The following is a 142,900-nucleotide window of genomic DNA, read 5'->3' on the forward strand; positions in this document are numbered from 1 at the left end:
TTTCACAACTAAGTAAGTTGACGTGTTACATTGCATGTGGACGTTTAATTGAACATTTATTAATAATCATATTGTCATTTTCTTATCTAGAGCTAACAGATTTTTTCCTGGTTTTAATTGTTTCTGGAGGTTCATAGGTCCAGACTGCTGTCTTTTCAGTGCCTAAAGTTTCAAATATGCCATCTCACAGGCCCTTGGGGGGCTCTTCCCATAGCAGCTGGACCTGGGGGCCTCTCCGGCAAGTATCCGCTCAGCTCACTCATTCATTCACCTTCTCCAGGTGTGTGCACACTGGGCACCTGCTCCAGGAGGCCAACCTGACCACACCCGCCCCTCCTTGGCATCAGTAATTCCTTTTACTTGGAGTGACTTTGTCATTTTCCACGTACCATATAATTTACTCATTTATTATGCCCATTGTGCCTTATCTGGCCCTCCCACCCCACCTAGGTGGGACATAGACTCTGAAAGAACTAGAATTGCATCTTTGGTGTTTCACCAACAGATCCCCAGGATCTAGCAGAGTGACGGCACTCAGTAAACACTTGTGAGTAAAATTACACAACGGGTGTTGATGGAGGTCAAGATCCTAAGTAGGGGCTTTTGTTTTAGGGCCTGAAGCCAAGCAGGGGCAAGACCTCCTTTTGCATAATAATGCCTAGGAGATCTGTTTGTTGCAGCTTCCCTCCAGGGCTAGAATGGTCTGAACCTTAGGTTTGCCATCCCAAGGGTAGGTCTTTTTGAGGGCCCCTCCCCCATGCCCTGCACCCCGGAATCCAATGAGTGGAGAGTGACCCAAGCCAACTCTGGAGGCAGGACTGGGGAGAGGGAGGGTCTAAGGGACCCCAGAAAGGTTCAAGAAGAGAACGCAGGTGAGAGGAGGGAACCTCTGCTAGTCAGGGGTGGCGACCTGGACCCAAACCAAGGCGCTGTGCCCAGGACAGGTCCAGGGCAGTTGCATATGGCAGAGAATCCCTCACAAACCTGGTACCCGCGGATCTGATGGAACATGTCTTAGAGCCTGAGGTCAAGGGCAGATTGGACACCTTCCAGGACTCCTTCTATGAGTGTGTTTGCCACAGAGACAGATCACATGGCTGTGGACTGACCCACCTGCCTCCTCCATCATGACTTCAGACTGTAGCAGTAGCTCTGCCGGCCCCAGAGACTGTCCAGGGTCACCGGTGGAGGCTGGTTCGGCCTGCAGGGAGGGAGGGATGGACGGACCTCCCCCGCAGAACGAGGCAGGGAACTGCACCCTCTTCCTTTCTACGCATGCTCCTGCTCGACAATTTCTATTACCAAAATCTATAAAAATGTCCCAGGGTGGGCACTGGGTGGCTCAGTTGAAGTGTCTGCCTTCAGCTCGGGTCAGGATCTCAGGGTCCTGGAATCGAGCCCCACATTGGGCTCCCTGCTCAGCAGGGAGCTGGCTTCTCCCTCTGCCTCTCCCTCTCCCCCTGCTTGTGCGCCATCTCCCTCTCTCTTTCTCTCTGTCTCTCTCAAATAAATACTGTCCAAGAGTATGTACAGCATCTCATTTGATCAAGGAGGGACCTTGATGCTCCAACATGCACCTGTCAGACAGCATGCCAGCATCATGTCCCCAAGTCCCTCGAGGGTTACAGAACAGAGCTTTGTGGTCTGCCCTGGGGTTCCGACACTGAAGGGTTCTGAGGAGCCGTGTCAAGGGGAGTGGGGCCTCAAACCTGTGAGTCAAAGTTAAAGGAGTAAGGAGTAAGGGATTTTTCAATCTGGGGACGGGGGCCAACCTGGGCGAGTGGTTGACAAGGCCAAACCGTTTGAGCAGGTGAAAGGTGTTAGCTGGAGAATCAGCCGTCCTCCGTTTCTCCTCACAACCCAGCAGGCTTCATGGAGTTTACAGGCCAGTGAGAGGACTCTGAGTTAGAGGCAGGAATACGCTTCCTTCAGTCGCTGATCAGCAGAGAATGCTGACAAACAGGAAGTCATGGCAAAAAGAGAATTTTTTAAAAAAGATTTTATTTATTTACTTGACAGAGAGAGAGCAAGAGCACAAGCAGGGAACTGGGAGGCAGAGAGGCGGAGGGAGAAGCAGACGCCCCGCTGAGCAAGGATCCCCATGGGAGACTGGATCCCTGGGACCCTGGGACCACGACCCAAGCCCAAGGCCGGCGCTTCACTGACTGAGCCAGCCAGGTGCCCTTATTTATTTTTTTAAAGATTTTATTTTAAAGTAATGTCTATACCCACCACGGGGCTCAGACTTACAATGCCGAGGTTGCGAGCTGTGTGCTCCATCAACTGAGGCAGCCAAGCCCTCCTGTTTTATTTTTGTTGTTGTTTTTGTTTTTTGCCTCACACAGTCTAACCTGTGCGCCAGAGACGCTGGCGACCGAGAAACCCCAATGGGTGCAGACCAAAAAAGGTCCAAGAGCAGCCTGCGCTGTCTAGCCCAAGAGCCAGGCGAGGGGGCCAGCCTAGCAAAACAGAAACCTCTTGAACAATGACCACACACTTCAGCCAAGCATCACAGAGCAAACGGCAGCCCCACCTCCGCTCGGGCCTGCAAAGTCTCAGTGGAGAACTCGACTTTCTCCACTACCGGACTATAATGAGATGCTCTAACCCCTCACTCCCGGGGTGGGGGGGGGGGGTGTCAGAACAGGCCAAGTGGAAAGATGGGACCTGTAACAACAAGCCTGTCTTCCCAGTGTTGGCGCAGAACACCCAGGGAGCCTCGACTTGTCTGCCAGCCAGAAATTACAAGGCACTTCTAGCCCTGTCCTCCCTGGGGTGGCGTCAGAGGAGACCGAGAGGGAAGGTCAGACTTCCTGCTGCTCAGGAGTAACCCGGCCACCCTCTACTTTGGTGTCTTTAGAGGCAACGTGGGGGGACAAAACGAGCATCCCTGCCCATCACAGCTAGGGTGGTATCAGCTGAGACCTAGTGGAGAGCTAGAACTTCCAGGCCTGCCCGGCAATATCAGGAACGCCTCCCATTCTGGTGTCTGGGAGACTCAGTAGAGAGCCTGGAATGTCGTCCCTACCCGGAAGTAACAAGGTGGCCTCTTACCACCTGCCCGGGCTGGGGTGGCGGGGTGGGGGGGGTGTGCCCCAGGTGACCTGCTAAAGCACGAGACGGAAACGGGCTCCGGAAGAGCGTAGTACACCCAAATGTCCAGGTTTTAAAGATCGCTCATCATACTGAGAACCTGGAAGTCTCACTTTGGGTGAAAAAGGACGACCAGCAGACACCAAGGCTGAGATGACACAGACCTAGAATGAGCTGATGGAGCGTTCAGAGCAGCAGTCATGCGAGTGCTTCCGTGGGTGATGACGAACATGCTTGAGACCAAGGGAAAATGGAAATGGTCAGTGAGAACAGAGAAGGCTTAACAAATACGTAGAAGATTATAGAAGAGTCGAAGGGGAGGTCTAGACCTGACAAACACAACAACCAAAGTTAAAGCTCAGTGGCTGCTGGGACAGGACACATGGGTTGTGTGGATGTCTGTTGTACTTGACGGCGTGAGATGTACCCATTGGGGTAAACTGGGTGAAGGGTACTGGGGGCCTCCTTGAACTATCCTGGCCGCTCCCTAAGAACATATCAGTATGTCTGAATAAAAAGCATTTTAAGAAAAAGTTATGTAGAGCATTGCGTCATTCTATAAAATCGTTTAGCTTTATCGATAGGGGAAGTATCCGTGCAGGAAGGTCTCTGGAAGGATGTTCACCAGATTTTTGAGGGACTACTATTTGAAAGATACCATTTGGGAGTGATTTTCCCTTTCTTCTTTGTGTTCTATTTACTGTGTGAGTCATTTTTAATTTAAAGTCTAAAAGAAATAAAAGGGCTCTGAAAAGACATATCCATCTGGCCTGGGCAATGGGTGGTATCCTGTGTGGTAGCTCATTGGACAGATGTGTGGTTCAGGGCTTTAACCACAGGAAAAATACTTGCCCGCTTCCTTAGGGTGACAGCCCCTCTGAAGAGCTCAATACGTAGCCATTGCCTCTCTGCTCACAGATCAGAGGCCTGGGCAAACCCCTCACCTCACCCTCTCACCCCTCTCCACCAGGCCCTTGAGAATGCTCTTAACTCAGTTCATTTCAAATTCCCACTTAAACCAGAAATTTCTAAATTTCATTTTAACTCCAAGTAGAAGACAAATCATAGAGATTGTGTGTCTCTGCGGACTAGTGCCTATTAAATATTTCAACCGGCAACAAAAATGGTCACACCATAATAATTTTTTTTACTTTTTTTAAAGATTTTATTTATTTATTTGACAGACAGAGATCACAAGTAGGCAGAGAGGCAGGCAGAGAGAGAGAGGAGGAAGCAGGCTCCCTGCTGAGCAGAGAGCCTGATGCGGGGCTCCATCCCGGGACCCTGGGATCATGACCTGAGCCGAAGGCAGAGGCTTTAACCCACTGAGCCACCCAGGCGCCCCCATAATAATTTTTTGAGGCCGTGGGTGTTAAAGAATAATATCACCAACTCTTAACATACCCTAGAAGGTCCTCTTTCATGTAAGTAATCTAGATAGCTAGAAGCTAGAGTCAATGACATTTTTTTCCCTAGCTTTGATGAGCAAGGATTTGTTTGGGTTTTCCCATTGGGGAATTTGTGCAGGCAGAATAGGATATGAAAAAGACCTGGTTGTGTGTTTCTACGAAGCGTAGTGCCCTCGTATGTCTATTAAAACAGACATGGTCGGTGTGGCTGGAAATGCAAGGACCGGCTCTTCTACTTTCTAGGTGCATGAGCTCCCGTGTCCTCAGCTGTAAAAGGGGAGAAATACCGGACCGGGCTGTTGTCTGCTCTAAACGAGACAATATGCACAGAACAGGGTCTAACACTGGATCCAAAACGGGGTCCAGCCCACATGGGTTGTTCACTTTGGCCTGCTTACCTGTGTGTCCATTAGCAAAAGAGGAGATTAAAAATCTCTGGCTTTTTCATTGCCTTAAAGAAGTGGTAGGAGGCTAGATGCCAAAAGGTCTCGAGTGGGGAATTAAGCAGTAGTATGTAACCGGCCAGCTGGCAGGCCAGACTGATTTTTGCAAGACCTTAATGAGACTTTTAATTTAACTGCAAGTGGGTCTTGGCTTTATACTGAGAGCCTCATAGAAAAGGGTGGGAAGTATTGAGAGACTCTGGGCTTTTTCATGCTCTGCTGCTTGACTCTCATACCCTGGGCAAGACTCTTTGCCTATCTGGGGCTCTTTCTCTATAAATGGCTTGACAGAGGCAAGCACTGCCTGGCTGCCTCGAAGCCTGACTGTAAGAAGGGGGCATGACTGTCAATGGTTCCTCAGTCACTGGGCCTTTGCAGATGTGTCTTTGTTCCTTGCCCCACGGGCGATGCCGTGACTGACAGAGCCATCTCCTGACCCCCAGGCTCACGATCTGCAGGGTTGGGGCCATGCCCCCACCTCTCTCTAGATCCCCTCTTTCTGGGCTCCAAACCCACTCCCCTTACTTGCCTCTTCTCTAGGAAGGCGGACAATGCTGCCTTTCTGAGACAGGAGGCGGGGACTGCTGGGGATACAGCCCCGCACCGGGCTGGGAGAGCCCCTGGCCTGAGCTTGCCCACTGGTGGCTCAGAGTGGGACCGTCCTGCATCCATGGAGTCCCAGATGCATTCATCCTTGTCGCCAAGATAGGCCCAGATGCTCTTTCCCAGAAGCCGGATTCTGCTTCTCTCCAGGAACCTGGTTACCCTGATTACGGGGCAGGAGCAACCAGCTGCTGCCAAGGGAGGGCCTTCAAAGTAACTAGCACTTTACTCCTACCCCAGCGGCCAGGGGGACGAGGTGGGCCTCTGGGCCAAAGGCTAACAGTCATTTACCACCATATCCCTCATGATTCACTCGTGACTTGCTTACTCCATTCATTGTTCATTCACTCAGACTCTCATTTGATTTTATTCTTTTATCAGATTGGTGGTCCGCTCATTGATTCACCCATGGTCCGCTCATTGATTCACCCATTTATTCAAACATCCATCTGTCCGCCAACCCACTCATCCACCCCTCTACTGACCTGCCCATCTATACTTCCATCCCTCCGTCCCTCTGTCCCTCTACCCATCCAACCACCTACCCACCCACTGTGTCATTTGGTGGGTCAGGAATGAAATCAACCGGGCAATCAACAGACACGTATGTACTCCCCAGTCCCAACTACTGTCCTACTTCGGCAGAGAGTTAAAACCCGGTGCCAGGCTACTATGGGCTAGCACACTGCCAATCTCTTAACATACTTGATCTTCACATTAATCCCAGAGGCAGGTACTAAGCTTGCCACATACAGAAAGGCGGAGTGAGCCCGGAGGGACTGGGTGACCTGTCTAGAGAGAGTCAACAAGGACGAGATGGAGCTCAGGTCTCACCCCAAGTCTTCTAGTCTCTGCAGCCCCTACCTTTCCCAGCTTTTCTTTGCTGTCACTGTTTACAGACTGTCTTTACATTCCCTTCACACCCGCCACGGGCCTCGGAGATGCGTCACATTGCTCCATGGTGAAAATGAGCAAAGTGTGTCTCGGAGAGGTTGAGTGAGACGCTAAAGACCACAAGCTGCTAAGGACAGAATCTGAACTTGAACTCAGTTTCTTTCACTGCAGAAGTTCTGTTCTTTCTATAGCCTGTGTGCTCTGAGAGTTAACCACACAGGGCAGCAAGTTCTGAGTGGCGGTGGCCACTGAGTATTTAGGTGAGAACCCTGGGTTCTGGGAAGGGAGCAATGAACACATGTTGGGGGACAGAGAAGTATTTCTGGAGGATGAAAAATCAAGCCAGGCCTTGAACACGGGGAAAATGTCACCAGGTGGAGAGCACTTCAGTGGGACAGAGGTACAGAAAGTGTGTCTAGGAGTTTGGCTAGAGCAGAAAATTTGTGATAGGCAAAGGAAGGAAAAGAGGCTGGAATATGGCAGGAATGGCTAGGGGAATGAGTTCCCTTCCAGAAAGTCCAGAAAGACTTTCCTAACCCACAAATCTGATCTGCCCTCTCTTATTTGAAAGCCTTCAATACCCCTTTTTCCATTTCTCCCCTGATCAAGCATACACTTTGTGCCTGGCTTACCAGCCCTCTCTCCCTCATCACTCTGCCTGTGCACCCACTCTACCCAACAACAGTCCTGCTCACAGGGCATCCTACCTCTGACATGCCCGTGTTGGTGCTTGCTTGGGTAGGATAGCTTCTCGCAGCAGTGACTCAGGGAGCAACTTTTGTTTCAAGGAACTGCATGGGCAGGCCCGCCACTCCCTGGCTGGCCTCCTGCATCCAAAACAAACAGTCTGGCGGGCAGCGTGTGGGCACCAGAATGAAGTGAAGGAGGGCATTTCAGGATAACCAGGAGAGCTTCCAGAGAAAAGACTGTTTGTTGTTAGAAAATAAAGATGATGAATCCTGGAACAGGGCTGGGGAAAGGGGGGTGCCTACCTTTACCAGTGTCCTGGTAAGTCGCTATCACAACAGCTCCTGGGCACTGAGCCCCAGCCTCACGATCTCTGTGCAGCAGAGGGATCACCTGGCCGATGAGGAAACCAAAGTTCAGAACACTAGAGTGAGTGGCTTGAAGTTACCCAGCCAATAAGCCGTAAATTTGAACTCAGATCTTTCTGGCACCAACAGAATCCCCTTATTACAGCATCATGGGTCAAAAAGCTTAAATCACAGAGATGTGACCATTTAGGTACTTGTGAAAGCAGATTTTCTAACTAATGTTAATCATCTCTACAACAAAGAGCCCAAATAGTTAAAAACCTGTTGCTGTAGAGACCGAGATTTCTGAGTAATGCTGTTGGTTTACCCTCCTGGATACAGAGCTCTGTTGGTTGACATTTGGTTGACTTACGTGAAAGACAAGAAAGAAATCAGAGAAAAGGAATCCTGTGGCGGGAAATGCAATGAAAATTGCTGGCCTCCTCTGACCAGCTTCCTGGCCAGATCCAAGTGCCCCACTGGAAAGGAGGCGGCAGCCGTGAGGGACGGGGTCTTATGGCTGTGTTCAAGGTGGTGCTCCAGGCCAGGCCAGGACATGGCAGTCCCGTCTGTCATCGCCGGGCCCACCGTTGCCCTGCCCAAGGGCTCCATTCTCCCAGGTGCCTGAGTCCATTTCCACGGGTGCTACGTGGGGCTCAGCATCTGGAGGTAAGCCTAGGGGCTTGGGAGTAAATCACCAGGAGTGAGTCCTGGGTAGCTGCACCTTGCTCATGCCCAGTCTCTCCCACTGACTTCCTGTCAGGCTGTCCTTCAGTCTCAGCGCCCTTTCTAGGGCAGGGATGTGCCTGCTTTATGCTACCTTCCCTTCCAAAATCCCGCAGGCACACCTGCCTTTTCTGGAAGGGTACCGACCTCCTAGGAACAAGCCACTGTTTCTTGACCCTCCTTTCTCTAGTCTCTGGGACTACAGAGATCATTAAGGCATGGTCCCTGTCCTAAGGCGATTCTGGTCTCCAGCCAGAGGCACCCCTATAATTTAAAAATGGCAGTAGTGCGGTCACAGGGGAGAGAGTCACTTCTCCCTCGAAGTCCAGAAAGATTCCGAGGGATGATGAGTTTTGACTGGGGTATTAAAGCTTGCCTCTCAGAGCAGGTGGGTTTTATTTGTGGGAGATTAGGGAGTGGGATGGGGCTAGAGGGAAAAGCCATTCTGGGCAGAGAAAGCAACATGAAAAAAGAAACAGAAGGGAAAATAATCAAAATGTCCATCAACAGGAGAATAGATAAATTGTGCTTTACTCATAAAATGAAATACTACATAGTGATTAAAAAAAAAAAAAGAACGGACCTGTTACAACACTCAAGGACATAGATAAATCTCACAGACACAGTCTGCAGTAAAAGAAGTTAGACGCCAAAGAGTACATGACGTAGTGTGTAATTACAATTACATGAAGTTCAAGAACAGGTCAAACTAATCCATGGTGATAGAAATCAGACTAGTGGTGATCTGTGGCTGGCATAAGAAGCCTTTTGGGGTGTTAGAAATGTATCTTCGGGTACCCGGCTGGCCCAGTTGATAAGGCATACCTTATCAACTGATCTTGGGGTTGTGGGTTCAAGCCCCACATTGGATGTAGAGATTACTTAATAATTTTTTTTTTTTTTAGATTTTATTTATTTATTTGACAGACAGAGATCACAAGTAGGCAGAGAAGCAGGCAGAGAGAGGAAGGGAAGCAGGCTCCCCGCCGAGCAGAGAGCCCGATGTGATGCGGGGCTCGATCCCCGAACCCTGGGATCATGACCTGAGCCGAAGGCAGAGGCTTTAACCCACTGAGCCACCCAGGCGCCCCACTTAATAAAATATTTTTAAAAATGAAATGTATCTTGATCTGAGTAGTGGTTAGAGTTTATGGGGCTTTAAACTGAAGAGTTGTGGAATTTGCTATATATATTAATCAGCTTGGGCTTATATAACGAAATACCACAGATGGGGTGGCTTAAGTTTGTTTTTTTTAATATTTTAAATTTTTAAATATTTTAATATTTCATATTTTAAGTATTTTAAAATATTTTTAATATTTTAATATTTTAACTGTATTTCTCACAGTTTTGGAGGTTGGGAAGCCCGATTTTACTGACAAGGAAATGTGATCCAGTCTCTGATGAGGGTTTTGTTGGCTTGCAGAGGGCTGTCTGCTCCCAGAATCTTCACATCGCTGGAAGCAGTGGGGACATTGAGCTCTGGTGTCTCTTCTTATGGGGACACTAATCCTATTGGGTCAGCCCCTCCCCCTCCTTATGACCTCCTTTAATTTTCATTACCTCCATAAAGGTCCTATCTCTGGATACAGTCCCATTGAGGGTCCGGGCTTCAACATATTGCGGGGGAGGGGTGGGGAGGAGGGCAGGGAACACAATTCAGTCTGTAACAATTCAAAACAAAACAAAAACAGAGAAAAAATAATACCGATGTCAATTGCTCATTGCCAGGGATTCTATTGCCATTGGTCTGGGGGTGGGGTCCTGTCCCAAGTATTTTCTTCGAGCACTCCCAATGATCCTGCTATGATGCCCCAGGCCTCGAGACTGTAGTCCCTCTTATGAAGACCCCCTCTCTCCGCCGTTCTAGGACTTGAACCTGGCAGGGGAAGCCAGCGGCTGGGCTTACCCTGGAATGCACAGACCGCAGCCCCGGCTAAGGAAATCAGTGCAAAGCTCCCTTTTATCTGAAGGAAGTCGCGCATGAAGGGCTGCTGCCGCGGTGGCTGCTGAGGTCTCCAGCCCCGGGGCAGTCTGGCTGGTCCCCGGGGCCACCGCGCAGGCCTCTCCGCGCCAGCCCCTGCGCGCACACCTGCACCGGCTGCTCCTGGCAGGGGCCCAGGCTTAGCATCTCTTTGCAGCCTCTCGGCAGCCCCGCTGAGGAGGCAGGAAAGCCCTGATTGGAATAAGCCGCCATGGGACTAGGTGAATAATTGTGAATGGAATTCGTGCTGGAGACTGGTGGTTCTCACAGCTGCGGGCGGGGGGACCACCATGGGAATTCTGAGTATTGTTCAGCCCTGACTGCACCTTCCATTGTTGGGCTCTAATTACAGCTTTTGTTTCACCATAAAGTACAGTTATTAAATACTGGCCGGAACAAAGATGTATTTACACGCCAGGGGGGCGGTGGAGTCGCGCTATTTTTAGAGCTACCCCTGCTGTTCGGCTGTGATGGGGGAGGGGTGGGGGGCTGCCAGCTTTTAGGTGAAAGCGAAATGTTTCTGAGGGAGGCGGACAGCACTGAAAATGATGAAGAAGCCATCCCCGTCCTGATCTAGTCTAAGTCAATTGATTTACGTTTATTTACTTTTTTAGCCAGAAGGGGGTGTGGGGGTACACTTGGGAAAGCAAACTGAGGGCCCGCTGTATTATTATTAGGCAAGGTTTTCCAGAGAAACAGACTAATTAGGAAAAATAAAAACAGATATAGAAAGATATAGATATACAGATAGCCACAAAGATATAGATACACGAGAAAGGAGACTTATTATAGGAATTGTCTCACGTGGCTATGGAGGATGAGAAGTCCCATGACCTGTTCCCTGCAAGCTGGAGAGCCAGAAAAGCTGGTGGTGTCCAGGAGCACCGATGTCTCAGGGCAGGAGAAGATGGATGTCTCCTCAGCTCAGGCAGCCATGAAGTCATCTACCTCCATTTTTTGTTTTATTTGGGCCCAAAATGGACTGGATGATGCCCACCCACGTTGGGAAGGGAGGTCTTTACTCAAGTCTACCGATTCAAATGTTAATCCCTTCCAGAGACACTGTCGTAGATAGAGGCAGAAATAATGTCTTACCAGTTATCTGAGCATCAGTCAAGCTGCCACATATAATTAGCCATCATATCCCCCTTACACTGGCATCCTTGGTTCTTCTGAAGGAGCCCTTCCTCCTTCCCCACTACCATATCCATACTGCTCTCCCGCTGCACCAAACTCCCCAGGATCCTAGACCATGGTGAGTACGTCCATCCCAGTTGCCCTAGATATGTGTGAGATCCACAGCCATCAAAGTAGTTCTAGAACCTACCAGCTGCCCAAGTGAGAGATTTTAAATGTATCATCCATCCTGGTCAGGCAAATTTGGGGATTGGACTAAAGTGAATAATATAGTCATGGATATTTGCGGAGCCATGAATGTGTGCCAGACACCTCACTAATTGGGTGCATATTTGCTAATATGTGTTATTTCATGTAAGACTCATGATGAGCTGTAAGGTAGGAATTATCAATTCCATTTTACAGATGAGGAAATGTTGAGGTTCAGAGAAAGTAAGGAGCCGAAGGTCAGAGCTGGTCAGTGCAGACGGACTTCAGAGCGCTAGCTCCTTTCTGTCCTTTCCTGGGGTGAGACCCATGATGCCCACAGGGTTTGTGGTAGAAGCTGTGACTTCCACTTCTCTTCCTCTGGGGGTCAGATCATGGCAGCCCTCCCAAACGCCTGAGGCATTGGTTCTTGTTGAAGGCAAATACACTCTTCAGATGAAGGACAAGGTGGAGTGGAGAGAAACCAGTGGCCTTTGACACAAGGAGGACCTTAGCTAGAGTGGGACATGCGAGTTGAGGAGGTCTGAGGAGGAATTCCCATAGGCTAAGGAGTGTGTGAAGCCCAAGATGGACTCAGTCCCAGATCTTCTCCCAGCTCTGTCTGAAAGAAAGAGCCCTTTACCTTCTAGAATGTTCCTCAACTTAGCTACCCAGCTGTGACGCGGGACAAGCCCCTTGGCTTCAGAAAATCTTCCTTTTCATGGTTTCATGCCACACTGGAGCAAGAGGTCACATGTTTGGATGATAGCAGGCCTTCTATGCTCCACAACTTGAGGGCCTATGAGCATCCCAGACCTGCCACATGTGGTCAGGATAATTAAAATATGACCTTACTGGGGTGTGTGACAGGGCCGGAAACTCACCAGACCCCAGAGATCACAGGAGTTGCAGAGGATTTTTAAGGGACCTATGGAATAGGGGTCCTAAGGCAGGACATACCTGGTTCCTCTCCCTAAAAATCTTGGAGGCAATTATTTCCCCTGATTCTCTCTCTCTCTCTCTTTTTTTTCTTGTTGGGCCTGGAGTTTGGGTTGACTGCTGACCTGTTCTGAAATCCTGTTCTCACACCTCTGCGAGCATGACTTGGGGACAGTCCCTCATAGGTCCTCCCTGAAGGGCTGCATTCCAGCCCTGGGACGCAAGAATGAGCTCCAGAAGGAGCATCCAGTCACCTGATCTGTATTCTGGGCAGGTCACTCGGTCCCACCCCACCCTGGGTAATTATTGAGACTCATCGTTCCTATCGCTTGGCTGAAGCCCAGAGCATGGGAAGGCGGGGAGAGCCAGCCTTCCGATGACTCCACGGGAACAGCAACCCTATCGACTGCCGTGGCTTTCATTTTTACACCGAAAAACAGAGAAGAGCTGTTTTTCACTCTTGGCCACCCAGTCTCTGGAAGGCACGACAGAACCAAAGCTGGGTTTGCAGAGTGTCTGGTTCATGTTTAATTCTTGTTCTATCTTGGTTCTGATTTCTAGTGAGAACAGGGGTTTATTTCTGGAGTTGCTGCTTCTGTCGACTTCTGATTCTGCCTATCCGTGTAGCAGGCTAGTGGCCTTCATCACTGAACAAATATTTCTGTCCTAGGCACTGAGGATACAGCGATGAACGAAACAGATCAAAAACAAAAACGAAAGCAAACAATTACAGGCTTCACACTAGTGTGACATGCCAAAAATAAACAGGATAGATAAATAAGAGATATAATGTGCAGGAAAGCGAGCATTGCTAAGGAGAAAAATATAAAGCAAGGAAGGAAGATGTGAAGTGTCCGTGAGGGGAGGTCATAGATTTTAGAGGTGACGCGTGCTCACTAACTTTCTGTGTGATTTTGGATCATAATGTGACTTGTCTACACTGCTCTTCTTCATGTTGTCAAAAGGATTAATTCTATGTGGAGGATCCAGGATCCTGCATGTAAGCATACGGAAGGGACTCGATAAATATTTTCGAATGCAACATCGAAGTGCTTTCTTTACACGCTCAAGGTGTGATGAGGAAGAGGAGAGTGATGTTTTCAAGGTAAATTGCAGATTCTTCAATTCAGACTCCTCCTCTCCCTTTTCTTCAGATGACAAGCAGCCATGGAATATTCCAGCATTCCTCAGTGCTGTCTGTGGGTCCTGAATGTTCTGGGTTTGTACTCAGACTGTAATTTCAACAAGGGAATATTCCACATACTTCTTCTTCTTAAAAAAAAAAAACAAAAAAACAAAAACAAACACACTAAGAGCACTGTTATGTAATAATCTCTCCATCCAAAAAAGGCTGGAGGAAAAGGAGAGAGAAGAGTATTATTATGGTTATTATTATTATTGTCATCACCATTATTGTTATTGGTCACTGCTGATCATTTATTTATTGGCTGATCCTGAGAATTCCATCCTTTCCCCCTTCCATAGGGTGTTAACAGGTTCCGTTTATACCGCAACCTCAAAGGAGCCCTGGGATCACCTGGCTAAGTGTCTTTGGGCAAGCTGAATCACTTTTCTGGCTCTCCCCCTTGTCTGTACATGTGGCTCTCAATATTGAACAAACTTTGGGACTTGTTAGGCCAAAAACACAAAGGAATAATTTAAAACCACTCAGTCAATAACGTTCCGTCCAGAATGAGGGAGAGGCTCTCCACTTCAGAGGTCTGATCTCTGGGCTAGGGTTTCTAGATCAAATACATGCTAAATTTGAATTTCAGATAAACAGGAGTTTTTGTTTGTTTGTTTTGGTTTAAGTATGTTCCAAATATCCCACTTAGAATCTTCTAGGATTCTGGAGCTGGAGACTCCCTTTAGACCCTCTAGTCAGGAAAGACAAGCTCAAATGTCTATAGGAACTGGAAAGGTGACATCTGGCATTTTATGTGAAATCTTACTATTTTTATTTATTTTAAAGATTTTATTTATTTGAGAGAGAGAGAGAGAGAGAGAGCTGAGCACACAAGTGCACGAGCAGGGAGGAGGGGCCGAGGGAGAAACAGATTACTGCCACTGCCCTCCCTCTGCCCCCCAGGTGAGCAGGGAGCCCCACTTGGGCCACGATCCAGATCATGACCAGAGCTAGCAGACACTCAACTGACTGAACCACCCAGTTGTCCTGAAATCTTCCTATTTTCAAATGTTAGCTGCATAGTCTTATTTTTTAATTTAATTAATTTATTTTTTAAAGATCTTATTTATTTATTTATTTATTTGACAGGTCACAAGTAGGCAGAGTGACGGGGGAAGCAGGCTCCCTGCTGAGCAGAAAGCCCGATGCAGGGCCAGGACCCTGAGATCATGACCTGAGCCAAAGGCAGAGACTTAACCCACTGAGCCACCCAGGTGCCCCAGCCACATAGTTTAAAAAAAAACACAAAAAACCCAAATCAACTGTGAACCAAAGGAAACAGTGCTGTGGCCACTGTAGAAACTATGATCAGGCCAAATGCTTTCAACCATTGTATGGATGAAGACATGAAGCTTCGAGAAGACAGCTGTCAGCAAGGCTACACAGATAACACAGGCAACAGAACCATCGTCTTGGAAGTGTTGAAGATGAGCAGTCTGAAAGAGCCAGGACAGGAGCATCCCATGGAAGATGTGTGTATTTCCCCTCCAAAAGCTTATGGGACTCTGAGAACATTCTTCAAGTTCAGCAGCTGAAATCACTGAGTCAAGAAAGACAAAATGTCACCCTCTGCCTAAGGTCACATAGGTTGTTTTCTACTTCTCCTTTGATTCAGATGAGACAATATCTTTAGGATCCTAATAAAGACAAATTCCAAATCCAATTTTCTGCCTCATAACCAGAATGGGGAGAGGCCAGGCTGAGTGCCCAGACTTTTAACTCAGTTCACAAACAAAGATAAGGAATCAGGATTCTGCCATGTAACCAGGTCATCAGCATTTACCTGGTGTTTTCTGTCTCAGCAGCCCTACAGCCTGTCCTACCACTGCACGTCGACCTGTCTCCTCTACATCTTCACATAGCAAGGATGTTCTGAAAAGCGTTGATAAAGATTTTGAGGGGTGAAGGCTGTGATCTAAATCTGTGCATGCCTAAGGAAGGAAAGGGACACAGAACAAGTATTTATTGAAAGCCTAGTGTGTGCCATGCACGTGGAGGGCATGGCATATAATTCTTTCCCAGCTCTTTGCATGTCTGAATAATTCTCATTTTGCAGGTTTCAGCGCAAATATTACTTCCCCAGAGAGCCTTCCCCGACCGCCTTCTCTAGAGTACCTCTCCATCTCTTTAACTTGTGCCATTTCTTCATTGCCTTGAAATCTAAAATCATCTTGTTTAAGGACTAGTTCCCCTCACGGATCGCAGACTCCAAGAGGGCAGGATGGTGTCTGTCTTGTTCCCATATGAACACCTAGTGCCTGTCACGGATGAGGCATGTAGTAAGTGCTCAACAAATACGGTAAATTTTTATGAATAGTCATGAGACTACATATTTATGGGGGCACCTTCCGTGAAAGAATCTGAATTCATCCTCCCTTAAGGCTCTCCAAGCTCCCGGTCCGATAAAGTCGGAGGTGGCGCCAGTAGTTCTAGGGAGAAACGGTTATGAGCGAAGAGTTGGCACGCAGAGCTGTAAAGCGTTTTCCTTCAGGTCACGCAGGAGCCTGCGAATTTATACTTCCCGGACCGATTATGGAACAGCTCGCAAACGAATTATCCGCAAAGGAACGAAATCTATTTTTAAAGATTCCTGGGCCGCGAAGCTCTGAGAGATGACATCAGAGAACCCCCAGTTCCTCCCGCCCCACTCCGAACCAAGCCCCTCCATCCTCAAAGACTACCAATCCCAGGAGGCGCCGCAGCGCGGGGGCCCAGAGCTCCATGCGCAGCCCGCCCCGACGCGCTGAGGCCACCTCCTCTGGAACCAGGAAGACGCCCGATGCCCGGCCCGCCACGCCACGGGGATCCGCGCGGGGCGTGCCGGGACTTGTAGTCTCCGCGGGCTGGGAGTGCCGGCTCCGGAATCTCGGCGGCCGTCTGGGGGCTGAGGCGGCGCGGGCACGCGTGCGCAGTGTGTGGACGGGCCGTCGTGGGCGCCACTCCGGCAGTTCGGTGCCTGTGGGAGCCGGGGCCGCGGCTGCGCGGGCGCTGCGGGCCGAGGGCCGACGTGAAGTTGGGCGTGAGGAGCGCGGCCGCACCGGGGCGGGGTGGGCGGGGCCGGGCTCCGGGAGCGCCGCGCCGACTGAGGCAAGCAGGGAGGCGGCCGCGCGTCCGCCGAGGGGCCGGCGGGCGCTGGTGAGTGCGGGGCGGCGGGCGACGCAGGGTCCCGGGCTGCCCCGCGGCCCTTCTCCCCGTGTGTCCGCCGCGCGCGGCTGCACCTGGGCGAGGCCGCGGCGCCGGCTCACCTGCTCGCGGGCTCCGGGGCGGCGGGAGGGGGCGGCGTCCTCTTCCCGCGACTCCTTTTTATTGTTTTCCTGACCTCAGCCCTCTGCGGCGTCCGGCGGGGGAGGGCGGGGAGGCGGGCGGCGATCGGGGTCGCCGACGAGCTGGTCGGGGGCTCTGCTGGAAAGGACGGTCGCGCGCTGCTCCCGGGCGCCCTGCGAGGGACAGCTGTCCGGGGATTCCCGGCGGGCGACGCCTGTCGGAGTGGCTCGGCTCCAGGGCTGTGCCCCGGGGGGCTCCACTGCCTTGGGCATCGATCTCTACTGTCTTCATGCGCTTTCACTTTAGGGCTCGCGGAGTCAGCAGTCGACTGCGCCCTGTGCCACAGAATCATGCTTTACCTTCGCACCTTAATGGTGCAAATGACCAGTGCGAGCGTTGAAAGTGACTTGCCCAAGGTCACGCAGGTAGGACCAGGGAGGCGAGCAGAAAGAACCCTGGTCTTTTAGCCTCGTGGCCAGCTGCCCGCCGCAGCGCCTTGGGGAGGTCCAGAGTGGTTTGTGGTTTATTTCAGATGCTTTCTGTTGACCCTCCTGGATAGATCATCAGAAGGGAAAGTGTTGTCAGAGTGAAAACGGACTTGTTATTTATAGCATTTATTGCCTTTGTCGAATTCTATTTACGCTGAGTCCCCAAACAGAGCATCTGCCCTTCGCGGGGCACTGGATTGTTCTGTTGGGGGGGGGGGGTAGATCTGAGAGGAGGTTCGGGGAAGAAATATGCACGCAATTTGTGCCATTTTTCTCTCCCTTTTCACCTTCCAGCCCTGTAATACTTGCTTTCTTATTTTACGATTGATTGGTGTCTGTTTCAGCAGGACTTTCTTTGCTTTAATGAAGTCATCGCCTTTGTGAATTAGTTTTCTAACTAGAAAATCTTATTTCCTGTGTGTTTAATGACTGGAACAAGTAGTGCTCTCTGAGGTTTATAACCATTGTCTTTTATCTTAGAACTACTGATCAGTCTGCTTTATTACCCCGCCAAGGACTCAGCTTGCATACTTTCTATGTGAGTTTAATGCCACTGAAACACTTTACAGCGAAATTTGGCTAAGCTTTATATGAATCGGAGAAAAACTTGAAGAAAATCATTCTGTAAAGCTACGTTTTTCTTCACAATGTGAAGGACTTGAAGAACTATTATTTCAAAAATAGGTTAATTCTGACTAAAATGCCTGTAACGTGTCATATTTCTCGTTTTCATATTAATACACTTGTGGCAAAAAATATTTCCCCAAATAGAGTTTCTTTAAATAATCCTCATCTTGACCAAATCTTCCCAAGGAAGATTACATCTTAGAATATTTATATATTTAAACAAGAATGTCTGAGCTTAGCAGAATTTGAGTTAATGGTTAATTTATTTTATAGTGCTGTAAACCCCACAGAATATCCATTGATGGGCTTCTCTTGAAGAGAGAGCCGTATCAAGGAATATCAAGGGATATAGCTTTGGATTTGCTTTTTGTGGTTAAGTAGTGGGTAACTTCTGTGACTTAAGAAGATGTGATTTATGTGTGCTGAAACGGCTTCATATGGCACTTTATCTTGCTAGTTACTAGTTCTGTGGTTGCTTTGGGGAGGAGAGAGGTTTGTATCTTTTTATTCTCCAGTTTTAGCAGTGTAGCAAAATAGGAAAGAGAGGTGGTGTGTCAATTTGAGTTGGTCATAGACCTGCAGAGACAGTAAAACAGGATAAGTATACAATTGTTAGGAAACTGCTATGAGTTCATAAGCCGGAAGGACCTCTTTAGAAATGTTTAAGGACTTTAAGAATAGCACTGGGATATTTTCTTTAAAAAGCCACTGTGGGCAGTCCTCCCGTGTTTATTGTTAACATATAGGATATGACAATATTGAATTCTCCCGGGAAAATATTTAGGAAAGATGGAAACATTTTATATTTTTGTAGAGGCTTTTCCTCTAGAAATGTCTAATGCAGCTTAAAAATACAACAAAAAACTTACTTAAGCTTCAAAGTTCTTATAGTCCTACCCTAAAACTTCCTGTTATTTTGACTGTGTGATAATTTGTAACCCCGAGTGAAATCTATGAAATAACTTATTAGTGTAATTTAAGTTAGACTTTGATACTGAAATATTGCTAGATGTTAAGTTGTTGTTCTCGTTTACATAATTCTGTCATTTAAGAATGGAAGGGAGATCATTTTCTGAATACAATATAGTAGTTACTCAGATGTGGTAACAGTTAACACTCTGCTTTTATGAGACTGAAAACTTCACACCCCATAGTAGTGGTAAATGCCTCAGCTTTGAGCTGAAGTAATATAGAAGTACTACTTTACATGCTTGAGCATTTTACTTTTGTTAATATTAAATTTTGATTTTAAATTTCTAGACTCTCATATTTCTGAACTTCAGTAATATAATAAAATGGTTTCAGTAGGAAATAAATATTAAAACTGAGTTAATTATTTTCACCATTGTAGGTACACAGAATTTAGAAAGGTATTAACATGGTATCAGAGAGTTCTTAGGGCAGAAACATCTGGTGGTTTTAGATGCTTGTCTGTAATGCTTAATTATTTTTAGAAACATAAAAATACAGGATGTTTTTATTTAAAAATAAAAATTCATGTTGATACTTGTTATAGCAGTAGGACTCAGTTATGCTTAATGAGTAACATTAAACCATTGAACTCTGAGTAATATTTTCTCCTAGTAGCTGCTCTGTAATAAGGAATATTTCAGCTTATAATTAATTCCTAGAAGATATTTAAGCAAACATATTTGCTGTTTATCTTTAGAAGCCTTTTGATTAGTTGAATTGCTTTGAATGCAGGGAAAGAGTGTTTTGGGGGACTTTGTATCAGAATTTGAATTGAAATGTCTTTTGATTATAAAAGAAAATCAGTGTCATTTGGGATATTATTTAGCATCGAATAAGCCTTTGAGTCTTAAATATTTTTTCTTACGGAAATCTTATTATTGTCAGTCTGACAATTTTATTTTTCAAAAAGTTGTGGTTTTATCCTTTTATATAATCTAGCCTCTTACAGTTTAACCATTGAACTCTGGCTTCTGTGAGGAAAGGACAATCTCTTGAAGAGAGGACAATCTCAGGCACTTAGAACTAGAAGCAATCTCAGAGGACTTCTAATGCAGCATCTTACCCAGTACAGTAAATCCCCCACGGGAATTTTCATGTCTGGTGTTTCCTCTCATTACTAAGGGCAGTGATGATGTTCCATATATCATCAGGTTATTGAGTAGTCTGAGCTTGGTGAAAACAAACAGGAGACAATTTTATTTTTCACCATTCACTGCTTTGAACTGTGATATGTAGGGTCTTCCTCTTTCCCCTCTCTCCCCACTCGTCACATCACAGACAAATGATAGCTTTTCCATCATTTACAGCGATGAAAACTCCAGTCTTCCTCTTTCAGTTTAACCCTTCACCTGCTGGTCAACTTCAAGTTCTTCCCTACCCCAGTGTCAGGCACTTATTACTTGAAATACTTGGACTGGGGAGGACTTGTGGTATGCTCCCAGAATTCCTCTTTCTCTTTCTTCTTCTGGGATCTACTTGGTCAGGGACTTGTAAGAAGAAAAATGGAAAAGGGCACGTCTGTCCTACTGGGTGCTGTTAAAGCCCTCTTTCGATTAGCAATGGCAGGCCATTGATGTCCACTGATAGGCATTTGCCCTGGAATTTTTGGTGAGCTCTCACAGAGAGACTCCCCAGTGCCCCTAATTCCTGGATTTGAAATTTGCTCTGGGCCTATACGGCCACCTCCTTGTCCGTGACCTGTCAGTCCCACCCCCTGGTTCCTAGGAGTGCGTGGGGGTGAGGTACTTTGGGGATCTTCTCTCTCCACAGCCAGATTTTTTGATAACGGCAAGACAGCTCAAGTCTAGCTACCTCCCAGCTTCCACTTAACCCACTAGAAACTCACTTCCTTGTGATGCCAAGCGGTGGTATGCTAGCTCTATAAATCTGCCCCCCCCCCCTTTTTGTGCCTTTACATTTCTTGTTAATTTTTTTTTGTGCCACTGCTCAAATAGGTACAGATCAGACTCAGTCTACTTCTTAAGTAGACATTGAACTGAAGAATGGGATGCCAGTCTCTTCTTCTTGTAAACTCTTCTTGGTGATTCTCTTAGAGGGCTCCTGCCATTGTTTTGGGGTGAATGCCTCCTTCCTTTCCGTGTCTTCTCCCTGAAGACTTGGAAGACTTCAAGTTTTTTCCCTCTCTTCTGTCAAATGTTTCTATCAAGTGACGATAAAGTGTTGATTGTGGTGCCAGAGCCCTTCGGGGTATGTGTGCGAGGGAAGGGGTGTCAGTGCTGGTTTCCCAGGTGTTTGATCCTTGATGTCTGTATATCCTCAGCTTTGAGCTTGTTAGCAAATTTGGGACAACAAGGCTGGTCCCACTCAACACTGGTTAATAATAGTGAAGCCCTGTGGGCCTAGTGTCGTCTCACTGTGCAGAATTTAATTTTTCCTATTTTTTGTCTGTGTCTCCCTGATTTTTGTTTTGTTTTGATTTTTTGGCTTACTTCCTGAGTCCTGATTGATGAAGCATTAACTGTGAAAATGTTAATTGATGACTGATTGTATGATCTAACTATACCTTAGAGTGAGGATACATTTGGGGAAAGGTTTTAATAATATACTTTTATCTATTCTTGCCTCATACCAGGTTTACAAAAAGTATAAATACAAATAGAAATATAGCGTTTGAAACTTTTACCTTCCATCGGCTAAGCAAACCAGTCAGTTAAATCTGCCAAAGGATTTCTTGTCTCATGGGGAAAAAGCAGCTTTCTATCTAGGAACTGGAATATTAATATTCATTGCAAAAACACGGATGGATCTAGAGGGTATAATGCTAAGTGAAATAAGTCAGTCTGGTAAAGACAAATACCGTATGATTTCACTCATGTGGAATTTAAGACGCAAAACAAATGAACTAAGAAAAAAGAGACAAACAGAAAAAACCCCGGGTTCTTAAATACAGGGAACAAATTGGTGGTTGCTAGAGGGGAGGTGGGCGTGGGCTGGGTGAAATAGGTGAAGGGCGTCAAGAGTGCACTTACTGCGATGAGCACTGAGTAATGTATAGAATTGTTGAATCACCATATTGTATACTTGAAACTAACATAGCACTCTGTGCTGATTATACTTGAATATAGCCATTGTGGAGGAAGAAAGTATTTGTTGGAATCATTATGGGCTCCTTAATACTTCATTCAACAAATAGTTATTGAGTGCCTCCCATGTGTCAGGCACCGTTTTAAGCATGGAAGAAACAATAGTAAATCCAAAAAAAAAAAAAATCACTGCTCTTGTGGAGCCTACATCCGAGTGTGGGGAAACAGACAAGAAACAGGTAAATAAGTAAATGATATTGTTTGTTAGCCCCAAATGCCAAGGAGAATAAAGTTGGAAAGGGAGACAGGACAGGACAGCAGTACAGTTCACACTTGCGGTTTTAGTTAGTGTCAAGATAGGGTGTCACTCTTTCTCTGAGAATGTGATATTTGAGTTCAAAGGCCCTGAGTGGGAGGCTTGTCTGATGTAGTAGGGAGTCCAGTAGCCAGATGAGTGACCAAGGGGGGACTGGGATAAGGTATGGGGCATGTAGGTGAAGCCTGTATGTCTTTGTAAGGGCTTTGGTTTTTTACTTGAATGAGATGAGATCACATTGAAACAATGGTTCTTAAACTTGGCTGGACATTGGAATTAGTCTGGGGAGATTGAAAAAGGTACTAATGTCTAGATCTCATCTCTAGAGTGTCTTTCTTTCTTTTTTAAATTTTTATTTATTTAAATAATTTAAACACTCAGCGTGGGACTCAACTTAGAACCCCTTGAGCGCAACAGTCACCTCTGTTTCTGACTGAGCCAGCCAGGCCCCCCCCATCTCCACAGTTTCTGATTTAATTGGGATGGGGGGTGTCCAACCTTGGCATCAGGACTTTTAACAACCCTGTGGTAATTCTAGTAAGTAAAGTTGAAGAGTTTGAGCAGAGTGACTTTACCTGGTATTGAAGAATCTGGGCTCCAGAGCTAGATTCCTCTGGTTTGAATCTGAGCTGTGCCATTTCCTAAACCTGTGACCTTGGGCAAGTAGTTTTTAAAATTCCCTGTGCTTTGTTTTTTCATTTGTAAAGTTGTTCTAAGTATTAAGCTAATATTTAAATATTTGGAACAGTGCGTGGCCAGTAGTAATACAGGTTTACTGAATAAACACTTAAACATATGTCTTAATGGAATCACTCTGCTGTGTTGAGAATAGAGTGATGGGGGCAAGGGCAGAAGCACGGAACATTCATCTCGTTGAGAGATGACAATGGCTTGGACCAGAGTGGCAGCAGTGCAAGTGATGAGAAGTAGCGGGATTCTGGATATTTACAAGATGGAACCAACAGGATTTGCTGATCCGTTGGATGTGTAATGAGAGAGAAAGAAGATTCATTCCAGTCTGACTCTTAAGATATTTTGCCTGAACAGCTGGAAGAAGGGAGTGGTTGTTTATTGAAATGGGGAAGACCGAGACAACAGGTTTCTAAGGGGAATGGTTGATGCTGTTTAAGTTTGAGATGTCTGTTAGATAAGTAAGTAGATATGTAGACAGTTGTATACATGAGTCCACAGTTCAGCTGGATGTCCAGGGCTGGAGATAGCTGTTGGAAGCCATCTGTACGTAGACTTACGTAAACAAGTGAGCTCACCTAGGGCATGGGCAAAATGTACGAACAGATACAAACATTACTTCGTTTAGTTTATGAACACTAAAACTGAAAATAGTTTCAGAATTAATAATACCAAGTGGGATTACTGGGTTATGGGGTAAATGCATGTGTGATTTTGTTAAATAGTGCTGTATTCATCTCAGTTGGGTTGTACCATTTTGCCTTTTCATGAGCAATGTAAGAGTCCCTGTCTTCTAATAACCTCACCAATATAGTGTATTGGCAAGCTTTTGACCTTTGGCCAGTTTGATAGGTGAGAAATGGTATCTCTCTGTAACACAGATTTTTTTCTATTATGAAGGGTTGTGAACATCCACAAAAGTCTAGAATTGTATAACTATAGTACCCATCATGTAGTTCCAACAACTGTCAGGCCAGGCCATGCCTCCTTCATTCACTACTCCTAGATTATGCAGGTACTATTTTATGTATCAGATACCTCTGATAAGGATTCATTTTCTTGGTGACATAACCATAATAACATTATCACACTGAAAATAAAGACCCATTTTCTTAATACAGCTAGGCAGTATCCTAATATCAGTTGTCTTTTCTTTTTAAAGATTTCATTTATTTATCTGACACAGAGAGAGACAGCTGGAGAGGGAACACAAGCAGGGGCAGAGGGAGAGGGAGAAGCAGACTCCCTGCCAAGCAGTGAGCCAGATGCAGGGTTTGATCCCGGGATCATGACCTGAGCTGAAGGCAGATGCCTAACAACTGAGCCATCCAGGCACCCCTAATATCAATTTTCAAAATAGTCGGTGTTTTTAACGTCTATTTAAAATTTTTTTTTCAAGATTTTATTTATTTATTTGACAGACAGAGATCACAAGTAGGCAGAGAGGCAGGCAGAGAGAGAGAGGGGAAAACAGGCTCGCTGTTGAGCAGAGAGCCCGATGTGGGGCTCGATCCCAGGACCCTGAGATCATGACCTGAGCCGAAGGCAGAGGCTTTAACCCACTGAGCCACCCAGGCGCCCCTATTTAATTTTTTTTTTTTTTTAAGATTTTATTTACTTGAGAAAGAGTGAGAGATTGGATTTTGCTATTTGAATACCCATGTTCTCTCCCTGTTTTTTGTGTTCCCTATCAGTTGGTAGTTAGATCTAGAGGTTTGGTCAGAATCAAGCCTTTTATTTTCGGAGGTGTTTCGTAAGTGCTGTCGTGCTCTTAGGCACATCAGGTCTGCTTTTGCCTTTATGGTGTCAGTGGCAATGCCTGCTGTGTCTCTTATTTTGAGATTTTTCTTATTATGAATGAAGTCAAGCATCTATTTATTTTTAAGGGCCATTTTTATATCTTTTCTGCAGAATATCTGTTCATGCATTTTGCCCATTTTTCTCTTGAACTTCTGATATATTTCCCTTGACGTTTTTTGCAGGCTCTTAAAATGTTTAGGAGATTAGCCCTTTATGATGATGTAAGTTGTAAATATTTTCTATTGGTTTTGACTTTGCTTATCAGGTTTTTGCCATGCAAAAGCTTTTTTTAAAAAGTTGTGCATGGGGGCGCCTGGGTGGCTCAGTGGGTTAAGCCACTGCTGCCTTCGGCTCAGGTTATGATCTCAGGGTCCTGGGATGGAGCCCTGCATGGAGCTCTCTGCTCGGCAGGAAGTCTGCTTCCCCCTCTCTCTGTCTGCCTCTCTGCCTACTTGTGATCTCTGTCAAATAAATAAAGTCTTTAAATTTTTTTTTTTTAAATAAATCTTTAAAAAAAAGTTATGTATGGTCAGTTCTATCAATGAATTTTTTATTGCTACTGGATTTTTTAAATTAACTTTTTGGAACTTTAAGTTGCATACAATAAACTGTATCCGTTTGAAGTTTACAGTTTGGTGAGTTTCGTCTATATTGTGGCATGTGGCTGTATTTCCTTTACACAGTAGACTGTATTTCATTGTATAGACAAATTATATTTTATTTATCTCCATGTGTTGATGGACATTTGGGTTGTTTCTAGTTTGAGGCTATTAGAAATAAAACTGCTCTAAATATTAGTGAATTAGTCATTGCATAAATACATGTTTTCATTTCTCTTGCATTAATACCTAGGAATGGAATGGCTGGGTCAGAGGTTAGGTGTATTATTTTGGTTTTATTGCCAAAACTGTCCCCAGAGTGGATGTATCACTTTACATTCCCATCAACAGTACAGAAATTCTGGATGCGCCCCATCTTTGACAACATTTCATGTTGTCGTTTAGCTTAATTTTAGCCATCTGGTGAGTGTATATGATATCTTTAAATTCAGGATTATTGATGTATAATTTACATACAGTAAATTTTACTCATTTTAGGGCACAGTTCTGTAAGTTTTGACACATGCATATAATTGTGTAAGCTCCATCACAATCAGGATACACAACAGTTATATCATCAAAAAAATTTGATTTATGTTCCTTTGTGGTCCTTTTCCTTATCCCAAGCCCTGCCAATTCTTTTTCTTCCCAAGATTTATTATTTATTATTTTGAGAGAGAGAGGAGGGGGAGGGGCAAAGGGAGAGAATCTCCAGCACACACCCCACTGAGTGCAGAGGGAGCCCTGTGCAGAGCTCGATCTCGTGACCTGAGCTGAAACCAAGAGTTAGACACTTAAGAACTCAGCCACCCAGGTGCCCCTCAGGCCCTAGCAATTCTGATCTGTTTTTTAGCACTGTAGTTTGTTTTGTTTTTTAACTTGTATGCAGTAGAGTTTACTCTGTGGTGTATGGGCCTGAGTTTTGATGACTGCATTGCGTAGTGATATATCCTGGCACAATTAAGATGCAGAACAGTTCCATCACTACAAAAATTACCAGCCCCTCCCTTCGTTTACTGATACGTTCCCTGTCCCAATAGCCTTTTTGGTCTGGCTTCTTGCACTTAGCGTCGGTAGATTCGAGATTTATCCATGTTGTATGTATCTATGGTTTGTTCCTTTGTATTGCTAAGCTGTGTTCATCGTATTGGTTGTACCACAGTTTATTCGTTTACGGGTCAAGGGACGTTTGGGTTGTTTCTGCTTTTTACCAGTTATAAGTAACGTTGCTGTAGACATTTGTACAGATTTTTGTGCGAACACAGCTTTCAGTTCACAGTAGGATTGCTGGGTCATATTGTAGTGGTATGTTTAACTTCATGAGAAACTGTGAAAACTGTTCATCCAAGTTGCTGTACCATTTTGCATTCCCACCAGCAATGTATGAGAGGGAGTTCACTTGTTCCACATTCTTGTCCGCATTTGATATTGTCAGGTTTGGTGTTGTTTTTTGGCTTGTTTTTGGTTTAGCCATTCTATTAGGTGTGTTGTGGTATCTCATGGTTTGTATTTGCAGTGCTTTCCTGACTGATGATCGTGAACATCTTTTCATGTGCTTGTTTACTCTTTGTGTCTTCGTTGACTATTTGTTACTATTTGTCTTTTCAGATATTTTTGGCCATTTTCCTGTTTGGTCACTTCTCTTATTGAATTATAATAATTTCTTGCCTGTTCTTCGATATCAGTTATTTGATGGACATATATGTACTGAATATTTTTCTCATCCTGTGACTTGTCTTTTGGTTTCTTCACAGGGTCTTTCAAAGAGCAGTTTTTAATTTTTTTTAGTCCAATATAACAACTAGTATATGGCTCATCCTCTTTGTGTCTTAATTAAGAAATCTTTGTGTACTCCCAAGGTTATGAACACTTTCTCCTATGTATTTTTTAGAAGCTTTATTGTTGTAGCTTTTGTGTTAGGTCTGTGATTAATTTTGTTACATTTTTTTCCCACATAAAAACCTACTTGATCTAGCACCATTTGTTGAAAAGACTATTCTTTCCCTGTGGAATTGCCTTGGCATCTTTATTGAAAATCAACAGACAATATATATGTAAGAGTCTGTTTCTGGATTCTAATCTGTTCCACTGATTTATCTTCTTCTTCTTCTTTTTTCCCCCCATCTGTCCTACATTGTCTTTATTGCTGTAGCATTTTTGTAAGTCTTAAATAGTGTAAGTAATTCTGCTCCATTCTTTGGGAAAAAGATTTGGCTTTTTATTTATTTATTTATTTGTTTATTTATTTGACACATAGAGGGAGCATATATAGGGGAAGCAGCAGGCAGAGGGAGAAGGAGAAGCAGGCTCCCTGCTTAGCCGGGAGCCTGACACAGGGTTAGATCCCAGGACGTCTCAGGACCTGAGCCAAAGGCAGCCACTTAATGACTGAGCCACCCAGGTGCCTCATAGATTGGGTTTTTCTAGGTCATTTGCATTTCGTATATATCATAAAATATATATCATGTTCTCTATTTTTTTTTTTAAAGATTTTATTTATTTATTTGACAGAGATCACAAGTAGACAGAGAGGCAGACAGAGAGAGAGAGGGAAGCAGGCCCGCCGCTGAGCAGAGAGCCTGATGCGGGACTTGATCCCAGGACCCTGAGATCATGACCTGAACCGAAGGCAGCGGCTTAACCCACTGAGCCACCCGGGCTCCCCATGTTCTCTATTTTTATAAAATATTTTGGACTTTTTATTGGATTATTATATCAGTACTTCATTCTTTTCTGTATCTGCACAATACTCCATTGTGTTGGATGGATCACATGTTTAACTGTTCACCTGTTGACGAGCATGTGGGTTGTTTCCACTTTATGGCTATTGTGAACAGTGCTGCTATTAATATCTATAAGTAGCTGTTATCACTTCTTTGGGTGTATATCTAGGAGTGGAAATTGCTGAGTTGTATGGTATTTCTGTGTTCAACTTTAGAAGAAGTACTAAGCTGTTTTACACAGCTCTTGTACCATTTTACAGTGTGAGGGGTTCCAGTTTTTCCACATCTTTGCTAACACTTGTTACTTTCCTTTCTTTTAATTATCACCATCCTGGTGTGTATAAAGTGGTATCTCACTGTGGTTTTGATTTACATTTCCCTAATTACCAATGATACTGAGCATCTTTTTTGTGTTCTGTTTGCCCATTTGTATATCTTCTTTGGGCAAAGTGTCTTTTCAAGTCCTTGCCTGTTTTTTATTTGGATTGTTTATTATTGAATTATAAGAGCTATTTATATATTCTGGATACTAGACCTTTGTCAGATACGTAATTTGTGAATATTTACTCCCATTCTGTAGGTTCTTTTTTCATTTTCTTGATGTTCTTTGATGCAAAACAGCTTTTAGTTTTGGGGCTCCTGGGTGGCACAGTGGGCTAAGTGTCTGACTCTTGGTTTCAGCTCATGTTGTGGTCTTGGGGTCCTGAGATTGAGCGCAGTGTTGGGCTCTAGCTCAGTGCAGCGTCTGCTTAAGTTTCTCTCTTCCCTTCCCTACCCTGCTTGCATACTCTCTCTCTCAAAAAAAAAAAGCTTTTAGTTTTTATGAAGTCCAATTTAGCTTATTTTTTCTTTTGTTGTTCATATTTTTGGTGTCCTATCTAATAATTCATTGCCAAATCCAAGGTCATGAATATCAGCCTCCATGTTTTCTTAAAGTATGGTTTTAGCTATCTTACATTCAGACTGTTAATCCATTTTGAGTTAATTTTCATGTAGTGTGAAGAGGGGTCAAATCTTCCCTGTTGCATGATGTTGGCACCTTTGTTGAAAATCAGTTGGCCCTGTAGGTATGGGTTTGTCTGGGGTCTCAGGACTATTCCTTTGGTGTGTGTCTGTCCTCATGGCACCACTCAGATGTAGTTTTTACTGTTGGATACAGGTACACCTGGACGGTTTAGGCTCCAGACTACCACAATAAAGCAAATACCAAAATAAAGCAAGTCAAATGAATTTTTTGGTTTTCCTGTGCATATAAAAGTTACTTTCACACGATATTGTAGTCTGTTAAGTGTACAATAGGATTACATCTGAAGAAAACAATGTACATATCTTAATTTAAAAACCCTTTCTTGCTAAGAAAATGCTAACCATCATTTGCACTTTCAGCCAGTCATAATCGCTGACCACAGATCACCAGGACAAATATTATAATAATGAAAAGATTTCAAATACTGTGAGAATTACCCAGGTGTGCCACACAGAGACACCAAGTGAACAGATGCTGTTGGAAAATTGGTGCCAGTAGACTTGGCTCCGTGTAAGGTTTTGCCACAAACTTCCAGTTTGTAGAAGACACAGTGTCTGGAAGTGCAGTAAAGTGAAGCACAAAAAAATGGGTGTGCCTGTACATTAGTATAGTGTATTAATTTTCCAAGTTTTGATCACATTTTAGACATTTTAAAAATGTTGGGTAAGATCGTTAAAGGAATTATCTCCTCGAAGTGCCAGATTTATAACAACACACATACATGACCTTAGTGGATAATTTTGTTTAAAAATTTTTGGTGTATCTTACTACTGCTCTGGATGCGTACAGAGTAGTGTTTAGATACGCAGTGTATCAGGATGTGTTCTAATTGAATTTTCATTGTGGGTGAAACAACCTTGAGCCGTTACGTACAGAACTAATTACGTATGTACATTCAGCCTGCCGAAAGCTGTTGGTGCCGGCTCCAGAAGAGCCGGAATAGGAACAGTCTGCCTCTTGCATCCACGGGGGAGGAGTCACATACGTGCCGTTTCTAGAGAAGAAGATTGGCTGGAAGCTCTGCTTTTTACTCAAGTCGTGGTTTTTAACTCTAATCAGTACAACAGAAATTTAGTACTGTAAGAATCAGAATATGACGTGTTTCTGAAGTCTCTTAATCTGTACTTCTCTCTTCTCCTCCCCCTGATTATTTACTGAAGAAATTGGGCTGTTTGTCCTGCTGTTTCCCACAGTGTGGCTTTGGCTGAGTGAAACCCTGTGGTGCAGTTTACTATGTTCCTCTGTGTTCTTTATTTCCTGTAAGTTGGTGGTTTGACATAGGGAGATAGAGAAACTGGATCTGATTCAGATAAAAACTTTATTTTTTTTTATTACATATTCACTTCATAGGTGATGTTTGTGTCTTCCCTCAGGAGGTACCTAATATCTGCTTATCTCTCTTTTTCATGGTGTTAATTAATTTTACTATGATACATTTTAATTTTAGCAATTCAAAGAGCTTTAGAGAAAGTATGGTGTAAATGTTAAGATAGAAGCTCTAGAGCCCAAGAATCTGGGTTCATGTTTCATTTATTATCTACTGGTTCTCTAGTCTTTGAGAGTCACTTTCCCTTGTGAGCATTGAGTCTTATCTGTGAAATGGGGACGATGATTCCTATTGATGGGGTTGTTCTGAGGATTCAGTGTGAAAACCTTGCACGGAGCCCAGCATCTAGTTAGTGGCCAATAAGTGTTAGCTATTATTTCTCTGTGAACTTAAAAATACTCTGCAATAATCTGAAAGGGAGATTATCTGGATTTATAAGTGAGGAAATTGAAGTTTGGAGAGCTAATTTTTTGGCTCATCTGGGTGTGTTTAGGGAAAAAGTAGGTCAGTTAATTTAGCGGAGGTGAACTGCTCTTCTTTGTCCCAGTCAGTATGTATAGCTGTATTTAGTAACCACTCACAATAAGCTTAATTTCAAAAATGATTTTGCCCATGCTTTGTACATATCCACATGTACATCCCCACCTCATGTTGGGAAGGAGGCTCTTTGTTAAACAAATTGGAAATAGTACATTTTAGGTTTGAAGTCCACTGAGAAGTACTTACTGTCCAATGTTTTATTTTACAGTGTAATGTTCAGGCCCAGAAATGCCTTATGTGGATCGTCAGAATCGCATTTGTGGTTTTCTAGACATCGAGGAAAATGAAAACAGTGGGAAATTTCTTCGAAGGTACTTCATACTGGATACCAGAGAAGATAGTTTTGTATGGTACATGGATAATCCACAGGTTTGTAAAATCCAGATGGTTACCTTTTCTCAAATCACACAAGAATTTTAATTGTTAATATATCTAACATACTGTATGGCTGTTAGGATTTGTTTTCCCAAACAATCTTTGTTTAGATTTATTTCTCCTGGCTGCATTCTTCCTGTCCTGCATGTTCAACCCCTGCTGTCTTACTTGAATTTCAGATGAAACTAAGTTTATTTGTGCATGCATATATGTGTCTCCCACCCTCCTCGAGAAATGCTGTCCTTGGTAGAAAATTCTGAAATCATCTGAAATTTAAGATACTGTCTCTAGGGTAGAGACCGCTGTCTTTTGGTAAAGAAACTACCTGAGCTAGTTGTCACTCTTGTACACACGTGTAGCCCTTTCATGTTGTGGTGACAGATTTGAGAGTCAGCCGTGTAATGCCATTCCTGAATTGAAATGCACTTGGATTTTATTGTTGCCTTTCAAATCATTGGGGGAAATGTCATAAATTAAAAATTAGAATCTCCGTTTTAAGATCTGTGAAAGACCTTGGATTAGAGATCATCTAATGAGTAGTTTTAAGTTTTCTCTCCCTGTGAATCTCTTCATTGAAATTGGGATGGATGTTGCAAGATTGAGTCCCTAGCAAATGTCTAAGCTGATTCTGTCTAGTGGGTGAGGAACTTAGAGTCAAGGGAGGAGTGGGGACTGGTGGAAGGTTCCGTTCTGTTTCACAGAGAAGGAACTAGACCCCTGAGAAGCAATCTAATATTCTTTACCACCCTGTACTTACGTTAGGTTAGACAAAATACTTACGTACTAATGCATTTATATTTGTTTATATAGAATTCAAGTTGTAAGGGACTGTAGTACAAATTCCACCTCCTCTTCAATGCAGGAAGCCTGTCTATCCCTGATCTTCACTTTAGCTGTTGGTTGAATTACATTTATGAAAAAGTACTTGCGCTATTCGAGACACTTTCATTATTATTTCTTCTGTAAGCCAAAATCTCTTGCTTGTATCTGCTCCCCATTAATCCTACCCTGTTCCTGATTCTCCATAATGTAAGTTTAGTCCTTTATCCAGACACGGCCTTTCAAATTTTAGAGGATAATTTGTATTTTAATTCAGTGTAGATTATTTGAGTGCTGACTTTGAGACTGTTTCCTAGGAATTGTCAACTCTCTATCCTTATTCTTACAGAGCTTACTGACACCGTTTCACTCACTTATCTCTGGGTGTGACCACCTTTCTTGGTTGGTAGTAACCTGGCTGTGCAACTACGATGATTAATACCTTTTCTTACTGGGCCAGAGTCCGTGGAAGGAGGAGCAGGTCCACAGAAATCAAAAGTCCATGTTTATTTATTTTTATATTTTTTATAGAAATCAGATCTCTCCCCTTTATTACTCCACCTTTTTATTTGTGGCACAGTCCCCTCCCAAACTCTCTTTCGCAAAGTGGAAAGTAACTTAATTCCCCTTGACTCCCTCTCACTGCTGGGTACTAGATCCTGGTTTCTGGTTCTCCTCACCTGAAAGGCCATTGCAGAGTTCTGGCCTGTGCTCTTCCTGGTTTGTCTCTCTTCACGAGATCTGGGCCACTGACACACGTGGGTTCTTCCGAACTGCATTCAAAGCTCCTTGGTTGTTTCTCTTTCTTCATAATAATAGGTTCTCCCCTCAGAATCCATCCTTTTATCAGCACTTCTCACTTAGAGCTAGAAGAAGGTGAGCACAAAATGGACTATTTTTATTACACCGAAGGAAACATGAATTTGGAATCAGAGTTAACGGTCTTCATGGAGGTCGTAGCATTCAAAATTGACCCAGACGATGGATGTGATTTTGGCCTGTAGTTGGAGAAGTGGGTGTTCCAGTGCTCACGGAATAGCACAGGCAAGAAGTGCAAGCAAGGAAGCCTGTGCCTGCGTGGAGAATAGGTTCCTGTGGCTGTAGCAGGGAGGGTGTGTGTTAAAAGTTTGTACTCAGCTAGATCTTTCTCACATGAACTGATATTTTGTTTTTAAGAGTTGAAGTTTTTTTTAAAAAAGTTTGTTTATTGGGACACCTCAGTTGGGTAGCTCAGTTGGTTAAGCGTCTTTTTGGCTGTGTCTGTTTGACTCAGGTCATGATCCCAGGGTCCTGGGATCGAGTGCTGCATTGGGCTCCCTGCTCAGTGGGGAGTCTGCTTCTCCCACTAACTGCTGCTCACTTGCTTGCTCTCTCTGTCTCTCTCAAATAAATTAAAATCTTTAAAAAAAAAAAGTTTATTTATTTAAGTAAACTCTACACCTAGCATGGGGCTTGAGCTCATGACCCCGAGATCAAGAGTCATGCACTCTTCTGAGTCAACCAGCCAGGTGCCCCAACATGAACTCTTTAAAAAGCCAGATTTGGGGCGCCTGGGTGGTTCAGTAGGTTAAAGCCTCTGCCTTTGGCTTGGGTCAGGACCCCGGTCCCCCGGGGTCCTGGGATCGAGCTCCTGCATTGTGCTCTCTGCTCAGCAGGGAGCCTACTTCCTCCTCTCTCTCTTTGCCTGCCTCTCTGCCTGCTTGTGATCTCTGTCTGTCAAATAAATAAATAAAATCTTAAAAAAAAAAAAAGCCAGATTTCCATGATGTAATTAGCACGTTGGTTTTTATGAATGTAGTACAGAATTTTAAATCTGTCTTTCTGTTTCGTTCTTAATAATTTTAACTCTTCATTCTAACTGATAAGAATCTTTTACAGTCTTGACTCTGCAGCCAGTGGATTAGCCATCAGTATACTAGCTTTGTGTCATTTTTAAATGTATTAAGACTTACAGCTCTTAATGAAAACTTAAGTAAAATATCTTGCTAGGATGATTACCTTAGGTTGAACCACATGAAATTGCCAATATACCACCATTTTGATCTACTGAGAAATGACAAGGTCCATCTGCTTCAATCTAGTTGTTTATGTTACCGTACTGTAACACGCTTATGCTGGTCATAATAACCCTGATAATGAAAAAAAAAATACCAGTTTAGCTCACCTGTCCTTAGGGAGCCATTTTCCTCTATTTTCCTTTCTTTACCACTAACCATTGGTTTAAAAATCCATTCTAGTGTTTTACTAGAGAGCCATTTGGAGCTTTCTGTATTTTGTTGAGGGTGTGGGTAATGGTGGAGAATTAAATAATTGAGTATCTGTTCAGGAAGTGACTTTGAAGAAACTTCAAAGATGTATTTTGGCAAAAGGACTGCAGGAACTCATAAGGAAAATGGCTCATTTTCCTTTTTATTTTAAATGTCACTAATTGATTATTTCTTGTTCACTGTCAGGGAACAAATTTTGAAACCTACTTTTCTGTAGTTGAACTTGGCAGTAATCGCACTGATCCATAGAAACTAGGTATTTTGAATATTCTTTCTCTCTTAGTACTTACATTTCCCTATACTGTGCCACTGTTTAATCTGTGACCCTTCATGTCATGTGGCCACGACATACTTCTCATTTTTCTTCCTCATACAGGGCTTAGAACTGTATTAAGCTAGTTAAAAGAATAAATTTTTGGAGGATTTAAAAGAAAAATAACACTTCTGAATGGAAGGGTAGTAGTGTTTTAAAAAGTCACTTAGTAGTTAGGAGGTCTTGAAGGCATTTTAACATTTCATTGACTAATCCAAAATTAAAAAACAACAACAAAGCAACCTCTTAATAAAACATTTTATATAAGAACATGATTTAACAGTATACCTTAAAAATTATAATGTTATTTTATATACATATTTATGGTTTGAATGTAGTATAGTATATAATAACTATAAACCATATATATATGTGTATGGTTTATATTTAGAAGCTTGAATGTAGTATAGTTTAAAGCAGAGCATAATGCAGTTTACATAGGAGTGAAACATTTGAAAAGACCGTCCCTGTCAACAATAACCAGTATTTATGTTTGGGAATCTTAATTAAGTCTTTGAAATGTGGTAAGCTTTCATATAATTAATTGTTTCCAGTAAGCTTATAGAGAGGTCTGAGAAGGTTACCTCCTAATCATTCATAAAAACAAAGTCAAAAGTTTTCTTTTCAATGTACATTATGATAAAGTTAGTTAAAAAGTTGATCTTGGTTAATCTGCAGTGGAAGAAACCTTAAATGTTAACATTGTTTTAATTTTACTTTTAAAATATTCTATCGGAGTTTTCCTTTATATTCTTTTATTACTTTTTTCCAGACTTTCTTATTTGGTGTTCCTGCCTCCATCTTCCTCCTCTATAATCCATCCAGTTTATTGTATTACAGGATATATTAAAGTACAGTTTTGATTACAGAATGCTCACAAACCTTTGTTAATAGTTCAAATTCTTAACAGTATAAATTCTTTGCTACTTTTTAAATTTAGGTCTGGTATAGTTAGGTTCTTAGTTCAAGTTCCCAAATCACTGTTTTCTACTACAACCCTATATGAGACTGTGTTACAACCCTGCATTTATGGCTTTTAAAGAAGAGTTTGGCCCCAATGATAAAAATAGCCTTTTAGTTTTAGAATGCATTATGGTGGAACAAAATAGAGTTTGGTTTTGTTATCCAATTGTCAACTTGATTTGCAAATACTTGAACTAAAAATGTTGATTTAATCTAATTTCTTAACTTTTTCTAGTATGTTTAGAACATTATAATATAAAATAAATTGATAATGTTGGATTTTAATTACATATTAATAATTTGTTTCCAGAACTTACCTTCTGGATCATCACGTGTGGGAGCCATTAAACTTACCTACATTTCAAAGGTAGTTTTTCTATATTGTTTCATATTCATGCCTAAATTAAAATTCCTTGGAATGAGAGTATGAATAATCAAAAGAGTAGCTTCCTTTCTGTGTTGTTTAGTGATGGGGTTCGGGGTTATATCATGTTGAAAATAGTACCTGTTACCTATGGGTAGAAAGTTCTTTTAGAAAATTCAGAAGAGTATGTGGCAAATTGCAAAAGTTAACATTAACTTCTGTGATTGGGCCATCAGAAGGACAAAGATGAGTTAACAGGTTCTATCTTTGGGAATCCTGAAGATGTTTTCTGAGTCTGTATTTATTTAAACTGTTTCCAACTTTTAATCCCATTACCTTTGACTTCTTATTTATGTTTTATTTTGAAGAAAATAAGAACCATCTTCATGAGGAAACAATGGTTTTTCCTTCATTTTACTTTGTTTCTTCTAATTTTTCTTTTCTTGTTTGTTGGTAATTCTGGAATTTTTGTAATACTATTTTTCTTTTTAAAAATTTTGGTTTGGTATTTTCAGGTATTTTCTCCCCTTGATTTTATCGGTGTTTTGGGAACTGAGATGGAAGTTGAGGACCTAAACCTGTGGGGTTTTTTTTTCTTTTTTTTTTTTCTTTTTTTCTTTCTTTTTTTTTTTTTAAAGATTTATTTTTTTGACAGATAGAGATTACAAGTAGGCAGAGAGGCAGGCAGAGAGAGAGAGAGAGGAGGAAGCAGGCTCCCAGCCAAGCAGAGAGCCCGATGCGGGGCTTGATCCCAGGACCCTGGGATCATGACCTGAGCCGAATGCAGAGGCTTTAACCCGCTGAGCCACCCAGGCGCCCCTAACCTGTGGGGTTTTTATACAAAATAATGTTTGTAGATGACTGAAGTTATGAGATGTGAAGAGTAGCATGTACTGGAATTTCTTAGCAAAGGTCTTCAACAGAAGACAGGTTTACAAGTGTGCTTCTGTTCAAAGGACAGTTTTTTAGACAAAGCACTTTGTTCTCAGTATTGTTCTAGTTGATAAGAACAACAAAAAGAATCAGCCCGTGCACAAAAAGGTTCTTTTTTTTTTTTTTAAGATTTTGTTTATTTATTTGACAGAGAGATGACAAGTAGGCAGAGAGGCAGGCAGAGAGAGAGGAGGAAGCAGGCTCCCTGCTGAGTAGAGAGCCCGATGCGAGGCTCGATCCTGGAACCCCGGGATCATGACCTGAGCCGAAGGCAGAGGCTTTAACCCACTGAGCCACCCAGGCGCCCCAAGATTACATATTTAAAGGGTAACATTTTATTATTATTTATTTAATTAAAACCAAATTATTTAATTTGCAAAAGACAAATATGGTTTAAATATACCTCAATTGTTCTGTAAATTAAGACATTTAATAAATGCTTTAGGGTACCTTGAGTTTAAATTCTATAGTGATAATTATTAGGAAGCATAAAATTCCACTGCAAAATAAACCGTGGACGCGTCGTCTTCTTGCTTGCCTGCGGCATACGTGCGCTGTAACGTAAGTGTGCTGCCAGGAGTTTTTGACTCAGTGCAGTGATGAGGAATAGGCAGTTGAGGGAGAGATTGCCGATACGCTTGTATCTTTTCAGTCGTTCGTTGCCTGGTCTTTTTAAAAATGGGAGCTCTTTTTAAAAATAAAGTATTAACTAAGCAAGTAAGCCTGACTGGCCACCTGCTTCCCAACTCCTCTGTTCCCCTTTTAAAATATAACTTTCTCTGTGCACTTCTGTTGACTTTAATCTCTGTCCCACAGCTTTCCCGAAGGCTGAATTGTACAGTTTGTACTCTGCGTTAGATATGCCTCCTTTTCCCAGAATTTATTCCTGGAACAAATTCCAGTGTGACTCAGAGCTGTGAATTTGTCGTTGGGATCAGTCAGGAACCCCAGACTTAGAAATTCCTTTTGAAAGTACAAAACAGATGCCGCAATGAGCTATCACCGGGCAGCAGGCGGTGATAGTCATGAATGGGCTTCTCAGAGGCTGCTTCATTAAAGGGGTAACGGCGACCAGGTGCAACTAGTTGTTTCACCTTCTGAAAGCCCTGTGTTGCATTTGGCATCGTGACCCTCTTATCCCGAGGTGTTCTCCTTTACAAGCGGGTCCAGTTTTTTTTTGGTTTGCTCATTGCAGATTAATACCTTCTGGATTTGGGGCTTGGTTAAATACACAGTCTCCCCCTTACCCACAGTCATTATCTCTAAAGGCTCACAGCTAATTTAGAAATATGCAATTTGGGAAGAATTCATAGTTTCTATAGAGTATTCTGAGGGTGTTTTGAAAATTATGTTAAACTAAGAATTTTTCTGTGTGTTACATAAAACTTTTAATGGTTTACTTTCAACTTCTTCACATTTCCTTTGAGTAAATATTCAGAAAGAACATAGAAGTATCATTTGTTTTAAACATCTCACTGTTGGGAGCCGTGTTCTGTGTTTAATTTGCAGTTCTTTCTCAGTAGCCGAAAAAGTTTAATTTTAGATCTGTTTGCTAAATGCATATTATTAGTGGGAAATCATACTTGTGCACATTCATGCGGCATGTAAAGTTGGTTATCTAGCCTATGAAGAAGGGAGTGACACATTTCTCTTTTTTGTTAGGTTAGCGATGCAACTAAGCTAAGGCCAAAGGCTGAGTTCTGTTTTGGTAAGTAGCCATTGTCTGTATGTTTGTTAACTAAAGTTTGGCTGATACAATTACATTATGCTGTAAAAGAAAACAGTTCCTGAAAACCACACAACACAAACCTATGGGTTAATGGATTATTCTAAGGAAAATTCCCTTGAAACCGCCATCCAGGTGAAGAAATAAAACTCCCCTACCCCGAAGCCTCTTTCCTGTGTCCAGCCCAGTCCTAGCGCCTCCCTTGTTCGGATGTAGTCATTCGCTACCGTGTATAGTGATCACCACCAGCAAGGCTTCCAGTAATTCTTAACTTTCCACCTTGTATTATCCTATCATAAATGTGTAAATAATGCAAAGGACTTGGTTTCCAGCTTGTGGGTGCTGAGGAGTTTATAGTTTGGGGGTGGAGGTGGTCGAGGGTGTCTGATCCAAATAGGGATGTCTGGAGCAAGCAGTGAATGTCTAGTGTGTGCACACTCTGCTTGGCCCTGGGGCTGGGAGAGCAACAAGAAGTAGTCGTCGCCCTTCAGAGCCTCACAGGCTCCTTGTCTCACAGACACCGTAGCTGGCAATGTCCTCGCATTTATTGCCGTCAGCAGAGAAAGTGTACAAGTTGTTAAAGAACCACAGACGAGCTTCACGTCCTCACTGGGGCGTCAGGGGAAGCCACACTGGGTGAGGAGACCCTGGAGTCAGAGGCCAACTACCCTTGATCATCCTCTGCCATGGGGGAGATAGGGTGGTGGGATCACAGGGACAGAGACATGCACGGAGAAGAGCATGGTGTGCACGGGCACCGAACACTCCGGGAAGCTGCCGGGAACGAAGGCGACAGACCAAAAAGTAAAAGGGCAGGCGGGAGTCCGGGTATAACATGTTGACAAATGATGTGCGTGTGCGTGTGTGTGTAAAGGAGAGGTGAGAAATTAGCATCTAGAAAGCTGACATAGGTGAAGGACGTTCTTTGCATGGATAGAGCTTTGACGCAGGTAGGTTAGTTCAGTGGCTCCCAGACTGCAGTCCGTAAGGGACTGAATCTGGGTGCTGGCAGTGGAAGGCAGGACAGACATCGCCAGCTTGAGACGTGAAGGGACTTGGTGACTGGATGTGCGGGAAGAGAGAGGTTTCTGGTAGGTTCACTGCTAGTAAAGAAATGAGTCAGGGAGAGCTGGATTGGGTAAAGTGTTCGGTGAGGGGTTTGATGTGGGGGGGGAACAACAAATGGAAATGTTGTGGTGATAATAATCGAGGACCGGGTGGAGCCTGAAGATCAGGAATGGAGAAATTTGGAACCTGCGACAATAGCGGGTGGAACTGATGTGCCCTCAGCATGTTCGTGGAACCTAGTGATGGGAAGACATTTCAGAGTGGCCAGCTGGCATGCTTTACGTGAGAGTAGAGACTTCTTGTGGTAGAGTTGATGTTAATGTTCCTTGTTCCTTGTTCTCTTTTGCTTGTAAAGGGCAGGTTTTTTCTTTAGGCATTGTGTTAGGGATAACAGCTCGTGGCAGTGATGTACATCCAGCAAGAGAACGGGATATGAGCAGGATGTAAGGTAGCTGCTCAGAGAATCCTCTGTAAAGCTCTTTAATTTTTTTTTTTTAAGATTTTATTTATTTACTTGACAGACAGAGTTCTCAAGTAGTCAGAGAGGCAGGCAGAGAGAGAAAGGGAAGCAGGCTCCCTGCTGAGCAGAGAGCCCGATGCAGGGCTCGATCCTAGGACTCTGGGATCATGACCTGAGCCGAAGGCAGAGGCCCCAGCCCACTGAGCCACCCAGGGGCCCCCCTCTGTAAGGCTTTTATCACCATTAAGAAACTAAAAAAATTTATGTTTTTATTACAAATTTATAATTTTGGTTACTAAATAGGAAAATACCTCAGAGCTTTGTGAGTGAAAAGCTAGTGGGGGCAAGTCGAGTAACAGTACTTTGTGTTTTAGAATGTATAAAGCATATACTCCTGAAAGTCTTTAATGTAAATCTCAAACCCGTGGTTTGAAGGAATAGGATTATATAGTAATAGATGTGAGGTTCAGTTACTGGAGTATTTAGAATGGGTGATTTTACTTGGAGTCAAAGATAAAGAGTTTTGGTTTGCCAGTAGTTTATTAGTCTTTACTACTAGGGGGGATAGAAAAGAGATTCTTAAAATGCTTGCCTTCAGAGAAGTAGGCAGAGGCCATAACTTCCATTCAGAATGGCAACATAAAGACTCTCCTGCCTTTATTTCATCTCAGATGGCTCAAAAACAAGTGAGAACAAGAAACACTCCAGTCATCTTTGATGAACCTGGCAGACATTTGTAATCTGCAGTGTAGACAGATGGGAAGTGCGTGGAGGAACATAAGATAACTTAGCAGGTTGCAGCAAAGGCCAGTGAAGAGCTGGCCGGTCAGGGTCCTGCCCCCCACGCCAACTCCAGCTGGAGCTAGGTTCTGGGTGCTCTCTGGAGGGACTGAAAGCAGGGACTACGTTCGGATGTCTGTGTCAGGGACAGCCTCTGGTCCCTGCTTCCTTCCATCTGGCTTAGGCAGCTGCCCTTCCACCATCCCAACAAGAAATGGCATGTGTACTGCCTTTAGAAAGAGAATCAGTGAAGGGTGCCTGGCTGGCTCTGTCGGAGGAGCACATGAGTCTTGATCTTGGGGTCATGAGTTCGAGTCCCATGATGGTATAGACATTACTTAAGTAAAAAGTTAAAAAAAAAAAAGAAATAGGCTCTCTGCTTGGGGAGTAGGGGAGGGTTGAGGCATGAAACTGAAGATAGGAGGACTAAGTGAAGATCTGCCCATTGAATGCACCCTTTTCCTATGTCCAGTCCTGGAGCACTGGGCAGCCAGGCATAGTGGGGTGGGAGTCTGCCTGCCCTAGACAGGAGGGCTGTAGGTACTGACATCTGGGCATTTCTACTAGAGGAGTTTGTTGTGTGGTGAAGTCCAGCAGTTAGCAACCCCACAAATCTTCAGGAGAGCTTCCAGTCAGTTTTTTAGTACCTTGTTTTTGAAAGTATGAATAGACAGCCCAAGATTACATGACATTTGAGGAGAGAGAACTGTCAAATAGGAAAAGGGACACAAGACAATGGCAAAACTCAAAAGAAAAAGTCAAAATCTAAAAGTAGAGCAGAGACAAAGATGAAAGGAGAGAAATGAGAAAATTAGAGGTTCCTTTAAGGAAGTCTGCCATCTAAGGGAAGAGGACAGAGAAAGAACAGAGGAAAGAGAGACTGATAAGGAGGGCATGTGGAAAGGGTCGCATCACCATATGGTCTGTAACCACATTCCAACCATAACGCAGGTGAGATGACATTTGTTTGCAGTCAGGCTGATGTTTGCATGAGCATCCAGTACGTTCACTTCGACGGTGAAGATTTGAAATGAAGGGGCTCCTGGGTGGCTCAGTCGGTTAAGCGGCTGCTTTTGGCTCAGGTCATGATCCCAGAGTCCTGGGATCGAGTCCCACATCAGGCTCCCTGCTCAGTGGGGAGCCCACTTCTCCCTCTCTCTCTGCCTGCTGCTCTGCCTACTTGTGCTCTGTCTGTCAAGTAAATAAATAAATAATCTTAAAAAAGATTTGAAATAAAATAAAGAAGTGCTCAAGTGAAGAGGTAGTGGGAACACCAGCGTCTGGGTTGGAGTCATACACTGTGAAGCCCCTGATTTAAAAGCGTGGCAACTGGGGCGCCTGGGTGGCTCAGTGGGTTAAGCCTCTGCCTTCGGCTCAGGTCATGATCTCGGGGTCCTGGGATCGAGTCCCACATCGGGCTCTCTGCTCAGCAGGGAGCCTGCTTCCCCCTCTCTCTCTCTGCCTGCCTCTCTGCCTACTTGTGATCTTTCTCTGTCAAATAAATAAATAAAATAAAATAAAATCTTTAAAAAAAAAGCGTGGCAACTTACAGCTTTTGTGTAGTTTTGTTTTAGTCCGTTGTTTGTTCTTTCTCTGTCCCCACCGCCTTCCCATTGTTGTTAGTATGCCCCTTCCCAGTAATTTGCTTTACATTTTCCACAGTGCGTTCTTACTTGGAAATCTCCAGATGATAATCTCTGTTTTGTCCCAAGTACTGTCCTAGTTTCTTTACATTTCTCGCCTCCACCCCTCAATGAATGGGTGCGTTGCATCCATTTCATTGATGAAGAAAACGGGGCTCAGAGGGATTGCGTGGGTTTTGCAAGAAGACATTGCTAGTCGAGTGCATGAGCTGGTCAGTCTGAGTGACTCCAGGCTCTGATTTTTTCCCTCACAACATATCATTATGCCTCTTCTTGCCATGCACTATGTACAGTAATATAGCACCTGAATTTTTATTTGGAGTGCAGGGTTTGCTAAGAATCTTTTTGAGAGGTGTATTTGCCTCCTTTCCCTTAAAAGAAGTCCTTATATGTTATTCATTCAAAAATAGATGTATTAAGCGCTTGCTTTATAGCAGGTACAGTGTAGTACCAAGTGCTCAGATTTTCAGACTCTTTGGATGATCTGGGCAGATGCCTGGAACAGTGTTGAGGAAGAAGCCATTGGGGGAGGTAGGGGGAACTCAGCCTCAGCCCGAGTTGGAACAAGATTGTAAAAGGGTGCTTTGCCAATTGTTAGAAATTAAAAAAAAATAAAAGCGGCATGTTAACATATCCTGCTCTGCTACTCATTTATCTTAGTTTATGCTAATGGCATTTAGAATTTCTCCAATCTCTAGTAAGATATAAAAGAACTGACTTACAGTGTTCTAAATTTCTCTAGTTTCCAGACCAGTTGTCGTACAGCACTTCCCAAGGGACTGTCTGACTTCCTTGCTCAGATTCTCATCTCAGTTCAAGGAAGCTCTGGTTTAGTGTCTTGGTCTCAGTTCTAATTTCAAAGTCCTGTGCATTTGAGAAATAACTCTGGAAGTTATTTTTATAGTTCAGAATTACAGCAGTGTAGCTATTGAGGTGCATTAGCTCCTAGAATGATATTGATGTTTTTAAAAACGAATGCACATGAAATATAATTAATAAGCTTTAATTCAAGGGTTGACAGGAATAGTTGGTAGACAACTGTGTATGCTGGTATGCTTTGCTTCATACAAATAGATAGTCACTAAACAGGTATATGTAAGTTAAATTGTACAAAAAGTTCCAAATGTATTAAGATTTTAGATATAAAGACATAGATATAAAAGAGTGCTGAAAATATCAAGGTGTTTATTTTTATAATCTTGAGTTGGGGAGATTTTCAAATATGTGAAAGCTCAAGTCATTACAGGAAAAAGAAAAGATTGGTATAATATTCCTGCTCGATAAAAGATAACCATGGGCAAAGTGAAAAGGCAAATGACAGACTGGGAAAAAGAACTTGAAATAAAATAGAAATGATTAATATAAAAGCTCTCCAAGTCAACACAAAGTAAATGAACACTCAGGAGAAATATGGGTAAAGAAAAGAAAGCTCACAAAACAATTCTAATGGCCAAGAAACATAAAAAACTAATTCGTCTCAATAATCATAGAAATTCACATTTAAACAAGATGTGATTATTCACCAATTAGGTAGCCAAAGATTGCTGTATTTGTGAGGGTCCAGTCAGGAAAACAGTCTGCATTAGGTATTTCAAACCTTGGGGTATTTGTTTTGGGGAATTGGTTACCCATTTGTTGGAAGGCTGAAAGAGCACAAAGGGGAATGCTGAAGAAACCTAGGAATTAGGAACTATACAAGGCCGCTGTCACCCACATGGCTGGAGAAGTGAAAAGGGACGAGGTAATAGTATCACCTGGACCTAGGACTTAGGAAGGGGGCCAGGATGGAGCTAGTGAGGGGGGTCTGGGGAGACTGCAGGGCTGGCGTAGAGAGTGGTAGAAACGTCTGAGCAGTAGCTCGTGTGTGTTGCTGCTGGTGGAAGGAGGACAGCAGTAGCAGGAACCTATGAGAAAGTGCCCTCTCCCCACCTCCCTCACACCTTTTAGTCTCCCCTCAGTACCTCCCATTAGCAGAGCATGGCCCGAGCTGGCAAGGGGTCCTCGAAAATACTGTCTGCAGACTGCAGCTCCAATATCACAGAGGCCTGGGGCTGAAGACAAGGTCCCTCACTAGCGTAGGTGCTAATAGTCTAGACTGGTGTGGGGCACTGGACAAAACAGGCCTTTGCATACACTGTTGTTAGGAATGTAAATGGGTTCAACCTTTTGAGAAGACAAGTTGCCCAATACCTATAAAAATTTTAAAGGTGAATTCCCTTTGACCCAACACATCTGTGTTAAGAAATTTATCCTATAGAACTGGTAACCCAAGTATGGAAAGATACATATACATGATGTTTCATTGGGATAATTTATATGATTTCAAAAAATTAGAAATAGCCTAAATGTCCATTGTTAGGGGATTGGCTAAATATATTGTGGTATTTCAATTTCATGAAAAACATGGCCATTAAAGATAAGAGGTTTACTGTGTTATTGAGTGATAAGAGCATTATTACATATGATCTTGTCAAATCTAAGAGAGTCACAGTATTGAACCTAGCATGGTTTTTCAGAAAGTAGCTGCCAATATAAATTTAGATGTAACAAGTGCAAAATTTCGTGTGTTGTGGTTTATTTTTTCTCTCAACAGTTATGAATGCAGGGATGAGGAAATACTTCCTACAAGCTAATGATCAACAAGACCTAGTAGAATGGGTAAATGTGTTGAACAAAGCTATAAAAATTACAGTAAGTATTTTTTTTTTAATTTTTAATGTCTGGAAATAATCTTTACGTTCTGAAAATATATCTGCTTAGTGTCTCTAGTTCATCGACAGATTATGGATTCCAAGTTTGTTTAAAACACAGGTGTTTATAATGTGAATACATTTCCTTGTACAAGGTGACCATCAGCTCTTAAAAATAGCCCATACGTAAATGCCTTTTGAACCCATTATGTACCTAATAAGATATGTATTAGTGTAGATTTTAACCACTGCATGCAGTAATGTTCCTAGGGCAAAATGCATATTTTTTCTTCCTGAGTAGGATAAGGGGCTTCCTGCCACTGACCCAGCTACTGGGCGTCGGCCTTCCTGTCTTCCAGGCCATGGGCAGGGTTGCTGTCACATAGGGTAGAGTTGGAAGAGAGGAGCAGGAAGCGGAGGTGAGGGAGTGGGAGTGAGGCACAGGGATCGGGAGTGCATTTGGAGAGCTGTGGCGGCCAGAGGGTGCTGCCCACATGGCCCCGGAAGTCTGTCTCAGGCTCTAAAACCTGCCTGGCCCCCTCTTCCTCCTTGATTTCTGGACTTGCCGTCCTTGCACACCTTCTCTGTGCTCCAGCTTCCAGCTTGCCACCTGCATTTCTCCTTTTGGTTTTCTGATGAACAGGAATATGTATCGATTATCTACAGTGTGCCAGGCCCTGTCCTGCAGGTTTTGGCCAAATTATCTGGAAAAGTGAGCTTTGAAGGATTGAGAAACTTACCAGTTTCAGAGCTGGTAAGTGGTGGAGATGTGAGCCAAACCCAGCCCATTTGACTCTGGAGCCAGACCCTGAAGAGCAGTGCCTTACTGCTTCCTGAAAAAAGAGCCCTTTCCTACTCTTTTGTTCCTAATGCAAAAACCCAACTTTTCTGAGAGCGCTGACTACTCACGACGATAGGCAAGTAGAGAGGTTCTGTGCTCTGATCCTGCCTCTCCTTGCTTTTTTCCTCCTTACACACTTGTAGAGAAACACATAGAGGCCTGCATGGAGAGGATCTGGAAGGAGTTCCTGTGTGAGGTTTGTTAAACTGAAGTGTGTTTCTGTTGAAGTGTAGTTATTTACTGACCTTAAATGACTTCAACCCTCGAAAGACATGTGCTCTGAAAGTTGCCATATGTCATTACTTGATAGTTTCCGTCTGAAATGAATGATTCCATATTTATATCACAACACAATGAAGAGTCAGTACAACTAAAGCTGTTCTCAGAGTGAAGTCGGAGTTTTTGTCGGAGTTTTTGTCTCGCACCGGCACAGCCGGTTACCACATGACGGAAACACCCACGCCGCGTGTCTGAGCTGTACATGCAGAATTATTTTAGGCTTGTGCAGTTTCAGGAAGGCAGTTTTTTGAGCTGATGCACAAGTACATATTCTTCAAAGGTCTTAACTAATTGTTTTTAACTCGATATATATATTTTTAACGTGAAATTTTCTTTAGAAAGTACCTAATAGCTTTACTGAATTAATTCATTTGTTGCAATTTGAAATAATAAGCAGCACTGGTTTCTTAGTGCTTTAAGAAGAAAGTAGTGGATGGTCTCAGGAGTTTGCCATTTTGGGGGTTCTTGAATTGCTGTGTCTAATTTATTAATGGTGGGAAACCATCTGGTACAGATGACACTGTTAAGCTTGTTCAAGTGCAAGGGAAACTGAGGTTGGGTAATGTTCCACAGTATAAAGACTGCTGGTACCAGCTTTTGTGGTTTTACAGCTTTATTTTACATGTTGAAAGTTTTGTAGTTTTTAGGCTAAATCAGTTGATATTCTTTTATAATTCATGTTTTTGTAATTCAAATTTAGAAGAGAGGAATACATAAAAGATACAGAAATCCTTAGCCAGTCAACAAAATGAATATAGTGACATTAAAGTGATACAGAAGTGATAGCACTTACTAAAGATCCATCTTAAATAAACATTTAACTTACATGATAGCAACGAGGGAATTTCCCATGCTTACATGAGGTTCCTTTAATTTTTTTCTCTAAAGAGTCTTGCCAGGGGGCGCCTGGGTGGCTCAGTCTGTCAAGCATCCAACTCTTGGTTTTGGCTCAGGGCTTGATCTCAGAGTCCTGAGATCAAGCCTTGTGTCAGGCTCAGTGGGGAGTCTGCCTGAAATTCTCACCATTTGCCCCTCCCTCTGCTCACACACTTTCTCTCTCTCAAATAAATAATCTGTATTTAAAGAGTCCTGCCAATTTAATGTCGTATGCATAAATACACATGTAAATGTATTAGGGTGTGGGATCTCTAACTTGTCATACTTTCCTATGGAAATTGCCAATGATTCACATACATATTCCTTTGGAAAATTAAATACATTTTAGTTATGTGTAGTTTACATGTCTGGCATCTCTCCAAATGACATTTTGGTCAACTGTATATGTGACATATTAACTTAAAACTTTAAAAAATTCATAATCAGAAAAAAGTTCATAATTAGGTTTTGGAAGTATGTGGTTTCAGAATATGGATGGTTAAGGGGTCGTGGTAAGGGAATGGTGATTATTAAACTACTTCCTAATTATAGTACTTGTCATCTTAATGGACTGTCCTCTGATACCCTCCCTGGTCTGTGGCTTACTTTGATAACATCTGTGTGAAAATTTATTGGTGGCTGCCATTTAAAAAAAATTTCCCCCTTATTTGAAAAGAAAAGAGAGTCAGTATTAGAGGAACCAACCCTGAGGGGAGTATCAGTGACTAGAGTTGGGAAAGTCAAATTTTAAAGTATACTTTCAAATAACTATTCATTTATAGTAGTAACAGTATGAACATGGTGGTCTCTAGTCCCTTATTGAGTACCCTCAGGGGTACTCAGTTATTTGTGTTTGAACACTTGAGGTTTTAGTGTGTAAGCCCTGTCATTTTTCTCCGATTTGTTCATCCCTCATTCTCTGACTCCCTTTTCTTTTTCTGCTGTTAGGATCACAAGCAAACACCTAAAAATACGTGTAGACTTCTTGCAGAAAGCAGCCGCAGGACAGACAGAAAGCAAGAGATGGGGAGTCGGGGGCAATGAGAGCAAGCACGTCCAGTGTCTTTGACACTTGCTGTCTGCCTGGGGGGTCATTTTTCTGATTCTTGTTTAGTAGTTGGCCGGTTTGTTTGTTAGTCCTGAACATGTTTATTTTAGTGGCTGAATTTAGACTCATGTTCGGAATTTTTAGGAGTAGGTATTCTGCTTATATTTTTCTTGTTTTAGGAGAATGCTTACAGTTTATTTTTTATTACTATCTTTTTAAGGATTTTATTTACTTGTCAGAGAGATAGTGAGAGCAAGAGAGAGAGAGAGAGAAAAAGAGAGAGCACCATCAAGGGGAGGGGCAGAGGGAGAAGCAGGCTCCCTGCTGAGCAAGGAGCCCAATGTAGGACTCGATCCCCAGACCCTGGGATTCTGACCTGAGCCAAAGGCAGACGCTTAACGACTGAGCCACCCAGGTGTCCCTACAGTTTATTTTTTAAATTGTAATGAAATGTTACATTAGTTTCAGGTGTACAACATACTGATTGGAAAGTTCTCCGCGTTACTCAGTGCTCACGGCACAGTTTAGATAATTTTTGTTGTAAAGTACAGATCTAAGTTCATTACTGAGCTCTAGCACTGGGATCATGCCGTACTTAGCATCTATTTTATTGTCAGGGCAAACTAGAAGCAGTGGAGCTTAACAGCGTCGAGAAGGGTTTTTAGTACGCCGTCATCTCTGACAGAAAAGTAGAAAGCTCAGTATAAGTGTCAATGTATTCTTAGGCTGGTATTAAAGGTTTTTCTTAGGAAATGCCCACACATTACTAAAACTCAAGTTCTTAAAAGAAGGACTAACTTCACCTGGGTCACCTCTTAGCACATTTCAACTAACACAGTTGAGAAGAGTGTTGAGTTCTTGGTTTTAAATTCTTTGGATGCTGTTTACTGTTCTTAATGGGATAACTTGGCCCCATCTTATCTGTCGTAATTGAAATACATGATCCTATTCATTCAGAACATTATAGGCTTCCTTAGATTGTTTCCGGGTGTTAGTGTCCTTTGTCGCCCCTTCACTATCGTGGCATTATGGGAATCTTGTCAGGTAGAGTTCTCGCCATTATCTGTTGCCCTTAAAAAATCCAATGTGTAGCCTCTTCGAAGAATGCTGGAGGCATTCCGTGGCAGGGTTCATTTCTCTTCCTGTTCCCCTCACTTGTGTTTCTGCCGGTGACCTGCCTCATAGTGTAAGTATGGCTGGAGGCCTGGGGAGAAAGCCTGTGGGGAAGCGTCTCTAAGGGAGAGGCAGGGGAAAGAGTGGAGTTGTGGACGTCAACCAAGAGACAAGTTGATATATCCATAAATTATATCCGTAAAGTATCTCCATAAATCACATTTCTGTGGATTGGCATACGCTTAGACACATGTCGAGCATGTTTGCCCAGTATTTCATGAAGCTTTGTCTGCAGACACGGCTGTCCACCTGCTCTCCCCCAGACGTGGTGGGAGAGCACAGGCCTGGCAGCAGTGTTTCTCAGCCTGGTTTCTGAAGCACCTATCTCAGAAACCTCTGGAATTCCTGCTGAGTGCAGCCTTGTCACACCACCGAGGCTTCACAAGTCAGAATTTCTGGGTATGCCGCCTGGGAATCTGAAGGTTTTAATAATTTTCCTGGCTCATACTTCATGAATGTTAGAGCTTGAGAAACCACACTGCTATGGAATCATATTAATAAATGGCTTGGGTCTTTGACTGCAATGTGATTATTGTCCCCTGGAGCTGTGCCAGTGTCCTGTTAACAGGGATTAGCTGTATGGCAGGCAGGGTATTTAATTTTAAATGTTTTTCATCACAATTACGGTGCTTATTGGAAGTGGTTGTCATGATGTTTCTGAAACACTGCAGAATCCTCAAATGCCCTTTAAATCAGTGGCAAGGTTAACTGTCAGGCTTAACATCACATCAGTGCCAAGCATATTTTATTACGTTTTGTTCATAGCCAAGAAAAATCTATAATTCAAAGATGGACACCATGCAGCAGTCTATTGATAGAACTAGTGCTTCGCCAAGTACTTTGTTTCTGGATTAGGCCACATAAGAAAAGCTGAAGCATATGTTAAACGTTTGTGATGCCTTTGATTGTTTGAGTCCTTTTAGTGAGATACTTGTGAGTGATTTATCATTGATACAAGTATTGGAATTTCTTTTAAAAATTTCCAATAAGCTTTAAGTTACATTGAACATTTTGACTTATAGTTTAAGTATCTTACTCTTTTTTTCCTGCTGATTTTGGATTTATCCCCTGAGTCAGTCTTTCACCGTTTACTGAATACCTAGTATGCTCTCAGCAGTAGACTGTTCTAACTAATGATGGACTTGCCACGATCCCTGCGCTCAGGGGTGCCGCAGAATCCTGGGCAGGAATGGTGGACAGGGAGAGATAACATAGAGCGATAACCCAGTGTCAAGTTCTTTAATAAATAGGAGGTATAGTATAGTGGTTGACTGTACAAGAGAGTTACACGAACTTAAATAGAGCATTGTACACCCAGGATCTAAACCTATGTTTCTTTGTGCCTCTGAGCCTCTTTTCTCACTCAGAGAGTGAAGATACTTGCCCTACGCATAGGGTTGATCAAAGGATTAAGTGGGAGAAGGAATGAAATAGTAGCTGCCGAAGTAAACACTCAGTAGATGGCGGCTGTGTTTGTAAACTATCACTGAAACAGAAACATTAGTGTGAGAACTTCATGTGCACACACACACATTATACGTAGTTTTCATATATGTCAGTTATAAGTGGATGATTAGTTGGATATTCTGTGATAGAAGAGGGTCTCCTAAATAATGCTAGTTGCAAAATGATTCATGTACATATTGTTTCAGGTACCAAAGCAGCCAGACTCACAGCCTCATTCTGATAACCTAAGTCGCCAGAGTGAATGTGGGAAGAAGCAAGTGTCTTACAGAACGGACATTGTTGGCGGTGTGCCCATCATTACCCCAACTCAGGTAATGCATGGTTAGTCTGCTGTGATGGTTTACCCACTGTGTAGGGATTTTTAGTTATAAAATAGAACATCTTTACTGAATTAACACAGTAGTTAATTAATTTTAAAAACTTAGTGTTGGTTTCTTATTGCAGAAGTATGTGTTTATTATGAAACATTTGGAAATCACGGGTACACAACACTTAACACTTTTCATGTTTTCTCTGAGCCTTTTTCCTTTCATGCTTTTGTCGCCAGAAGTGGAGATACTTTGTAAACAGCTTTTTTCCCTTATATCTCAAACATTTTCCAAGTCATTAAGGATTATTCTATATCACTTTTAATGACTGTAGTCATTTTGCCATGAATTTACCATAGTTTACAAATCCTTTGTTGTTGAATAGAGTTCCTTTTCCTTTTGTAAACAATATGAGTAGGAAAAGACCATTCTTTCTCCCCCACACTACCACATCAGCATGCTGCTGGCGTCGGAAGTGTGGGGTTCTGCGACGCTGGCTGGGTGTCCTACGGTGTAAGTCAGTTTTGACAGTCAGCCTGGAATCCTCAGGTTAAGGGCTCAGTCCTCCAGGACTCCCCCTGCATCCCTCCAGATGCCAGTTGGAAGTCCAGGTTATTACCTGTGCTTCTGATCGATGGGCTCTAAATTGAATGTTCCCATGACTTTGTGTCCAGATTTGAGTCATTTGCTAGAGTGGCTCCCAGAACAGAAGCAGTGTATTTGCTGTTTGCTGGTTTGTTATAAAAGGATATGATAAAGGATGCACATGAACGTCCAGATGGAAGAGATGAGAGGGGTGTGAAGCCTCAGTGCCCGCTTTGGGTCTCTCCTAGCACCTCCCAGAAGCTCTTTGAACCATGGACTTTTGGGATTTTTATAGAGGCTTCATCATATAGGCATGATCAACTCTGTTTCTAGCCCCTCTCCTCTCTCTGGAGAATGGCAGGCAGATCTGAAAGTCCCAAGGTTCTAGTCATGACTTGGTCTTTCTGGTGAGCAGCCCCCATCCGGGAGCCCACCCCCCATCTAGGAGCCCACCCAGAGCCACCGCGTTAGAACAAGAGATGCCCCTAGTGCTTATCATTTAGGAATTTACAAGGGTCTTAGGAGCTGTGTGCCTGGAACCAGGGGCAGACCAATAGGTATTTTCCATTATCCATAAATGCTATGATGAACATTCCTAACTGACCGAGCCATGCAGGCGCCCCCTATGATGCACATTCTTGTAGCATAAACTTTAGAGACATGGAGGATAGTTTTTTAAAGGATGAAGTCCTAGAATAAAATGCCACATCAAAGAGTTTGCAAATATTCTTTAAACCTGTTTTTCTGCAACCTGACCGGGATGAGCCACACAGAGAAACTAGAATTTTGACTCCATTCTATCACACAAGTGCCAATCTGCTAAGTCATATCTTATTTGGGTGTTACGAAAAATAGAAATTTATAGAAAAAGTTTTGAATGAAATTAAAACTTTGGAATGACCTTAAATTTCTCGTGTTGCTGTTGAGTGAATGAGTTTGCAATACAGATTGAATTACCAGCTATTGAGAAACTCCAGGTCCAGAGGTAATGGATTGCTGTCGCCAGCTTTGGGCACTTTCCTTGTCTCTGTGCCTGTTTGGTCTGAGAGGACTTTGGCACTTCATAAACCTTGTAAATTGTTTTGGGTGCCATAGTTTTCGGGTTTTCTGTCAGGGAGTGGTGACAGTGGAGCGTCTTAACTCATTAATTAATTAGTGCTTCTTTATTCTAAATTAAGGGTATATTAATGAAGAAAAAAATTCATGCTCTAGTGGGAGCTTACATTTTTCACCAGAGTTGGATAAAAGTGTAAGCTAGTATTGTGTTTGTGTGTGTACTTTTTTAAAAAAGGAATGATTTTAACCTCTAAGACATAGACTAAGTTGCTTTCACCTGTCTTACATCTTATGCTGATATAAGTGGTAAGACAATTTGTTTGTAGCAGTATTAAGATAGCAGTTTGTATCTCTAGCTGTTTTAATACTATACAGAATTAAGATTTTGTTGTGTTTTAATTTTGGTGTATTCAGTACGTTCTAAGATTCCATTGCAGCTGCCATATTAAAATTTTTTTTTACTTTGCTTTTTGTAATATAGTTTTTTAAATTTATAAAGTATTTACTCATTATAAAAGCACTTACTTGTTTAAATTATCAAGAAAATGATAAATCTCATTTGCTTGATTAATTTATTCAGTGATTATTGGGTTAGTAACAGTTACGTGCTGGGATTACAGAATTTACATACATAATTCTTGCTGTTGACCTGTCTAAATGGATAAAGGTTGAAAATTCCTCAAGATGAGACTTGAGCATTGGTTTTTCTCTTGAAATTTAAGAGTTCTTCAAAGTACATGTTTGGTTGATTGGTGGGATTCTAGATTATAATATGTTGCATACTATAAATAAACAGAAGCCAGTGCTTTGGGGACCATGAAAACATAGTGTAGTTAGATCTTTTTTTTAAAAGCACTGGACTTGGCATGTAAAACAAAACAAAAACCCTGCAGAACTTTTAGATTCTTTTTTTTTTCTATTTTCTTTTCTTTATTTCTTTTCAGTGTTCCAGAATTCATTGTTTCTGCACCACACACAGTGCTCCATGCAATACGTGCCCTCCTTAATCCTTACCACCAGGCTCACCCAACCTCCTATCCCCCTCCCGTCCAAAACCCTCAGTTTGTTTCTCAGAGTCCACAGTCTCTCGTGGTTTGTCTCCAGCAAGGAGAAAATCTTCTGGCAAGGAGTTTTTAGATTTGACAACAAAACTATAGTCCATCAAAGGAAAAATCGATAAATTGGACCTCATCAAAATTGAAAACGTTTGCTTTGTGAAAGAGGATGCAAGGAAAGCTACACACTAAGAGCAGATATTTGCAAGCCACATATTCAAGAAGGCACTTGTATCAAGAACATACAAGGAACTATCAAAACTTAGCAGTGAAAAAATAATCCAGCTGGGAAGTGGGCAGAATTCACGAACAGAGACTTCAGCAAAAGACACAAGACGCTCCGGTGGCAGAGGAGCTCTGGAAAGGCTTCTCGCTGCCATCCGTCAGTAGGGGGTGCAGATTAAGACCGCAGTGAGGTATGACTGCACACCTCTCAGAACGACTCAGATACGAATAATACAGATGCTGACTGCTGACAAGGACGAGGAGAAGCTGCATCCCTCCTGTATTGCTGGTGGGAATGTGCAATAGTATGACCACTCTGAAAAGCAACATGGCAGTTTTTTATTAAAGTAAGCTTGTGATTACCATACAACCCAGCATATATACTCCTAGGCATTGGTCCCAGAGAAATGGAGACTTAACGTTTACATAAATCTGTACACGAATGTTCGTAGCACTTTTATCCCTGTAGTCCAAAACTGGGGACAACTCAAATGCCCTTTAACAGGCAAAGACTTAAACAGCCCATGGTATGTCCAGACCATGAGCGCTCCTCAGCAGGAGGAAGGGACAGACTAGTGATACAGGGAGTAGCCTGGATGAGCTTCCTGGGAAGGGTTCTGATCTCATAAGGTCACGCACTGTAGGATCCCTTAAATCCCATTGCCTGACTGTCAGAATAATCGAGATAGAGAACAAATTAGGGGTTACCAAGGAGTTGGGCATAGGGACTCTATAGGGGTAGCCCAAGGGAGCCTTGTAATGGTGAACACCTCTGTATACTGTTGTGGTGGTTTTACACCAAGCCGCCTGTGACGGAATTGCATAGAATGATCCAGACACAGAGACGGATGAGTGCATTAAAACTGGTGAAATCTGAACGAAGTTTGTGGGATGTTCCAATGTCAGTTTTGATAACGTCGTGTAGTTGTACAGTTTCCCTGTTGGGGGAACTGAAGGGTACATATAACCTCCTGTACACTTTTTTTTTTTCCTTACAACTTCCTGTCTTAGTGAGTGTGTATAATTACTTCAAAATCAAACGTTCACCCTTTTCACCCTCTCCCTCCTCCCTCCCCCCAAAAAAGCACTGGGAGCAAACAAGAGAAATAGAAATCTATGGTTTTTATTACTGATGTGAGTGTTATGATTAAGTACCTCAAATTATTTAGGAAACTCTTCAAAATTTGTGTTCCTAACTGAACTAAGATCAGATTTTAAGATTTTTTATTAGAATAACAACATGAAATACAACTGTGCCTTGAAGCTAAACAAGCAAGAAAAGAATTTCTTTATTTGCCTCTTTTTAGAAAGAAGAAGTAAATGAATGTGGTGAAAGTATGGACAGAAATAATTTGAAGCGGTCCCAAAGCCATCTTCCCTACTTTGCTCCTAAGCCCCCCGCAGACAGTGCAGTCATCAAAGCTGGATATTGTGTAAAGCAAGGAGCAGTGGTGAGTACCTTAACAGGGTATGTATGGGAATAATGAAAAATGAGTCCTCTGGTAGCAAACTCGCAACATACCAGCCACTTGCTTTGTTTTTTGAAAGACCCAAAGTCAGAGACCAGTGGGCTGAGGAGTCAGGAGATAGAATAGGGGTGGCTGTATGTTCATAACTTAGTGTTATTTTCTTGGTCTGTGAGTGGCTGGATAAATTAATGCTTATTACCACTGACCTTTGATTTTAAATCTGCTTTTCCTAACAGCTTATCCCAGAAGGCTTTCCTATTGATTTTTCCTACCTTGGGAGTGGGTCAGAGAAAGAGAGCTCTAGCAGGGAGGTGCAGGAAGAGAGGAGGCAGGGCTGTTGGGTGTGGGAAGGCTCACTCACTCGGTGTTAGGCTGACCTCAGTCGAATTTTCTGTGACCTTGATCTTCTTACTTAACCTTTCAGTCTCTCAGTTTCTTTTTAAGGAAAATTAGGTTATAAAAACCTACCATCTGGAATTTTTTTTTTTTGAAAGATGTAAATTAAGATAGTATTAACACAGCACCTGGTCCTTAGTAAGAGCTGGTAAAGGTGAGCCAGATCCTGTCATCCAACCAGACCCGTGGGTGGGACATTGTAGGAAGAGCAAGTAAATTTACCAGTATTTCTAAGGTTCCATAGTACTTTCCCAAAGTTTGTCACTCTGTATGTGAACCAGGTCGTTAGAATTTCATGAGAAAATAAACTGTAAAGTTTGAAAATTAAAAAACAAATTCTGTGAGTAAAGAAATACTTCAGCTTCTACTGGCAGTTTCTTTGACGTCACATCACTTTCTGGCAACTCTAATTCGCTTAGGTCAGCCATGGACAAGTTCTTGTCTCCCTAATCTACTGACCTTTCAGCCGAGGGAAATGAAGGGGACGGTTGAGAATCTCTCACCATAGGTCTACAAGTAAAGTCAGAAATCTCATCAGGCAGTGACTCATTTGTGTTAATTAGGGCTTTTAGGGAGACATTTCTTTCTTTTTGTTTTCCCAAGTCCAAAATAACCCTGAGAGATGTTGAAATGCTTTTGTGAAAACTATTTCGGTGACAAAAAAAATTTGTACAAATAGGTTCACTTTGTTAAGTATTTGATGCTTTACTACTAAGTATAAAGTACCTAGAGAAAGATTCTTGCGTTTTACAGATCTTACAGAACTTAATGTGGTTTAATAACATTTCCTGTGCTTGGTCTTGAGCTCTTGATGGCATTTACTTTGTGGGGTTGGGGGGTGGGGAAGTGCCTTTTTTTCTTTTTAACTTTTAGAGTATTGAAAATATGAAACCATAGTATAAAATTGCATCATGCAAGCTGAAAGCTAGCCACCAATGTTGACTTAGGAGCTCAAGGCCCGAGTAGTGAAAGAGATGAAGTTTCATGTATGTCCTCCTCAAGGGAGGGTAGTGAGGTTTTTCAGGGCTTGACATCTCTGATTGTGGGCTCATCAGAATATTTAAGTGGCTGCTAACATTTGACATTCTTAGAAACAGAAATCTTATGTCTGTGTTCATCCCTGGTAGATGAAAAACTGGAAGAGAAGATATTTTCAATTGGATGAAAACACGATAGGCTACTTCAAATCTGAACTGGTATGTTGCTCCATCATACATGTTGCCTTGAAATGTAAGCAGAGTGTTAACGCGGTTGTGATTTTAAGTGTGTGTGCGCGCGCATGCGTGTGTGTGTAGTTTCTTGTCCTGTTTTCTATTTCTAAAAATAATTCTGGTTTTGAGAGGTACATATATTTCAGTTGATTTGGTTGTGATGTTTTAATGGTAATGTTGTAAATACATCTTAAATAAAAAGATTATATCTCCAAAGGCATTTCACCTTGAAAGAATTAAAAATATTGGAATTCCTTAGTCTACAGATTTCCTCTCAAGGGGAGCTGGAGGAGATTGTAGGAAGAATTCAGTCTCTAAAAGTCAGCATTTTAACTCTGTATTTCTACAGAGTTATAAATACAAAGTTTCTGTATTTTCTTCTCTGCCCTGTCTTGATTTTTTTTTCCTATTTCAGATTGACTTTTAAGTTTCCTCATAGAAGACCTTTTTATCCTATCTGAAGGTGGAATCAAAGATTGAAATTCTCTCTTTTACTTGTTTGAGTAACATCCTTATTTGAAATATTCTTCTCACATAGCCCAAGTTCTGCAATAGGTTGTTGGATAATTTGAATGCTTTTTTATACCTTACATGTCTGTCCTGGCTCTTCCTGTTTTATGGGACCTTTGAGTAGGGATCATATACTTTATTTGCATGAAGGCACCAGAACAGCCCTATCCAGTAGAACTTTCTACACTGATGGAAATGGTCTATATCTGCGTTGGCCAGGTTTACTGGCTACATGTGGCTGGTGAATGCTGAAAATGGGGCTGGTATGACTGAGGAGCTTGGCTTTATTCAATTCTAAAATTAAAACCATTTTAATTTAAATAATTACACATGGCTTTTGGTACTGTATTGGACAAGAAAGTACTTAGAGAATAGGAGAGGAATTTTTTTTTTTTTTAATATTTTTTATTTATTTGACAGAGATCACAACTAGGCAGAGAGGCAGGCAGAGAGAGAGGAGGAAGCAGGCTCCCTGCAGAGCAGAGAGCCTGATGCGGGGCTCGATCCCAGGACCCTGGGATCATGACCTGAGCCGAAGGCAGAGGCTTTAACCCACTGAGCCACCCAGGCGCCCCGGAGAGGAATATTTTGAGGTTCATCTCAGGTGTCTGTTCTTCTGCGAGTCTTTCAGACTCTAGATTAAGCGCCTTTTCCCTCCACATCATGGTGCCCATCGCCCACTTGTATCCTAAGACCTCCCGCTGTGTTTGGTAATTGTATGCATACTTGTCTTTACCAGTTACCTATGTGAGCTTCTTGAGAGCAGAGATCTCTTTTATACCCTTTTTATGAACACAGCACTTGGTACTTGGTAAATAATGAAAAAGTGTTTTTGAATATTCAAATGAAAATTGGCATCGCGTAGCAAGAGTAGCCATTTTAACATGGGTATTTAGCCTTGCTCAGACATCAAATTATAAGAGCCTCAACTGGAAATAGTAGTTACTTGGCTCAAAAAGTATCAGACTTGGTGTCTCAGAAGGCTACACATTGCCTGATTAGTAGGTTGATTCATTGCTTTTAATAAATGACACTACTCTTAGAGTCATTAATGCAGCAGACATTCGTTGAGCCCTCCATGTCTCTGGTGCCCTGTCCTGGGAACTGGGCATGAAGAGAACAGTCAGTGTCTGGCCTTCTTCAGGAGTTCACCTGTGCCAGAGACTGACATGTACCCCTATCACCCGCAGTGATTATAATAAGACAAGAACTGTTATCAAACATTTATTAAATTTTGAAAACCTGCATATAGACATGATGCTATAAAACTCGAGATAAAAGAATGCCGAACTAACAGAGGAGGGAGGGAAGTGATGCCCTGTGTATGTAGGACTGTGTTAAGCATTTAGAAAACACAGGTAAAGCTAGAATCTGTAAATATACCAATAGATGATGTGTGCATCTCCCCCACATTTAACATTTCTGAAATCTTGGGGTGTCTTAGAGTTGCTGCAGGCGAGGGGCGGTCGAGCAGCCGCTCTGCGTAGTTGGCATGGCTTGTGTGCGCACGGCCCCTTGGGTAAGATCTGAAAACCCCAGCACCAGATCCTGTAGTGAAGAAAATCTCAGGGATACAGTGGGGCATTCTTAAGAGATGCTGTATCCCCAACGCTCTTTTTGACACAGAGAATGGTATGGAGTGAGAAACGTTGACGCTGATGGCTCTGAGTCAGAAAGTGATTCAGAAGAGCTGGAATTTGTGAAGTTTTAAAAAACCTTAGCCAATTTGCTTATGTACCTCCATAGGCTCAAGAATGACAGATGATGGGGGCGCCTGGGTGGCTCAGTGGGTTAAAGCCTCTGCCTTCGGCTCAAGTCATGATCCCAGGGTCCTGGGATCGAGCTCCTGCATTGTGCTCTCTGCTCAGCAGGGAACCTCCTCCCCCCTCTCTCTCTGCCTGCCTCTCTGCCTACTTGTGATCTCTGTCTGTCAAATAAATAAAATCCTTTAAAAAAAATGACAGATGATAAAAATTGATGTTTAGCGTGGAAAAGGGCTCTTTTATAAAACCTTTTGATTATCTAAAAGTTTAGACAGAAAGTAGATAGAATAGTATTCGGAACCCCTGTATATTCCTTACCTGGATTTTGTAATTATCAACACATGGCTAGTTTTGTTTCTTAGGTACCACCACCCACTCCCCCTTCATATTTTGAAATAAATCCTAGACATACTACTTTCTCTGTAATTATTTTATGTGTGTATTTATTTACACATGTAAATAAATATATAATTTATTTTATGTATATATTTCTAAAATAAAAGGAGTTAAAAGCTTTTTTAGTAGGTGTGAAGGATTTAAGTGCACAACTGAAAAACTGGAGAAAATATTTGTCATATATATCAAGGAGAAAACATTAATATCCCTAAGGAATCTTAAAAATTGAGGGGGTCCTTCCTTACCCTCTGCTCTGTTTTCCTCCCATGAGTCCCAAACAATTCAGGCCTACAATTTTTAGCTGAGGCAGATCAGTGTAGGTGTTCATGTGGTGGGCCAGGAGCAGAAGAACCAGCGTAGCCTGGTGTCAGCAGTCAGACCCCAAGAAGGATGAAGCCATCCTCGTGGGGGGTTTAGCCCAACGTGGTGTAGGGAGAAGAGCACATCCACACTGGGAGAGAGGGTGGTGGCAGAGAGAGGAGAATGTGGACATGTGTACTTACTGATAAAATAAGGAAATATATTAAAAGCCAAGTTTCTGTCAAAAAAGGGAATAATCAATACGGAAAAGGAGAAAGCTTTTATATTAGATTGGAGTTGATGTGAACATTTAACTATGCAGGTAGATGTAGAATTAAATACAGATGTAAGCGTTTTCACGTGCTTATGTATATATGCTATATATGCATCTAATATACTTTGTAGCTCTGTGCAGCTGGAAAAAACCCACCCTTTTCCACTGAGAGAAACCTAGACTCCTGGAGAAATGGCAAGATACCAAAGCTTGAGACAGGAGAAAGGAACAGAAACTAAGACTGCAATGTCTTGTATCAGAAAAGAAGTACTCGTAGAATGCTAGGGCCGTGTCAGAAGGACCCAGAATCCAACTTGAAAACATCGCACCTTGTCATGTTGGCATTTTGAGCATCAAAATAAGTGATGTTGGTAACAGATTATTGCCCTTTGCATAAAGTAGGAATCCATGAACCCACGTAGATATAAATGAGTGTATGCATGAGTCTATGATGTGTGTGAGATGAGGAACAGAGATCACAAAGCTTCAAAGTCCCTGTCTACCAAATACACATTAAGTACAAAAAGGGAAATAGTAACTTTACAGTGATAGAATTACTGCTGTAATCTAAAGTCAGATACCTCTCTAATCCAGTTATCAAATGAGTAGAATGGACCTCATCAGTGGTGAGAGGAATTAAAGATATTTACCACCTGACAGGATAGCTTGAGAAGGTTGTGGCCTCATTTCTGTGATGGTCCTGCCAAAGACGCCTAACCTGAATTTAGACTTCGGGAAGGATCAGACACACCCAAATCAGGAACCTTCTCCAGAATAACTGCCTTGCCCTGGAGCCTTCAGTAGAGTCAAGACTGTGGGAGTCAAGAACGACTGAGGAAAAGAAAGATGAATGAGTAAATGTAGTCAGCGATCCTGAACTGAATTCTTTTGTTTTAAAGGACATTCGGGGGGCGCCTGGGTGGCTCAGTGGGTTAAAGCCTCTGCCTTTCGCTCAGGTCATGATCCCAAGGTCCTGGGATCGAGCCCCGCATCGGGCTCTCTGCTTAGCTGGGAGCCTGCTTCCTCCTCTCTCTCTCTCTGCCTGCCTCTCTGCCTACTTGTGATCTCTAGCTGTCAAATAAATAAATAAAATCTTTTTTTAAAAAAAAGGACATTCGGGGGACACTTTCCTGATTTCCATGGTTGTATTGTGATAAGAGGATGTATTTGTGGGAAATACACTGTCAAGTGAAGAGTCAGTGGCCCAGGTCAGCAGCTCACTCTGAAATGGTTCAGGAAGGTCAGGTGTTTGTGTTGTTTTCAGCCTTTGTCTAAGTTTGTGGTTGGTTCAGAGTTTACAGAGAGAAAACCAAGGGGGAAAATACTTGGTAGAAAAAGAAGTAAAACCCATGAATAGACAATTCATCTACGAAGAAACTTAAATGGACTTTAAACGTATATGAGATATTCTGCATCACTCATACTTACAGGAGCATAAGTTAAATAAAACCTCAGAGAAATATTACTTCTCATCTCTCATGAGAAAGCCATGGTTGAGTGAAGAGATGGGCAGTCCTCTCCCCCCAAAACAAGTGTAAGGGCTGTTGTCTAACAAAAGGAATGTGAACTCTTGGAGAGATGGCAGATTTCAGAGGCGGGCCGGAATAGGATAAGCTGAGCCCAGAAAGTGAGTTGTGACAGGAGATAAGGAAGTGGCTCGGAGGAGGATGGGGATATGACAAAAGGACGCAAACCCAGCTTGCAGGGACTTCCAGTGCCCCAAACTCACACACTTTGATCACCTAAATAATAATGATAGGAATGGATTACAACCCAGAGAATAAAAACGAATGAAGTTTTATTCATTAAGTAAGTACATGAATTAAATAGGAGGAAAACCATTTCCTTAGAGCAAAATTCTAGCTACCATATGTAGATGAGTTGATGAGGTTAGGGGAAAAAATCACTGTTTGGCAGCTACTGTAGTAATGGTTTCAGGCAAGAATTCTTCAAGTTTGATAGAACTAGAGGGCAAAACAATGAAGGGAAACTAGGTCTTCCATAGGCTCCAAGTATCTTCCCACAAGATGATAACGACTTAAAGGAGACGAGGGTAACTTTCTAGTTACTGGCAAACATGACCGTAAGAGATGAGGATTAACATCCTCATTATGGGACATACCACTCTCATGCACTCCCTGAGAATGATGGGATGAGAAGAACATATTTCGTCGGCGGTTTCCCTCCAAAACTGTACAGCTTGAATCCAAGCACGGTTAACATCAGGCAAGTCCAAATCAAGGGACATTGTACAAAATAACAGACCTGGACTCTTGAAAACTATAAAGGTCATGAAAGAGAAAAAAAGACAGCAGAACTCTTCGACAGTCAAGGACATGAAGAGACATGACTTAAATACAAGGTCTGATTCCATATTGAACCCTGAAGCAGAGAAGCCATGGTTTTCCTGTTTTTGTCGAGGATACTGCTGGGCAGTTAATGGGCTCTGAAGATGGTCTGTAGATTAGATAACAGTATTGCAGCAGTGTGGAGTTTCTGGTTCTCCTAATTGTAGCGGGGTTATGTAAGAGAACATCCTGGTTTTAGGAAATCTGTGCTCAAGTATTCAGTAGTAAAGTACATCCTAACTATGACTTGCCTTCAGACATTTCAGGAAAGGTATATGTATACACACCATAGTCACATATATGGACATAAACAGAATGATTTAGCAAGTGCAAAATTTTAACATCTTGGAGAACTGGGTACTACATATACAGAAATTCTTTGTACTATTTTTGTAAGCCTTTTATAGTCGGAAATTATTTTAAAATGAACTATTTTGTAAAACTTAAAGATTCGTGATTTCTTTTTGAAAGTGTTCTGGCATGGTTTAGTTTTTTCTTAGTGCTGCATCAAATAATGGTATGTCTTAATCTTATAGTGTGATATTCAGTGAAATACGGCATATAATAGTTCATGGAATGTATAGTATAAATATGCTATTAGGAACGAGTTGTGTCTTGTATCTAGTTTTGTAACCTTAGATGGGGTACTTAATGTCTGGGGCTCTGTTTCCTCAGGTGAATAGTAGTGCATGCATTGTGGGGTTGTGGGAAGTTTAAGTGAGGTCATGTGTTTAAAAACTAGCAGATGTCCTGGAACTTAGTGAATGTTCAGTAAGTTGTGCTTGTTAAAATAATGTATTCATATAAAAGTGGTAGTCTTTTAATGAGAAATGTGATTCAGAGGAGCTGGGTATTTGTTACTCTGGTGTCTTCTGTATTTAAAAAACTTTCCAGAAGAGGAAGCATTACACCTACAGGGCACATAAGAGTCCACCGGGGAACGTCTGATGGTTTAATGGTTTTTAGTGAGCTCCACTGCCCTTACGACCAGAAGTAATGGGAATAAGGGTTACACACCAGTTTCCTTGTTTCAGACTACGGAGTGTATCAGGTTCTAGTGTTTGGGCTCTTCTGACGCTAGATGGTTCAGGAGGGTAGACTTAGGTCTTAAATGTGCTTCAAGAAAGAAGCACAGTTTTCATATGGATCTCCAAGTAAGACAGCCGGTTCTTAAAAGGATTTTAAGAACATACCTCATGGATCTGTTTGCTTTTTTGCCAGGAAAAAGAGCCCCTCCGTGTGATACCACTTAAAGAGGTTCATAAAGTCCAGGAATGTAAGCAGAGGTAAGCACCAGCTCTCACTTGGTTCCTGCCACAACTTACTAATACTCAGTGTTGCCTTAGTTTGATTGATGTGTGCAGATGATATTTTTCTGTTATTTCTAGGGCTATTTTTAACTCTTCTTCATAGTTGGGATATTCTTGAACTTACAAAATCTTCAGATTAAAGCATTGAGATATTTTTTGTTTTATTTGAAAACTGAAAGTTAAGAAACAATCCCTAGGCTTATTAATGGGGAGGAAAAAATGTAATATGAACAGCTTCTGTCATATTTGACAGATTGATGTGTTACTTATTTTAGTATTTGGAAGTTGCTACATAATAGCGCTTTGTAAGAAAATGTGTTAACTGTGCCAGTGTGTCTTTGAGCAGACTAATTCGCCATTGAAAACTTTGAATTTTATACTTCTCTTAGGAATCTTTAAAAAATATATATATATAGCTATATAAAATATGTAAAGTGTAATGCAAGAATAAATTGAAAAAGATGCTAATTTGGTTTTGCTAAATTATACCAGTATTTTATCTCTATTTATTCTCTTACTGACATATATTTGGTACTAGATAAACAAGTGAAAGAAACACTATCCAACAATTACTATTTACGTGCAATTGGACGTTTGTTTTTGTTGACAGTGACATAATGATGAGGGACAATCTCTTTGAAATTGTAACATCGTCTCGAACTTTCTATGTGCAGGTGAGTTTGGAGATTATAGATCCTCTTACCAAGAGATTAATAATTTTGGAGGTGAAGTAAATATAAATAAACTTGTTGCTTATGTGAATAAGAAAAGAACATGACAGCTGTAATTCACAGCTTAAAAAAAACGTTACATGTAAAATTATTGGTAGGTCATTTTAGGAAATAGGGGCACTCTTTGTTCTGAGTGGCAGAATAGAATTAAATAGTATTTGTGGGAAGGGAAGTGCTGTTTTAATTTAGATGCTAACTTTCAGTTTGGATTATTTTTGCTCATATTTTGGAATTTTGATTGTATCATTTTTGGTAATTTTAGAAACCGGGTCTAAAATACCCATGATAAGAACAGACAGTGGAGCACACAGGTGGGAGACAGGCATCCTGTATTTAAGTTTAAAATACACCTTTTACTTACACCGCAAACTACTTAGATTGAAAGTTTTTTTTAAAAGAACATTCGTTTTTGTTTTATAAAAGTTACATATGATGATTGCATAAAATTTGGTAAATATAAAAAAATACAAAGAAGGATATAAAGCACACAAAATCCCACATTCAGGAACTCATTCTTATTTTAGTGCCTTCTTAAAGGCGTACATTTTTATAACAAGTGGGGTCTTATGAAGTACACAGTGTTATATTCTGTTGAATGTATTAAGTCTTTTTTTCCACATCATAACAAATTCTGTAAAAACTTTTTACAGCTGCACCATGCTCTATTATGTGAATGTTCCGCAGTTCAACTGTTTCTCTGCTCCTCTAACTGGTTATTTACACAGTTTTGTACATTTACTATGATAAATAATGTGGTGGTGAACATTTTTGTGCTTAAGTCTGCCTTGATTTCTTCTTTAGGTTAAGTTTCTAGATCAGGAATGGCCATCAGAGTATCAACATTTTTAAACCCCCTTTTTTTGCCACACTGATTTCTAGATTTGTGCTTTACCTTTCCTGATGTGCGTTTTTCCTTTTAAAAGTCCTTGTTATAATCATTGGTTCAAAAGAATATGTTGTGACTTAAAATCTTTGGACACAAGTAAAAGGCAGGAGGATCTCTGCACCCCTCGTAGGTCCTGTTTAATTGGATTTAAAGTCATAGTAAAGTTTTAAATTCACAGTGGGAAGCAAGGTCCTATCAAGGAATATGCTACTTTGGAATATGACTACCAGAATTTCAGTATTTAGTGTAGTACTAGAAAAGATTTCCAGAAGAGTAATATACAAAATGATGTCAAAATGTTTTTTAACTGCACAAGTACATAAATACTCTTGTAATAGTACAGCAGTAGATAGAGCAAGATGCGGTTTGTCTTTGCTTCTTCCGCTCATTTTCTCTCCAGAAGTCCTCATGTCGACGCTTTTTGATATGTCTGATCTTAAAATATCAGGTGTCCAACTTTGTCTCTATAATAACTTACCCTGCAAAACCTGGCTTTAAAAAGTGATTTCTAAAATTTTTTGGAAAGCATTGCCTTGGGATGATTTTGTTGTTGACTCTGTAATTTACCAGAATGGACACACTGGATCTGTAGACATCGGAGCTGATTTTGAGGACGAACTGACTGAATGAGTCCTTTCTCTCCCTTAGGCTGATAGTCCCGAGGAGATGCACAGTTGGATTAAAGCAGTCTCTGGTGCCATTGTAGCCCAGCGGGGGCCTGGCCGATCAGCATCTTCTGTATGTTCCCTGTTCTCTGGGGTGATACTCCCTAGGGCCCCCCCCCCCCCCGCACAATCCTGTCGAGTTATTTTCCTTCCTCTCCCCCAATCCTTCTGGTTTCGTTCTGTATTGAGATTTATTTGCATGTTGACTTTCATACCAATTGGACTTGCAAAAAAATAATGCATTTCTAATTTAATGCTTCCTTGTAGTGTTATGTATACATAACTTTCTGTGCATTGTATTGTCTTAAATGCACAAGCAGGGCAACTAAAGAATGAACATTTCCTTGCTTTGTTTTAGGAGTTCTTACTTGTCACAAGGTCTAGATTTGTTACAACTTGACAAATTCTTAGTATGGGATGTGGCCTAATCCTGTAAAGCACCTGAGGTTGTAGCATTACACAGTTTGCTGAAAGCCTCAATTTCCTCTTCACTCCCTCTAATTTTAGTTAATGATTTTTTTAACTTACTAGTGCCCAGGACCTTTGAGCAGCTGAACCCAGAGTTAATACGATTTCCTGTTCTCAGCCACTATTTTCCATTGCATATTCTCATTTTCATTTTCTGGTAGGGTAATTTAAAAACCTGCCGCTTTTCACAATCAGAATTGTCTTTGTAGTAACATGATAATAAAATTGAAATGTTAAACATTTTCAGAAATAAAAAAATGTTTTTAATTTATCATGTTTAAGAACATCATAGGAATAAGATTTGGCTTTAGAATACCTTGGTCAGTGGTCTCTCATCTCTACTGAGGAATAGAAAAAAAATTTTTTCAAAGGTTTTTTTTATTTATTGGGATGGGAATGGGGAACACAAGCAGGAGGCACAGCAGGCAGAGGGAGAAGCAGTCTCCCCGAGCAAGGAGCCCGAGGTGGGATTGGATCCCAGGACCCTGGGATCAGACTTGAGCCGAAGGCAGACACTTAACCAACTGAGCCACCCAGGTGTCCCGAGGGGAAAAAAATATTAAATGTCTTGAAATGTAGCACTTCTGTCTGCAGAATGTACTCTCACATGTAGCGTGAAAGCCTTTATTACCTTCTACAGATTTGTTAATGCCAGATGTTCTGCACTTTTGGTATTTTTCTAGTAGTAATTCTGTCTTTTAATAGTTTCTTGGTAGTAATAATTACAGATCAGTAAATACAAGTCCATGTTTCTCACTTCTTAAATTACTCTCCTTATATCCTTTTTTGGAATATCTTAGAAGTCACTTTCATAGTATTAATTTTGTAAGTGCCTGTGTTCTATGTGACCTTTCCGGCCGCCAGGTATGGGACTGTCTGCACAAAACAATGTCTTTGGGAAGAGGAAACATTGGAGAAGGGCTCCTGTGTTTGTGCTTTGTGGTGGGGGCAAAGTGGACTCTCTGTCTGTAACTGTCAGCAGAACTTTCTCTTTTCCTCCCTCTCCCCAGTATAGGTCAACTCTAATCTTAGCTTTGCACTGTGTTCCAGATGCGGCAGGCCAGAAGGCTGTCGAGCCCTTGTATACAGAGGTATACGTCAAGAGCTGGTGAACGCAGCGCGTATGTGGGCTCTCACGCAAACGTGCCTTCTTAGAGAGGGCCCGGACTCACTCACTACTTACAACTGATCATAGAAAGTTGAGTTGACCAGACTGCCCTTTGCAGTTACTGCAGCTGACTTTGTCGACACTAACGCAAACTCTTTCACCGCAGTCATCCGGTTGGATATGCATTTTTAAACAATAATGAAAAGATAAATCATGAAAAAAACGGAACCTTACTAATTGAAAAAGTCACATGAAGCTGTCTTCTAAAAATTAGTTTCCTGAATTGCCACAAGTTTCAACTTCTATATCTTACGTATTTTGAAATTTTTTATACTACACCATTTAACCGCACCCTTGTTCTAACAATATATGCAGACTCGTGCATGCATATACATTGGATAAACTCTACATTACCATACTTTGCATGACATTTTAAATCTCAGGTGAAATTTAGCCAGCTCCTGGGAATCTATAGTGTTTTGTCAATTTGTAGCACTTTGTTTTCAAAGCCACTAGTATCATACATGAACGCAGTATGCTAGGAACCGTATGGCAGTGCGTTTGGAATGGTCATATTAAGGATATCCTTAATTAGAAGCAAATTAGTATGAAGAGTCACAACTGATAGTTTTGATAAATGATTAAATATGTACCCTTTGCTGCTTTTAAGACCTTAACCATATGAATGTATGACACGCTCAAAACTAAGTAAGTGCCGTGAAAGAACAGTGACAAGACTGCGCCACTCCTGGTCGCAGCAAAATTCAGGGATGAAAAACTAAATTTGTCAGGCTGTCAGGGAAAACCGTAGGTCTGGAAAACAGTGAGTTCCACTTACGAAACAAATATGGCCTTTCCTTTTTACATTCTGCATTTTAATTTTTTTTTATCTTCCTGAAATAAGTGGGAGGATTCCTAGTGTTGATTGAGCAGATGCTGTTCACTAGGACGGCAGAGCTGCTAGGCCCTTCTGAAGCACAGTTCGCTTCCGCGGAGCCCTGCGGCCCAGGGTGGGCTGCCTGAGGCTTCCGGGGGCAAAGCTTGGTGACAGCTGGTTTCTTAGTGGAAGTGGCTGTCAAGCGCCATAGCCTTTAACCTCACTTCTAAAAATGCATTTGCTCTGGGAAGGCACTCGCGCATGTTTGCTGCATGGCTCATGCCTCTGCTCTGTGTGTGTGTGTGTGTGTGTGTGTGTGTGTGTGTGTGTTTCGTTGGTTTTTCAGAGAAGAAAGTCTCACACTGAGTTACTAACTCTGTGGTTACTGTTTGCGGGCATCTGACCACCACCCGTCTTTGCAGGAGCATTCCAGCTGTGCTTCCGAATCCAAACCCGCTTGCCGCTCTGCCAGCGCAGCCGCCAGCCCGCATTCCGCAGCCTCTCGCAGCAACTCTTTGGTCTCAAGCTTTACCGTGGAGAAGCGAGGATTTTACGAATCTCTTGCCAAGGTCAAGCCAGGGAACTTCAAGGTCCAGACTGTCTCTCCAAGAGAACCAGCTTCCAAAGTGACTGAACAAGCGCTGCTAAAACCTCACAGTAGAAATGGCCCTCAGGAGAAGGACTGTGACCCCGTGGACTTGGATGATGCGAGCCTTCCGGTCAGTGACGTGTGAGACGGAAGCGCGTGGAGCCTCACCTGCCTCCTCGGCCCTTCTAGCCAAAGATGATAGAGGACGAAACGGTTTTTAATACATATATTATACTGCCTCTTTGATGTACTCTTTATAAGCTGGTAAACCAAGAATCTAGGGAGTGGCCAAACTAAATGTAATTTCTTTAAAAAAAAAACAACACAAGAAAAAAACCTGTTTCAGTATCAGCTGTCTGAAGCTTCGTGTGCTCTCTTTTGGGTGATGAAAATGTGTGTGTGGTATTTTTTCCTAGTGAATTTGACAGTTTAAATGTTTAACAACTTAAAACATTAAAAATGCGTATTAATTATTTTGGTTGTTTTTAAAATGCTACTTAGATTTCCTCTTAGATGCTTGATATTTACATATTCTTACTGGTGAATATTATTGAATGAAATATTGTCAGACTAAGATATCTAAAATCATGACGTCTGTGGTGCTGTAAAATTTATACTACAGTGTGGACAGTTTGGAAACGATGACCATCTTTGTTGCTCTGGGTGTTAAGGTGAGTGGCCAGTGTTGCGTGGAGGAGAGGAGATCATTGGACCTGTTAGTGAGGGTTGTAGGTTGCATGGGGTGGGAATTAGAACTCACACAGCTGTGTCTTCGACATGAGTTGGAAAAAACTTGGGACTTGAAGCAGTCTTTGCTTTTATGAAACAGTGAAAATGATTTGGTGTGAAATTTCTGGGTGATCTGATTTTCATATCAAGGTCTTATAAATAGTTCTTATTTCTATATTTGGATCAGTGAAAGACCTCAAGTCTGCACGCAAAGACATTCCGCCCTTAGCTGTGTGATTGCAGCCTCCCCTTTTTGTCCCTGATTAACCTCTATTCAAGCGCCTGTGTATTCTCATCTTGTTGGAGGATGTTGTTGGAATAATGTGCTCAGAAGTCCTACATGATCAGTTTTTAACATTGGGATAAAATTAATTTTCAGTAGCGTAGTTGAATGTGCTCAGTAAGACATCTTCTCATGGTCAAGAGGCCAGGATGCTTTTATTCTCCTACACGTGCAATAGAGATGTTGAAAAGCACAAATTTGAGTATGCGTTCAATCACGGGGATTTCGTGAACGTCAGCACCGCTCTGAAACCCTTAGTTTCAAGTGTTGAGTAATAGACCAGTTTTAAGTACCATTTTTACGGTCGAGTCTTAAACATTCGCTTTAAGAAAATAGTCTTGAATTTCACATGCTGCTATTTTTATGATATTTTGCCATCTTATTGTGCTGTTTTGTTTCGAATTCCTATGTGTCCCTTTTTCTCCTTTGCATTTTCTAAGATGATGTCTGGTTTGAGAAAAGGAGAGCGATTTCCTACTGCAGTGGTGGGGTCCAGAGGTTACCATCTGTTATAGGGGAATTATGGAATCAGTTTAAAAATCTAAATGCATTAAGTGCACCACTCAACTTTTTTATTCATAAGCTAATATTTTAAAAAGTTATATTTCTATTTCTTCCTTTTTTGCAGCTGCATTGGAAAACAGTAGATAGAAAGCTTTAAGTGGCTGTCACTTTTTCTGCCGACGTATCCATTATAATGGCTCTTTTGAAAGTTACTTTTTCATGAACGCACCGAAGAAATCCTGTGTAGACAGTTTGCAATATTCAGGAGCCTCATGCTTTTTTCTTTGGTACAGCTTCTACATTGCATGTTCATTTTAGCATATTTTGGTATTGGTAATTTGATATATTTCATAGTGGCAAAATACTAGCTCTATTTTGGGACTTTTTATAGAACTGCCCTTGTATTAAGTAGCATAGGAAAATGTTCTTGTGATTGTCAGGGTCTCCTCTAATATTTATCTCAATACTTTTATAATTCTATGAAAATTATTTAATTATTTTAAAACTTATACTTTTCTTGTAAATATGTCACATCTGAATTGTCAAAAAATCACTTTGAATACCTTAATATTTGCTGCATTTTTTTCTGTGTATATAACATGTCTTCGTTCAGAATGGGAATGTCTGTGTGCTTCCCAGTGTTTACTTTTATGTCTGTTATCTTTATAATGTCAAACTGGTTGAACACTGTAATGACTTGAGAATAAACTCAAAATTCTAACTTATTTCTCATTTGGTTTGGTTCCGTTCTGGTGTGAACAGGTAGTAGTATGAGTATCAAGTATGGGTGATTGACTGGAAGTTACATATTTAAGGACAGAATAATGATCTGGTAACCTTTGAAAGGCATAGTTTGATATATCTGGACAAGGAAAGATGGTTGGTTTTGGAAAAGGGCTTGCTTATTTTGCTTCACTAAAGCAAAAGAAAAACATGTCCTCAAAAGTACTATGGCATTTGTTGGCTTCAAAGCATACTCTGAATTGTCCAGGCTGCTTTTGCTCTGTTTGGTTATTGGTTAGACTGGACACGGCACGACCAAGGCCGGGGGGCAGAGGGCATTTTGATTCTCAGAGGGGCCGTTGTCATGTGAGAGCTTATTTTTCTCAGACCCACTGTTGGTAACACAGAGCCCGTGTCTGCTGTATAGGCAGCATCGAATAATGATGGATGAAGGCCATCTCTTAGTAATCTTTATTAACTGGTGCAACTTCATTTTCTTTCCCTGAAGAGTATTTTAAATGCTTTTATTTTTTAAAAAGACCCAAAACAAGAAAGTTCTGAACTTTGTTGCTTTCACAAAAAAAGAAATCCCTTTCTCAGCCTTTTTTTTTTTTTTTTTTCCCCTTCTAAGCTGCATTTCGGGAATTTTCTTTAAGGGGTTCTCGTACCTTTATCAAAACAACAGTAGGTGAGGCAGGAAATACTTGTATTAAAAAGTGCAGAGACATAACAAATTAATACCAGATTTGGTAAAATTTTCCTTGTCTTTCTACGGGTTTGACAGTCTACATCAGACATGATGAAAATACACTTGACGGGTTTGTATTTTCCGTTTGCAACCTTATCCATGTTATACAGACCCAAAATTAAAATATTTTTATTTTTTAATGATTTATGAAATTATATTTTTGCAAACCTCATCTAAGACTTACTGAAAATATGACTGAATTGGGGTTAGCATTTACAATTTTGGTTGATAAAATTAGTGTTCCATTTTCCGGACATTTGAAGTGAGTGGCGCCTTACTGTGGCACAGTCATGTGGTAACAGTGCCACCTTCTGGTTGTGTCGTTGCTGAACTGAAAGTAATTTGTAGTCCGGTTCACTTTATTTCACTCATCATAGAAATCAGGGAAGATATGGAATTGCATAGGATAACTTCGAAATTAATATAAAATTTAAGTCAGCATTCGCAAATAACTTATTTATTTTAAAGATTTATTTATTTATTTGACAGAGAGAGAACAGAGGCAGGCAGAGAGAGAGAGGAGAAAGCAGGCCTCCTGCTGAGCAGAGAGCCCGCCGTGGGGTTCGATCCCAGATCTCTGGGATCATGACCTGAGCCGAAGGCAGAGGCTTTAACCCACTGAGCCACCCAGGCACCCCGCAAATAACTTATTTAATTAAACTATTCAGAGAGAATTACAGATTCACTGTAGTTGTAAGAGTTCTTGTGTATCTTTTATTTAGCCTTTCCCAGTGATGATATACTGAAAATCTGTAGTAAAATATTATAATGAGGATATTGACACAAATACAGTCAAGATACAAAATAATTGCATCATCACAAGGACCCCTTAATGATGCTTTTATAGCCACACCTGCATCCCATTTTACAGGTTTGGTAATGAACTTGGTAATATTAGACTTAAGATCCAGTTCTTTTGGGGGCAGCTGGGTAGCTCAGTCAGTTGAGCATCTGCCTTTGGCTCAGGTCATGATCCTGGGGTCCTGGGATCGAGCCTCGAGTTGGGCTTCCTGCTCTGTGAGGGAAGCCTGCCTTTCCCTTTCTCTCTGCCTGCTGCTCCCCATGCTTGTGCTCTCACGTGCGCGCGCTCTCTCTCTCTCTCTCTCTCTCTTTCTTTTTAAATAAGTAAAATCTTAGGGGAAAAAAGCCCACAATTCTTTTGATACCCCAGTTTGGGTTCTCAACTGTTATGGTGTTAACTGCCTTGATAGAAGTCTCAAAAACTATTCTTTGTTTATTTTGTCCTATCTCCAGGCTATTAAATGAGTTTAATTTTCATTCAATCTCTTTTTAATAGTTCCCAGAACCATACTATTTCAAGCGATAGAAATTTGAAAATAATAATTTCTTTATATATACATTTAAAGTTAGCACTTGGGAATAGTATGTTAAGTATCCTGGTCATAACCTCCCTGAGAGATTTTAAGCCCTGACATTTGACATCGTATAAATTTAATAAGATTACCAGAATAAGGACTATAAAATCAAATCGTTTTAAGATGCGAAATTCTTGCATTGGAAATAGTTGTAGGAACTGGTTCTAATCACCTGTAGGATGGGACGCTTTTGACCTTCTAATAGAAGATCTTGGGTCATTTGGGGTCTCTGGTGTATGATAGGCAATGCCCAGGACACCTATGAAGGTCATGTCCACAAGGAATCCGTGGAGAGAAAGTGCCGCAAATAGTAAGTGTGGGAGCCTGCGGCAGCCTGGAAAGCCACACGTGCAGAGGCGTGGCCGGTGAGCAACACACTGGGTGACCCGCGTTGTCCTGGAAGGGCCGCCACAAGGTCCCAGGAGAGAAGAAGGAACTCACTGAGTGAAAACTACGTGACATGACAAGTACATTTGCAGATGCTGGTTTGGGATTTGAAGGGCCCAAACTGGTGCCGAAATGTAAATATTCTCTCCTCTCCCTCCTTCCCAAACTCCACCCCTTGGCCCAGCCCCACTAGCTTTCTTCAGCATGTGTGGGGGGTGGGGCGCGGGGGGATGACTCAGGGGGAAACGTGGGGAACTTCCCATGATTCAGAAAGTTGCCACATCAAAGCCATTTTTGCCTGCCGCTGGTACCTTCATAAGGCGAAAATCTGTTCCCTCTGGAATCTTACTGTTTCCAAATAGGGGCCACTGGTCCCAGGGATATGTGTTCCTTTGTGGCTTTGGCATACACGGTGTTCATTGGCTTGGTTGATGTCACTTGCGTTGTCCGTCCTTTCTTCTCTGCTTTGGCCCGTCCGATGACGACTCTGCAGAGCTGGTGCTTTCCTTAGGATGCCCTCTGAACCTCTTTTGGGAGGGCGTATCCGACGATCTCCCATTTCCTCTAGGCAAATGGATATGTTGGGTTTTCTGTCTTACCTAGACTCAGTTCTGAGAAGTCACATTCCTAGACAATGATGCATTCTACGTTTTCAGATGTGTTTGCCTGGAGCTGAGCGAAGTACAGAGTGCAAGACTGACGTTGTCTTCGGCTCAGACATACGAACAAACGTGAACAAACCACACAAATGATTTGTAGGGCGAATGGCGCTTTCATCGGTGTCCTGCCTCATGCCACGGTGCCGACAAACTCACACGGACACAGAAATAGAGTGGTAGTATTCAGGCCAAAGGAGACCCTCTAGATCCATCTTAGGAGTCTTTTTTTTTTTTTTTTTTTTTTAAAGATTATTTGAGAGGGAGGGAGTACATGAGCCTGGAGGCAGGGGCAGAAGGAGACAGAGAATCATCAGCAAAGTCCCCATGCCCAGCGCGGAGCCGGATGTGGGGCTCGATCTCATGCCCCTGAGATCCTGATCTGAGCCAAAATCGAGTCCCACATTTAACCGACTGAGCTACCCAAGCGTCCCCTTATGAGTTTTTTAAAAATTAAATTAAAAATCAAGTGCGAGATGTAAAATTTCTCATAAAGCACCTGTGATCTCTGGAAAGCAAGTCTGAGTTCTCTGTTTGCAAAACACTCACATGAACAGTATTTAAACCGTCCATTTCTTAACAGCTTAGTCTCACAGCCCTTTCACCTTCTCACACAGTGCTGCTCGTATACCCCACGTCCCGGGGCCACTGAATCATTCTCTGTTTGCTGGTTTCCCCACCTCTCTGCCATAATTCTCGCCGCTCTTTACAGAAGGCCACTGTCCTGGTCGTCTTGGCTTTGTACTTCCACTCGTCCTTCAGTTCGTGCTAACGTGCGACCTTCTCCTTGAGACGCTGGAATTGCTTTCTCAGCTTTCCCACAACATAAGCCATGATGACCCCAGAGTACCCGATTCCCTCGCCCTCCCCAGGCCAACATCCGCTCAATTACTTGCAGCTGGAATTCAGCTGACGCTTCTGCCCTCAAACTCTGGACTGACTAATGAGCTTTTCTCTCTCTCCTGGAGTCCCTTTTAAAAACCAATGACTTCAAAATTGGAAGAGGTTAGGAAGTGGAAACAGCCCAAATCGAGCTCTCTGTTTATTAGATAGGCCCAAGAGGGCCGTCTATGAGATGGGAAGCGGGTTTCAGACCCGCTGCTAGGAACGACCACTCTGGGCAAGGCCTTCACGCATGCGGAGGTTTGGACAGCCGCTCACAGCTGTTGGAGGGCCGCAGGCCCCTTGCACACACACCCAAGTTCCATTTTACATTTAATTTGATGCCCCAGACAAAATAATGTAAAATGCACCTGACATTCCCACACTTTGCTTTGTTCTGGACGTGCCTTTGTGTTTATTTACATGCGGGCACAAGCATGTTTATGTATTTGGGACGATGTGACGCAACCTTTTTTGTAGGCTTCCTTCCATGCCACAAAATACCACAGACACCTTCACGGATCCGTGACTATGGATCAACCCCACTATGTCTCGGGTTTAAATCTTTAGTTGTGTATCTCTATGGAAAATTCTCAGCCCATTCCTTCACTGGACCTTTCGGTTGTTTCCAATTTTTTGCCATTCTAACGACGCTGCAAGCTGGGTCTTTGTCTCCAGGGCTGGTGAATCCCGGCCGGGTGTGCATGTTTCACACCTGGTCCTGCCAGTCTCCTAGGACGGATGTGTGTCATTTCTGCTCCCGCCGATAGCGCCCGAGACCGCCCGTTTCCTTGTGTCCTAGGCGGTGCTGGAGTCCGTCATTTCTGGCAGTCATATTTGAAAGGATATCTTCTTGTGATTTCAATTTATGCTTCTTTGAAAATTATAGGAAATCCAGGTTTTTAAAAAATGTTAATTGGCCACTTCTCTTTGTCCTTTTTGTGGACTGCCTGTGTTTGTCCTTATCTATGTTTCTTATTGTTGCTTGAATTTTTCTTGTTTCCAAGAACTGTCTGTGTGTGAACTATTCATCTTTGTTCTCTGTTCATCTTCTATATTTAAATATTATCCTTGTTTATCACTTGTCTCTCATTTCGATGCTTCTGTGTATGGGTGTCTTTTTTTTTCTTTATGGATTTTGCCTTTCCTGTCATGCTTAGAAAGTAATTTTCCACACAACTACTAACATGCCTCCTTGTATCTCTTGATACATTTATTGTAACTTTTTACTCCTATAGGTTAGTTACAACTGGAATTAATTTTGACAAATAGTAACAAGTAAAAATCTAATATACTCCACCACCTGACTCCTACGAGCAAGTTCAGCGGTTCCTCTGTGCTATTAGTTTTAAGCAATTTTTAAAATTTATTTGACATAGAGACAGTGAGAGCGGGAACACAAGCAGGGGGAGTGGGAGAGGGAGAAGCAGGCTTCCTACTGAGCAGGGAGCCCAATACGGGGCTCCATCCCAGGACCCTTGGGATCATGACCTGAGCTGAAGGTAGATGCTTAATGACTGAGCCACCCAGGCACCCCTGTGCTATTAGTCTTAAAAATCTATTTCTTCCCACAGATTTGAAATACCACTTATATCAGTGTCTTAGGCAGTGTGGGCTGCTATCACACAATCCCATAGATCGGGTACCTTAAAAACAGCAGAAATTTCTTTCTCGCAGTTCTGGAGTCTGAAAGTCTCAGATCGAGGCACCAAGAGCTCTGGTGTCTGATGAGAGCTCATGTTCCTGGTTCAGAGATGATTGTCTGCCCACTGCGTCCTCGCATGGTGGAGGGGGCGAGACAGCTCTCGGCAGTCTCTTCTAAGGGGGGGAAGTGCCCTCATGGTCTATCACCTCCCAAAGGGCCCCCTCCTGGTACATCCCCTGGGAGGCTCGGCTCAACACATCAATTGGAGGGGGACACAGAGCTTCAGGCTTTAGCACGCAGGCCGTCATAGTTTACACTGGAGTCCATTTTCGAACTTTCTAGACTCTGAATGATTCTCTGCCAGTATCATACCATATTAGTAATTGTTTTAATACATTTTAATATCAAAGGCATGTTTTCCCATGGTATTTTTGAACCTTCAAATCCTTATTTTTAAGTTCCAAAAAAATCCTACTTTTTAAAAACAGTAATTACACCAAATTTATAATGTTGTCAGCGTGCTTGTTCCTGTAAAACCTGGGATGAGACTCTCTGAGTCTGGCTGCACTTGGTGGCTCTGTGGACAGGTGATTGTCCCAGCTAGGGATCCTCCTGGTAGGGTTTGCCTTTGGGGGAGTAAGATTTGCAGAGAGGAGGCTGTGTGCATGAAGGCAGGGGACATGTGGGTCCCTGAATACGGCAAAGGCTGTGAACAAAACCTGCACTTTGGAGCTAGGAGGGGCAGGAAGGACCACGGAGGAAGGGTGGGCACAGACAAGGGCACTCTTCCCATTTCTGCGCAACCTGCTGTGGGCACAGGCCAGCGGGCTGACATCTCTGTCATACCATTGGTCACTCCATGTAGGTGGTGGTGCTGGGGCTGGCTGGTAAGACAACGGCTGAATTTGGGGGAATTTTGCAAGCTTGCACCGCCGTTTGTTAATTTTTACTTACAGAGGTAGAATTTAGTGATTCATCAGTTGCATACAATACCCAGTGCTCGTTCCGTCCCGCGTCCTCCCTAATGCCCATCCCCCAATCACCCCATCTCCCCTCCAGCAACCCTCAGTTTGTTTCCTACAGGTCGGTGTCTCTTATGGTTTGCCTCCTTCTCTGTTTTTTATCTTATTTTTCCTTCCCTTCCCGTATGATCCTCTGTTTTGGTTCTTAGATTCCACATATGAGTGAGATCATATGATAATTGTCTTTCTCTGACCTATTTTGCTCAGCATAATACCCTCTAGTTCTGTCCACGTCATCGCAAATGGCAAGATTCAATTCTCTTGGATGCCCAAGTGTTATTCTGTTGTATATGGACCTCATCTTCTTTATCCGTGCATCTGTCAGGGGACATCTGGGCTCTTTCCATAGTTTGGCTCTTGTGGATTTTGTTGCTATAAACTTTGGGGTGCAGGTGCCCCTTCGGGTCACTTCATTTATACCCTTCAGGTAAATGCCTAGTAGCGCAATTCTTGGGTCATAGGGTAGCTCTATTTTCAACTTTCTGAGGAACTCCCATGCTGTTTTCCAGAGTGGCTGCACCAGCTTGCATTTCCACCAACAGTGTAGGAGGTTTCCCTTTCTCTGCATCCTCACCAACACCCGCCATTTGCACACGCAGCCATTAGTAAGATTAGACTATAAATGTACAGTGAAGTAAGCTACATGAGGAAGAAAGGTAATGAATACAACACATCACGCCCTGGTTATTCTACTGCACCTTCTCGTTATCTATGGTCTTGGGGTTATTTCTAGGTGCTGTACCTGGAAGGCCGAAGCATGACCCAGTGCTGCGTTCTGGAGCTTTCCTCCCAGCTCTGAATTCAGCGATGCCACAGTGGTAGCTGGCCACAGTCGGAGTGCTTACCCTGGAAATTGGCAAATGCTACAAACTCGGGCTTGATTTATTCTTCTGTTGATCGTCTAGACGAGGGGTTGGCACCGATTCCTGCAAAGGGCAAGATGGTAGATGTTTTCGGCCTTGCAGGCAATATGCCCCTGTCGCAACTACTAATTCTGCTGTTGCAGGGGGAAAGCAGCCGTGTACAGCACACAAACGAGTAGGGCTGATTCCGGTATAACTTTGTGGATACTGCAAGTTGAATTTCATATAATTTTCTTGTGCCACGAAATAGAATTCTTTTGGTTTTTTTTCAGCCACTCAAAAATGTAAAAAAACATGCTTAGTTTGCAGGGTGTACAAAAACAGGACATGGACTGATTTGGCCTGCAAGGCAAGTTTGCTAACCTCTGGTCCATGATTAAGAAAGCATTCTGTGAAAGTCAGTTGTCTATGTGGAATTCACAATAAAGAGTATAGTATATTTTATTAGGTTGATAAGTCATATGCTACACATCTCTCATATCAATAAATTTATAATAAACTGTTTTCCCCTCTTCTTCCCCAGGAAACTGGTTGTTAATATTGAATTTGCCTGAGGGTGTCTGGGTTGCTCAGTGGGTTAAGCCTCTGCCTTCAGCTCGGGTTATGATCTCAGGGTCCTGGGATCGAGCCCCACGTCGGGCTCTCTGCTCAACAGGGAGCCTACTTCCTCCTCTCTCTCTGCCTGCCTCTCTGCCTACTCGTGATCTCTGTCTGTCTAATAAATAAATATATATATATTGAATTGTCCTGAACTTCTAGTGCTTGGCACACTTCCTTTAGTCTAGGTAGTAATAGGATTGTTTCTGGTGTTTTATTTTTATATATGATGCTGACTGTTGACTTCAGATATTCTATTCTATTTTGTTTTACTCTATTCATTTTTTTAGAGAGAGACAGAGAGAGAGTAGGGAGGGGCGGAGGGTAAAGGAGAGAGAATTGCAAGCAGGCTCCCTGATGCTCCTATGATCCTGAGATCGTGACCGGAGCCGAAATCCAGAGTTGGATGCTTAACCGACTGAGCCACCCAGGTGCCCCAAGATATTCTTTATCATGTTAGGGAAGTTCCTTATTTTTTTAATTCACCAAAAAACCCCACACCAAACCAAACCAAACCAAACCAAAACAAAACAAAACAAAACAAAAAAAACAAAAAAACAAGACAAAACAACAAAAACCAAAACCCAAAAAAGCAAAAACAAAAAACCCACAGTCAGGAATGGATATGGAATTCCACTAGATACTTTTAGAGATTTGGGATGATATGAAAAATTACATTAATACCTTCTGAATGACAGCATTCTTTCATTCTTGTTCCATTCTTTCATACAGTGCAGATCGATTTGCTTATGTTTAGTGGCTTCATAGCTCTGCCCTTATATAATATTGACTTTTATATTTTTTGGCAGCGGCGGAGAGAAAGAATGTTCTCTGTTATGCTTAATACTGGCATGTGCCTGCTTTGTAAAGTGAATTGGGAAGTTTTTCATTTTTTTTCTCATGTTCTCTCTCAGTTCAAAGAACATAAAACTAAAAAATAAGGAACATAAAACTGTTCACTTAAAGTTTCAAGGAATTCAACCATGAAACCTGTTTGCCTCAAGAATTTTTTCAGAGGTAGTTTTTATTTGTTTGTTTTGACAAATATTTCTTTTTCTCCATAGATACTGGTTGATTTAAGTTTGAAAATTTTGTTGATATTATTAATTTATGACATGTATTTTTCTTTTTTTAGCGTTTATTATAATTTTTAAAAGATTTTATTTATTTATTCGACAGAGAGAGAGAGAGAGGGAACACAAGCAGGGGGAGTGGGAGAGGGAGAAGCAGACTTCCCGCTGAGCAGGGACCCCAATTCGGGGCTCGATCCCAGGACTCTGGGATCATGACCTGAGCCGAAGGCAGATGCTTCATGACTGAGCCACCCAGGTGCTCCCTGTTTATTGCATTTTTAAGAAAGATTTTAAGTAATCTCTACACCCAGCGTGGGGGCTCGAACTCATGACCCAGAGATCAAGAGCCACATGCTCCCCGGACCAAGCCAGCCAGGTGCCCTTAATTTACGATTTTTTTTTTTTTAAAGATTTATTTATTTGACAGAGAGAAATCACAAGAGAGGCAGGCAGAGAGAGAGGAAGGGAAGCAGGCTCTCCGCTGAGCAGAGAGCCCGATGCGGGACTCGATCCCAGGACCCCCGAGATCATGACCTGAGCTGAAGGCAGCGGCTTAACCCACTGAGCCACCCAGGCGCCCCCTAATTTACGATTTCTGAGAAAATTTCTATTCCATCCCTGTTTCTACTGTTTCTCTACAGTCTAGTCTCACAACGTGTCAGACATCAGATTGTTTACTCATCAGGTAAAAACCTTTGATATTTTTTCCGTTGTTTGTAAACAACAGCTATATCCTGGGGTCCAGTCCGGGCTCCCGCCTTCCCGCTGCCGTGGGTTCCGTGTCAGTGTTATAGGAGGCATCCCAGCCTCCTGCCTAGAGTCACGGGGTGGCGGGGCCAGGGGGTGTCCCCAGGAAGAAGAGCTAGCAGAGACATGCTGACAACTGGATTTCATTCTGATTCTGGAAATAGTTTCATTTTAGCCTTAAAGGAGCCTTAATTGTCCTGGGATTTTCGCTGACATCATAGAGCTTGGCTCATGACTGATTCTTGTCCTTAGGCTTAAAGGTAGAACAGGCATTAGTAAATGTTACAAAATGTCTTTGGTTGCGCTCAGCCAGCTTTTTTCCCAGCAGAAGAAATGCTGTGCTTGATTAAATGCAGTCATTTTCCAAGGGCTTCCTAGGGACAAGAAATTTTGCTGAACTCTGGAGGGTAAGACATGGGTGAGGGAGACACACAGAAGTGGCCTCTATCAAATGGCAGACTCCAGGCCATCGAACAGAAGACACCGGGTTTTGCGGCAGTCACGAAAATCTCAGAGGCTTGTAACCATCCAGGCTGATCGGTTGATTTTGCTGTCTGTCCGTCATGGCTTGCCTATAGCCCGCTCTTCAGTAAAGTGCGAGTGAATTAAACAACCTCTATGTGGAAAATGGTGGTCTCGGGAGAGGGAAAGGTTCTGCTCACCGGTCATGTGACCTCACCTAAAACCGAAGTTGACACATGCCATTAGAGGTCACGTTTCACTGGCCAGAAAAAATGACGGTCAAGGCTGACATCAAAAGGGCAGGGGAGTATGAGGTGGAACCATATACGATTGCCATTTTATTGGGTCAAAAATGATGAAACAGGGCGCCTGGGTGGCTCAGTGGGTTGAGCCGCTGCCTTCGGCTCAGGTCATGATCTCAGGGTCCTGGGATCGAGTCCCGCATCGGGCTCTCTGCTCAGCAGGGAGCCTGCTTCCCATTCTCTCTCTCTCTCTCTGCCTGCCTCTCTACCAACTTGTGATCTCTCTCTGCCAAATAAATAAATAAAATCTTTAAAAAAAAATGATGAAACAGCAATTTTATATGGTTCAACCTCCTATAATCCTCCTATGGGGGGGGCAATGAACATTTGAATCTACCCCATAGAGGTACCAGCAAAATTGCAAAATACCTACAGAAGAAAGAATTGTCTTTTAAATTCAGAGGAAGATATACAGAAAATTAAAAACAAAAAATCCTGTATTTCACTTGAGTTAGACACATACAACCCATCCTTCCAAGTCTCAATGAATTAATTTAAAATATGCTGAGCTCTTGCAGTCTTGTGCCAGACTGTGCAAGATGCTGGGGTAGAGCCGTGAGAGAGGCACCTGTCCCCAGGGAGCTGACATTCTAGTTCCTGCCCCACTGTCTGGCGCCTGGTGCGGACAATTTGTAGATAGGAGGTGGGGGGAGGGGATGGGGAGGTGGCAGCTTGCAGTCCTCCTCGAATGGCAGGTGTTGACCAAATTCATTTCCATGCAGCTGTAGAACTCACGGTTGCTTAAATTACTGATTAGAGACCTTATTTACAACTGCAATAGCCCTCTGTCTTTGGCATTTAATACAACCTAATCACAGCATCCCATCCATGGTCCTACCCACCTTCAAGGCGAGGGGATTTTACAGGGCATATATATCAGGCAGGGGAAAGCTTGGAGGTGTTCCTAAAATTCCGCTTGCCTTGGGGGTGTTAGGCTTTTTATTTTAGCCCTTTTTGTGGGTATGTGTCGTTGTTTTAATCAGTGTTTTCCTGACATCACTGGTCGTTTGGGGATCTTCTTTTGTGAATTCTTTGGCTCAGATTTTTTTTTTCTATTTGTCTTTTTGTTGTTGAGTTATATATTCCAAATATGAGTTCTTGTTTAGAAACAGGTGTAACTATCTTCTCCCAGTGGATGATTTTCCAGTTTGATGAGCAGAAGTTCTTTATTTTAATTAACTCATAGTTATCAGTTCTTTAAATAGTGATTTATGTGTCCTGTTGGTGAAATCTCCCTGCCTACCCCAGGATCATAAAGATATTTTCCCATCTGAAACCTTTCGCTGAACTCTGCATTGTTTTTACTTTCAAAGTTAGGTCTATGATCCACTTTGAATTAATTTTTATGTTTAATATGGGACGTACGTTCATTTTCACCCCATCTGAATAGCTGATTGATTTAATGCCGTTGATTGAAAAGACCCTACTTCAGTGCAGTCATGCCTTGGTGAAATCAGGTTACTCCTTGACGTCTGAGTCTGATGCAGGCTCCCCACAATGCCAGGGGCCCGTAGGTTTGTCTTCATGCCAGTACCCGACTGTCCTGATTAAAAATTATGTCGTGGGGCGCCTGGGTGGCTCAGTGGATTAAGCCGCTGCCTTCGGCTCAGGTCATGATCTCAGGGTCCTGGGATCGAGCCCCGCATTGGGCTCTCTGCGGAGAGCCTGCTTCCTCCTCTCTCTCTCTGCCTGCCTCTCTGCCTACTTGTGATCTCTCTCTCTGTCAAATAAATAAATAAAATCTTTAAGAAAAAAAAAATTATGTCGTGATATCTGAACACCACCTTTAAAGAGATCCTGGGAGTCCTCACCTCTGTGGCGCTCACACAGCTATTTCCTTGTGCCCGGGAGCAGGGCACAGGCCACTAAGGCTGGGGACACAGAAACTGGAAAATAGGAAGGGAACGAATAAGCCATGTCCAGAGACAGACAGAGCTCTGTGGAAGATGTCAAAAAAGCATATGACTGTCTTGGTGGATTAAAAAGCATGGAAAAGCATCCTTGCTTTAAAATGTCAGAAGATACAGATATGGAACGATCTATAAATTCTTCGGATTTGTTCCGTGCTAAGCACTTGGTGCACGCTCAGCTGTGCCCCGGGTATGTGGGAGGCAGTAACGAGTGGAGTCTACAAAAGATCGGAGCAAATGCTGAGCTCAGCAGTGGGACAGGGTGGGCCTGAGGGACAAGGTGTGACCCCAGGTAGGAGCACCGTCCAGTGTTGGGGGGTGGTCCTCAGACCGGGAGCCCCTGCTGCAGGGACAGCCTGCCCAGGAGCTTGGCTCCCACTGATGGAAAAGGCTTTGGCTTTCTCTTCCTTCTTTTAATTGTCTGCCTCTCCCAGGGTTACTGGTTAGTACAGAAAATACCACTCGTCACCCTTCACCCCTCCACCCAGAATCAACGTCAGGCTTTGTTCTGCCCATGTTTGAGTCTGGCCATCAGTTTCTGGACAATCAGGAGCGAACAGCAGGCACAGTTTTATATCCTGCATTTCTTGCTTAGTGTATCGGCATCCCCCTGGGTCACCGCTGGGCTTCCTCTGGAATCTCAGACTAGGAAAGTGGAGCCTTAATGAGGATTTCCTGAATCCCCTTTGACTGATCACAGTGGCTGGGCTTGGTCTTCTTGCCACTGGGTTATTTCTCCCTCCCTTCTCTCAAACGGCATGTCTTTGGGACGGGAAGGCCGGTGTGATTTTCAGGCCCTATTTCTAAAGTGGTGACACTTCTTTTTTAAGGAGTCACCTTAAGGCATATGAAGTCATTGAATGACTGGGTGCCAGGCACCGGGTTAGGCTTGAGTGCCCAGAAACGGCCTTACGAGAAGTGGAGTCCATCGGGAAAGAGGGACGCAAGTCTCCACCACGTGAAGTGACACCGCTTTAAGAAAGGATGGAGAGGGGCCAGTGGAAAAGTACCTTGGCCGTGATTCATCGGGGATAATGGTCTGCGGGTGCCACGCCGTCCAGGAGTGCCGACAGCTGACGGCTGGAGGACACATCAAAAATAGAACCAAGTTTGAGCGAGATGGGTAAAGGGGATTCAGAGGTACCGGGGTGGGGGGGATAAAAGGAATCAATTTCAGGGAAGAAAGTACATGAACATCAAGATAAAATGTCTGCCTTCAGTTCTGTACAGGCGTCTGCTGTCCGTGCAACAGCCTGAGCCCCGCAGGGCTGGTACTGGCGGGTAGCGTGGGCAGATCAGACGCCCCGATCCAGACGGCTCCCAGCCCGCGGGGGGAGGGCAGGGGTGTCCCATCTGAAGACATCCTGGCTGATTCCAATACGGGCGGTGGAGTTAGACAAATAGGATTCCCAGAGCCATGGAATTTTGGATGCATGCTGGCTGTGGAAGGACAGGAGGGCTTAAACGGGCGTTCCCATGGTGTCGACACAGAGAAATGGCTAGTATGTGGTTCTCAGCCTGACTGCTCACTAGCGTCCCTGGAGAGGGGGGGCCTCAGAAGAGTCATCATCAGGGACGTTCCCTCACACTGCATAGAGTGTTTTAAAGATAATTCTTTGAGATACAGTTCAAATCCCATACAATGCACCACTTAAAAGGATACGACTCAGTGGGTTTTAGTATGTTCCCAAGTGTGCAACCATCCCCGCAATTTTGAAACATTTCAGTCACCTCGAAAGGACCTCCCTCCCCTTTAGGATTACCTGCCTATCCCCCTCTCTGCAGCCCTAGGCAACCACTGACCTGTTTTCTATCTCTGGATTTCCCTGTGGTGGGCATTTCATATGAACGGAGTCATACAACATGTGACCTTTTGTGACTGGCTTCTTTCCATTAAAGTCCTGGCTTCATGGTTCTTTGGTTTTGTCCTGGGCATCAGTATTTCATTCTTTTCTATGGCTGAGAAATACTGCATCGCATGGATACAGAGCAGCGACTAGACATTGCGGTGATTTCCACCTTTTAGCTATTACGAATAATGTCACTGTCAACATTTGTGGGCAAGTTTCTGTGTGGACACGTGCTTCTGTTTCTCTTGGGTGTGCACGGGGAGTGCACAGGATCCCACAGGGGGACCCTGTGATGATCTGAGGAACAGCCAGGCCGGTTTTCAAAGTGACTGCACCATTTTTCGTTCCCATCAGTGGGGTGGGAGGTTTCCCATTTCTTGAGAGTTCTGCCATCTCCCATTATCACCTGACTTTTAAATTTATTTATTTATTTGACAGATCACAAGTAGGCAGAGAGGCAGGCAGAGAGAGAGAGGAGGAAGCAGGCTCTCTGCTAAGCAGAGAGGCCCGATGTGGGGCTGGATCCCAGGACCCTGGGATCATGACCAGAGCCGAAGGCAGAGACTTCAACCCACTGAGCCACCCAGGGCGCCCCTGACTTTTAAATTTTTTAATTTGATTTAAAATCAATGAATTAACATACAGGGTATTAGCAGTAGAGTTTAGTGACTCATCAGTTGCATAAAACACCCAGTGCTCATTCCATCACGTGCCCTCATTCATGCCCATCCCCCAGCCACCCCATCCCTTACCAGACTCTTTATACAAGTGACCTAGGGGGTGTGAATCAAAAGCTCACTGTGGGGGCACCTGGGTGGCTCAGTCAGTTGAGTGTCTGCCTTCGGCTCGGGTCATGATTCCAGGGTCCTGGGATGGAGCCCCATATGGGCTTCCTGCTCAGCAGGGAGCCTGCTTCTCCCTCTCCAGCTCCCCTGTGCTTGTGTTCCCTCTCTCACTATCTCTCTGTCATAAATAAATAAAAATATTTATTAAAAAAAAATCTCACTGTGGTCTTGATTTGATGGTGACCGATGATGTTAAGCATCTTTTCATATGCTTACTGGTGCCTCTAGAGTTTTTGACTCAACTCATCTGGGGTATTTAGTTTCAAAAAAGTTTTTTTTTTAATTTTGAAATAATTTTAATATTAGACCAAAGTTGCAAAAATAGTATAAACCTCTCACTTACCCTGATCCCAGCTTCCCCACAGGTCAACCACACTTGCTGTTTCTCCACCTCTGAACCATCTAAAAGTGAAGGCCCTTGACCTCTAAATGCTTTCATGTATATTTTCTTTTAAAAGACAAAAATAAAAGCCAACTCTCTCTTATGTAACTACAGTAAAGTCATCAAAATCAGAAAATCAACCCTGACCCACAACTATTATTTACTGGATTTAATCAAAGCTGGCCAAATTCCAAGATATCATCATTTGGAAAGAGCTGCGTGAGGGATTCTAACGGACACCAGGGGTCTCCGTCACCCCTCCTATAGAGGAGGACGGCGGAAAAGAGAATGCCCTCCCCGAGGTCACCAGTCCTTTAGGTCAGAGTTTTCAGGGTACCCAACCCTTGAGGTATCTTTATATGCATAGGAAAAGATGCCTCTCCCGGAGCTGAACCAGATAGGCAGTTGGCTTGGCGAGGGGACAATACCTTTGTCATTGTATCCATGCCCTTGCACCCAAGTTGGGACACATTCTTTATCCAGGACGGACTACTGCTGAGGAGGGTGGGGGTCGGGGGGAGGCACGGCTCCTGAGGGCCTGGGGCCATCAGTCCGTTCTGCTCAGTGGGACATGTGCCCTTCATGTCTGACCTTGGAGAGAGTTTGTTGGATGCTGGGTGGGAAGGAGAGGAGCTGGTCATCCGCAGGGGGCCAAACTGTTTCTGCGTGCTCCTCCATGATGCCAGCGGCAAACTTTCGGACCCTTCTCTCCCGCTAGACCCTGCCCCCAGACTTCTCCTCCTTCCACACCCCCATCCCTCAGACCCATTTTCACCCTGGTCCTGGTGGTCTTCCCAACCCACAAACCTGACCACATCCCTTTCCTGATTAAAACCGCTAGATGAAGCCAGAGCTCCTCCATATTCAACAACTGGAAACAGAGGCTGTCTCTGTTCTGCCCTTCCGCGCCCACTGGCCTCTAACTCCCGCTCACTCCTAAGACTTGCTCTGGGGTCTCTCGGCAGAAGCCCCTCTGAGGCTGGTTATCTGTTCCCCTAAATGAAGCCATGCTTCTCCCCCGGTGATAGCGCCCGGCGTGCATGTGGAGACGGGCCAGCAGAGCAGGAACGGGAGGTGGACAAGGGACAGGAGGCAGACATAGATTATTTGTTACCTAATGTGGTGTCTCCAGGCCAACAGCAACATCGCCTCAAAGTTACTAGAAATGCAAATCCTCAGGCCACCCGCCCCTAGACCTAATGACTCAGAAACTCTGGGTGGCTCTCAGCCGTCTGTTCTTCAGCCAGCCCTCTAGGTGCTTCTGAAGCACGCTTAGGTTTGAGAACCCCCGGCCTCACAGCTAGAACCAGGGTTGATTCAGTCCTTCTCTGGGTCAAGCAATTCAAGGTTGATATTCCCTATAGCTGGTTAGTCAAGAATATTGACAAATATTTCCAGTGCAGCAGATAGAGGAGATAGAAAAAGACTGGGTGAGAGGATGTGATTGGGTAGAGGAAACCCACAGCCCGTAGAAGGCCACCTGGGCGGCCCCCTCCTGCTGCTGGGTTGGGTTTATGGAAGCAGAGACCTCCACCCTCAAAGACTTGGGGCCAAGGCCTTTAGAGCACCCATTAGGAAAGGGGCACCGTGTTTATATTCTCAGTTTCACATTTCTCCTGGTCTATTAGTATAGGGGTTAAACAAAAATAAACATTTGCCCGTATAGGTAACAATGTATATGTAAAATAACAATGAAAGTTTGTAGAGAAAGAATCTGGGCCTTATCCAGGTCAAGTTGGTTTAAAATGTTGGCATCCAAGCATCTCCCAGATGCTCCTGATAAACTCAGTAAATGCTTTCTCATACTTACAGAACTTTGGATGCTGTGTGTATTTTAGTGCCTATATAACTAGATGATGAAATAACTCAAAGCTTGAGCACCCTTCCCCGTTTTTAAAAATTTCTTTTTACAAGCACATTTAAAATTCTGGCTCATAATTTCTTTCTTTCTTTCTTTTTCTTTTTTTTTAAAGATTTTATTTATTTATTTGACAGATAGAGATCACAGGTACACAGGCAGGCAGAGAGAGAGAGAAGCAGGCTCCCCGCTGAGCAGAGAGCCCGATGCAGGCCTCGATCCCAGGACCCTGAGATCATGACCTGAGCTGAAGGCAGAGGCTTTAACCCACTGAGCCACCCAGGCCCCCTGGCTCATAATTTCTTTGATTTGACCTCAAATGTTCCCACCCAAAGGCAGCATGTTCTATACATGACCGTGGCCAGCTTTTTAACGCTGCTCCCGAGTAACAGAAAATTGACAAGCTGTCATTCATTACACTTTGCTTGCTGCCTGTGGTTCTATTTGAACTTGTGTCTGTCTGATCGAGTTGGTCAAGGAGACTGGAAACATTTGGTCATATGGCATGCACTTTTAATTTTCTAGAGCAAATATGTTGGAAAGAGCCAATTAATGCAAACACAGACAGAAGGTCTTCTGCAATTGATATAGGGGACAGGTTAGTCTAAATTAATGAAAGATCTGAGTTATAGATCTTGAAGGCTTGACAGGAGACATGGAACAGCAGCCAGGCCAGGATTTGTTCCTACGGGTCCTCCTTTAATTACAGGACATGAACTTTTTGTGATTTGATATTAGAAATGCTAATATTCCCAAAGTGCCTCTAAAGTTCCCCCAAATATTTTAAGCATCCTCGCCATTTGCAATATTTTTGGAGGAGGGGCTTGCATCGAAGAGGTCATACTGAAATGAATTAATAACTTGTTACCAAGCTATTGGAATCTCTTCACTTCTTGTCGGGTTAAGGTACATGAGCAGCATCTTCAGCTTAACTCAAAGTGCTTCTTAACCTGAACTCTAATAATGTAGCTCTGTTTAAAAATGTCTGTTGCCGGGGCGCCTGGGTGGCTCAGTGGGTTAAGCCTCTGCCTTCAGCTCAGGTCACAATCCCAGGGTCCTGGGATCCAGCCCCGCATTGGGCTCTCTGCTCCGCAGGGAGCCTGCTTCTTCCTCTCTCTCTCTCTCTCTCTCTCTGCCTGCCTCTCTGCCTGCTTGTGATCTCTGTCTGTCAAATAAATAAATAAAATCCTAAAAAAAAAATGTCTGTTGCCGAATCCACACTGCAAGGTGATTCGACCAAAATGCAGCTCCTTCCAAGCCCGGAGGAGCTCTGCATCAGCACCAGGATAAAGCCCAAATTCCTCAGGAGGGCAGTGGGAGCCCTTCGTCACCTGGCATTCCCCTCCAGCTGCCTCTCATGGCCACGGAGACCCCTTTCCTGCCTCCAGCCACACTTGACAGCTGGCAATTTCCCCAACTGAGTGGACGCACAGTGTCAACCCCCAACCTGCGCGCCGCCCGCTCCTGTCTGCCTTGTGACCTGCTCCTCAGCCCTCAAGATGCAGCTCAGTTGGCATCCTTACACTGCCAGTTCCTCCCTCTCCTGGAGTTCCTTCTGGTCACCCTGCACTCGTTTCCTTATCCCTCTCTCCAGTGTGATAGGCACTCGTTTCAGACGGCTAACGGGGAGCACGCCTGTGGTTACACTTAGATGAACTAAAATAAAATACAAATAAAAATTCAGTTTCTTAGCTGCACAGGCCACATTTTTTTTTTTTTTTAGATTTTATTTGACAGACAGAGATCACAAGTAGGCAGAGAGGCAGAGAGAGGAGGAAGCAGGCTCCCCGCTGAGCAGAGAGCCCGATGCGGGACTTGATCGCAGGACCCTGGGATCATGACCTGAGCCGAAGGCAGAGGCTTTAACCCACTGAGCCACCCAGGTGCCCCCACAGGCCACATTTTTAAGGCTCAGTCGTTAGTTACACATAGTGGCTACCATCTGGGACAGGTAGAGACTCTTTCCAACGTTACAGAAAACTCCTAGACTTTGAGCTCCTTGGGGGCAGGGGCTCTGGTATTTAATGCCACATCTCGGTGTCTAGCAGAGTGTCCAGCACATGGCAGATGTTCGAGAAGTTTCTCTTGAATTAAAACCACACTGAACCGACATGGGACTGTCTTTAGAGATGCAGGAGCATGGCGTGCCCTTTGTCAAAGGAGATGGTACTTTCTAATGGGAATAATGGGAATGTGCCTGGTTCTCGGAGGGAAGGGAATCAACACGGGCCCAGAAGTCATCTTTTACTTGGGCAGCCTGTCCCCAGCCCAGGTTCTGTTACTATGGAGGGGGGGGAATGGATGCACGGGGCGACTGGGGGATGGATGTCGGCCACCCTGGACGCAGAAGACAATCAGGCTTGAAAGGCCGTTTAGGTGACATGGAGAATTCTGGATGTCAGGTTGAGAAGTCTGGACTTCCTTTTACTGGGATTGTCAGTTCCCGAAGTTCACTGAGTAGGACAACTGTAAGATTGTAGGAAGAGTTGTAATGATTACTCCAGCTCCTCAGGTTTTAGGTTCTTTGGATTAGGAAAGGCAATGTGAGTCCCCAAGCATTCTGGGTCCTTCTTGCTTTGGGGAGGATAGTGGCCCCGAGTGGAAGATCTTTCTCTTTGGGGGCAGCACAGACACGGTCGCTCTGTTCCAGCTCAGAATCCTCCCTTCCTAACAGGCTTTGTCAGCCGTGATGTTTTATTGTTTATTATTCACGAATAGGCTTGACTTTGTCCAAACTTAACTGCAAATTTGGGCTGCAGAGAAAATGGCAGGGAACTCACCCTTGTGGTTTTGGAACTACCCCCTTTCCTCTGGAAAAAAATCTTCTCTAGGAATCTGTGCCAAGACCTAGTGAGAAATGAGTTTTCATGATGTATCAAAAATATGCATCTCGTGGGCGCCTGGGTGGCTCAGTGGGTTAAGCCGCTGCCTTCGGCTCAGGTCATGATCTCAGGGTTCTGGGATCGAGTCCCGCATCGGGCTCTCTGCTCAGCAGGGAGCCTGCTTCCCTCTCTCTCTCTCTGCCTGCCTCTCTGCTACTTGTGATCTCTCTCTGTCAAATAAATAAATAAAATCTTTAAAAAAAAATATGCATCTCGTAAGAAACTGTCTTTATAAACGGCAACGGAGGGGTCAGAAAGAAAAGAAAGACTTGCCTTTTCAAACCCAAAGCATTACTTCTAGAAAAGGAAATGCTAGGATTAAAGGATAAGCAATCAGTGGCAGGCTCTTGATGCCAGGTTTCAATTGAATTATTCTGTGTCCTTCCATGGATGCCCTCACGTGGACATAGGCAGACACACACACACCACCCTCCTGAGTGGACTGTTCAGGATCTCGCTAATCCTTCAGGTGGGACTTTAATTTCTCCATCTCCCAGTCGAAGGGCTTGGGGGCGGCCCCTCCGATGCGCTGGCTTCGCAGTGATCTCTGTTAAGTAAGAGCGGGGATGGGGGGAGCTGCAGTCATGCTGGGACATGATGTGATGTGATCACGGTCTTTCTAAAACCTTGGGCATCATGAGTTCTGCTTGTTGGGAATGGCTCCGTCCTCCATGCGTCCCTCTGCTGACTCCTCGATGCCACTGCCAGCATGGGTCCCAGGGGCGGGGTGATGCTTTCTTCCTTCCACAGGACAGAAGAGCCATGTGGCCTCTGTGCCTTGCATTTCCTGGTCATCGCCATTGCGAACACCCTTCTCGGGCTGTGAACCATCACAGGAGTGGTTTTGTGGCCACAAACACCCTTTTCAGTCACTAGATGCGCAGTGACCACCACATTCCTGGTGAAGGTGCCCGAGGTTCTTAAACTTACCAGAAGTCACAGAATGAAGGGCCAGAAGCTGGATTTTGACTCCTGAGCCCATCAGATGACGTGTCTCCTGGCAGCTTCACTAGGTCACACTAAATCACCCTGGAGAGGAGGAAGGGCATTTCAGGAGGAGGGGAGAACACGAGCAAAAGAATAAAGGCTTTTGACAGGAGTGGGTATGTTCCAGAAAATGCAAGTTATTCAGCACAGTGGGAGGGGGGGATAAAGTGTGTGTGGTGGGGAAATGAGATGGTGCATGGAGGGAGGGGAAGGCGGGGAGGGGGACTCCGTGAAACCAGCAGCGACTTGTCCTCTGTTAGGGAAAAAGCCAGGAGACCCACCCAGCATATAGGTTTATTTTTAATCTGCTATTTCACACCAGTAGCTTGGCTGGAAGGTGGAGGATGGGGTCCTGGCTGCACCACTCTTAACTGGTAGTGGAACCCTGGGGGAGTCACTTATCCTTCCTGGCCCTCAGCTTTTTTATCTGTAAGATAAGAGTGCTGGACAAAAGTTTTCACCAATTTGTTGGCTACCACAGGCCCTGCTTAATAGATCTTCCCCCTGGATCGCAGTGGGGACACTCATTACTGGCTGATGAGCTTTGTTAATTACTTCCCTCACCCCTAGGCACCCTGCTTTTGGGGTAATCAAAGCGAGCCAGGCACTCAGAGCCCCAAGTCAGCGGAGCTGACTCCTCTCCGGTAACCAGGGCTGAGTGAATTCTGGGTCAAGGGCTTCCTTTCCACAAGGGAAATACTTCCCTAACGTCTTTGTCTTTCTCCGGCTCACCCCTGCTGAACCTCCTGTTTCCCAACTCTTGGTCCCAGGCACCCTTCTCCATCCTCTAATGGCTCTCACATTTGGGACCTGCTTTGGGCAAGGGTGGTTATAAATATTTGGATTTTACTTTTTTTTTAAAGATTTTATTTATTTATTTGACAGAGAGAGATCACAAGTAGGCAGGAGGCAGGCAGAGAGAGAGAGAGGGGAATGAAGCAGGCTCCCTGCTGAGCAGAGAGCCGGATATGGGGCTCGATCCCAGGATCCTGGGATCATGACCTGAGCTGAAGGCAGAGGCTTTAGCCCATTGAGCCACCCAGGCGCCCCGGATTTTACTTTTTAAAACTATTTTTATTGGAAAAATATCGTGTGCACGAGGGAACCATCCAAATAGAAAAAAAATAATAATGCAAAATCACTAAGCCTCCTGTGCACCCTCCCACACCTACTCCACCCAAGGTTTACGGTCCCAGCCCACCCGCCCCTGCGCGTCTCTGCTTGGGCAGGGAGTGTGTGAACCGGTCTCCTCCTGGGTCCTCAGGCGTCAGCTTTGTCCATCTGCTCGGCATTGGCCTGGAGGCCTCCGCCAGCGACACCAGGGCACCTAGATCCACCTCCAGAGTCCCCGCTGCCCCTCCAGGTGATGTCCTGACTTGCATCTGTCCCCAAGGATGCGCTGAAGACTCAAGTGGAAGATCAGAGATGAACTCGTTTATTTAACAACAACGTTTCGGACACTCATGCACGTGGTGAAAAATGCTGCGGTACAAAGCCCCCGTCTCACCCAGACTCCCCCTGCCACCACCCCAGCGCATTACCAGCAGCTCGCGTCTCGCTCCGGAGCTGCTCTGTGCGGGTACAAGCACACATCCCACCCGAAACAACTTTTAAAGGAATCTGACACGAATGATTATATTCTGATTACTTCTGCTCTCTGATTTTTTTCATGTCACCGTGGGTCTGGGCGTCGGCTTTCCGCCAGCCCCGCGGGGGCCACCTTCCTTGTACGCTGCACAGGGACTATGGTCACGGTCGCGCTTGCGGGACACGGGGGTCAATGCCAGAGAGGCGCCCGTCCCCCTCCTCTGGAGCGCGTGACCAGAGCCCGCGGTGGCACCGCAGCCCGCGGTCCAGGCAGCGGCCCCTCCCGCTCCTGGGGCGGGTCCCCAGTGGGCAATTCGGGGAAGTTTCTGGGGCCCGCACGCGCGGGGCCGCCGCAGGTTCCCCCTTGCAGAGTCTTTGGCTCGCGAGCGGCGTGAGAGAAGCCGCGAAAGGCGGAGAGGAGCGACGCGCAGACCCGGAGCCCGGGCCCCGCGAGAGGGCGGACCCACGCGCCGCCCCGCCCACCCCCACCCCCCACCCCCCACCCCCCACCCCCCACCCCCCACCCCCCACCCCCACCCCGGCCGCGCCGTGCCCGGGCGCGCCCGCCCTACCCCCGCCCTGCCCCTGCCGCGGGCGGTCCCCGCTCCAGCCGTCCCCCCCCCCCCGCGCGCCGCCATCCGGCCGGCCCCCCCCGTCCCCCCCCAGCCCGGCCGCCGTGCCCGTCCCCAAGGCGGCTCGTCACCGCCGCGAGGCCAATGGGCTGGGCCGCACGGTCGCGCGCACTCGCACCCGCTCCCCCTAGTCCCTCCCGCGCTCTCCCGGGCGCCGCTCTCCGGTCCTCTCCCAGCCCGCTGCCGCCGCCGTCGGAGCCGCCATGCAGCCCCCGCGCTCCTCGTGCCTCCCGCTGCTGCCGCTGCTGCTGCTCCTCGCGGCGCCCGCCCAGGCGCTGCCGTCCCGGCCCGGACGCTCGGCGCCTCCCGTCGCCGGGTGCCCGGAGCGCTGCGACTCCGCGCGCTGCCCGCCGCCGCCGGGACACTGCGAAGGCGGCCGCGTCCGCGATGCGTGCGGCTGCTGCGAGGTGTGCGGCGCGCCCGAGGGGGCGGCGTGCGGCCTGCAGGAGGGCCCGTGCGGCGAGGGGCTGCAGTGCGTGGTGCCCTTCGGGGTGCCCGCCTCGGCCACGGTGCGGCGGCGCTCGCAGGCCGGCCTCTGCGTGTGCGCCAGCAGCGAGCCGGTGTGCGGCAGCGACGCCAACACCTACGCCAACCTGTGCCAGCTGCGCGCCGCCAGCCGCCGCTCCGAGAGGCTGCACCAGCCGCCGGTCATCGTCCTGCAGCGCGGCGCCTGCGGCCAAGGTACCCGCGCGCCCGAGCTCCCCGGTCTCGCCATCCCTCCCCGACGGGTCCCGACCGGTCCCGACGGGCCGGCCGGGCGAGCCGAGGGCCGGCGAAACGTCGCGGGGCGCTCAGGACTCCCGCTCGCCGGAAAGGGTGGGCACCGGCCCTCGGGGAGCAGCGTTCCGCGGGGGGTCCCCCTCGGAACCCTGCTTTGCGCCCAGCCCGGGGCCGGTTCCGTGCCCGGCGGGGCGCCCCGCGCGCTCTGCCCCACGGCCCCCGGCCGGGATGACGGGGCGTCCCGCCCGGTGCTTGCCTGTGGGTGCCCCGCGGGGCGCCCCAGCGCGCCAGGGAGCGGGGACAAACGAGACGGCGTGTGCGCGGGAGTTGAGAGGGACTGGAAAGGTGCTTTGTGTGGGAGGCGTTGGGACCGCAAAGACCCATTTCGGTCGCTTTGCTTCCCTCTACTTCCCCGCGCCGTCCCCCCCCGCCCCCATCCATCCCTCCCCGCGCCTCTAGAGTCAGCCAGGCGTTCGTTTTCTTCCGGACCGTGTGCGCGGAAACTTTAGGTAACTCGGTATTTGAAAGGAACGGCGCTGCCGCGGCTCGGCGGTTCCCGCGATGGTCCCCGCGGAGCAGGCGCGGGGGGAGCCGCGCAGACTCCGCAGCGCAGCCGCTGCCCGCCCGCTTCCCGTGTTTGGAGCCAACCCTGCAAAAACGAAAGTGGTTTTTTGGAATAAGCTGAACGGGACTCCGGAGGGCGGAATCTGAGGCGGAGGGTGGGAGGCGGGTTAGGGATGAAGACGTGAACCCCTCCTCCTCTTTCGCGTCTTTTCGGTATTGACAGGACCCGGCTTGGTAGGGGGGCGGCGGGGATGGGGCGAAGGGTGGAGATACTGTCTCTCTCGCGGGACCTGCCAGGGGATGCTTCTGGTCTCCAGTCAGAGAGACCAGGTGGAAAAACAGTACGGAGTTCGGCTGCGGCCAATCCAGCGGTGGAGGGACGGGCCAGCCTCGCTTGGCAGTGCCCTGGGCCGCCGCCTCCTGCGGCGGGGCAGTGCACGGAGAGGGAGAGAGGGGGAACCCAGCGCCAGGAGCTGGTCTAGAATTTCGTAGTCAGAACAGGGTCCAGCATGACCAAGGAGGGCCTGGCACAGGTTGGCTCTCACGGAGAGCAAGGTGCCAGCGCTGTGTAGGAGAAATTCCAGCAACACAGGAGCAGGGAACCCGGCTGCTGCCCTCAGGAAAGAGCCTAGATAGGCGGTGCAGGAGACTTGGAGAGAAATGATCCAAGGGGAACGGAGGTATGGGTTGACAATGCACAGGTATGTGGGTGGGCTCTGTGCCCAGCCCCAAGGGCCACACCTGTTACCCATGTGACTGAGGAGGGGGGCTTCTGCTATTATCCCCCCTTCACAGATAGGGGAACTGAGGTTCAGTGACTTGCCCAAGGCCACTCAGCTGGAATTTGAACCCAGACAGCCTTCTTCCCAGCCAGCCTCGTGCTCAACCCAAGGCTGAGGAGAAGAGGTCAGGCAGGGTGAAGGAAGTTTCCGGAGGGCTGGGAACAGTCTGGGCAAAGCCCGAGGCTTGCTTGGGAGCTGGCAGATAGATTGGTGTGGCTGGGGACATTTGGGGAGGGCAGTGAGAGTGACCCAGGCTGGTGGCACAGAATCGCTGGCCTGACCAGCTGTGCTCTGATCTCAGAGGTTCTCGGACTGCGCAGCACCGAGAAATCCCAGGGCGGGACGAACGTAGTGGCAGAGCGCAGAGCGCACCAGGTGCGGCGTTTCAGCGCCCGTGGTCATCTGGGTGTGAGGTGAACAGGGAGAGCATATTGCATATTGTCAAAAACGAACCAGCTGTTACGTGTGTGTCGTCTTGCTGCACCGGGTCCTGAGTAACTGGTACTGTCTGGCTCCTAGTTTATTGCCCACGAGGTGGAGTCACTCAGTGAGCTTCGGACTTGGCAGAGGTATTCCTCGTCGCCATGGGGAGAGACACAGGTCCTTGCCCATTAGCCATCAGGCCCACAGCAGGCCCCCAGAGAGCCAGCGAGGGGACAGTCGCGGGAGGGTGAGCGTGGCAGCTGAGAGGAGAGACAGAGACAGAGGGGCAAGGTTGTTCTCACCCTTTCCCCTCTCTGCAAATATTTACTGAGCACTGCAGGGTGTCAGACACCGTGTGTTTCTCTGTCTGCCTGGCCCCCAGGAGCCACCTGATCGCTCTGCGGGTAGCTGATGAATGACCAGAAACCAGAGACATGGGGCCAGCCCGACTTCCCTCCATGGAAGGCTTTCCTTTTGCTCCCCTGCCCCGCCCCCCTCTCATCGCACACTCCACCCTTGGCTTCCCAGAGGTACCTCTGAGGGCCAGAGCCTGGGAGCCAAGACATCATTCGGTCGCAGCCCGGCCCGTGAGCAGGTCACTTGACATCATTGTTAAATGAGGTGAATTGGCTGCCGGCTCTGGCGAGAGGGTTGGCAGGGATGCTGTTTGTGCTGGGGCGGACACGGGAGGCCTGGAGCTGGAACGAGCCGTGCGCGGATGTGCGGAAGGAGCTCCCGAGACAGGAGTGGGCTCCATCATGTCCAAGTTCCTAGGGAGGGTTTGCCTGGGGCAGAGAGAGAGGGGAAGGGAGCAGGACATTGGAAGTGGCCGAGGACCAGAGGCCCTGGGCAGGTGAGCGGGTCTTTGCGGTCATCGTAGACCATCGGACGGCGGAACATGTCACCATTTAAAAGAGAGCACTTTGGGGGCGCCTGGGTGGCTCGGTCACCATGGAGCGTCTGACTTTGGCTCAAGTCACGATCTCAGGGTCCTGGGATCGAGTCCTGCGTTGGGCTCTGCACTCAGCAGGATGTCTGCTTCTCTCTCCCTCTCTCTGTCCCTCCCCACCACTTGTGTGCTCTTTCTCAAATAAATAAATAAATAAATAAAATCTTTAAAAAAAGGGATAAAAGAAAAGAAAGCACTTTCATCTGTACACCGTTTAATGAAGACTTCGGACAACCTCTCTTAAAAGTGGTTCTGGAAATGAAGGCAGATCCTCTATTTCAGAAATCAGTGCTGTTGTCAGGGCTTGGACGGGCAAGGGTCCAATTACCCTTCCACCATTAGCGGTTTGGATTAGTTTAAAGCAAAAAACTCTCTACTCTCAGGAAATAATAACAAAGAAAGGAATTGCAGTGAATATAATAGTATAAGAATAAAGGCCAACATGCGTTTAGTGCTTACTCTGTGCCAGGCGTATGTTAACTCATTGGCCCCTCCTAGAATCATATGAGGGGTGTTCTGGAATCTCCCCTGTGTCACAGCTGGGAGACAGAGTCACTGAGAAGTTCCTTGTCCAGGACTTGAACCCATGCGTCTGGTCCAGGGCCCATTCATAATCACCACGCTGTGCTGTTGACAGAGAAGCTAAGGTTACACGCCAGCGTCTGCTAAGCTGCAGCTCGTAGCTGGAATAAACAGTGCTCCAGATGGCCGTGGCCTTGAGATGAAATGTAGGACACCTCCCAGCTCTCATTCCACAGGCACGGGAGTTGGAGGACACAGTTGCCCCCGGTTGCCATTGGGGCAGCTCTTGCTGCAGAAAAGCAAAGGGAGTAGAAGGGACTGCAGTAAAGATGTTTCCAGACCAGAGTCCCAGGCCCCAAATGGCTTCTGGGGAGAGAAAGACCCCTCTGGATTCCCAGATATTACAAAAAACAGGCCAGGATGTCTAGCGCTGCAGACCTTTGCCAGAAAATGGACAAGAAGCCAGGAAAAAGGCTGAAAAAGACTTCCCAAAACAGAAGGCTCCTCCATTTCTGCTCCTAGTACCCCCGACAGGATGGCCCGCCTCACCCAAAACACAGCCTAGACAAGCCCGGAGCTCTCCCCAGTCCTGGTCCTGGTCCCCCTGCACCCCCATCCCCGCTGCCTGAGGAGGGAGGGCCTTTGAAGGGGGAGCCTGGTGTGCATTCCTGGAGAAGGACCACTGGCTTAGTGGAGAAACTGTCCTTGCAACAGTTTACGAGGATTTGCGCTCTCTCGTTGGCTGTTTGCTTTTATTCTCTGTTGGTTTTGCTAAAGAGTTAAAATATTAAGATTTCATAAAATTAGTAAGAGTATCGAAAGCCAAGCATTGGAGTAGCATCATTCCATCCAGAAGAGCTGTAAGTGGTTGCATTAGAGCTGAAAAGAACTGCCTTCAGCAGGCGGTTGTGGCGGAGACCATGTGGCCAGACGTCCGACAGCCTCCGGACGGCAAGGCTGGATTCTCAGTCCGTTTGGAGTTGTGTGATCCTGGACACTGTTTTGTGCCTTGGATTGAGAAATCAGACTTTCCATGAGCTTATATTTCAAGTGAATAAATAGCTCTGGTGAGGCTTAGTTTGAAGAAGAAATCAAGTTTGGCTTGTGGTTGAGGGCTCTGTGGAATGCCTGCTGGAGCGGAGGGAGCAGCAGGCTGGTCAGTTCCCAGGCGGTTACCTGACCAGGTGACCCGCCCCTGACGTCTCAGGGCCTCGGAAATGAGGGATGGGGCCAGATGATCTCTGAGGTCCCTTCTAGCTGGAGTGGTCTGTGATTTTTGTAAGAAAACTAGTCTGAAGATTGTGGTCACTTCATCCCCATTTTAAAGGCTGGACTGAGTTCTTAAACCATTGATGACTAAAGCTTGGGTTGGCATGGGCGCCTCTGGCATGTGGCCCATCTTGGGCCTGGTTCCCTAGTACTTCAGCTTTTTCTGGCTGTGGAAAAGCCCTGGGTGACCACTGTGGTGACAGGCCTGCCCCCCAAGACAGGAGCGTGAGCAAACCTGGTGCTTCTTGCTGGACTCTGGGGCTGAGGGGCACGGGTCCCTGGAGTGAGAGCCCTCCTCAGTCATTTCATCTTTCCTTCCCACCTTCTCTGCCATAGGAAGGAAGGATCGAAGGAAGGAAGGAAGGAAGAAAAGGGGGAAGGAAGGGAGGGAGGGAGGGAAGGAAGGTAGGAAGAAAGGAAGAAGGAAAAAAAGGAGGGAGGGAAGAAGGAAAGAAAAAGAAAATTAATATTAGCAGAGAAACTGAGGAGTGGAGCTATTCTAAATGCTTTTGGCAAGACTCCCAGAGACGGTAGGGAAGATGGTGTGACCCAGTGCTGCTGGGTGACGTGTGTCTAGAGCCAGTGACAAACACCAGCTAGTACAATACGGCACAGGGCAGAGATGAGTGGCAGAGACGGGGCGTGTCGCTCGCTGTAGTCAGAACCCAGAGTTTAGCTCTTGGAATCAGTGACCCGAGTTCTGTTTCTAAGCGTACTCAGAGCATTTATGGAACCCCTACTATCTACTCAGAAGGCCTGGATCTAGGGAGTCAGAGGGAGTAAGGCCAGGCAGCCCATAGCTTTCAGGAGCTTGTAGTAGGTCGTGTGATACCCGGCTGAAGGCGTCAGATCACCACTTTCTAAGTGTGGGACTTCTTGAGTGTGACTTAATCTCCATAAGCCTCTGTTTCCCCATCAGTGAAATCATAGTAAAAACTCGAGGACTTGCGTGCATATCTCCTGGGGTTGTGGGAGAGTGGAAACTCTTAGACGAAGGGCTTGGCAGTGTATGTGATGCGTTGCTAGAACCCAGTCGGTATTAGCTGCGCATAGTAACTGCCACTGAGGCATCCAACCAGGCTTCGGCTCAGTGGGGGAAGTGCTAGAATGATCGTGCCCCCCACCTCCCGAAGTAAGGCGGGGCGTGGGTTAGAAAGGGCCTGGCAGAGAAGGAAGGTTAGGTAAGGGACGTGTGTCCTGCAGGCTGACTTGGAAATTGCCAGTAAATATGTTTAGAGAGTTTCTCCAGGCCCAGGGATTCAGACACCACTTTGCCCGTCACCCCCTGAAACCCCTGGTCCTTGCTGAGATATGGTTGACAAGTGTGTGGCTTCTCTAGAAAGAAGAGCTGGAACACCTGGGATTTAACAGATGTGAACCTGTTAACCCTCCGCGGGGTCTGTGACACTCGGAATAGCAGTAGACAGCCCGGAGGCCCCGAGACCTTCTTGAATAATCCTTGGTTTGCTTTCCATGTTTTAGGAACTCCTCCCGTGGAAAGAATGGTCACATCTTAAGGGGGGAGAAAAGCCTGGGAGCCTGCGGGCACCCTGTGATTTGAGATTCCTGGGACAAATTGTCAACTAAGCACATTTCAGAAACAGCCCTCCATGGCCTCATGTGACAGCAGCTGGTCCCTCACCAGGGTCCAAGCCTGTCCCCTTGGGCACAGGATGGTTTCGGGGCACAAGTTGTTGTGGCTGGAATTTTTGATAATTTTCAAACTTGAATAAGCCCTGTCTAAATGAGTCAGAGCCTTGTGCAAGATTTTCAAGCCTCAGGAAACTTCTTTTTCATGACTTGTGCGATCAGATCTTGTGAGGAAGACGGTAGGCCTGTGTGCATGTGGGTGATGGGCTGGGTTTTTTCCCTTTCCTCGGGGTCTGGCGAGATGTGCAGTAGAGTTCCCTTTCACACAGTGTCGGGTGAGACTTCCCTGGCTCATCTAGCGCTTGAGTCATCCCGCTCCCCGTGGCTAGGAGAGCCCTGTCTTTGGCGTCAGTATTCTGAGTGGCGGCCGCCGCTTGGTGGGGATGGATGGACACAGAGAGCTCTGCCCGGCGGGGATGCCCAGGCAGGTGGCCGCCAAATGGATGGAGAGAAGAGAAGGCTCAGTGTCGAGCGGACACATCTGCTTTTCTCTGGCAGAGCGAGCTAGCTGGGGTGGGGGGGACCCGGGGGAGGGCAGTATGACAGGCAGGGGGTGGGGAACAGCGCAGGCAAAACAATGACCCAAAGAGCTACGGCCACTGGCCACTAGCCACTGGGTGCTCTCCAGGAGGGGGCGCTATGCTGCCCAAGTTAGGGCCTGCCCGGGTGACCGCCCATGCTCAGGGCACGTGCTGGACACACCGGGGGAGGGAGGGGCACTGTCCTTGCGGCCTGGCTGAGTGGCAGTCCGCTCCCCAGCAGGGGACTGTAACCTTCCAAGGCCAGCCAGGAGGGATGAGGCAGGGCCGGGATTGGGCCCCGGCCTGCCGCACTCCCAAACCATGGCTTGAGACTTCTCTGTGTCGAGTGTTATTTGGATGTGACTTCATCTCCAAGCTATCTTTCTGTTATTGATTTCTAGTTCAGTTCCACTGTGGCCTGAGAACATACTTCGTATGATTTGTGTTCTTTTAAGTTTGTTAGGGTGTGTGTTCTGGTCTGGAATGTGGTCTGCCTTGGTGAGTGTTCCCTGCGAGCAGCAGAATCCTCTGCTGTTGTTGGGTGGGGTGTTCTGCAAATGCCAGTTAGGTCTGGCAGACTGATAATGTTGCTCAGGTCAACTCCGGCCTTACTCATTCTCCGCTTGCTTGGTCTGTCAGTTCCCGAAAGAGGGGCGTTGACGTCTCCTGAGTCTATGCTGAAACCCTGATCCGCTATCTCCTCTATGACCTGCCAGTGTCCTAGGAAACACACGGTCTAGCCCCCCTCGGACCTTTTGGGGGAGTTACTAACTCCCTTCAGCCTCAGTTTCCTTATCTATGAGGTGGGGATAAGGATGCCACCTCGGAGACCTCAGAGGGACACTGCGAGGGTCAGGCTGGGAAGGTGTTTTGTCACCTGGGAGCCCTGGAGCATCAGAGCTGAAAGGAGTTAGGACCTCTGACTGGCAATTCCAGACTCTTTGGAACTCCTGGTAGAACCAGCACCAAGCAGTGGAGCCAGAAGTTTGGAAAAAGTCATATGCTTCCTGAGTGTCAAGACCCAGGTCTCGGGGGCACCTGGGTAGCTCAGTCGGTCAAGCATCTGCCTTTGGCTCAGGTTGTGATCTCAGGGTCCTGGGATGGAGCCCTGTGTTGAGCTCGCTGCTCAGCGGGGAGTCTCCTTCTCCCTCTCCCTCTGCCCCTGGTTCATATATGTGTTCTTTCTCTCCCTACCAATCTTAGTCTCTCAGATAAATAAATAAAATCGTAAAAAAAAAAAAAAGAAAAGAAAAAAAAAGACACAGGTCTCCTCAGGGCATGTTATCCCACTGAGACACCATAGCTCTTGGCCAAGGTCACTGAATTGTTTGCAAGCACTGATCCTCTATTTCAGAAGGCCAAAGGCACAGTCCAAGACCATCAGCTCCAAAGGAAGAGCACTTTGGTTCAAAATGCCAGGACCCCAACTATTATGTAGGGCACACCGCCGCCTCTTGTGTCTATGGGGACCCCGTGGCCTGCGTTCTCATTTCCTCTGCCTGAGTTTCTTTTGAACAACTGCTGTCAAGGAATGGCCCGAGATGAGGTTCCTTAGTCCCAGCTCGAAAGTTCTTCACGCTCTTGACATTTTGGCTCTGAAAAATAGAGCCCCACTTGGCTCCGCCCTCATTGGAAAAACCCAGTAGGAGAAATCTGATAACAGAAGGTACAAGAGGAAGGTCAAGCATGTGAGAGCATCTAGAAAGGACCCATATGCTCTGATTCCTTTCTGCACATGGGGTCACCAGTAGGCTCATACACAGCCTATTCCCTTGGGGTACCCATCGCTGGCTAGCCCGATAATTCTCCATCTTCTGAAAAATATCAGTGTGCCTCAGCAACGGTCTCTGACTACAGCAACCCCCCATTTGCTTGTTTCGGGGGTCCTGTGGACAAGGACAACTCCATCGCTGGCCATACTCACTAACGGACTGGTGGGGAGGACCAAATCCCAGAACAGGAAGCCTGGGTGTGGAAGGTCCTGGCAGGTCCTGTAGCCCAACTCTTCACTTTACAGATGGGGAAACTGAGTCACCCAAAGGGAACATGCCTCTCACAACGTGCCCCACCCATCAGCAGGGGGGCCAATGGAGACTGTGCTGAGGCCCAAGGAAGAACCCCTGAGGCCTTTCCGCCTCCGCCACACCTTCCTGCCAGAACAGGCAGGTTAGAGGGGAGGGCACAGACGAGAAAAATCCAGACGATTTTTCTATGAGGCTGAGAAACGATGGGTACTTTTGCTTAGTCTCCCAAAATGATGCTAAAGAAAACGTCCCCCTCCCCCGCCCACCGACAAGCAGTCTCCTTTGGTTGGAAGATGACCCCAAATCTATCCACGTAATGACTGATTTCTCCTCTCAAGAGTTCCGAGCACATATTATTAATGTCCTTGAACCGTAATTACAGTGCTCTTGCTGAAGGGGAAAAACAGTACAAATATCGTGGTGGGCATGCCAGATAGGTCAGGACTGAGGTGCTTCCGTGCCTTTTAAGCTGTGGTTAGATTTTCTTTGAGACGAATATACCAAGCTTCCCTTCTCTTGGCATAAACCCTCTTTTTAATTTCTTTTACCATAGTGTGTAGATTCCTTAGGAAACGCATTCATAGTTTTGATGATATATTTTACTGTATCAGGTTCTTAAAGTTGCAAATACGGTTTAATTACATCAGAAATAACGAAAAACAGAAAAAGAGCCACAGTTTCTGCAGCTTCGTTGTCTCCGTCCCGAGCATCACCAGCGTCTGGTTGACCAGTCCCAGCCTTGTGTCCATTGATCTGTGGCTGCTGCCGCCCGTGATACTGAAATGAACCTTTCCATGCTCATCGTTACTTCCGTATCTGGGGTTATTCCCTTGGGTAGATATTAAGAAGTATGACGACTGGGGGCACCTGGGTGGCTCAGTGCATTAGAGCCTCTGTCTTCAGCTCAGGTCATGATCCCAGGGTCCTGGGATGATCTCTGCTCAGCAGGGAGCCTGCTTCCTCGTCTCTCTCTGCCCGCCTCTCTGCCTACTTGTGATCTCTGTCTGCCAAATAAATAAATAAATAAAATCTTACAAAAAAAAAGTATGACGACTGGATGGAATGATATGGTTTTTTGATGCCCCTTGGTGTATGTTAGCCAGGTTGTTTTCCAAGAGGATTTTACCCATATTTGTTGCCATCAGCTATATAATTATCAACCTCTTAAGTCATTGGTGGTTGAGGCAGGCAAAAATAAATTTCCCTGCGAGAAATCCTTCAAGACAAATAGAATAGGAAGGTATGAAATGAGTCACCCTGCTTAGTGAGTTAATTACCTGGTTGATCTTTATTCTCAGGTGGATGCTTTTTTTCTTTTTTAAGATTTTTATCTATTTATCTGAGAGAGAGAGAGGGAGCAAACTGTGGACAGGGTCAGAGGAAGAAGGAGAGAGAAACAGACTCCCTAGTGTGTTCAGTGAGGAGCCAGGACTAACCAGGGGATATGAAGGTCCGAGGTCACAAGCCAGACTATGACTGAGAACATGAGTGTTTGGACACACAGCCCAGGCCTCTCCACACTGAGCCTCCCGGATACCAAGGCTCCTCAGGATGTAGGAGGAGACCAGAATGCTTTTGTTTTTGAAAAGCGAAGAATATGTTTATTCGACTGTTTTGTACACATGGACAGAACTATAGCATAAACCACATAGATAAAATCCAACTTTCTAGTCGTCACATTAAAAGAGTAAAAAAGGAAAAAGTGACATTTTTTCTTTTTTTATTTGCAAATTCTATTGAGACATAATTCACATACCATAATTCACCCTCTTAAAGTGTACGATTCACAGTTTCCCTATATTCACGGAGGGGTGCAGCTATCACCGTGATCTAATTCTAGAACATTTTCATCCCTCCCCAAAGAAACCCAGTACCCATTAGCACGCACCCCATACATCCCCCCCTGCCCAGCCCTGGGTACCCACTAATCTGCTTTCTGTCCCTGTGGATTTGCCTGTTCTGGACGTCTCATGTTAACGGAGTCACACAATGTGTGGTTTTTGGTGGCTGGTTTGTTTCACTTAGTGTCTTATTTTCAAGGTCCATTCATGTAGCTTTCCTGAGCATTCCGCTTTATGACCGCGTCAGGTTCTGTTGTGCGGAGAGGGGAAGGCCAGACTTTTTATTGTATCTGCTCTTCCTGACGGCCGATTCTCATCCCAGCCGGGAAGGTCACGTTGAAAGTCTGAACTCAGGCAGCGGCCCTGGCTTGTTCTGTTGGAAGAAACCCGAGCCTGGGACACGGGAAGCCAGTGTTGAAAGCAGGAACGTTCTATATGGATGGAACTAATATGCTGAAAGGAAAGGATCAGGGAATGCGTTTTTCAGGTGTATTAGATCATGTGCCTTTATTGGGAGCTGGAAAGGATGTCGGAAATAGTGTGGTCTAGCCCCTCGTCGTCTCAGCGCTGAGGTAACTGGGGCCCAGAGAGAGGATGTGGCTTGTCTCGGGTCTCAGGGCCCACTTTTCACGTCTTTCTCCAGCCAAAGATTCCTTCTGGCTTCTGTCAGTTTTACAAGTTACCCTCATTCTCCTCAAATCCGGAGGATCGCGCTCATCACGAATGGGTGTGGGGCACGTCTCAGGAGGACCTGGCCCTTTCCTGGACGAAGGCCTTGGTTCTCTGATCACATCCCTCCCTGTCCCTTCCTGATCCTCCAACCAATCCCAGCCCAGGCCCCCCCCCCCCCGCCCCTCCCAGCCCCCCACCACCAGGGGGCTGTGGGAAGGGACCCAGGACAGCCGAGAAGGGTGTCTCCCAAGCCCCTTAAGCAACTCAACCATCTCCTCCCAGCCTGCTGCTTACAGAGCCTGGACCTTCCTGGCCCCTCCAGACATAACAACCAGGAGCAGTGGGAGCAGGAAGAGAACCCAAATGAGAAATCTGGGAAGGTCGAGACCGGAGCCAGATGCTTATCAAGGGGAACGCTAATAGTGTTTTTGTGAACGGAGCAGTCAGCCGTTTCCCTGATGGTAATAAAAGACACACATGCTGGGCATTCAGGAGACTTTGGGGGAAAAAAAAATTGTGTGAGGGGATGGATCGGAGACTTTTTTTCCTAATACATACAATAGGTCAGGAAAGAATGTCCAAGGCAGCAATACTGACCAAACCCAGGCCCTCACCGTGGTGTGCAAGGAAGGACTTTTTCTGGGGGACGGGGGGGGGGGGGGTGGATGAAACTGCAAAGTGATTAGCAATGACAGGCACCATTAAACATAGACACATTGTTCTGGAAAAGGCACATTTTACATTGAAGCTGAGCCATGATTGTGGCTGAATTTGTAGGGCTTTGCAGCCAATTGGCCGGGCGCCCCCGAAAGCCTGCAGGGGGTCGGGAGAGACCGTCTCAGCCTCTTTTGGGTCAGAGTCAGGGTTCATGCTCCTCTGTTTCACCTGCTCTGGTCTTTCCAGCACCATCTGCTGTGGCCTTGGCTCAGCCTCGGCAGACGGCTCGGTGCTCAGGGCACCGTGGACCTGGGGGACGGATTCGCAGGCTGAGGTCTGGCGTCAGGCGAGCTTTTCCCACTCTCAGCCGTCTGGGAGCCTGCTCCGGAAAGAGGGGCTGCCAGCGCTTGGAAGTGCCAGTGTGGGCTGGAAATCGAGGCCAGGCTCCCGGGCTCCGCCTCCTCTTCCTCCTTTATTCACGATGAGGCGAGAAATAGGTCACACAGAGCCCTCCTGAATTTTCTTTCTTTATTTCTGTGCAGAAGACAGAGAGTCTGGGAGTCCCTCCTTCAATTTCAAATCTTAAAAAAAAAGGAACACTTGGTACTTGTGAATTCGGTTTATTTTAACAAGAAGAGGTCCAAGAGCCTTTGGCCTGGGGAAGTCCGACTTCCCAACAGTGTCTTCTGTTTTCTCCTCCTGCCTTCGATTTGCTGCCCGGTGCTCTTGTTGGTGCACTTGATGCCCAGGATTTTCAGGTTTATTCTAGAACTCAGCCTGTTGCCTTCGCCACAGCCAAGTGATGCCTCTCTGTCCCTCCTGTGCCTTTTCTCTGCAAGGTTCAGAGAAACCTCATTGCACGGGGCCCCCCGGGACCCTGGAATTTGCAGCCACAGCACTGATTAGAATGGGGGTCTGGTTTCCCGGAATGTGCAAAGTCTCGCTTCTGTTTCTGCTGCCTCCACAGCCCAGACCAGCGCTGGGCCAGCCCCTGGGTTGGAGCCGTGACTGACAAGTGTCCTTGGAATGGGATTGAGCGGGACAGACAGAATGCAGTCCCTCAAGCTGAAAACATGGAGAAAGCGGGGCATCTTTGCTGCTTTCACGGGGTTCCGCTTCTCCCCGCCCCCCTGCAGGCAACCACTCGAGGCCTCAGCCCCTTTGCACTTCCTGACTCATTACCCATTAGGAACCTGTTTAAATGGATTTCTCTGCTGACCCTCAGGGAGAAAGTCGTGAGAGTTCTCTGTAAGAGTTGGAAGCATTCTGTTTTCCTGCCGTCTGGCTCAGGCCTGCCTCTCTTTCTACCCGCCTTGGCTGCTCTGGCCTCCCCCTCCTCTTGCCTGCCCCTCTCACGGTCATTCTCGAATTCATCATGCAACCTCACAAAGAGAGCTTTTCTTAGTGAAAAATCATCCCCGTCGCCCTCCCTGCATGTGGACCGGCTCCCCTCCCCGCTGCACAGTGTCAGGTTAGTTAACTGCCTGCTTCCTGTTCCTTCTCCCCGCACCTGCACAGGTGGGACGGGTGTCCTGCTCCGGCTTCGGGTGCCTGCGCGTGCAGAGTTATGCCGCCCAGTTCCAGTTCTGACATCAAAAGGCCTTAGGTGGCAAGCAGGGCGGCGGGGGCCTGTCCCTGAGCGAAAGCGTGCTGTTCTTGCCGTCACAGCCACGGGCCGGGCTGTTCTTGCCATCACAGCCACGGGCAGGGGCGGGCGCTTCCTATTGGCTGGACTTGGCCTGCCGCCCTCCCATTCTCTGGTTTGTCTTGTCTCTCTGCCGTTGCATCCCCAGAAGTGTGGGGACCTTGGGCTCAGGACAGGGCCGTCCTGGGGAAGTAGGAGGAGCATCGGGCACCAAGCATTAGATCCAGTCCCCTTCCCCCGCGGGGCTCCCTTGGCTTCTCTGTGAAGGTGCAGACTGAGCAGAACAGGGCCGGTGGGAGAGCAGGAGATGCGCAGGGGTGTCATTTCCTCTTGGAGATCCCTGCTGGATTTGGGCCCGGATCTATTTACCCAGCAAGTAGCCTGTTGGTAGTTATTTTTAATCTGGCCATGCTAGGGACAAGGAAACGTTAGATGTGTCCCTCGGACCATCTAAAGATGAGAAAGAGGACGGCCTCCAGCACGCACCCCCATGGCCGCACGTTCCGGGGTCTCGGTGGCTTGTGCCCTGAACCGAGGCTGGTACTTGGAGCCCCAGAGGCAAGACCTCACACGGGGGGCTCACGCTCCGGGTGTGGGGGCTGTGCGCAGGTGGCTGATGACCACTCAGGAGTATGTCCCAGACCCCTTAAGCAAGTGAGCCCTTCCGAAAGACTAAATATTTCAGGACACCCCGCTCGGGGCATGCTGTGGTTGTTTCTTTGGTTACAGTTTCTGAGCCGGTGGGAGCCCGGCTGGCTGTGCTTCTGCCCACAGTCTGGAGAAGGCTTTCGGGCTGGACCTTGAGTCTAGAGCAGTGGTCCAAGCTGGCATCTCAGGGGTGGTTATCTCTCGCGGTCACCACTGGGTGTGGGGTGGGGCACTCCTGGCCCTTCAGGTGAAGACGGAGACATTTTTTCCACTGGCCTTCGTGTCCAGATTCTGTGCACCGCATTTTGTGCTTTTGTCTTGACGGGGTCTTCTTTCCCTTGTCACTTGTGTCCATGCGGCAGGAGGAAGAGGGGGCTGGGGCGGCGGCATGAGGGGGCTGGGGCGAGGGGAGGAGGGTGAGTTGTCCCCAGCCGCCCTCCTGTGGTTCCACGGCCAGCAGGCCCTGGCTGACTCTGGCCTTTTTGGCTGAGTTTCTTCCTTCATGTTTCTTGTCCTTCTCCCTGCATCCTGCCAACTGTGGGAACTGGGCTGCGCTATGATTTGTAGGCTCCAAAGGGCCAGTATCTTCAGTGGCACTTAAAGTTGTAGCAATTAGGTGAAGCATTACAAGTGATGTCTTTCTTTCTCTTTGAGAGTTGGGGGGGGGTCTTGGAAGCCACCCAATCGAGCCTCCTTATTTTTTTTTTTTTTTGGAGGGGTAATGTCTCTTTATTGGAGCCACACACATCCACTGCCCCAGTGAGAGCCCTCTGGGTAGACTCTAGCAGCATCCTTTACAAAGAGGCCAACCTCTTTGCCTTTAACCCTGTGTAGAGCCTCCTTATTTTAAAGTTGAGGAACTTTCAGCCCAAGGGGCTTGCCTGAGGTCACGTGCCTCCCGCATGTGTGAGCAGTGCCCCCCCTTTGGGCCATGGAGGGCGGGGGCGGGGGGCGCCTCCTGGCACGTGGAGTGTCCGTCAGCTCCTGAAGACTGCCTGTGGGCTCCTGGCCTTGGCTGGGTTCAGCATCCCGGTCAGCTCTGAACAGCAGGCGCTGCCTTCCAGTACTTCAGCAGCCCCCCGGGTTTGAAATCAAACGAAATTGAGACGTAGGTGTGCAGTCCGTGCGGTCCGTGCTCAGTAGGACCCGGTACCTGGGTTAACACTCTGCTCTCACCCTTCTGGATTTCTCAGTGCTCTGGAACAAGGAGCCCCTGCGTTGTTGTTTTGCATGGGGCCCTGCAAATCATCTCTCCCGTCCTGAATGTAGGACAGTGCATTAAAATGCCAGTGATTTGATCAATCTGCTCTTGCAACTGATTTAAATTTTGGGAACATGCTGTGCCCTGTGAATAAAGGGGGATTCATTTCTTTTCCCTCGAAGACACTGTGTTCTGTTTTCCAAATTAGCTCTATTTCTCGATTCTGTTGGCAAACTGGAAGGCACGATTGTTGGAAGCCAAGGTTGGATTGTGAATCTTGAGTTCCGGCCCTGAGCTCTCAGGCATGGAAGTGGAAAGCATTTTCCTACAACTGTGGGGGCTGCAGGGGGCTGGAGGCTGAGTGAGGGACCTGGGTGGGGGGGCTCCGGCTGCAGAGCAGAGAGAGGGAAGGCCTCCCACCAGTGCCACTTGCCAGCTCCGAGGACATGAGTCACATGTTCCACTCCTCTGCCTTACTTCTCTGATTCTTTCATTTTTCCATCTTTCTGTAGACTGGGCATAAGATCATCCTTATAGTTGCAGGAATAACTAGAGGTAATGTTTATGGGGTGCCTGGCGTTGGGCTTGACACATAGTAGGTGCTCAATAAATGAGTAAGATTATGGTTTTATTATTTGATTGCCAGCATCGCGGGTTGGGTAGGAATTGGCGAGCTGTCTGGGAGGAGAACAAGGACCCAGGCAGGAAGACAAACAGTGTGAGTGCAAGCAGGTAGGGTGGCGCGTGGTGTTTTGGAGGCCAGTGAGAAGTCTGCGGCAATGGAGAGTGTACAACAAGAAGTCATGGGATAGAGAGTTGGGGAATCAGAGCCCCCTCTGGAGGAGGGAACTGTGTTCAAGTGATGGAGACCAGCATGGGGGTCCTGAGTAAGTTCATGCACCCCAGGTTGTAACTGTCATTTTGGGGGAGACACCTGAAAATGGGCCAGGTGTGCCAGAATTATAATGCTGAAACGGGATTCTGAGAAGCCTTAGAAGTGTGGGAAGAGGCACTCGGAGGCCTTGAAATGCACCTGGACTGTGGCACACCTAGTGAGAGCTGGGAGGTGATCGTGGCCTTGAGCGCAGGCTTTGTGTGCGTTCTCTCCCTTAGGACGCGCCACGGCCTGGAGGAGGTGGTATTATCTCCATCTTGCAGAATGGGGGACTGAGGCTCAGACAGGGTCACTGTGTGAAGTAGCACGGCTGTGAAGGGGCAGAATCAGGATCTGAGGCCCAGTCTGGCTCGGGCGTCATCCTGGCACCAATGGGAGCCTTGGGACCTTTCCCAGCCTCGCTGACCCTGCTAGGAATCTACTGGGGTTGGAGCTCTGCCTGGCATTCCATCCATCCCTGACACTCCAAGTGTCAAATGGGGGCGGGGTCTGTCTGGAGAAGTCAGGATGGAGCCCAGAACAGGGGCAAGGTGTCCAGGATCCATTGCGAGGATTCCCGGAGCCAGATCTGAGGCAGCTGCCCCCACCCGGGGCGACCCTGGGGTTCTCCTGGGACTGCCAGGGAGGGCCTGGAGGGCTCCCTCGGTCCTTCTAAAGCGGATGCTTCCCATGCTGGCCATGCTCTTTGCTCAGTGACTGAGAGTCTTGGCGGCTGAGGCAATGCACCCTGTAAGTGTAGCTCAGGGGTCCCCTCTCTTACATTGCCAGCTGGTCATGAGCTCCAGAGGGCCTGAGACCCGGGAACCTGTGGGACTCAGGCCTGCTACTTGGGTAGGGTTGGCACTCCTGCCTTCCTGTTGGCAGGTCCGGGTTTTATGGGGTCTGAAAAGCATACAATTTTGGGGACCCTCTTTAAGAAAAAATTCAAAACTATAGATATAACATTAGGCATGGACATGATCTTTATTTAGATTGAAAAAGCAAACTGCCACAAATTACAAGTTTTTCAAAATAAGAAAATCCTACAGACTCCAAAAACCCAGAAAAATGTCATGATGCTGTCATTAAATGCCAAATACACCTTCACCTTTAAAACATCTTCCCACCCGGGGCACCTGGGCAGCTCAGAAGATTAAGCGTCTGCTTTGGCTCTGGTCAGCCCCATATCAGTCTCCTTGTTCAGTGGGGAGCCTGCTTCTCCCTCTGTCTCTGCTGCTGCTCCCCCTGCTTAAACTCTCTCTCTCTCCTTGTCAAATAAATAAATAAAATCTTTTTAAAAAATTAAAAAAGTAAAATACCTTTCCTTCCCTGTATATTTTTGGGGCTATAGACTCAACCACCTTTTCATAGGACAGTGAGTTTGTAATGTTTCCTATGGAGAGACTAGAATGATTTATTATTAATATTATTATTATTTTCAATCTAAATAAAGATCATGTCCATGCCTAATATTATTATTATTATTATTAATTTAGTCTTTCTTCTGGCATATTTCCCCACTACCATGTACTTCCAGGCCAGGTCACCATACCCTGTACAATCTCTGGCTTGCACTAGGAGCCAGGATAGAAATGCAGAAGTGACTTCAAAGCACATAAGTGTATCTAATGAAACCCAAGCAAAATGATTCTACAGTTTGACTTTTTAGGCCCATCCCCCAATGCTACAGCTGCTCTGATAGGACAGGAGATGTGTTGCAGAGGGAGGGAGACAGTCACCTCAGCCAACTACAGTTTAAATATTTTTATAAATGTTTTTTGTTATTTATTAATTATTTTCCAAAAAGTATCTGACAACTGAATGCTTTGCTAGGGCCCCTCGCAGGGCCAGTGTTTACCTTTACCCTTCACTGTAAATCCACTTTTGCTCTGAATTATTGCAACTGTGTTGGGATTCAGGACCCTCTGCTGGAGAGAGCCCAAGAGGCGTCAGGCAGAGGTCCCCGGATTTTCATGGTTCGTGACACCCTTAGTGTTTCATTAATCTTTTCGTGGTACCCCCTTCGGCCAAAAGAAATACCTAATGGTTTTATTCATCAAGTAATTAGGTCCCAACAACTAAATGTGTGTTAGTGTCTTTGCAGTATAATTGTCACTTGCAAAGAAAATAAAGGAAAAATGGAATTTTAATTTTGTTACTCAATAACCATACCTGTTCATGGGTGGGCTAGGTGTACTGCTGAGTGCCATAGAGACTCTTAAGCCTTGAAATTAGCTTGGGCACTGCTACCCCCATTTCCAAATTCAACATTGATTTTTGTACAGTACTTGCTTTTAATCACAGTGACCACCAGAATCCAAAGTGACAAAGACACAAAATCATCCAAAGGATTATAGTGCAATCTGATCTTGAAGCTGAGAACTAGCTCCTCCCGCTGACATCAAGTATCACGGTGTTTCTGTAGAAAATTTAAACTATCCTGTGAGTTTGCTATGGCACCCCAGGGTGCCTTGGGGCAGAGTTTGAGAACTATGGCATTAGAAACATAAACACTTCTCTCTTCTTCCTGCCCCACATCTAATCTTTATCTGGCATTTTTACCTTAAATATTAAAAAAAAAGCACACATTTTGATGTTTTTAAAACACATACCCGATTTTGTGTTAAAGTTTTGCCTAGAAACACAAATAAAGTTTATCTGTTGACTTGTCGTCCCTACCTTGTGATTTTCCTTTTCACTGCAACACATTTTCTTCACTGTGATAATGTATGACAAATACTTAACTTAATGTATGTCAAATACTTAACTTAGTGCCCGACTTTTTTGGGCAAACAATAATGGAAGTGTCTGTTATGCTATTTTTGATACTAAATGAAACTTAGCAACACTGTATCTCTTTTTCCTCCTGTAAGGAAGTTGTTGAAAATAGTTAAAGAAGTATTATCTGTGAAACTCCACGGAACATGGGTTCCAAGGAAGTAATATTTATGGAGTTGTGTGCTTTCCTAGTAGTTTATAAAGAGGAGACAGGAATCATTTATTATTTTTGGATGAAATCCTGGCAATTTTAAAACTCGTTAAATTATAGGAAATGTTGGCTACTCTTAATGGGTCATTGGTTGTGTTAAAAATCAGTAATGATAAATATTTATTAGCTAAATGGAAAGGCCTGTCCTGTAAAATGTTGTGACTCATCATTCTACTAATCCTAGTTATTCAGAGTTTTTCAGTCTAAAATAAAATCACATAGTATAAGTCATTTGATTTTCTCTTTTTGAGAATTGTTTTGGATATCCCATGTTTTTTGCTTTCCCCATAAGTTTCAGAAATAGCTTATCAATTTCTACACAAACACCTGCTGGGATTTTCATTGGGAGTATGCTGAATCTGTAGGTCAACTTTTGGGCAAATCGATAACTTTGTAATAGTGAGACTTCTGACTTATGAGTATGGGGTATCTTTTGATTTACTTAGATCTTTTAAAATTTATTTCAGCAAGTAGGAGACAGAGAAACCATAAGAGACACTTAACGATGGAGAACAAACTGAGGGTTGATAGAGAGAGGTGGCCGGGGGATGGGCTAGACAGGTGATGGGTATTAAAGAGGGCATCTGTTGTGGTGAGCACAGAGTGTTGTATGTAAGTGACAAATCACTGCATTCTGCTCCAGAAACCAATACTGTACTGTTTGTTAACTACCTAACATTTAAACAAAAAAATAAAATAGAATAAAATTTATTTCAGCAGTGTTTTACACATACTTTATTAAATACCTACCCATTTAATGTTTTGATGCTATTATGATTGCTATTTTAAAAATGTCAGTTTCCGGGGCGCCTGGGTGGCTCAGTGGGTTAAGCCGCTGCCTTCGGCTCAGGTCATGATCTCGGGGTCCTGGGATCGAGTCCCACATCGGGCTCTCTGCTCGGCGGCGAGCCTGCTTCCCTCTCTCTCTCTCTCTCTGCCTGCCTCTCTGTCTACTTGTGATCTCTCTCTGTCGAAAAAAAAAAATTTTTAAAAAATGTCAGTTTCCAAGGGTTAATTATTACTACATAGAACTACGGTTTTGTGTATAGTGACCTGTTAGCCTGTGACAATGAAGAACTCACTTACTACAGCAGCATATTTACAGATTCCTAAGCACGTCCATATGCACTATTACGTCATCTTCCAATACTGACAGTTTTACGTTCTCTTTCCTAAACTTCGTGCTTTTGATTCCCTCTTCCAGCTTAATTATTCCAGCCAGGACGTCAGTAAAGTACTGAGTGAAAGTCATTAAGAGTGGATGTCCTTGTCTTCTCTCAGTTTTAGAGAAAAAGTCTTCAATCTTTCGCTATGAAATGTGATATTAGTTTTAGGTTTTTTATTGATCTCTTTTATCAGGTTGAGGAAGTTCTCTTTCTAGTTTGTTGCGTGCTTTTATTGTGAATGAGTGTTCCATTCTTGTCACATCTTTTTGCATCTGTTGGATAATTGTTTGGGTTTTCTTAGTATTATATTCCAATATTAAACCTTACTTACGTATTTATTTTAAAGCATATTTATTTATTTGAGTGAGAGAGAGAGAGAGAGCAGGGGAAGGGGCAGAGGGAGAGAATATCCAAGCAGAGTCCTGCTGAGCGCAAAGCCCGATGCAGGGATCGATCCCATAACCCATGAGATCAGGACCTGAGCCAAAACCAAGAGTGGACACTCAACTGACTGAGCCACCCAGGTTCCCCATGTTAAACCTTATTTATCCTTTCCTGGAATAAACCCTGACTGGTCGTGATATATTATTCTTCTTGCTAAATTGCTGAATTCTTTTTTTTTCCTAATGGCTGAATTCTGTTTACTAAACATTTTAAGGACATTTGGTCTGTGTTCATGTGGGATATTAGTCTGTAGTTTTCTTATAATGTCTCTTGTCTGGCTTTATGTTAGAGTAATGTCGGGTTCATAAAATAAGCTGGGTAGTGTTTTCCCTATTTTTGGGAAACGTCTGTGAAGTGTTAGTATTGTTTCTTTCCTAAATGTTTGGTAGAATTCACCTATGGAGTCATGAGCATGAAACTTTCTTTGTGGGAAGGTTTTTAACTGCAAAGATAATTTCTTGTTTGGGTTAACTATATCTTCTTGAATGAGCTTTGGTCAATGAAGTCTTTTAAAGAAATCGGTCCATTTCCCCAAGCTCTAGAATTTATGTGCACAATTTTTCTGGAGTATTTCCGTATCATACTTTTAATGTCTGTAGGATTTATAGTGATGCTTCCTCCTTGATTCATGATATTGGTCATTTTGTCTTTCCTGTTGTTTTCATTAATCAGGAATGTAAAAAAAAACAACACCTTACCCCCACGTTTCTGAATTCTGAATCACCAGCTTTCTGTAAACGGTGGGCTGTCAATGAACTCCAAGCAATTCCAGCTTCTGTACAATAATGGAGCAATGGGAACAGTTAGAAGGGTCAGACCTTGGCCCTGCGTGAGGCTTCCCATTTTCATTACCTTCTGCCACATTGGTTTGGCCTAACTAAGCAAGGCCCTCACTTTGTAGAGGGAGTTATATTTGTCTTCTGGTGCAAGCCGGTTGCTGCTTGTGAGTTTGAGAGTACAGATACACTGCATTTCAGGTTAGATTATTCTGCTGACCCAGTGCCCTGTTTCCCTTCTGCAGTGGCTGTGGGTTAACCTTGTACACAGGGGAACACAGGTAAACCTCAAAGCCAGACAAATGGGCCTGCCGCACAGCTTCCCCTTGATCTCTGCCTCTGTGGGAGTGGCCATGATGGCCCTGTTAGGAGGAGTTTCCAGGACCTACACAAATTTGCCAAGGTCGGGAGAGTACTTCTCTTCCTAACATATCACTGAGCTGTGTGGCGCTCACACCTGTCCAGAGCGGCCTACTGGGTGGCATCTTTATTTATTCTCTTTTTATTTTTAATTTTAAACTATATGCCATGACTTGGTCAAGCACTTCATATAGAGAACCTTATAAAATCAGCGTCAAAACCACTCTAAGGCAGGTGTTATTGTCATTACATTTTATGGACAAGGGGATAACTCTTGGGGGAGTAAGGTGACATACCAGGGTCGGTCCCACAGCAGATAAGTGTTGTGCGGAGAGTCATACCCTGATCTGTCTGATACCACGTCTGTGCTCTCAGCCATTTTCCCCATACTGAGTGGCCTGGATGCCCCAACCCGCCATCCGTCTGCATCGCTTAGACACTGGGTCCACCTTATCGATAAATCAAGAGCCAGAGCCAGTCTGGGTCCACCTCTGGGGATTCTCCACCTCGGCTGACCCCTCTGGAAGGAAGACAGTTGGCCAGCCGTTGAGATCAGAGCAAATGGAGCCAGCCAGGGCTTGTAAAGACCAGGGGGGCAGTGGTAGTGTCCTCTAGCTTGACGGACAACCTTTTACATGGAGCAGGACTCTGACACGGAGCCACACTGCTGTTAAAAGATGTTCATCCCTTGTTCTGAAATCGCATTTTGAGAAGCCAAACACTCCTTTGGTTGGACATCTTGCCCATGTTTGAACAATTAGTTGGTGTTCTTTATGTTCATTGTTTCTGCTCTATTTCATGTTCCTGTTGTGCTGGTCCACTCAGTGGTGGTAATGGAGGTCACTGGTTGCTTTTCATCTAAGCTGCACAATTCAGGCTTGTCAGTTGGGCTTTTCATTATGGTCTGTCCTCCCGCTTCTCCTTTCTGTTTACTCGTCTGCAGTCTGCAGAGTCCTGGGCTCAGTCTCCGATTCCACAAACTCTTTATCTTGCTTCAGCTTGCTGGGAGGGAGAGAAGGGGATTCGATCGTAGCATGTTGGAGCTGGATGGACTTTGCAGCTCATTCTAGAGGCACCTGGCCCCATTTTACAGATGGGGAAATGGAGACCACTCGGCAGACAGGATGGGACCTGGGCCTTCTGGCGCCCAGACCAGTGTCTTCCCTGCCCTCCATCTTGCTTTCCCGGGGTGCGCAGGTCCTGGAAGTTCTCTCGCTAGTTTGTGTGAGAGAGCAAGTGGTTCTCGCACTAGCTGGGAAAACCCATGTTCATTTTTACTCCTGCTGCGGGCAAATTCTCCTGTGCCCGCTTTGGGAAGTCAGAGAGACAAAGTGAGTTAATGATGGTAAGACTGGTGATTGCCCTGCTTGAGAGAGTCTCTGAAACTCCATGCGCCCTTGCGGGGGACTGGCCTTTGGGCATTAAACCTCCTTTTGGCCTTTCCCAGGAAGCTGGTCTGAGGAAGCCCAGATGCGTGTGTTTACAGCTGTCTCTGGGTGATGTTCGCCAGGTTTTGTGGCCAGAGGGAATGTTTCTATCACCTTCTTTATAGCTCCCTTCGGTGCCCTTGGGGAAACAGACCAATTAATAGAAACCTGGGAGGATGGTAGATATGTCTGGGGCCAGGATTAAGAAGAAAAGTCGTAGATCTGCCCAGATATTCCTGTAACTTATACTCTCTATTAAGAAAATTTAGTATCTATGGAGAAGTCACTTAGGGTCTATGAGCCTCAGTTTCCCTACATATAATACAAGCACAATATCTGATTTTCCAAATCCTTAGGAAGGAAGGACATACAACAGGATCCTGTATGAAAGGGCTTTAAAGCACAAAGAATCAAGTGACGCTACTGTGAACTTGTTGAATTCGTTTTCTTGGTCTACTACGTGCAGATTTTTTCTGCTCTGCAAAAAGAGAGGGATTCCAACCCGGAAGGAAAGCAGCTGAGAGCCCGGTAGCCAGGACGGAGAGGGGCCCTTTGCTTGGCCATGGCCTCTCACTTCCCAGAGGGAAAGCTTGGGAGAGGCAGGCTCGTCCCCAAGATGTCCTGGGGCCCAGTGGTATGAGTCGCATTGCTGATGTCTCTGGTGGGGTCACACAGCCGTGGCAGGGACCGAGGAAAAAGTCTGGACAGCTGCTGTGGGGCTGCCACGGAAGCCTGTGGATATGCAGCTTTGAGGGCCACAGAGGACTTGAAAGGGTCACAGCTTTGACGGCCGGCCCCGAGCCCGGGCAGCGGCTCACAGGGAGGGAGGTGTTGGGGGGTGTGAGTCTCTCTAAGTGTCTGTGAATATAGCTATGTGTGTGTATGAGTGTAAGTGTGTGTTAGTGCATGTATATATATGAGTATGTGTGAGGGTGTGCACAGCTCTGTGTGTATGAGTACACGCGTGTAAGCGTGCACACACGTGAGCCTGCACATATATGTGAGTGCACACACATGTGCACAAGTGTGTATGTGAGCGGGAGAGTGTATATGCACGTGTGTGTGTGAGACAGAGTCTGTATGTGCGCGTGTGTGTACATGTATAGGTATGTACGTGTGTGTGCATGCTCACAGCTGAGCGTGTAAGTGTGGGTGTGTGTTTGTGTGCACTCTGTGCATGCGTGTTGCGGGTGGGGAACATAGGCCCTTGCGGGAGTCAGGGGCAGCTTTGTAGGCCAGTGGTTTGTTTTTAGACTGCAAAGTTGTGTTGTGAATCCCTCCGAGTGAGCTGTGACAGGGAGCGACAGGGGCGGGGGACAGATCAGTGCTCCTTAGACCATCTGTGGCAAAGGAACAGATTTCCTTTATTTCCTATCCATACGGCTCAATTAAAATCTGCTAAAAATGAATTCCTACCAAAATGTCTTAAGAAAGACACAAAATATAAACCCCAATTTAAAATTCTCCAATGCAACAGACAGAAGATGACTCCATGACATTGCTCTAACGGTTTCTGGAAGCTGCGTGCCAGTGGCTGCAGGGGACCAACAGGGAGCGAGTCTGGCAGAGCCTGCCTCCCTGGAGCTTGCTTTGTGTGGCTTTAAGTGAGGCGACTGGCCCAAGGGAGACAAGAGAGAGAAAGGAAGGGGCAGACTCGCCTAGAACTCCTCTGGCCTGTGAAGGCAGAGAGAGGTGTTGAGGGATGTGTACAGGTAGCACGGCTTTGGGACCAGGACTGCAGTCTCGGGGTGCACTTGCGGGGGCCGTGCTGTGCCCGCAGAATGGGTGTCCTGAGTTTCCAGAAGCTCACTTCTGAACCAGATGCCGTGGTGGGTGCCTCTGGTGGGTGGAAGCCATTTTTTGGCCTTGCTGGGTGAGAGTCCCACACTGGGATGTGGGATTTCTTTGTCCGAAAGTAGCTTTGAAATGGGGGTTCGCTAATTACAGTGTGTATGTTTACATAGAAATTACGGTCATTTGATTTCCCTCTCTTTCTCCCCCCCCCCCCAACGGTATCAAGGCACCTCTTGTGCCTTCTGGCCTGGGATGTCCCAGGGGGTTGGAATAAACAAGGCGTAGTGGACAACTGCTCTGGGGACAGACGGTGGCCTCTGTTCACCTTGTGGGATCCGTGGGAAGACAGGATGTGTGCCTTTGCCCTAATGCTTTTCGGCCTGTAATGTCTAGTGGGCATCTCCTCAAAGCCACCTCAGCTCTCCCCTCTGTGGTGGTGGCCGCAGTGGCATGCTGGGAGTGGCTGCTTCTCTGTGGCACTGTGGGAACTGGCAGGGGCATGGCGGTGGGTGGTGCCGTGATCGTGACCGTGACCGTGACCCCTTGCCTCACCACCTTTGCCGAGGAGCCGCTAGGAGGCCCAGGTATCAGCTGGTGCCTCTGGGTCAGCATTTTTGCGGTGAAACCGTTGGGAGGAGAGAAGCGGAGCAAACAGGTCATCTCTGACGGGTGTTACCTCTTCCATGAGTGGAAGTTCCCTTCAGAGCCCCGAGGACCTTTGCAATGGGGTGCGGGTCTGGGGTCTGGTCCTCACTTGTCCGGGGTTCCAAAGGTCCAGGTGTGTATTTTGGCCCCTTCTCACCCATATCCTTCTCAGGAGCCCCAGCACAGAGCACCGCGTCTTGACGTGTCCTGTCTTTGCTTGGTTCTCAGGCCAGGAGGACCCCAACAGTCTGCGCCATAAATACAACTTCATTGCCGACGTGGTGGAGAAGATCGCTCCTGCCGTGGTTCACATCGAGCTGTTTCGCAAGTAAAGAAGGCCTTCTTGCTTTCCCACGGCCTCTGAGGCTCTCGCCGGAACGCGTTGCCATTAGCAAAGCATTAGGGCTGTTTCTGGGGCCCTTTGAAATGTCCAAGAGCTATCGAATATGTTCCTACGGGAAGATAACATTTCCCCCTTAGTATGCTTTCCCCTTAGACTGTTTGAATGGCCATTCTGACCCTTCTAGATCACTTAAGAACCTCTAGCTCTGAAGAGAGTCCCTAAGAATATTTTGTAAGTGGAATTTTGGGATGCTTGCAAAAATCAGTAGCCTTCCGTTGTTCTGAAGGTTGAATAGACCCGACATGTAAAGTAAATTCCTAGATGTGCGTTGCTGAATCAGTGCATCGAACAGTTGATCTGAAGGTGTTTCGGCTTAACTGGGCTGTCCTCTGGCTTCTAGGCTTCCTTTTTCTAAGAGGGAGGTGCCGGTGGCCAGTGGGTCTGGCTTTATCGTGTCTGAAGATGGACTGATTGTGACAAATGCCCACGTGGTGACCAACAAGCATCGGGTCAAGGTCGAGCTGAAGAATGGTGCCACCTACGAAGCCAAAATCAAGGATGTGGATGAGAAAGCAGACATTGCACTTATCAAAATTGACCACGAGGTAAGTGCGCTCCCTGCCTGCAGACCTGAGTTCCCAGGTGGCAAAGCCTGGGAGAAGTTAGAGGTCCAGAGCACCCTGATTTCCTGAGAACCAGTCAAGACTGGACCCCAAGAGGAGAGCATTTAGGAGATACTGAGTGTGGCTTGTGGTGAGGGAAAGCGGGGGGACTCATGGAAGCATCTTTAAGAAGCAGACTGTACGATCAGAGTTTTAAAAATAGAAGCTTACATTTTTATAAAAGAAAGCAATAGTTTTATAAAGAAATCGGTAGGTAAGCAGTGAACGTTGAGTCTCCCTTCCATTCCTGAGGCAACTCTTGTTCATTGTGTTCATTTTTATTCATTTGGGCATTTCACTGGGTTTGAAAACAAACCACGTCTCCCAAATTGGGGTTTTTCAGGGTTACTGGATGTGTGTGTATGTGTGTGTGTGTGTGTTTAGGATTTATCTCTGATTTGAGAGAGAGAGGGAGAAGGGAGGGGATGGGGGGAGGGAGAGAGAGAAGCCCAAGCAGACCCTCCACTGAGCAGAGAGTCAGTCGCAGGGCTCGATCCCACGACCCTGAGATCATGGCCCGAACTGAAACCAGGAGTCGGACCCTTAACCCACTGAGCCACCTAGGCGCCCCTCTAGACGTGTTAACAATGCTCCCTTCTTCAAAAAGTTTTGGCAACCTTGACTTAAAGCAGAGCTAATGGATTTCTTTCTTGGAGACTTTCTCAGAACTTTTGATATGCTAATGGGCGCAGCTCTGTCTCACGGAGGTTGCACACCCCAGCTGATAAGCATCTGCGCTTGGAACTTTTTTTTTTTTTTTTGCAAAACTGAGACACAGTGAATTCAATCTGAGAAACGCTGTGTTTGAAAATGGTTTGCTTTCTATTTAAATGTTCTCCTTGTAGTAGTTTTTGCTCTGATTTGTGTAGTGAAGACTTCACACCTGAAATTAAATCCAGCTCCTACCAGACCGTCAACAATGCCCACTTGTCGGTAGATGTCGGTAGGCAAGGTTTGGTTTGCAGTGAGATCGCATTTTTTGGTTTCTTCATGCCCTTGTAATTTTCGGGACTTCCTGTGGAAGGAAGGAAGACTCCCGGTAGCCTGGAATCTTCTCGTGGGCCCAGGGAAAGATCTCAGACTGCGAGCCACGAGGGGAGTTCTGACCCAGATCCTCACACACCTTTGCCTGGATGTGGGCCGTGAAGGCCGACCAGCGTAGGAGCCCATGGGCCGTTTTTTTCTCTGTCTGCTGTTCATCAGGACAGAAACGGGCTCCGGGGTTGGTGTAGGAAACTGGCCTTCAGTGAGGTCTGTCAGATACTACGTCTATTAGTTAACTGTGGAATTTCTAGCAATAACTATCTTTGAAAATGTGTCTATTGGTCATGACATGATCATAATAACTTCTGCTTGATGAGCTCCAACGGGCTGACCCAGCCTCTGCCTTCATTTGTAACTTCCACCTTATAAGCAAGATGGCTGTATCATCTGCATTTTATAGAGGATGAAACAGGGCCTCAGAGAGCTTAAGTAACCTGCCCGAAGTCACACAGCTCTACTGCAGGGAAACTAACCTGCCTCTGACCCTCAAGTCCCCAAAGGCCATGGCCTTTACTGGATGGATGCAACCTGGCCTTTTGGTGGGATGGGGTGGCTAGACTTTAAATAGCTCCCCGGGAAGGCTGGTGCCTCCCTGTTTAGGAACGTGCCGCTAGGAAGTGTCCAGGATGTGGTAGTCTCACCGGAAGGAGGCTAGCCAGAATAGCACATCCTGTGACCACACGCAGGACTTCTCAACTCCCCCCCAACCCCGAGCCCCTGGAAGGCAGCCAGCAGTGGGGCTCTCTGCAGGCAGGGCGCTGGCCCAGATGCTGCGTGAGCTGCTGCCACTGAGTAATTCTGTGTTTGGAACACGTGGGCAGTAATGCGCCTCTGGCCAGGGGGCAGATTCTTTTCAGATTGTGAGCCAAGGTGGAGACTGTCTTGGTGTCATCCCCGACATGTCCAGGCAGGACGAGAAAGATCTCAGTGGACCATCTTTGCCGTGTTTCTGACCCGGCCCTTGCTACCCGCGGGAAGCCAGCCGTGTGCCGGCAGCATGGTATGTGAGGGCTGTTTCTAGCTCGAGAAAAAGATGTTTAACATTGAAAAGTTGAATTAAGTGTGGCTTTTCAAAAAAGGCATCGGAAATGAATGGATATTAAATTGCAGACACCCACACAAGAGACTGGTTTCCACTGACTAAACTGCTTTTTTTTGCTGATAGTAGTTGGAAAGGGTGGGGGGGGGAGTAAAACCATCTCTTCCGGCTCTTTCCCTTTTGTTTGATGATTGATTATGAGGAGGGGGTGGAGACTGGCTTGGAACGAGGCTCAGTTTGGAAGGAGCCTCTCCTCCCGGCAAATCCGAGTCCGCCTGAGCACAGGGACGAATAAAATGCAGGCTGGGGATGGGCTGTGCTCTCGCCTTGCGTTGGGTCACTCTCGGGAACAGCAAAGGACCAGAAACTGGGGGTGGCCGGGGGACGACTCAGAGCAGCCCAAACAGAACCAACAAAAATTGGGCCTGAGGATCGAAAATCGTTCCAAATGCTGCCTTGCCACGTGAGGCTGTGACCCCACCTCCCGGGGCTGTTTTCGAATAACCCAAGGACATTGCTGGGACTGTCTGCCACGGCCACGAGCTCAGTGGCTAACTTGGTGGCTCCTAGCCTGGGCCCGTTTCCTCCCCCCACCGTCATGATTTCATTCGGAGTCTGTCCCTTACTTTAACAGCTATTGTCTTTCCTGAGTGTGGTATTCTCAATACATTTTTTAAAAAAGATTCTTTCTTTAAAATTTATTTTAGAGAGAGAGTGGGCGCATGCACGCACCCGCTCCTGCGGGTGGGGGGAGGGGCAGAGGGAGAGGGACAGAGAGAGCGAGAAGCACACTCCCCCTGGGTACAGAGTCTGACTCCAGGCTTGATCCCAAGACCCTGAGACGGTGACTTCAGCCGAAATCAAAAGTTGGATGCTTAACTGACTAAGCCACTCAGGGGACCCTCGACACTGTTAAGGAGTAGAAATTACCCTGGACATCTGTTGTCACGCTTGCTTGTCATCCAGCACCCCCGTCTCCTGGGAACAGCAGCTAGCATTACACTGGGGGCTACTGTCTCCCCCAACTGGACAGTCTTGGTGGGAGACCAGTAGTCACGATGCCCCACCCTCCTGGGGCCAGGGGGTGGACACAGGACACAGGACCCGTGGATCCAGCCGACCCTCCCCTCGGAGGCCTCACAAACCCTGCTGGGGCCCATGGGCAACGCGGGTAGAGCCCCTGTGGCTGAGCAGCCTCCCCTCCCCCGCCGGGGCGCTGGGTTCCCGCCCTTTCTGACCTGATCTGTCTACTTTTCTTTCCATTCTTGGAACTCCTCTCGCGTCTCCAGTGACCCCCCCCCCTTGGCCTGAGATTGCCAGTGACATGTCTGGGCTGGGGACCAAAGAACTCTGTTTTTGCTTCTCACTGCTGAGAAGACACATGTGCGCTTACTTTCCCTGCTGAGTTTGGAGACAGAGGAGGCTCACCAGCGGAGTGGCCTGGTCTGTCCCCCTGTCCCCCACATCCCAAGCTGGGGGAAGAGGGTGCCCCCTGTAGGCCCATCCCCTCCAACCACAGCCCGTTCTGTGCTTCTCCCTAGGATTTGCGCCTCCTCTTTCCTGGGGCTAGCCGTCGTTGTCCTCGTGGGGAGAGGGAGAGGGAATGCCAGCGGCCGGAAGTGGGGGCAGTGTGCATGCAAACATTTTAATAGAAAGCAGCTTCGAGGGCAGACCAGTTCAGCTTCAGATACAAACTGTTTCCAAATGTGTTCAACATGACACGGGCCGTGTTTGCAGAACATTTAAAAATTTTATCCTAAGGCAGCATTTCGTCCGTGCAGTTTTTCCCCCCTGAGTAGTTCAAGGAGAGAGGGTGAGAAAGAGAGACATAGAGAAGGAGAGTGGGAGGTAAAAGGAGAGTGATTTGGTCTGTCTAGGCCGGACTCCAGGACAGAAATACGGGGATGTGTTGAAGAAGGTGAGAGGGGAAAGCCACGTTTGTTAGCGAGGTGTCCCAGCTGTGTCCGTGAGGAAGCACCAGCAGAAAAGCCTCTGCTTGCTTTGCTGAGTCCAGCTTTTGGACCCTGTGCTGTCCACCCTTCACACGCGTCCTTGTCCTCGGGGGCCTGGCCTGCTGGGGCGCCCCTCCTCCCGGCCTCATCTCCTCCCTCCTCCTCTCACCCACTCTGCCTGGCCTCCCCTCCTCTATGGCCTCCCAGCGCCTCCCAGAGCGGCTCTCCTGGGGTCCAGGCCATGGCTCCTGGGCTGTGTCCCCACAGCTGTTCCAGAGCTGCCCTTCCCATCCTTCGGGTCCCGCCCGAAATTCTGCCCCGGACAGCCGTTCCCCAGCCCACTGCCCAGTGCGGCTCCCCACATCCCCACGCCGGACTGGACGGCCACTCTGAGGACAGTCACATTTCACTCTTCACCACCCCCCACCCCCATCTCCTGAGCACAGTCGATGTTGGCTTATTTGCTGATTTAGGTCTCTGGGCACTGCTGGAGTATGAGGGACACTCGGGCCTGATGCACTTGTCAGACAGTCGCTGCGGGACAGCGGGGTCCCAGGACCGGCCCGAGGGCTCTCTGCTCAGGAGCCCACGGCTCTGAGGCATGGCTGAGGGGGGAGGCCCGGGTCCCCTTGTCTGATGAGGGCCTGATGGCGCAGGGAGCCGGCCGCCACCCCACGTCCCCAGCCCGCACTCCGTAGCCAGGCCTCATCCGATCCCCGGGGCCGCCCGCGTTGGACGGACACCTGGCCTCGCCCGGGCTCCAGCAGCCTGTGGTCTCGGAGTGCGGCCGAGGCAGGGAGGTTTCCTGTGGGCGCTCCCCCTGACGCCAACGGGCAGGGAGATGTGTGCAGGCCGCCAGGCTGAGGCCTGTGAGCTATTTTTCTTCCCTCCCCACCCCAGGCCTGCATCCGCCCAGGGCCACCTTCGGGCCCCGGGCCACCTACAGGCCAGAGCCGTTTGAAGTGGCTGAAGAGGAAGCCTTTGGGACGGGGGGCTGCTCTGTTTACATAGGGTCCTTTTACTGCTGAGCCGGCTTCTGGTCCCTGAACTCAGGACAGGGGTCACTTGGGGCCGGGGGCTGGTGGGGGGGCTTGGCCCTGGGCCTTCCAAGCTCAGGTTCCAGCAGCTGCTCAGCAGGCTCCGTCTTCTCCAGGCCTGTGTCTCAAGGTCTGGCCCGGTGCTCCGTGACTCTGTCCCGAGTCCTCAGTGAGGAGGGTCCAGGTGGCCCCCGGACGGTGGCGAGGGCGGGGGTGGTGCAGCGCTCGGTGTGACTCATGCCCGCCCGCCGGCCAGTTCTCCTTAGACAACCTGATTGTCGGAAGCCGCTGACTCAGCCGCTGGAGCCGTCCAGGAGTGAATCAGATAACACAGAGGCTGGGCTGGGAGGGCTTCGCATCTCCTGGAGCCTGTCACTCAGCCTCGTAAAGCGACCGGGAGCCTGGGCTGCGATCGCACTGCCATAGTTACCTTCTTATTTTGCTTCTGTGTTTTTCCATTTCGGATTCTCTCCCCCACGGCCTCTGTGCTGGTCATTTGTGGTCTCGTGCTCTGGGTGCCGGAGCTTAGAGGGCTGCCCTTGAATTTGCTGCGGGCGCCCGGGCCCCCGCTGATGTTACAAGGCTTCTGTTACCGTATTGATTTTTACCATTTTCAGGGGGTAGGAATCAATATTTCATCAGGGAATGTAAACCAGGCAGCGGAGCGGCGGCCGGACCTCATTCCTCTGCGCGGCCTTTGTCCAGAGTCCGATGGGGACGTGGCCCCTTCTGCTGGGACTGCAGCTCCTTCTGGAATGTGGAAATGTTTCAGTTCCCCAAACTATCAAAACCGGAGCCCTTGTGTGTTCTCTGGCCTGGGTTCAAGAACTTAGCTGATTGTTAAGGAAATTCTTTGGCTATGTTTTTCTCTTAATATGGTAAAGCCTTCTTTCACATTGGCGCTCTTTCGGCAGGGAATTAGGTTAAGACACTTATTTATGGTTCTGACAAAGCGGTTCTGCGTTGTTGGGACTGAATTTGTAGGTGCCCCATCTGGAATGTCTCCCATCTCCATCACTGAGTGGGGGGGGGGGGACATACAGACCTACACTGCTTCCGTTGGACAGTTTAGCGAGTAGATAACAATGCGGGAGAGCCCAGGGCTGACCACCTGTGGCTTGCAGCCACGTCTGGCCCGCCATCTGTTTTTGTAAATAAAGTTTTATTGCGACACAGCCATGCCCATGATTTAGTCTGTGGCTGCTTTTGCACTGTATCAGCAGAGTGGAGTCGTTAGGATGGAGACCACATGGCCCATGAAGCCGAGAGTATTTACTTTTGGGCTTTTCGTAGATAAAGTTTGCCAACCCCAGTGTGAGACAATTAACACCTTGTCCTAGAGGAGCTGAGTGTGCGTGCTGGAGGCCAAGTATGCTCCTAAGACCCAAGCTCTAGGTGACCAAAAGGGGGAGCACAGAGAGGCTGATTTCACTTGCTCTGCCTCTTGGGGCTAGTATGTGTGCGTGTGTGTGCGCACGTGTGTCTGCACGTGCACTCGTGTGCGCATGTACGTGTGCTTGAATTGTGTTTCTTTGCTGCTGCTGCTGCATCGCTTTTGGTGGATTAAGCAGAGAAGCTTTATGTTTACTCATTTCTCTGCATTTTCAGTAGAATTCCAAGATGTTTTGAAAATGATTATCCAATTCCAAATCCAAAAGATCTTTTAAGGTCTCGGTGGTTCATTTTCTTCAGTTACTCTTTATTCATTCATGGATTCTGTAAGGCTTTACTGAGCCTCTGTCTTGGGCAAACACTGTATTAGGTCCTGAGCACTTATCAGCCACACACAAGAGCCGTGTGACTCCGTGATGACAGGCCGGGGGCGGGGGGGACAGAAAAAGTGGGATAATTAGGTTGACAAGAACAGAAAAGGAACAAACAGAAGAGGCAGGAGGCATGGAGGGTTGGGGAGGCCTCTGTAGGTAGTGTAGGCAGGAAGCTTATGTCTGGGGTGACAGGAAGGACAAGGAAGGACAGAGCCAACCTAGGGGAAGATTAGGGGGCAAGCCTGACCCTAAATCAAGTGCAAACTTATTTCTCAGTGAGTTTACTAGAGCCCTTCAGAGCCCAAGCCACCATTTCTGGTTATTAGCTGGTTTCTGTGCATATTGTCTACATTTCTTATTGGCCTTGTTCTTGGGGATTGCTGGTCATATTCTGGAAAGCTCCAGTTTTTTATGTCAATCTCTTGAGAATCTATAGTTGCAAAGGCTTTGTAATGGACTGGTTACCTCTTTTCATAGCAGTATGGATGCAATTTCGCAAAACTGGTTTCCTACAGTCACCATGACCACCTTCTGTGGCGTGGGAGAAATAAGACATTCTGGTGAATTGAGGACTGATCATTTAATACATTAATACTTTAGCATTTAGTAATGCTTATCCAGTCACTCTTGTTATTTAAGGTACCAGAATCTGAAAACGAGTGTGTGACTCATGGTATTTCCCTCTTTGCTTTGGCCACCGGGCAGCTCATAGAAACCACTGGTTTTGTGGTGAGAATATTCTCTATGACCGCATTTTATGCCACAAATATATGTTAATCAATGTAATATAATAGCCCTGTGTGACCGCCCACCTCAGATTATTTTTATGTTGAGGAGGTGATGCATCATATATCTTAAAAAATTTAAAGCATAAATTAAGGAAAGATATCTCTTGGGCTTCTCTGCATACTGGATAGCAGGGGCTCTAAATGATCATGGGGAGTGAGGAGACAATTCAGTTCAACAGACACTGGGTGGTTGCTGTGCATTGTGTCCTGAATCGACCAGAGAGAGACCACTGCCCGTCCCTTCTGGAAGGCGCTTTTAAAATCTGGTTTGCTCATTCTTTCCTTTTCCATTTTCATATTCACCAATTTTTAAAAAAAAAATCAATTTTTATTGGCCAAAATCTCTTGGAGCAGCGTCCATGAAGCTGAAGTCAGTGGATAAAAGTGGAGGGATCAGAGGGGCCGGTGTATACAAAGACCAGAGTGACTCTTGATGGAGATCATGGTTTGCCTCCTCAGGGTGCCACAGAATTTGTACAGTCACCGGCCGCTGGGCTTCTGCATAGAACTGTTGACGTTTTGTGGTTTAAACAACAAGCGTAAGGGAATTTTCAAGAGGCTCATGTTTCTGGATGCAGCTGGCAGGAGAAATATGACGGTGGGGTTTGTAAACAGGGAGGACGAAGGTGGTTGTGTTTGCCTTTTCTCTTTCTGCCTGTACACGATCAGACTCTGTTCCTCTTTCTCTCTCCCCCTGACTCCCCCGCTTCTCCTGTCTCCCCACCCGAACGCTCCCCCACAGCCATCGGTGGAAGAGCCTTCGATGCTGATGCTGCGGTAGCTTAGTCTGCTTTTCCGCGGGAAGCACGCAGGCTCCAGAGCTCTGCTTCTTGCTGGGTGTGGGGGACGTGCTATTTTCTCCATCACATATTTTTAAAAGAAAATGAAAGGTTAGCATAACTGTTTCCAGAAAGCACGTTGAATCACTCGGTTGAGTCCCTGCCGGCTGCTGCAACATTAGCCTTTGAAGCCAGCTTCAGGCGACACCCAGGACCAGCCTGGAAGCCCCCGGCCCTTGAAAACGGGCCTGCTGGGCGGCTGGCGGAGGCCGAGGCTCCTGTGGATTCGGCAACAGAAAATATTTTTGTGACAGGAGTACTTTATACTTTCCAAGGAAGAAAAAGAAGTAGTTCACTTGCCTCATTAGGCTAAAAAAAAACCTTTTTTTTCCTTTCGCTTTATTGGTTTGTTTCATTGCCCTTCTCTGCAAGCTTCAGGGAAGGAGGGAACACTGGAGTGGGGACTCAGGCCTATTAGGCCAAAACCAGTGTGGCCAGAAGCTGCAAGACTGATGGGCTTTTGCTGTTAGAGCCTCTCTAGCCGACTCCTGGTTGAGCCAGCATCTGGAGAATTCCACGAGTCCCCTTTCCGCTTGTGGCCCGAGCTTGCGGGCTCATCGGACCCCACTGGGGGGTTGTATGAAAAGAGATCTATTAAGAACTGTGGTGCCTCTTCTGATCTCACCAATTTAACCATCGTCTGCTAATAGGTTTTTTGGAAACCATCCAGGTCTTTTGGAAAGGACCTTAATCGTCAGAGCTGAGATGACCTTGGACATCACCATCCTCAATAATCTTATTTAGAAGTGGTAAAACCAGGACTCAAAGAAGCCAATCAAATGGCCCAAGGTCACGGCATGAGCTTCTACAGGACAAGGTCCAAGCCCAGCTGTCCTGCTGCCTGGGACGTGGTGCTCTTGGGGTCTGCAGGGGCTGAAGTGGCATATATGTGTGGGCCTGGGTGCATGTGTGTGTGCGTGCACACGTGTGTGTATGTGTGTGCATATGGTATGTGTGTGACTTTGTCTGAGTCTTCTCTTCTGCGCCAGCCTTGGCTGCTGCTGGAGTAGAAGCCTGAAGCAAGCCATCACCCGGAGACCTCACCCAGCACACACCCAGACTTTCTTCCTGGGGGGCTCCTAGGCTCGTGATTCACCTTCAGCGTGAGTCCGGGTCCCATGCAGAGTCCTCGAAGCAGCTGGTGCTGCACAGGCCTGCCTTCATGCCCCAGTCCGGGCTTGTCTGAGGATAATTCGGGCTCCCAGGCCCTCACCCTGCGGACTCGTGAACTCGGCCTCCTCTGGCTGGTTTCCGTGCTGGTTGGCCTTCGACTCCCCACCTGCCCTGTTGGGTGTTATCTCTGCTGCCCTCAGCTGCCGCTGTGCAAAGGTCCTGTGCTCTGAACATCTGGACAACGAGCAGGGTAGGCTGGAGAGGACACCTGGGTGGGGGCATGGGGAGGACTCTAGGCCTGGAACTGCCACCACCTAACTGGGGGAATGTGGGCAGCAGAACGGGCAGGATGGCTGGTCCCACCGAGCAGCCGGCTCTAACAGCAGAGGGAATGACAGAGCAGGAAGCACGCAGGGCGCGCGGACAAGGGGTGGGTTTGGCCAGGCTCTGCTTGGATCGCTTGTGTCTTGCACTGATGAACACAGAAATTTCTTTACCATTACTTTTTTTTTTTTTTCCCCTAAGGATTCATTTATTTATTTCAATGAGAATACTGGATCATTGGAATAATAACGCCCAGGCCGTGGTCAGTTTTTTAAAGAGCCTGGCATGGGGTTTGATCCCACGACCTGAGATCATCACCTGAGCTGAGACCAAGCATGGGACAGCCAACTGACTGGGCCACCCAGGCACCCCTCGTGACTGTTACTGTTTTCCGAAGAGGATTTTTCCTCTTGCTCCCATCTCTACTCCATAAAAACCTGCATGAAGGAGCATCTACTTATCAGAGCCCTTCCCAAACACAGGTATTAGGATTGCTGCTCTAAAGTGAACCACTGTGCCCTAAGCTTCGGTGGATGCTGGTGGCTGCTGCTCTGAGCCTTCCCGCACAGCAGACTCAGCCTTCCTCCTGCTGGTACAGCCCTGTCCGTCCACTCATTCCTAACACAGCCAAATCCTGGGGAGGGTAAGGCCATCGTGGGGGCCATGTTCCCCTTGCCGAAGAATGGTTGGGGGTGGCCTTATGACTACTTGCTGGCCGATGACCTGGGAGGAAGAAGGTGCTAGGCCCCACATTCTCTGCTCTTCGAAAGAGACCCATAGGGGAGAAGAGATCCTTTGCCTGCCACTGGGCATAGTCCTATCTTTATATAATGCCCGGAATGGAGGTGGCTTAAGTTGATCCCACCTAAGGAAAGACGTCCACGCGTCTTTGATGTGATTGGCCCTCGCGCAACCCTGCCCTTGAACAGCTGGACATTTATTCCATTTGAGTTGGGTTTTCTCTTACTTGCAGCTAAAAACGCCCTCATTGATACACCTAAATCATTTTTAGAGCTGATCTATATTTAGTCCTTATGGAACATTCTGGACTGAGCTGACCGTGGCAATGGGGATTGGGACTGTGTCTCTTTTTACTGCCATGTGACTCCAGCCCATCAGACAGTAGGCCTGGAGGCACAGATGGATTGATAGATCTTCTGTGTTCACTGGGCCCGGCTGGTCGGAGGCACTCAGTGGATGCTTGTCGAGAAAGTTCTCTTTCATGTTGGTGGTGTTTCACGGGAGCGGTGCTGCCAGGCCTGCTGGTTGTTTGTTGTAATTAAATGAATGGGAGAGCCTTCTTTAATCACACTGTGCACCATCCTCCTCCAAGTTTTCGCATTAAATCTACCGCACAATTAGTATCCTGCCTATGGGTAGTATGTAGTCATTTAACACAGACGTGATAAGTCTGGAGTCCGCACCCAGGACTTCTGACACCCTCCCCTGGGCTCTTCCTCCACCGGCCCGGGGGGTAGTGGGCTGGAAACCCAGATGGTAGGAGGAGTCATGTTTTCTTAAAGCCGCTCTCTGCGGTGGTGGTGTGAGGACGTCCTTTAGCGTTAGTGAGTCCCCTCACAGAGAGCCACCCCGCCTCTCATTGGCATGAGCCTGGCCTTGAGAACTTGCAGCACAACGGAAACACCTCGAAGGGCCAGTCTTGGGCCCCATGCTCTCCGTTGTGGAGCCTTGGGGATTTGCTGTGGGCGTTTACGAGCTCTCCCAGCCCACTGCCGTGGTGTGCAAACCCGGTTCTCGTTGTCAGCCCCCCGGTGGTTCGAGAATCTGACGTGAGAGTGGGAACCACTTGCCCCCTTGCTTCCTGCCAAGTGGAGGAGAGATGTCTGGGTTTGCCTCACGGGCGTGCTGCGAGCCAGGCTCCACCGAGATGCTGAGATGTGGGAAGTGGCTGTCAGGAGAGGGGCGCTTCAGAAAGAGACTCGGGCAGGGCGTCTGCTTTGCAAGCCTTGGGGTGCCTCTGATGTGGGTGGCTTGGGACCAGCCTTCGGACAGCGGACCGGTGTTCCCCATCCGGAGGTCAAGCGCGAGGCGTGTCTGCGTTTCGTCTCCCCCAGGCCCCCCGCGGAGCTCGTGTCTAGACAGCTATGGAGTCAGATGCTCAGTTACAGAGTAGGAATCTGGCCAGCAGAGGTGTAGCTGCACTGAGCAGACAGAGCCGCGGTGAGGACTGAAGCCCAGAGGAGCCCCACTCCGATCTGGGGCAGCTGGAGGGCCTGATGCTCGTGGGGCCGGCAGTCCCTGTGCGGAGCAGGGGGCCAAGTGGCCCCAACGAGACCTGGCAGCTTCCTGGAGAGCTCTAAGTCTGGCCTGACCCACACGTCCATCCCATGTCACCCCCTTGCAAGGGTTTCTGCCGACAGCTGGGTTCCAGGTTAACACGTACCTGGAGTGCAGGTGGGCCCGTGAGGAGGCCTGTTCTCTTCTCTAGCCAGGCTGCTCCTTAGCCGAGAGGGCCGCCCTGTCTCTGAGTCTCAGTTTCCACTTATGTAAAACGGGGAACGCCCTCCCTAATGCCACCCACCACGCCCCCGGCCCCGGTGGCCATGAAAGGCTTTGCCAGCTGGGAGGTGAAATGTGCCTTCCTTTCACACCACCAGGTTCTCCTATTAAAATCCCCACCCCCTTGGGATATGTCCACTTGCTTATTTCCGTCTCCGATCGTCCTTCATGATGTGGGGGATGCTTGAGGGAATCAAAGCTTATACGAGGCAGATCTGACCTTGCCCATGGGGCCCATCGGTGCACGTCTGACTGGCCACTTGGGACCCAGATGTTCCCCGTTTTGTTCAAGTGAAGACTGGTTCTTGGGGAGACTCCCTGGTGTCCACCTGTCCAGGCCCATGTCGTCCCTTGAGTGTGACACCTTCACGGTGGGCCAGGGGTCCTGAGCCCTCCCCAGTGAGCACAGCAGAGCTGCTCGCAGGCCCTGAGCACTCTCCCCTCAGCGGGTGTCGCTCCTCCGACCTCACAGCTTCTGCTGTCCCAGAAGCGCTGGCCGTCCCTGCCTCGTCCGCTGGGCCTGAGCTCAGACTTGGAAAAGAAGAGCTCAGGGGGTGTTGTCTTGGGGCCCCTCTGCTTCTGAACTCCGAGAACCAGGAGCCTGCCTCTGCGCCTTCCGAGGGTAGGCGAGGACTAATTAGGATCTCCACAGCCCTGCCCCATGGGACTTTCTGATGTGGTTCCCAGATTGTGGCTGAGCTGATGTGGGAGGGGCCCACCTCTCTGTTTGAACTTGATCTCTTGCCTGGAAGTTGATGAAAAGCCAGACGTACCCAGTCCCAGGAGCCTTCCTTGCCATGTCCCCTTGCCCAGCCCTGAAGGAGCAGCCGTGTCCCCAGCAGGCCTCCCCCAGACTGGCTTGGTGCATATCACGGGCCCCCCTCGCCCACCCGCTGTGACTGTTGGATGAAATCATTCCTGGCAGGGGCGGCTGGCAGGGGCCCAGGGTAAACAGGCCGAGCTGAGCTCGCCGGCGTGCCGCTGGACGCCGACGATCTCGGGGAGTGTGGAGCGGCAGGCCTGCCCCTTCCAGAGCAGCATGGGCACTGTGGCCTCAGGTGACCCCAGGGGTCACTGTTAGGGTAGCCCCGTGCCACCAGCCTTTTCCTGGGTGGAAGGCTGGGTGACAAGGGCTAGCTTGTGGGAGTTTAGTTGTGGGGTTCCCTCACTAGGTCTGCACAGAGCCCCGAGCAGCAACAATCACCATCACTTCTGGGACGCTTACCTGTCCCACTAACAGGATGCGTCACCCGAGCCAGGCGATATTCAAGGGCTGTTGGGGTCTTGTCACCTCATTCTCACAACCAACTCACGAGAGCTGTGTGCCTCCGTGGTCGTCCCATTTTCCAGATGCGGATACTGAGACCCGAGTGGTTGTAAACTCAGGCCAGGATCTAATCAGGCAGCCTGGCGGGGGGTCTGTGCTCTTGACAGCTCTCCTGGGCCCCTCACTGGCTGTGCTCTGAGGGGCGTCCCTTCTCAAAGTCAGTCTTAGATCCCTTCCTCAACGTTCCTTCCTCCACGCACTTTCTGGCCCAGTACCTTCCTTATTTGGGGTGGGGAGGGGTCTTTGTGGCACCGTGGAGCCGATGAGTCTGGGTTCAGGGTCACAGTCCCAGGGGCGAGTCTCTGCTCTGCCTCTTGGAGCCTTAATTTCTTCATCTGTGAAATGGGCCTGGTGATCACCCCACCTCACCTCATCTGCTTTCAGGGTGTCTGCTCTATCCCTCTCAGGGCAGATGTGAAAGTAACGGCTCGTTTCGACTCACTCCACCTTCCTGCCCCGCCCCCCACCTCTTCCTTTCTTTTTTGAGGTGGACAAACAGGAGGATTGGAAGTGCTAGGTTGCAGGAGGTCAGGGTGGGGTCTTGGCTTCCTGGGCCTGGGCCTGGTTGTTTGGGGCAGCTACGCCTCTTGTTGGGGAACAAAGGCGAGAGGAACTCAGGAGGTTTGCTTGGCTCAGGAAGGAAAGGAAGGGGAGGGCCTCAGGCCTTCCCCATGGACACCCAGCTCGCCCCAGCCCTGGCCACTCCAGCTGGCTAGATCTGGTCTGAAGACTTGTTTGGAGCCTCTGACTGTGCCTGGCCTCTGAGGGCATCGGGGAAGGGGCTCGTTGGGTTAGGCAGTTCACCAGGGCCAGGGAGCAGAGGTGGTTCATGGAGGGTCTTTTCAGGCGAGGGGAGAGCCTACTTCTTGGGTCTTGGTGCTAGTGGAGAGGTGGGGGGCGCTGGGTGCCTTGCCACCCCAATCCCCCCTCTGCCCGTCACCAGAATTGCCCTATACTCAGTATGGAGACTCACCCAACGGGGCCTGTGCAGTTCCCGCCCTCAGGGCCCCGGGCTCCCCAGGTCTCTGGACAGATGTGCCTCTGAGAAATGGAAACTGATCCTTTGCACCCTGGAGTGGATCCCTCCACGCATCTCCACTCTCTAAGATGGCTTAAGGCAGCCAGGCCCCAAATCCAGACTTTGTCTCCGACTCTCAAGGTTTCATTAAGTCTGTGCTGATAGCTTCAAGATGTGTGACCCCGAGACGGCCTCCCATGACCTTCTGTGTTTTCCTTGGCCCCACGACAGCTCGCAACATGCTGGTGGTAGTGGGTGGGCGGGGCCGCGTGGCCTCGGCCTGGGAACGGATGACGGGCCTGACCTCACTTGCCCAGAACGCCTGTCGCCGCTTGGCGCGTCGGTCCGTGCTGTTAACTGAACGCAGCGATGCCCCCCTTGTGGTTGCAGGGAAGGCTGCCTGTCCTGCTGCTTGGCCGCTCCTCAGAGCTGAGGCCGGGAGAGTTCGTGGTCGCCATTGGAAGCCCGTTTTCCCTTCAAAACACGGTCACCACCGGGATCGTCAGCACCACCCAGCGAGGTGGCAAAGAGCTGGGGCTCCGGAACTCGGACATGGACTACATCCAGACGGACGCCATCATCAACGTGAGCCTTGCGGGGTCGGGCCGGGCGCTCAGGAAGCCAGGCTTGGGAACCAGGGGTGGAGTCAGGACCCTCAAGGTGCCGGGCAGGGAGTTCCCATTGAACCTCTAGAGCAGATGAGGCGGAGGGGCGGTCCTCAGCCTTTGCCATCTCCAGGGGCTCCTGTAAAGGGGCCTTCAGATATGCCAAGGCCCGTAGCCCAGAGGAGCTCCCATTCCACCCGAGGGGCTAGGGCTCCGCTGCTTTCGAGGCTTTGTGCAGAAGGGATGCTCAAGCAGGTACAGACACTGCTGCCCCCCCCCCCCACAAGCCCCGTTGTTCACTCTGCCTTGGGGCACCGCCCGAGCCTTAGGCCCTTACTGACCGATGTCTAAGGAGGCCGGGCTTTGCTCCACACCATCTCATCAATGGGATCTTTTTTAAAGTCACATTTTTTCCCCTTCAGCAGTCGTCTTACAGGGTTGATGTTTCTAAAGAGCAATGCCCCACCCCCCACATCTGTTTAACAGATAAGACGAAACGTGTTTTATGCACTTGCTGCCTCGAGTAGGTTTTATTCCCAAACTTTCCTGCGATCCGCATGAAGTCATGGAAAAAGAACAAACCATGCGGGCTTCCAGCCCCAGCAGCCAAGCAGGGATCGCAGAGCTGGGAGGTGGTGAAGTCTTGAAATACTCGAGCCAGTTGGCAGCCAGGCTGTCCTCAAGAGAAGGAAGTGTCGGGTGCTGTAGGGAGGTCAGAGCTGGCCTCTGGGCTTCGGAGCCGCAGCCCACCCCCCAAAATCTCATTTGGCACATCTAAAACTTCCTGAAAAATTTTAAGGTCCCTTTTTTCTGCAAAATATTAGGTTGACAACAACAAATCTGAGAAAAGAACCCAAACCCAGGGGCGTGCCAGGCAGGGAAATACTTTGGAATATGTAAAGATAGGAACTCCTAACCTTTTAATTTTTGCTTAATTTCAGTATGGAAACTCAGGAGGCCCATTAGTAAACCTGGTAAGGCCTTTTTTTTTTTTTTAAATACATGTATATATATATATATTTTTTTTTTTTTTTGCTTCTTTTTCAGACTTGAACTTGCCAAAGCACATTATCTAATTCTTTTAAAGTGAAATCTGTGAATGTACTCTATCTTTGCAAATTACCCTTCTTATCTTTTCTGAAAAGAGCCAAGCCCCCGGGGTCTGGGTTGGAAATGGTACACCAGCAGACACGCTAGTGTTTCAGGGTTATAAATCACGGCAGTGGAATTCAGGGCAGATCCAGGAGTCGCTGGAGGAGGAGGCCTTTATTTTGAAGGTGTCAGCACTTCCGGCCTGTTACAGAAAGTCGTGGCCTCAGAGGAGGTCTCCAGGCCGCTGCAGGAGCTGCCTTGGCTCCTCCACAGTCTTTGTCTTGGCCAGAGGCCCTCCCTCAAGACCTGGCTGGAATGAGGAGTTACACTGCTCCCCCCAAACCCCCCCCCCCCATGTCCCTTCTGTCTGTATTTAAATACGTACGCATGAGAAGGGAAGCCTTTGGAAGAGAATCTGTCCGAGTGAGGTCCGCACAGCTCAGGGGTCACCTAGCTCTATTCTCAGGTCCCTCAAGGAAATTGAGGCCGTCTTTAGCAAGGCCCAAGGCGGCTGTGCCTCCTGGAAGGTTCTGGATGTCAGGGACCAAATTCCCAGGGCTCGAAGGAGGTACCAGGAAGGGACCGATGCTCCCTAGGCAGTTTTCCCTTCTCAGCCTGAGCTGAACAAACCATGTAACAGGAGGGTTAAAATGATGGTTGAACGGCGTGAAGGGAGTCTGTGCCTTCGCGAGTAGCGTTCACTGAGCTGTGAGTCTGTCTTGAACCGAAGCCCATCCCGCAGACGGCTTGCTCGGGGATTTCAGGCTGGCCTGTGACACGCAGAGGAGGGGAGGGGGGCGTACCCCGCAGCCCCGGCAGCACCCGTGGCTGCTCTTGCCATTTTCCTGGGAATTCTAAGCGCTAAGGTTGTCCTCCCTGCTGTGGGCAGAGACATGTTAAGATCACTGGAAACGGAAGAAGCAGGAGGGTGTAGACAGCCACCTAGAGGACTCTGAGACCTGTTCCCCGTGAAACAGGGAACTACCTGCTTCAGGCTGTTTTTACGGCACGGCGGTCCCCGGGGACCGAGCCTACTGTGCATCAGGTCTCCCCTTGCTAAGGGTGGGTCCTGCTGCCCGAGTGATGCCTCCCCCCGCTCCGGCCCTGGGACCCCCCCTCCACTCCCCGACTCAACTCATTCAGGAGCTCAAAGGCTTCCTTCATACCGACGACCTCTTCATCTTCTGCTAAACCTTTGTGCATTCAGAAAGCTGTTTCCATCTCGCTCTTCAGGATGGCGAAGTGATTGGCATTAATACTCTGAAGGTGACCGCCGGCATCTCCTTCGCAATCCCATCTGATAAGATTAAGAAGTTCCTCACCGAGTCCCATGACCGGCAGGCCAAAGGTAAAACAGAGCTCTTCCTGCCCGTGGAAGGTTCCGGCGGGGAAGGCCACACACCTGAACATGAGCCAAGGCTTTCGGATCAGAAAGGGAGATGGGATGCACGGTGTTAGGCCCCTGGTATTAGGTCACAGGTGTTGGACCCTTGACCATGAATGTTTCATATGGGTTGGTCTAATACGTACCAGGTGGGATTGGAGGTGATTTCTAGACATCCTTTTACTTCATTAAGTTCCTTTTCCCTGTCAGGTGGAAAGTATTGGTCCCATTTCTCTGATGAGGAAACTGAGATTCAGGGAAATCATTCATGCCACAAACGGCTATCGATCCATCTGCTTGGGGTCAGGCTGGGGCTTCCGTGGCTCCGCGGGGCCTGTGTGATATTTACCTTCTGCCGGCGGGAGGAGGAAGCATGGCAGTAGACAAACGGGCAAGATTTCAGATACCAACGATGTTTTCCTGCAAACGAAGCAGGTGGCGAGCTGAGGAGTGACGGGGTTGTGGGGCTGGCATTCCAGACCCAGGAATAACAGACTCAGGGCCCCCGCCCTGGGTGGGTCTCACGTCTGGAGTGCGGGAACGTGCCGAGCTGCACAGACGGATGTGGAAAGAGGTCAGCCAGGGTCACAGTGGCCAAGGTGAAGGCCTTAGGGCACACGTCCTCATGTGCGACAGGAAACAGGGAGGTTCGCGGTCTGGTGTGTGTCTTTGAGAAGTGTTTCTCGTGATGGGGAGTGACGGGGTTGTGGGGCTGGCATTCCAGACCCAGGAATAACAGACTCAGGGCCCCCCACCCCCCGCGTGGGTCTCGTGTCTGGAGTGCGGGAACGTGCCGAGCAGCACGGACGGATGTGGAGAGAGGTCAGCCAGGGTTATGGTGGCCAAGGTGAAGGTCAGGGCACACACCCACATGTGCGACAGGGAACAGACAGGGAGGTTCATGGTCTGGTGTGTCTTTGAGAAGTGTTTCTCGTGGTGGGTGGAGACTGCCGGAGGGGCTGGGTCAGAGCTGTGGGAGCGGGGGAGAGGCTCTCCTAGCCATCCACACCAGGCTGGGGTCATATTCTGATTTATAGGAGGGATAGAACCCTCATCAGAGGTCAGGACAAGGACAGAGGAATTAGGTTCTCGGCCCTTCACTGAAAGGACAGGACTTTCCCAGGTCCCGTGGCAGGTGGGGCTCAGAATAAGATATGAACCACAGCCTCAGTGTACCCCGATGGGCCTGACTTTACACTGCCAACCGAGGGATTGACCCTTGCAGGTCCTGGTGTCCCCAGGACAGTGGCCACCTGAGCTGACCTCTCGTTCTTTTGTTGCCACACCAGGCAAAGCCATTACCAAGAAGAAGTATATCGGCATCCGAATGACATCACTCACATCCAGGTGGGTAAGCAGGACTTCGGGGTCTGTGTCTTAGATTTAAAGAAACCTGAACTTTAGAAGGCTCCCACTGGCCCCTTGACAGAGAAATCTTATGCTGCCTTCAGCATCTCAGCTTCTGGTTAAAATTAAGAACCATCGGGCACCTGGGTGGCTCAGTCATTTCAGCATCTGCCAGAGTCCTGGGATCGAGCCCTGCATCGGGTTCCTTGCTCAGGGAGCGTCTGCTTCTCCCTTTCCCCCTGCTCTCGTGCTCTCTTGCTCTCTCTCAAATAAATAAAGTCTTTAAAAAATAAATAAAATTGAGAAACATCAGGAAAGAGAGGACGGGCCATGAGCCTAGGCCTCTGGTTTTATCCTTCTTTGTGTGCGTGTGTGTGTATGTGTGTGTTTGGAGCGGCTCCTTCCTTCTAGAAGATTCTGCCCTCCTCTTTGAAGGCAGCCCCGAACAGTGGGGCGTGTTGGTCACTCTCCCCCATGCCTTACTTTCACCACTTGTTCTGTTGAAACCCACATTCCAGGAGTGCCCCAAGCACCTCCCC

General features: G+C 46.5%; 2 protein-coding genes across 8 annotated transcripts in view; both read left to right on the top strand.

Annotated features, from left to right (window-relative positions):
• The first annotated feature begins 16,613 nt into the window (after window positions 1-16,613).
• Window positions 16,614-71,907, top strand: PLEKHA1 (pleckstrin homology domain containing A1). 7 transcript variants are annotated; one of them, XM_046026429.1, is made up of 13 exons: window positions 16,615-16,769; window positions 31,260-31,420; window positions 36,099-36,155; window positions 38,748-38,793; window positions 45,356-45,453; window positions 51,322-51,447; window positions 55,673-55,816; window positions 57,358-57,426; window positions 64,254-64,318; window positions 64,953-65,016; window positions 66,608-66,697; window positions 68,143-68,213; window positions 69,500-71,907. In XM_046026429.1, the coding sequence occupies exons 2-13, from the start codon at window positions 31,280-31,282 to the stop codon at window positions 69,705-69,707; spliced, it is 1,179 nt and encodes a 392-aa protein (XP_045882385.1). In that variant the 5' UTR covers window positions 16,615-16,769; window positions 31,260-31,279; the 3' UTR covers window positions 69,708-71,907. The 7 variants fall into 7 exon arrangements, with proteins under 7 accessions (XP_045882387.1, XP_045882385.1, XP_045882386.1 ...); XM_046026430.1 differs by having other exon boundaries at window positions 68,143-68,183; XM_046026433.1 differs by having other exon boundaries at window positions 68,143-68,290; window positions 69,500-69,629.
• A 23,747-nt stretch (window positions 71,908-95,654) lies between these two features.
• HTRA1 (HtrA serine peptidase 1) overlaps window positions 95,655-142,900 on the top strand; it is a 50,143-nt gene continuing 2,897 nt past the window's right edge. The window contains exons 1-7 of the mRNA XM_046027899.1: window positions 95,655-96,279; window positions 122,390-122,489; window positions 122,905-123,109; window positions 138,324-138,518; window positions 139,480-139,512; window positions 140,864-140,978; window positions 142,304-142,361. Of these exons, the coding sequence (XP_045883855.1) occupies window positions 95,802-96,279; window positions 122,390-122,489; window positions 122,905-123,109; window positions 138,324-138,518; window positions 139,480-139,512; window positions 140,864-140,978; window positions 142,304-142,361 (1,184 nt within the window). The 5' untranslated portion in view covers window positions 95,655-95,801. The remainder of the gene's footprint in view (window positions 96,280-122,389; window positions 122,490-122,904; window positions 123,110-138,323; window positions 138,519-139,479; window positions 139,513-140,863; window positions 140,979-142,303; window positions 142,362-142,900) is intronic.

Source organism: Meles meles, chromosome 13 (genome assembly GCF_922984935.1).
Source record: "Meles meles chromosome 13, mMelMel3.1 paternal haplotype, whole genome shotgun sequence".
Lineage (NCBI taxonomy): Eukaryota > Metazoa > Chordata > Mammalia > Carnivora > Mustelidae > Meles > Meles meles.

Bases quoted from the DNA above. Each gene is read 5' to 3' on its own strand.
- PLEKHA1 (XM_046026428.1), top strand. From the start codon at position 31,280: ATGCCTTATGTGGATCGTCAGAATCGCATTTGTGGTTTTCTAGACATC. The intron at 38,794-45,355 runs GTAAGTAGCCAT...TTCTCTCAACAG, and splicing joins AAAGGCTGAGTTCTGTTTTG to TTATGAATGCAGGGATGAGG. The intron at 57,427-64,253 runs GTATGTTGCTCC...CTTTTTTGCCAG, and splicing joins GCTACTTCAAATCTGAACTG to GAAAAAGAGCCCCTCCGTGT.